This window comes from Chenopodium album, chromosome 8 (assembly GCF_948465745.1).
Source record: "Chenopodium album chromosome 8, dcCheAlbu1.1, whole genome shotgun sequence".
Lineage (NCBI taxonomy): Eukaryota > Viridiplantae > Streptophyta > Magnoliopsida > Caryophyllales > Amaranthaceae > Chenopodium > Chenopodium album.
Genome location: NC_137841.1, coordinates 76842243 through 76963242, shown reverse-complemented (window position 1 = coordinate 76963242; position 121000 = coordinate 76842243). Strand labels below are relative to the sequence as shown.

Sequence of the window (121000 nt, the reverse complement as noted above, 5' to 3'; positions counted from 1 at the left end):
CACACTTAGCTTGACACTCCCAATATGGGGAATCCGCATGTAAGTGATTAATCTCCATCGTTTTACAACATTGCTAGTGAAAGCGAAACACTACGTTTCATAAAGTCAATAAAGGTGTAATAAAAATCTTCTTCAGAAAAAGAAATATCAAAAGCAGTCAAAACCAATTATAGTGAACCCAATCATGATGTGTATATGCATAGTAAATTAGTAATATATAATCAGAAGTCTTTTTAATTCAAAGCTAGGTCACTTATTCATAAATTCGTACCATTTTAACATTAATTTACATGTATTAATACTATGTTATATAATAATAGTAATAACTTCACCAAAAAAAATGGAGAATAATAGTAATAGAACTAACTAATTATGTGTAGCATATTCACGGCGTCACGGAAAAGGTTGCTTAATATAAGAGATATATTTTTAGGATATAACACAAGCTAATTATGGGCTGCTTAATATATAAAATGAGTTTATGAAATATTAATAGATGTATTATCAATGCCCATATAGTTATTATAAATTGTTTATGAAGCCTTTTTTTCCCCTTATGAAAAAGTTGTATGCTTGAGTAGTTTTCATTATCTTCGTACTGTTATTAACTTTATTCCTCCACATTATTATTATTATAACACATAAAAGACTAATCAAGCTGACATTAATTAAAATTACATAAAAGTACAAATTTCTAGAAACGAACAGAAGAAATTAAATGAATGTAGAGTTATTTTTGTTGTTAGAGATTAACATTAACACACAAAATTACATATTGTGGAATGTTAGAACTTTTGCAAAATAGATGTAGTTCCTTAATGACCTACTAAATATATAGATGATTAATAATTAGATAAGTAATTTTTGAGATATTCAATATAAAAAGTTACTTTCCGTGGTTAAACAAATAATTTTCAACATTTTTTTAGACGATTGTGAAAATTAATAAACATTTGGCAATTTCTAAAATATAAGACAAAACAATCAACCAATAGAATAAAATCACATATATAGCTAATCCAATCAAACTTGTATAATTAAAATTGATGTCCATACAATGTACCAACCGGGGGATATCATTAGACCAAATTATTGAGAAATACTTGGTTGAATGAGGCAACATTATATAGCAATTTTCCACAAATACTAATAATTATAAATAGCTTAATAATTTTAATGATTGTCCTTTTTAGGTTAGGTTGCACGCCTTGGATCAAGTGAGTCACACAAAATTCCAAAAAGCCAAAATTACCTTTATTAATTTGGAATATACAAAATTCATAAAAGAAAAGAAATTAAAAATAATCATATAATTAAACTAAAGGTTTTTTTTAGGGCATGCATGCATGCTAGTGCTACCTGAAAAAGGGCCAAAATACTTTCAACAAGTGTCTTCTAAAACAATGACTTCTTTTTTAGTTGTAGCGGGAAGCCAAATCATTGGTATGATATCTATATTTCTATGAACACATACATAAATCTAATTAATCTGAACATACTCACATTCCACATTCATATAAATTGATTGTTTGGCTTCTTATAATAAGATTTAGGTGTGTTTCAATTGTTGATGATGTTATATGTTATGTCTTATTCGATTTCCTCTCATTGTAACTAAATGTTAGTATGTTACCATACTTTCCCATGTGGGAACATGTGATTGTATGTTAACATCGTACCCACATGCTACCAATTGTCTATTTTTGACTAATAATGACTGACTCATGGAAATTTTTTGTGTATACTACCTCATCTAATCTGTAGATAAATGTTTGCGACCTGAGTAACAGTTAAATAATTAATATTAATCGAGTTTGCATAGTGTTTCATGTTCTAGATAAGGTCTAGTATACACGGATCCGAAATTTTTCATTCAATATCTGAACTTGTAGGGTTGTTAGAGTCTAAAAGTTTAAGATCCTTACCTGGACCTCATGTGTCTAGCAGGGTTAAGGGTCAATTGCATTGCCGCTGCCATCTCTATATGACGGACCCTCTATATGACGGACCAAAATTTCATTCAGAATCCGACTTATGTTACTTGTGTAAAAAAAAAAAAAAATAAATAAATTGAATTTTCATCCGCTTTTTGAAATTGGGTTGAGTGGGTGATTGGGCCGGATATTTGTTTAGTGAGAAACCAAAAAGAAAAAATAAGTCATACAATATTGAACCCAAAAAGTTCATGGAAATCATTTCGGAACAATCAACCAAGGCCCAATCATTGAGAGAAGAGGCTATTAGGAGTGGATAAACTAATGGCTAACATTTGATGCAAAACACAATCCAGCATGAGACATTGAGACGATATGACTTAGGTCATACTTGAACCGTGTAGCACTATTTGCAACAAAATATTGGTTGTTGTGCTAACTGCTAACCACATAGCATAATTTGTGTGGATATCTATTACAGTACTAGTTTTAAATTTGGAGAGTGCTATTTCAAACTTGGAATCAACTTCCATCTATTTTGTTTGTTGTGACTCGCTAAAAAAAGACTTTTGGACCTTCATGAAAATAATTATTATCGATTAATCTACTATATTTGCTCACTTGGTACGTTGGAAAATTTGTAATCAAATTACAAATCCAATTGGAAAATTATAATTCAAATATAAAAACCATATTATAAACCAGAAAAGTCAAAGGATGGGGATCTTATTAATGGGCCCAGATTAATTTTGCGATGATCACAAATTGGGCCAGTAATGTTATTTTCCATCCAAGGCAGCGCTAGATTTTGGGATGATCATAATTTGGGCCAATAATATTATTTTCCATTTATGGTAGTATTAGATTTTGAGATTATCATAAATTGGGCCAGTAATGTTTTTTACCATTTATGGTAGTATTAGATTTTTTCCAAGTTAATGTGAAAAGTAAATGTTTAACTCAAAAAACACTCTTAGTTTTGAATAATTCTCATTTGATGTTTGTGCAAACAATTTCACAATCTCAATTAAATTAAGAAGAAAGTTGGGGAGGAAATGTATCACTCAACTCCAATTTGTTGTAACAACAATGGTACGTATATATCCCTCATTTTTTTTTTATATCAACATCATACTATAATAATTTTACATTGTTATGTCTTAAATATTTGAATTAACAAAGTTTTGATGTTAATTTTGGTTATTTGGGAATAAAAAACATTAGAATGGATTTGGAGGAATAGCGATTAAAAATTAAACCTATTCATTCTGCTCTGTTCATAAGGATCTTTTGCAATTTTATAATTAAGGCTTTGTTTAGAAAAAGAAAATTCGATTGTAAATATAATCATCAATTTAACGAAATGATATTGTAAGTGCGAGAGTACTATTTGTGTAAAATGGGGTATTCTATAATATTGAAATGGGATGTAAATTGATATAACTTGGCAATTTATCTACTTTTGAAATGTTACATATTGCTTTTGATATTGATTTAATTTTGATTTTAGAACAATGTACTTACATTACATTAGGCAGTTTTAATGTGGCTGCTTCCAATTCCATTGCGAGTTTTGTGACAATGTATGATTAGCCTAGATTACTCGTGAGTTACTCGAGCTCTGCATAGTATAAACATAAACTAAGCTCATCATGAAGTACAAGTTATGATTAATGAATAACAATATTAACATTATAGCTTACTATAAAACCTTATGATGATTATATCAAATTGCAAATTGTGGTTATAGTTTTTACGATATTTGATGAATTCAAGCTTACCTTGAGTTCTAGTTTTGACGAGTAAATGTAAACAACATTGCATTACCCCAGGATCGAGCTTAGCTAACTCGTTACTCATTCTTTTCCAGGTGCAAGCTTATTTTAACTTACTTTCATAACAATAATGAAAACATGGGCAGGTTGTGCTCAGTTGATTGGGGTTCCTAGCCAACATTCCAGGGTTCTTAGTCATCATGGATATACCGAAAATTCCTTAAGATTTCATCGCCAACGAATAAAGACTAGAAACAATTTTGCTACCAACAATTGCATTAATGAGACAAAGCTAAGTTTCTCACAAAACAAGGTGTTGCATGACAAAAAGAGGCAAGTGAAAAGGCTAAGTTTGCCCTTCACAACTGATGCTACTATTTCTAAAGATGATGATGATGATAATTTTTCTGCCTTCTTCACCCACCTCTATAAGCAACTGAATGCATTTTATCGCTTTAGTCGTCCTCATACTATTATTGGCACGGTATGTTTAACTGATACTTCATAACCATCAACCATTATTTTGCTTTCGTATTTGAAGCTTATTATGTAATGTATGAGTTTTACTTTTTTCCTGCAGTTAATAGGTGTTACATCAGTCTCCCTTCTTCCGATTGAATCAATTGCTGATTTGTCCCTTGAATTTTTTGTTGGTTTGTTAAAGGTATACTTAATTTTGCTTGCTTTAGATGTTTAAGCCAACAATATCAAATGTAACTACTACCTCTGTTCTGATTATTTTATTAGTTGTAAGCTAGACTTAGCTTGCAACGCATTACTAGTTCAAATTACACTATCAACGTTACAATTAGCAAAAATGTGACAAAGATAGATTAAGAGTAACCCAATGTGTTGTTTTGTTTCAGGCATTAGTTCCATCAATAATGATGAATATTTATGTTGTTGGCCTAAATCAATTGTTTGATTTACAGATTGACAAGGTATCACAAACTTATTATTTCATTAGTAGTATATTACTCCTGAAATTTGTTGTGTCTTTATTTCAAAAAACAATGCTTATAATTTTTTGGCAATCATGCCATCACCAAAGTTTGTATTATAACCTTTAGTTTTCTGCATTTCAATTGCCAACCATTTCAGGTGAATAAGCCAGATCTTCCGCTTGCTTCGGGAGAATTTACAATGGAAGCAGGATCAATTATTGTAACAATATGTTGTCTAGTAGTAAGTAAATTAAACCTGATTATTTGTAAACCAAAATCTTTGATTAATTAACTTTATACTCATAAAATTTCTGTTCCCCTAATCTTTTTTCATCTTATAGAGTTTTGGTATGGGATTTGCTTTTCAATCCCCTCCATTGTTCATTGCCCTTCTAACAAGTTTTATTCTTGGAAGTGCATACTCAATCGACGTAAGTAGCATCTATATATACACTCTTACATGTAATATGCGTTAGTGCATTGTACGAATAATGACCTATTAACTGCAGTGTCCCCTGCTAAGATGGAAAAAACAACCATTTCTTGCAGCAGCTTGCATTGTTATAGTGAGAGCTATGGTGGTACAACTTGCCTTCTTTATACACACCCAGGTATAAAATGACATTCATCTCATTTGCATTTTTATAAATTATCTCCATAATATTAATAAATAGAAGGTAATCTTCAATATGAGCAGAAATATGTGCTAGGAAGACCAATAATGCTAACAAGGTCAGTCATATTTGCAACAACTTTCATGTGTTTCTTTGCCACAGTCATTGCACTCTTCAAGGTATTCTCCTTTCATTTTACTCGAGATAACTTTTCATTGTTGAATTTTAAAAGGTTTACGACCTCTCATTAACTTTGAGTATTGTAGGACTTACCAGATGTCGATGGTGATAAACATTTTGGCATCCAATCCTTGAGTGTTACGCTAGGAAAAGAAAAGGTTCGTTAACTAGTTGTTGTATGAGCAAATTTGATTTAATGACTAAATAAAGAAGTCTCTAAGCATAATTTTAGCTAGTGATATGAGCTTGAAGCATGTCTATATATGTATCATCCAAATTCCCTGTCCAAATATAATTGACTAATGTATGATGTTACACGTATGTACTCTTTAGGTGTTTTGGCTTTGCATTAAAATGTTGCTTGCTGCGTATGGATCTGCCATGGCTGTAGGGGCTACTTCGTCATCCTTGCCTATCAAGCTTGCAACTGTATGTGTTTACCCCTATACAATGTTATTGATGCATTACTAAATCTACGAGTAGTCATGTAAATCTGAATTTCTGTAGGTACTTGGTCATTCTGTATTAGCAGGGATTCTATTGCTACGAGCACAATCTGTTGACCTTGCAGACAATGCTTCAATAACCTCATTCTATATGTTCATTTGGAAGGTACATACATTGATCATATGTGAATGTAATTTTATACAACGCGAGTAAATTAAAACCTGGAGCAGTCATGTACACTCATACTACTTGTTTTGATCATATGTGATTAAGCAGTAATTGTTGGCATTTGCAGCTATTTTATGCAGAGTACTTCCTGATTCCTTTGAATGGCTGAGCAAAACCCGGGTGCAGCTATTCTATGCAGTGAACTTCCTAATTATTGTATTAATCAAAGACAACTTAAACCATACAGTCCATTATAGTCTCTTACAAGATCACTAAAAGTTACTTTGCTAGTAAAAGAAGTATGATTTTAGGAATGTTATGAAATTGATTTTGTTTACAACTTTAGACAATTTTAAGGTCAATGAGGTCTGTAGTTTGACATTTTCTTCATGTAGTTAAGATTTGCTTAATGTGTTGAAACTATACATGATTTTAAATGTTTTTGAAGGATATATAGAAATGTATTGGTAATAACAAGTTTGTTTGCAGATTTGTTATGACTTCTAGCTTGTTGCATAGGTACATTAATAAGTTAATTATGGCATTATTATCAGTGTTGTGAATACTGGATTTCGTGGCTGTTTTTAAGGCTATATTACTGGTTTGCATAATTTTATTTCTAGCACCATGGATTATGCTTTGACATGATGTTATGAATCTTACATTATTATTAATTGACCGGTGCAATAGGTTATAATTAGGGAAAAAAAATGAAATTGGAGTTTGTCCTATTTTAATTAAAGATTAAAATTGTTGATTTTTAAAGCTAAATGTAATTTTGAAAAGCCAATGCGGGAGAAATTGGATGGGTATAAAATATTTTAAATAATAGGTTGATGCCTAAAAATCTGGTCAAATTAGACTCCATTTTGCCAAACCTAGTAATGGTCCAACTAGATTCAATTTTCCAACGCCTTGATTTCATTATGAATATATATCAAATTATCTACTTAACAATTACAACTCTAACTTTACCACTAAGGGTCTGTTCTCTTACGTTAAAATTCAGTTCAGTTCAGTTCAGCTCCTAATTTCCTTCTCTTATAAAATATTCAGTTCAGTTCAGTTCAGCTCCTAATTTCCTTCACTTATAAAATATTAAGTTCAGTTTAGTTCAGCTCAGCTCAGTTCAGTTCAGCTGAGTTCAGTTAATGAGAACATGCACTAAGAATCAACCCACAAGCATCCATACTTAGAATCGCTAACATAAATGTTTTGCACAAGCATAATTTTTACATATAAAACAAATTAGTGATTTATTCCCTATTAGTTATTTTATTCAATATATCATGTGTAAATTTTAAATTTTAAATTTTAAAGATTGAATATTCAAAATCATAAGTATATATGAAGATAAATAATGAGCATGATTTTCAATATTTGAGGTAACAAAAAAGGAGCATTAACCATAGTGAAATACTCAAAGCCATTGTACAATGGGCCAAACATAGATAGAAAAGAGTAGGTTTAGGCCCAAAACCTAAATTAAAACCCTCTTATAAAATCTACAAAATCCACAACACTCAGACTTCCTCACATTTCTAGGGTTTCTCTCTGTATCTCCCTTTCGGCTTCTCCAACCTCTCTGCATTCGGCGGCTCATCCTCAACCTGCAACCATGGTAATTCAATCAATCCATTCTCTTTCTCTCTCCTCTAGTTTCTGTAATTTCTATTTTCTGTGATTTGTAATTGTTTCCTTCTCATTAATGGCAGCCGTCCCACAAGTCATTCATGATCAAGAAGAAGCTCGCCAAGAAGATGAGGCAGAATCGTCCCATCCCTTACTGGATCCGTATGCGTACCGACAACACCATCAGGTTTGTGTTTTTGTTTTTTCTTTTGATTTTAATCTGTGGATTTTTGTGGAACAATCGGTGGTTAATTGAATTAATTTTGAATATTTGCAGGTACAATGCGAAGAGAAGGCACTGGCGCCGTACCAAGCTCGGGTTCTAAGGTGTTAATCATAATATTTCTGCACTTGTTTGGTTTAATCTTGCGGTAGTAGTTTTTTTTGAAGGGGATTATTATCATGTAAGGTTTCATTTCGTAGAACAATGACAATACTATGGTATTTTTTAGATTTGAGTTATTTCTTGTTGGAACCCCTGTAATGAGATGCTTTTCATGGCAATTATTTAGTAATACGACTGTTTTGTTGTGTTTCTATTTATTGGCTTCTATTATTACATACGCATTTTTAATTATGTGCTTTCAATTTTATAGTTGTATGCGATATGAAATTGTTCGGGTCGAGTTTCGAATTCATTTTGATGGGATGCCTGTTATTTGGATTGTACACCGATTAAATGTGAATTATCTTTTTATGTTTATATTTATTGCGCATCTTCTGTTGTTCACCTTGCCTTTTTAGTCCAAATTCACAACATTTTGTGTCTTCGATCGGCTTCTCCCTTCTGGATGTCCATTCAGCTTCTTTTTCCTTTGAGCTTATTGCTACAAAGTTTTTGAGATCGTTTAGTGTCTACTTTTCTCTTGTTAATTTGAGTTTACTGTGCCAAACTTCCTCTCTTGCTCGATGTAGGTAATCATGTTAAAATGTATCTCTTTTGTCCTAAGAGAGCTCCTTAAAACTGCTATAACTTCATCATGTTTTGTGCTGAGCCTTTCATGTTTTTGCTTTGCATCCTCATACTCAGACAAAACATTCTCAAAGAACTGTTTTGATTATTATAATTGAATGTCAAATGCCTTCTTTCGTGTGCCAAACCTTGATTGAACATCTTTAAGTGAGTTTCAAGGATTCTAGTAATTCTAATTTGGGAATTCAATTTGAACTGCGTTGTTGTCATTCAACTTGAAGTTGCTTGTGAGCTTCTTCATGATGTTGGAACTGTTTTTTCTTCTCTCTCAGTTGATCTTGGACACTCATGCTTTGCTCCTTCAATTTTGATATAACTTTCTCCCGGTTCTTCAATTCTCTTGTTGCTTTGGCTGTTTCTTCTGCTTCAGAGTACTTCCGTTGTGATTCTGATAGAAGGGTTTTCATACCTTCAATCTATTTACTGCAGCTCAAAAAGCTTCCTCTGCAATTCATCATATTTTTTCTGTTGCTTCCTTCAAAGCTGACACCAATCTTCTGTTTCCAATTCCACTCCATGTAATCTGAATTTGACCTCTCCATAATGATGTCTCAATTCAGCCGTCTACCCTGATTTGTCATTCAGTTACTTAGCCTGCTTATCAATCTGCAACTTTGTTTCTCAACAAGTTGGTAACTTGGTCTGAGTGTGCTCTCCTTGGACTTTAAGATAGTTCAGTTTCTGCTTTTCCTTCTGCATCTCGCCTATTTTTGCTTTGATTCAATTGAACTGATCCAAACTCTGCTTCAGTAATATTGATGACTTTTTAGTTTTTCTAACTTGAACAAATAACGACACTGAATGTATGGTGAAATGGAAGGGAGGTGTATGATATCAATATTTTGGGTTTTTGGATAGAGTAATAATTAATGAGTTGCTGGTTGACAAGAGAACATTATATTAAGATTTCATAGAAAGCAAACAAGGCAAAGCCAAGAAGCTCTTGCTTGGCAAATGAGCAAAGCAACAAAAAATCAAACTTGTTCATGTAGCACTATATTACATTATGTGTTCTTCGACGCCCGCCCACGAAAAATAACCGCCTTTTCTTTGCCTTTTTTTTTTTAATAAGAAGAGGAGATATATTAGTTAATATGTAGACGATCCAAGTACATGGCTAATAAGCCCAAAACATGCAACCACAGTTGGGAATTAATAAACCCAGAAAAAGAAAGAGGTAAACTGGCAATAATAACAAACAAAAGAAAACTCTCCTCTTGCAGGGATTATTATAGCTTGTCTTTGTTCAACCAGTCATTGCTAATTTCATTTCCTTGTATATAGAACTGTGGAGTGGTTCTGATGTGTTCAAATAAAGCCCTATACTTTTTGACTTGCAAAATTAGTTTTGACATGTGAAGATTAGTTTTAATTATCAGCAAATATTAAGCAAAAAAAGAAATACTATGGCCTGGCTTAATATGAATCATCAGCTGTTTATATCCACTTCAAAGCATTGAGATAATCGACAATAACATGCAAAATGTGGTACACTATGCTGCGTTGCTGCTAGATGGGCTTGTGTTACTGAAATGAAAAGTTCACCGTAGGTAGGACATTTGACAGTCTTAATCTTGCTGCGTTCTGTAATTATTGATTCTTGTTGCTAAATGTGCTATACGGAGTACCATGCATAACCATTTCTGATGTTGGCCGAGTGACACAAGAGTAACAGATGAGATATCTACTAAAAGAAGAGCTGGATGGTTAATTCATCAAACATCGGTTTAAAATAATAATAATAACCGGGATCTTAACATGACCTCGTCACCATATGAGACGATATTTAAGAAATGGGAGGAGTACTTGACTTACTATTGGTAATATCGAAATAAAAATAGACTTAAAAAATTAAAATTCTTTCTTTGGCCCAATTATCGATTAGAGGATTTAGCTTGTATGAATCGTTATTGGTTTGATACTACTAACGGAAGTCGTTTTAGTATGTTAAGAATACATATGTATCCGCAATTTTAAATTGATTTATGATACATTTGATTTCCTATTATTTGGTAGATAAATAGATACATAATCACGCTGTTGTACATTCAATTCCGATACATGATACTAATTCGATGACGTATCCACTATATCCGAAATGAATCAAGATAATAAACCTTATAAAGTTTCTTTGATAAAATAAATCAATTAAGGTATTGTATATACCAGATTAAAATAGCTGGTATTATTATTACTGATCGGTAAAATTCAATATTTGCTAAAAAAGGTAAGGAAGGTTAAGAATTTATGAAAAAAAATTCATTCATATCCGTTATTTCGGAGGAAAAAAAAGAAGAAAACAGAGGGTCTGTTGAATTTCAAGTAGTCTGTTTTACCAATAAGATACGAAGACTTACTTCCCATTTGCAATTGCACAAAAAAGACTATTCATCTCAGCGAGGGCTACGAAAAATTCTGGGAAAACGTCAACGACTGCTGGCTTATTTGTCAAAGAAAAATGGAATACGTTATAAAGAATTAATAAGTCAATTGAACATTCGAGAACTAAAAACACGTTAATGTGAAGAGTTGTTTTGAATTATAATTATTTGATTTATTAGATCTTGAATTTTGATGAATACCTTGTTGTTTTCAGCAATTCATGCAAAAATGAATTTGTGAAAAAATGAATCGGAGAAAAACCTATGACTGTACCAACTACCAGAAAAGACTTCATGATAGTCAATATGGGCCCTCACCATCCATCAATGCATGGTGTTCTCCGACTCATCGTTACTTTAGACGGTGAAGATGTTATTGACTGTGAACCAATAGTAGGTTATTTACACAGAGGTATGGAAAAAATTGCAGAAAACCGAACAATTATACAATATCTGCCTTATGTAACACGTTGGGATTATTTAGCTACTATGTTTACAGAAGCAATAACTGTAAATGGACCAGAACAATTGGGAAATATTCAAGTACCTAAAAGAGCTAGCTATATTCGAGTGATTATGTTGGAGTTAAGTCGAATAGCTTCTCATTTATTATGGCTTGGCCCTTTTATGGCGGATATCGGGGCGCAAACCCCCTTCTTCTATATTTTCAGAGAAAGGGAATTAATATATGATTTATTCGAAGCTGCCACCGGTATGAGAATGATGCATAATTATTTTCGTATTGGAGGGGTAGCTGCCGATCTACCTTATGGATGGATAGAGAAATGTTTAGATTTTTGTGATTATTTTTTAATAGGGCTTGCTGAATACCAAAAGCTTATTACGCGAAATCCCATTTTTTTAGAACGAGTTGAGAATGTGGGCATTATTGGTGGCGAGGAAGCAAAAAATTGGGGTTTATCGGGCCCTATGCTACGAGCTTCCGGAATACAATGGGACCTTCGTAAAGTTGATCATTATGAATGTTATGACGAATTTGATTGGGAAGTTCAATGGCAAAAAGAAGGAGATTCATTAGCTCGTTATTTAATACGAATCGGTGAAATGGCCGAATCCGTAAAAATTATTCAACAAGCTCTAGAAGCAATTCCAGGAGGTCCCTATGAGAATTTAGAAATCCGACGCTTTAATAGAATAAAATATCCTGAATGGAATGATTTTGAATATCGATTCATTAGTAAAAAGCCATCTCCTGCTTTTGAATTGTCGAAACAAGAACTTTATGTAAGAGTCGAAGCACCAAAAGGTGAATTAGGGATATTTTTGATAGGAGATCAGAGTATTTTTCCTTGGAGATGGAAAATTCGCCCTCCGGGTTTTATCAATTTGCAAATTCTTCCTCAGTTAGTTAAAAAAATGAAATTGGCTGATATTATGACGATATTAGGTAGCATAGATATCATTATGGGAGAGGTTGATCGTTGAAATGATAATTGATACAACAACAAAAGTACAAGCTATCAATTCTTTTTCCAAATTGGAATCCTTAAAAGCGGTTTATGAGACTACATGGATGCTTTTCCCTATTTTGATTCTTGTATTGGGAATTACAATAGGTGTACTAGTAATTGTGTGGTTAGAAAGAGAAATATCCGCAGGGATACAACAACGTATTGGACCTGAATATGCTGGTCCTTTGGGAATTCTTCAAGCTCTAGCGGACGGACATGATGAGAAACAAACAGAATAAAAAATGATTTTATAAAAACTGACTACACTTCCTATCAACTACTCTTTGGAAAGCTACTAAGGTATTGTTGGTGGATATGGGAACTTATTTCCCATAAGTAATTGCATTTCATTAAAATTAAACTCCCACATTTAATTTTTCAGGAATTGCATAAATTTGTTCGGTTGATACGAAGGAAATTGCAATCATGGGAATTTTCAGGGGGGCCTTGGTAATTTAATTCCCACATTTTGTAGGAATTGGAAATTCCCATGAATTTGCAATTCCTACATATTTAACTTTCTATAGTCAACCAAACAAAACCCCAATTTCTAAGTTCCCATGATTTTTCAATTCCCCCAATTTCTAAGTTCCCGTGATCTAGAAACTATTGAAGATAAAAAAAAGTCGTGGCGTAGAGAACTTGCATAAATTTTGATCACCAATACTATTTTGAAACTTCAGAGAACTTGCATCTTCTTAGTGTTTGACCCCTTCAAATTATTGAAACTATACCCTAATAATATTCATCAATATATAGCAAGTTATTTTAATTAAAAACCAAAGTTTCTATTTCATACTGTACATTAAAATTTTGTATTTGTAGCTTAATGGACGCAACAGGGAACAATAATGTTGAAGCATATCATGTTCAACAGCAGCAGCAGATGGAAGAAAAAAGTATCAAGCTCAAAGGCATGGAGCCTAAGCTATACAATGCAGCACTAAATGGATCAATCGAAGACATGAGTTTAATATCGAATTGGAAGGAACAGGCAACGCCCATGGGAAACAATATCCTCCACGTTCATATAGGGAAACCACTCTACAACACTGTGTCTGAGGATACAAGAAAAAAGGTTAGCATCGAGTTCATTGAAGAGGTTCTCAATGATGAGCAAGGTACTATATCATCGGGTTATTTGCTGCTATGGAAAGAGAACAACAATGGTGACACGCCAGTGCACCTTGCTGCTAGGTTCGGGTACTACAAGGCAGTTCAATTGTTCCTTAAACGAGCTAAGGAGGTTAATCAAGAGGAGGTAACACGAATGCTGAGGAAGACTAACAATAATAAGGATACTGCCTTGCACGAGGCAGCACGAGGGAGTCATGCTGATGTGGTGAAGCTGCTAGTAGAGGCGGATTCTAGTTCTCCACATGAGGCTAATGAGGTGGGTGAGACTCCCCTCTATCTTGCCGCGGAGAGGGGATCTACTGCTTCAGTGGCTATAATACTAGAAACTTGTCATCCATCGTCTTTGGGTTATGGTCATAAAGGTCCTTGTGGTCGAACCCCTCTTCATGCTGCAATCCAATGGGGTAACCCGGGTAAACTTCTCATCTCTGTCGGTATTACCAACCAACTATATCGTATTTTACAACCACATCACAAGCAATTATGCTACTCTTAATGTATTGTGCATAATTTAGTTTTACTACGTCCTTAATATACTACATTGTAGGCAATGCAATAATGTTGCTTCTTACATGCATAATTTTATAATGAGTATATAGTACAATCCATCATTTTCCTTAATTTATTTTGTTAGCTTTCACGTGTAATTTACAGGTGCATATTTGTGATAGCACAACTAATTATTATATGATCGAATGTTGTGATGAATATATGTCAGAGATGGTGCAAAAGATGCTGGAAAAAGAAAGCTCTCTAATAAGGATACAAGACGATGAAGGGCTAACTCCACTCCACTCCGCGGCTGCAGAGATCAGCAAATTACAGCTTCTTAAGGTGCTTTTGCATTATGATAGCCAAGAGACCGAAACATCAGTACTATACATTCGAGATAAGAAAGGACGAACACCACTTCATATTGCAATACTTCGGTGTAACTGGGAGGCCATTAAAAAGTTGACAAAATGTCGTCCAGACTGCATCGAGATAGTAGACAATTATAGGCGAAATGTGGTACATTATGCTGCAAAATGGGGTTGTCTCTATAAACTTAAAACTTGCCTCAAGAAAGGTCATTTTGACAACCTCCTTAACGAGAAAGATGTAGACGGAAATACACCTCTTCATCTATTCGCCGCTTCCATTCCTAACCTTGGCCATGCTTGTTTACTAACACTACCGTGTTTCATAAGATCAAAGTACCCATTCCTAGACCTCCAAGCTTTCAATAAACAAAACCTTACCATTGGGGATATTTTCGCTTCTAAATTTCACATGCTTCATCCCGGTCGGTCTGTAAGTTCCTTTAATTTCACCTATTGACTTTGTGACTTTAGACCAATTTGGTTGATTCCTTGTTATGTAATTTTATTGTTTTGTATGTTTTTCGTGTAGAATATACAACGGCTTAGAAGTCTGATTACTCCGAAAGGAAAGCGAGTCAATGCATATGAAAATGAAGTTGATATAGAAAAAGCAAGTTCAAACGCAGTCTCAAAACTAGCTTCACTAAGAAAAGCAGCTCAAGGGCAGTCGTTGGTAGCGGTGTTGATTGCAACGGTATCTTTCGCTGCTGGTTTTACATTACCCGGTGGATTAAATCAAAACCCGGGAGAGAATATAGGTATGGCTGTGCTTAAGAGTAAAGCCTCCTTCAAAATATTCTTGATTTCAGACGCCTTGGCCTTCACATGCTCCACCCTAGCAATACTCATGTACTTTATTCTTGTTACTACGGAAAGTACCTTCATTTTTGAGCCTCTCTCACATTCTGCACTTATTTTGAACACAATTTCATTGGGTGCCTTGATGTTAGCATTTACCACGGGTGTGTCGGTTGTGGTGTGTCACTCCCCTCATCTCGTGTTTGCGATATGGGCTATTGCTATGGTCTTCTTCCTCTACTATCTAGTGCTAATCTTTCGAAATGTTCGAGCTGGACTGCATCACGCGAGAAGATGTTTGGCTAGGAATCATCAAAGTTTTTAGTAAAAAAACACATTTTGATGATTTGAAAGTCACTCACTCCATAGTCCATATGCAGTTTACTATGATTCACACCAACAAAAACAAGAGTGGGAAGTTTGAAACCTAACAAAGGGTTAGGGATGAATAAAACATACTTCCTCCGTTTTTTTTTCTTGACTGACTTTGACTTTTACACTATTCACCACTCCTCCTTTGACCGTGTTTTGTGAATAATATGTAAGGAAAAACATATTTATGTTGGATCATTTTGAATTCGTCTCAATTCAATCGTCTCAATAAGTACTATCATAATATAACTTTTATATTTTTTAATTATAGAGAATTAAAGTTAATAACCGTTAAAGTTTTGCATTGACAAGCGTGATAAAAGAAACAAGTCAAATAATTAAAGAACAGAGGAAATACTATTTAGATTGGGCCTTCTTGCTCATAAACTTTTGTTGTATAAAATTTATTTTATATTAATTAAATCAATTAGTTTACTTAATTATAGAGTCATATGTTGTTGAACTATAACTTAGTAATGAATCACAAACCTTTACTTGCCATTACCATAAATTATTCTCGCCACGACTTACAACTTAGTCATTAATTATTTGCAATTGCAATTGACATGAGCTACTCTTTGTCACATATAGAGCGTTATTAAAGTTATTGAATATGTTAGGAGGGATGAGGTGAACACCCGATGAGTGATGGTTTCAAGTTTATTTTTTTAATATTATTTGATATGATAGTTTTCTTTTTTATTTTTTTCTTTTATTTTTTTATTTTTGTATAATTCCGCTATTGCTATAATACTTCTACTATCTGGCTTTGTTTATGACTTGATGCAATTAATGAAATAATTGGCCTAGAAGTTAAGTAAAAATAATGTTCTTTCAAAACCTACTTCTGTATTGTCTTCTACTAGTTTTTACTGCGTATTTGCTTTGTCTAATAAGGCTTTCAGCTGGGATGCCATGCTTCATCCATTATTACTTTTGTTGGCTATTGTTGCCTGTAAATTACATAAAACTATGCAGAAACCATTAGGCTAAAAAAGTCATTTTTCCTACCTTACTTACAATTACCTAGCATAAATGATGTACAAAATGTCGGTCAATTCGATTATTTGTTATTGATAATGCTTATCATTTCACATATGAATAATGTCTCGTGTCCAAAAAATGTTGTCTGCAGTATTTGCTTACTATACTTATACTATATATTTATTAAATATACTGTGTAGTCCATCATAGCACACACCAACATTATGTGGTAACTAACTACACCTTAATGTTACATCCTAGAAGTTTAACCATACAATTCGCGTGGAACCACACCCTAGTAACTTGGGCAAAATATGAAAAGGTTTGGGAAGAAAAAAAGTTGTGTCCACTTCATAATACTAAAGGACTACTTCTCATATACTTCCTCCGTTTTTTTTTTTTAAATTGACACCGTTTGACTTTTACACTATTCACACAATATGTTTTGACTCGCTTTTGTGGTTTATAGATACGATAAAACATATTCATGTGGGAACTTGTTTGAATTATTTCAATATATATTTTTTTAATATCTACATTTTTATAATTTTACAATTTTAATAACTAGAGATATTAATCGTTAAAAATATGCATTGGCAACCGTGATAATAAAAAGGAGAAGTAGTTCTGAAGTGGAATTTTCTTGAAATTATAATGTGGAATTTCTACTGCTCGGGTATTGAAGATTTTGGTGGATGCTTGAATGTTTGATTAGCAACGTTTAGGACTTGCCAAATGCGTAGGCCCACTCTCTTGGGCCTTTGAGACAAGTCATAAGAACTAAGAAGAGAATGATATATTGCGTAATTGAATATCTAGTATTCAATTATTCATATTATCATATATGCCATTTTATTTTTGGCCACCCTATTCCAATCCCATCGGCATTCTTTACGTGCACTATTTTTTATTATTCTAGTACTAGTATGACAGCGAGAGGTGAATGAGCCTTTTCCCGAAGGCCCCACCGCGACGACGGGGCCGAGGCCCCGAGAGCTAATGAACAAAATCAAGGACAGTTGCAAAAATATAATCCATAATGTAAGAGCATAAAGATAAGGCAACAAAGAAAAGCAAATACAAATCAAACAAGCAAGTTTACACCACACGTACGTTATCTTTCATTACTACTCCACTTGACCACTTCCTGATTACTCCATTTTAAGATTTTACTAACTTATAAATCTAACTATTAGATCATGTCGTGGTTTCTGTCTTCTGTACAATCGATCCTATCACTGTGAATAAATTTTTTGTTCCTACAAAACCTTTTTCCTTACTAACTGTACGGTATATAGATTGGGTGAATCTCTATATCGAGCTCCACTATTTTTCTAGTATTACTAGGGACTACTCTAAAACGTAGTACGAAATTTTTAGATTATGATGCTTTTTTTGTTCGTTTCATAAGAAATTAACTCATATGTAAGTTGGCTAATTATTCCATCTCGTTAGACATATATGTGTTCAATCTCTTCCAATATAGATCGACTTGTGCCAACTCAATAAAGATTTATCAGTTTTCCATTTTAACTATACAATATATTCTAAATTCACATTTGTTGAGTAAATAGGCACTTTGATGGATAGCCGCCTAAATACAAGTAAATTATGTTTTCCATATTATAATTTAACAGAGTAATAGTTTATTTTCAATTTTGGTATCTTAAAAAATTATTCTGTAATTACAGAGTTTTTTTTTTACATAAAATGAGCCAAACATGAACTATTTCAACTTAATTGAGATATATAAAAAGGAGTTTTTTCTATATTTATAATTACGTCATATTATATTGTCATAATTCAATTAAACTTGACTTATAAACGAAGTAATATATCTGTGCTCAATTATTGTACAACTCTACAAGTATTAGCTAGTTTGTGCTTACATGGCAACATTAATGCCAAAAAATTGCCGTTTCTTCTTGAAAAAATTGATTCTTGTCTGCTTTCATTTCACAATACCAAGCAAGTATTAGTTCTCTTATGAGGCTAGAAGTTGTTCGTTATCGGCTAAGATGCTTTAATATTTTAATGTATGACCTGATTGATTGTATTATGACTTTAATGATTGTTATCAAGGGATAAAACTATAAATGCCGACTTATATGGCTTATATTCAACCCAACTTTTCAACCTCTAAAAGTTTCGCAACTTGCACAAGTTGTGCATTTGACCACTTGCGTATCACGTATTTATGTTGTTTTGTGTTGGGGATGGTGCACTAAATACACCCAATAATTAGTTAAAAATAATTTAAAGTTCTTAATAATACTCCCTTCGTCCCTTATTTACATGTCGATTTCTCTTTATTACTATGTGACAAAAAAAGGGTTGTGTTAGAAATAGGCATGTAAATAAGGGAAGGAGGGAGTAGAAGATTTATCATTACTTATTATAATTAAAAAACCCCTTTCAATAATATCGTAGGGTATTAGTGAGTACAATGGTACTACTCCGTTTAAATCATTATATATAATCTCTCACTAATATCATGCTATTTCTCGCCACTTACTCCCTTTTAGACTTTTAATTATAGTGTATTTGAATTCGATTTGCTGCAACCCTAAATTTTTAATGCACACACGGCTCTAATAATGATTGTTTGATTGAGCATAGGAATTAATATTTCTTAGAAAGTCGAATTTCTTATAAACTTCTTTCAGATAAAAAAACCTAGTCATTTTAAGGCAGTTATAAAGATATTCATATCATTTTAATGGAAGACCTAAGCAATATGGTGTGACCAAGAGTAGTGAACTTGGATTGGATAAATCTTTGTTTGATTTTTGTTTTGGGCCTTTGCCCCTCTCTAGCACACAAACAATTTCCTTGATTTAGATGTTTCATAAAATTCTTATAAAAACACAACTTTCCAGGTTTAATGTCACTCCAATAATCAATTACTTCACAAACACATTATCTCATGGCAACGCCCATAAAATAGGCACACTACAAGTCTACAACAGTGTTTAGCTATAAAATGCCAAGAATTGAAGCTTCTATGATGCTGCGTGCCAAGTTGCCTACCCCACATACGTTCCTTCCCTAATTAAGCCAGTCTTGGACTTCAACCTCACATATGAATAGGATATAGCTAGCGCCCCTTAAGTAAGTCAACAAAACAATAATCTCTTAATTGCAAAATCCACCGCAAACTTAATTATTATTTCTTCTCTTCAATGCAAATAATGTGTAATAAGCTAATTATTTAATTGGAATTTCGAAAGATTATACCAACACTCTTGTACAAAGTAGGTGAATGATTAATTAAATTGATAAATTTGTAATACCCTGTTTTGATCACTAATAGATCTAATTTTTGACTTTTTATATAAGTAAAAAATTATACCTAGATTCTCCATCTCTATTTCATAGTTATTTCTATTTTAAATTTTCTTTAAGAAAAAAAAAATTAAAGTAGAAATAACAAATAAGAACAGATGAAATAAAAGCTAATATTAAAATGTACTTCATATATTGTAACAAATTAATAAGATTACATATAAACAATCAAATATAAAGATGTGAAATATGGAGAAAAAGGCCAATTGTGGTGTTGTAGTGGGAAACCAACTCAACAAAGGTAACAAATGATAATGGATGTAATATTAGTGTCATCACTAATATCAAATAATGTTATTAGAAAACAACTACAACAATAATTCAGTCAAAATATCTAATACAACCATCTAACTAAATCAACTGATTCTTTGCAATCAACTATCCACTAATTAATTATTACTCTTATCAGCTTGTGTTATAAATTTGTGTATTGATTGTATAGCTAGTACAAAAAAAACAGTCTTTATATAATTGGCTACATATTAGCTAGTAAAAAAAACAACAGTCTTTATATAATTGGCTACATATTAGCTAGTAAGAAGAGTTGCTAATGAGTTAACAAAGTTGGAGAGTATCTGGACAGCGGGAATGTGTGAAATATGCAAAGATCCAATCCCACTGTCAGCTCTATCACACTGGCTACAGGCTACAGCAGAGATCAACAAGCTAAGCTTGGGCTTATTAAGATGCTTTTACATTATTTATCACAACTTGACTACGCACAACCTACCAGAACTCCCAATGCTTGGGCGTTATTGAGTGCAATAAAAAATATTCCCTTTGTTTTCAAATGACGTACGAAGTATTCATTTATTGTAATCTCGGTTAAAATTTAAGAATACGTTTCAAACAACAATTTATACTCTGGTTTTACTATTTTAGTTTTGATGGAATTTTTTTTTTTTTTTTTTTTTTGTTGAAGTGTAATGTAGTTACATCAATAAGAAAATGATATCATTTCGTCTTTCAAGACAGGGGTGATATTTAATGTAACGTGTAATTGTGGTACTCCATATCTAGTACTACCGTGGTAACATGTGTCGACTTTGATTAAAGATAAAATATAATCTTAATTAAACATTTGGAATAGAATTGTAGGTTAACCCCACGGTCCCACGGTAGTATGTCTAGTAGGGACTCGATCCCAATTGGACGGACCCCCTTTTGACGTACTATAAGTCCTCTCAACTCACAAACTTCATCACAGTACAAATGCACTACATTACCAAATTGCCCTCACTCAAATCATCATTATGATAAACAAGCAAGTGGCAATAAAAAAATACGTAAAAGCAAATTCTCAAAAATAAATTGAATAAAACTATAAAAGTAATAATCAAGGTGATTAAGGCGTGGTCAGGAATGCATTAGTGATCTATCTATGGAAACGTAGGAAAGTGGCATTTTCTTAATGTCACCAAACCAATTAACACATATCTTGAAAAAAATCATCCCTACTACCCTACAACTTTATTCGTTTTAACTCGTACAACAGTATGTAATTATAGAAATTAATACTCTTATCGTCTTTAAAATTACTCTTATTTTAAATCGTACAATAGTTAGTAGTATAATAATATTAATAATTAATATAATATCAAACAAAGCTCCAAAATATAATTGTACTATACATCTTTTCTTAATATATGTCCAAAATATGGGTAAGATATGGTTGGAAGAGGGAATATAAAAGTTGAGGAAGGAAGAGACTCAGAGAGCGTATTATAAATGTGCATAATTGATTCATTACATCAATAGTGGACCTCTCTAAAAGAGTTCACACACAAAATTTCATAAATTATATTTTTGTAATTATGACAGGAACTTCTCTGCAATTAAATCAAGTTGTGCAACAGTCTGCAAGTAACGATATCAAAGGCATGGAGCCTGAACTTTACATTGCAGCATTATACGGGTCGTTTCTAGACATGTCGATTTGTATCTCGTGTATGCCCGATTGGAAGGAGCAAACAACCATCACCGGTAACAACGTCCTCCACGTCCACGTCGGGAAACCGCTTCGCGGCTCGGCGAAAGATAAAAAGATGTTGAGAATGATCAATGTTAAGCTCATCAAAGAAGTACTTGATCATGACAGTTCGTTGTTGTGGAAGGTGAACAATGGTGGTAATACTCCTTTACATCTTGCAGCTCGTTTCGGGTTTGCGGATGTTGTACAAGTCTTCCTAGAGCGAGCTGCTAAAGATGTAGGTGAGTTGGTGAGAATGATTAATAATAGGAAGGATACTGCCCTGCACGAGGCAGCTCGTGCAGGGCATGTTGATGTGGTGAAGAGGCTAGTTACCGCGAATTTTAAGTGTTTGTATGGGCCTAATGAGGCCGGTGAGACTCCGCTTTATCTTGCTGCCGAGAGGGGGTCTACGGAGGCGGTTGCAGTCATTCTCGACATGTGTGATTACTCGGCTATGGCGCATCGAGGTCCTAGTGGCAGGACAGCTCTTCACGCTGCAGTACAGTGGGGAAATTCTGGTAAGGTATACTTACCATCTTAGATAAATTTGTCTAATCAATTTTGTCATATGATAGCTGTTTATAACTTAATTGACTGGTCCAATTATTGGCTGGATTCAATGTTATAGTGAATTTGTGTTACATGATTTACTAGATTAATACTGTGAAATCAGAAAGCCGACAAAAAAAACCATTTACCAAACATATTTAAAAAATGTTTAAGCCAATTAATAAGAATGGCCAGTATAATTTAGACGCTAATATGTTTTTACATGGATGAACATGTATATATGTACTAGCAGTGATGGTAAAGAAGATGCTAGAAAAAGATCGATCGTTAATGAGAATTCGAGACAACGAGGGGCAGACACCCCTGCATTCAGCTGCAGCAGAGATCAGTCAGCTAGAACTTCTGAAGGTGCTGTTAGAACATGATCAGAAAGGGTCATCAGCAATATATATTCTTGATAACAAGGGGCGAACTGCCTTGCATATCGCGATGCTCCGGTGTTCCTGGGGCGCTATGAAGGCGCTTATGACCTCGTGTCCGGACTGCATCGAGATAGTAGACAATGATGAGCAGAATGTTGTGCATTATGCTGCTAAATGGAATTGTCTTACTAAAATTGATTCTTTTCTCAAGTTGGGACACTTCGACGAGCTTCTTAACCAGAAAGACGTAAATGGGGATACACCTCTGCATCACATTGTTGCCTCTATTCCCAAAAATTACACTCATCCGTGTTTACTTAAAGTCCGGAATTTCATTGTTAACCACACCGTCTTGGACCTTAAAGTGTTCAATAAACAAGACCTTACTGTTGGGGATATAATGGCTTCTTATGATCGGATTATTCGTCGTGAAAGTGTAAGTTCCTATCAATAACTCGAGTCTTAAATGTGCATACATTTTGTTTGTATAGTTACTTTGTTTTTTTAATTGCAACGTTTAGAGTTTCACGCTTGTCAGTGTTGTTGAGAACCTTAATGCAATTTTTGTAACAAGTGTCACATGTGACAACTCTTTGTAACCCATAATAACTAACCTTCCACATTTTACAGATTTTACAAGGTCTTTCGGGTGCAGTAGCCCCAAGAGGTAGGCGAATCAACACGTACGAAATGGATCTGGACGTTGAGAAAGCAAGGGGTGATGATCTAGGAGAAGGAACCAATGTCAACACGCTCAAAGAGGCAGCTCAAAGTCGTTTAGTTGTGGCTGCCTTGATTGCAACAGTTTCGTTCACAGCCGGTTTTACCTTACCCGGTGGATTCGATCAAAACTTAGGTGACAACATGGGCATGGCCGTGCTCAAGGGTAGGTTAGCCTTCAAAGTTTGTGTAGTTTCAAACGCGATAGCCTTCATGTCTTCAACAATAGCAATACTTCTATATTTTGTCCTAGTAACGACAGGATCAACATGGTTCATAAGAATTCTTTCGTCACACGGCCTTATGTTGAACACGTTTTCACTAGGGGCATTGATGATAGCGTTCACCACAGGTGTTTCGGTTGTGGTATCCGCTAACATAGCCCTTGTTATCGCGTTATGGGGATTTTCGACTCTTTTCTTTGTGTACTATGTCACACTAATCTTTCAAACTTATGGAGTTTCTATGTTCTACGCTAGAAGGTGTAGCTTAAGGTGGAAATAGTGCGTTACATGCCAAACGTACGCTAAATAATGGTATCATAATATCATAGTTATATAAATTGTGGTATAGTTGGTTAAAATGTAACAACTACACTATCACATTAATTATGGCGCTAATATGAAATCATTGTATATTATCTGTGATTATCCATTATATCTTGATTGTTTGTGGGTCTTTTGGCAGAGATTATCAACCCAATTTTTGGGGAGAAATAATTGTAAATTGAGTTTACAAAAACACAACATTATTAAAAAAATAATAATAATGATAATAGACTATACCTTATGCTATTCTATACTGCATTACTGCATGATTTGCATCTGCTGGTCTAAAATTGTAATGCAATAAGTTTAGTCAGGTCGGTTGATACAATTTGCTATAGCCGACAGTGACCAAACATATTAATATATACTCGAGAATGGAGAATATAATCAATTAGCATGTTAGAGATCAAATGTTATGGACTTTTTGGGTGTCTCTTGTTAAGCCAAGCAAATTTGATTAGATGCTCCTTTTTTTTTTTTTTTTTTTTGGGTAAATAATAGTCTCATTTTAGAACAAAATCTTGTTATTGTTTAAAACATCCTTCACTTTGTTCTTAGTCAACTAAAACTAATCTAACTTTTTATATTGGCCTTTAATCAAACAAACTTCATTATTTTAATTATAAACTAATGGTGTATTATGCTCACTTAAAATTATTTTTTTTCTTCAAATTAGAGCTAATTCGATTCAATTAGGGTTATTGATCTGGTCTAGTCATAGAATGTCACATTAGATGAAAATCAAAGGACTAACATATTTAATGAGCTAAGTGCAAATACGAAGTAAGAGTTTGTGAAAACACACCCTTATATTTAGGTTACATTCCCTTCAATAGTTCAACCTAATACATCCAATCAAAACTTATTAGATCTAATTAGACCAAATTAACTCATATTTTGACCTAATGCTTATAGCTATACATGCTCCCACACCCGATTAACTACACGGCTACACCTACTTGTTATCCATCTTGAATTACTCATAAAAAATATTTAACCTCTGCATATACCATTGCGTAATAAAATTTTTAATTTAGAGATGAGATAATACAAGGATCAAGTTGGACCGGGGCTGTAGCTAACCTATGGCCAAAAAAATAGCTTGAAAAAAAATCTTGCCCAAAATCAGATTGGGCCAATTTAACATAGTAAAAAAAAACTGTAATCTGGGTTAACAAATGAGCAAGAGCAAATAAGAAAGAACGTCATCTATCATGCTTTGGATATTATCGCCCCTTCCAAACTCATTTCTTCCCTACTCACTCACTCTGTCTTTCTCTCTCTCTCTCTCTCTCTCTCTCTTAATCTTTACTTCCTCTGTTGCTGTCCTTTGAAGCTTTAATTAAGGTACTCTTCTCTCTCTCCTCTTTCAGTCTTTCCCTTTAACTATCTTTTCAATCATCATTAATCTCACTCGGAAAATTCCTGGTTAAAACAATCTAAAAAAAAACGAAACGAAAGAAAATGGTTCACAATTTGTTGATTAATTTTTGTGGGTTTTTCAGATGGCTTCATCAATTGCATCTTCTGCTGCTTCTCTTTCTCTTCAACTTCCGTCTAACAAGGTTTCTTCTTCTTCCCCTTCTTTTCTTTTTTATTACTTTGTGTTTTTCTTAAAAAAAGTTTTGATTTTTTTGTTTGATAATTTTAGGGAAGGGTGAAATTGAGCAGCTGTGATTCCAATGCTTTTATCAAGGGAGATAAGAGAAATGCAGCTTTTAAATTGCAGGTAATTAATGACCCCAATTTACATATGATCTTTTTGTTCAATTGGGTTTTACCTGTGATTTGGCAGAAAGTTGTTATTTTTATCTTGGTTATATCGTTTTAAAGATTTTTTGATCTTGAGAGACATTTCATTATAATTATATAATTTGATAGTTTCCTCGGAATTATCGCTTGCATTGAACCATTTTTAGTTACTGAATTTGATTCATTCAATTTCTACAATGTACACTGAGGTTCATGCCAATTTATGCTGTAATGTTGATCTTACTGCATATTGGGCCTCGTTATCTTAATTTCATGCTGAAATTGTTACTTTGAGTGTAATGATGCTTTTATCAGTGGCCAAATTTCATGGATGATTCTGAACTTTACTGTAAACAATATTCAATTTAATCATTCTAGGCTGGGGGGGGGGGGGAATGGGTGGATTGGAGTGTTTTATTGGTTGAGCTTTACTATAAACAAAGGTTGTGTTCTTCATTGTATGCTTATTGTTTTTATGTGTTTGGTCCTCCTATTGCAGTCTTTCAGTCGGGTTAGTATGGTTGCCACCGTCAATGTTTCTCGTTTTGATGGTATATCAATGGCTCCTGCAGACCCTATTTTAGGTGTTTCGGAAGCTTTTAAAGCTGATAAGGATGAAAAGAAGCTCAATCTTGGTGTTGGAGCCTATCGAACCGAAGAACTCCACCCTTACGTTCTGAATGTTGTCAAGAAGGTCAGACTTGGTGTTTGTGTGTAGTATGTACTTAATTTCTTCTTCTTCTTTTTTTTTTTTTTTTTTTTTTGCATTTCTTTAATTAGTGATCCTTTTTATTTGGTCTTTTACTGATAACGCGCTGCTTCGCTATATTTCCTTGAGTCACTGGTGGTTGTAACTTGGTGCCTATTCTTTGTTCCAGTCTACTGTTTACTCTGGATCAAATGTTGCTTAGTTTTTATTTTGCGTGAATGCCTGAGTCTTACGTGATTTTGTTTGAGTTTGCTTTCAGGCGGAGAATCTTATGCTGGAGAGAGGAGAAAACAAGGAGGTATGCTGAATTGTTGAATGGATGTGGAGTTTCCTCATTCATACTTTTCTCATCATGTGCTTACGACCTGTTGATTTCTCTGTGCAGTATCTGCCAATTGAAGGATTGGCTGCGTTTAACAAAGTAACTGCAGAATTGTTGTTTGGAGCTGACAATGCGGTTCTGAAAGAACAAAGAGTATGTATGCTGAAAAGGCATCTAATCTCTCTTTCATTACCTGCTGTTGATAATCTCATAGATTTGCCCTTTTATTTGGGGGTTAAGGGGTTGTTTCAATTTTATTCTAGTTCTTAAAAAGATGAAAAAGGATGCCCTGTGTGTTATTTGAAATGTAGCTGAACTTGTTTTCTTTTCTAGGTTGCAACTGTCCAAAGTCTTTCAGGAACTGGCTCTCTTCGCCTTGCAGCAGCACTCATTGAGCGATATTTCCCTGGGGCAAAAGTGTTGATATCTTCTCCAACATGGGGTATGTATAATGTATCTTTAGCTCTTCAAACCCTATCCAATGAGAATGTCTTGATCAACTCATATTCTCCATGCATATAATGACCTAGACTGAAGTTTCTTTATGGTGCAGGCAACCACAAAAATATTTTCAATGATGCCAAAGTACCATGGTCTGAGTACAGATACTATGATCCTAAAACAGTTGGTTTGGATTTTGAGGGGATGATAGCGGATATTAAGGTAAGATGGAGATGTGCTATGTGACCATTGCAATTTTTTAGTAAACAGTCATCATCTTGTTCATGTTTCCTCATTCCTTTTACCCTCTATGGCTCTATTTGAGTGAGCATAGCTTGCCACAAATTAATGACTCCTCTGATGCTACCTTTCACAAGCCTTTAAGAAGTTTTAGATTTAATTCAGTTTGTTACCCTTTGGATATGTACTTAGCTGTTTTGTCGCATGGAACATTTATACTCCCACTACAAATATGTTTTCTAGATTATGAGCTCAATTGTGATACTTTTCAGACTTCGATATTGACTTTATGTGATTTTCTTATGTGTTTTGTTTGGTATTGAAAATGTTTTCTAGATTATGAGCTCAATTGTGATACTTTTCAGACTTCGATATTGACTTTATGTGATTTTCTTATGTGTTTTGTTTGGTATTGAAAAAGAGGTTGATGAGGAGCAAACCAAAATGTGGATAGGTATTTAAAAATGTTTTGCAATCGAAATGTATCAAACGTTCAACTCTAGATAAAAGGGAGGCTATGACGTCTCGAATGAGGCTCCTTGCCTCAGAAAGGTGGAGGGGTCAAATATATGCAGTCTACTCTGCTAATAAAAAGAAGTTTTTTCTCACACAACCCTTCATTGGAATGCTTTTACGTTCTGCAACTTCATGCTAGATAAGGAGTAAAAAAATATAGGAAAATTTCCCAAGAATAATCCAACCTTTCGCTAGTTCTCCCAAAATAATCCAACCTTTGGATTAACCCCTAATAATCCCACATTTGACATATATTCTCCTATACCGAGCCTAAGTAACCGGTTACCTTAAGATTAGGAAATTTATTTTTCCCCCTTTTTTTTCCTCCATGACCACTTCTTTCTCTCTCTTCCTCCATGAACACCTTTCTTCCTCCTTCCTCCATGAACACAACCTTCATCCTAACCTCCATTACCACTAGAGCTATCAATTCGGGTAAACGGGTCGAGTTTGGGTCTGGTCAAATCGGGTCGGGTCAATTCAGATTAATTCTACAACCTATGCAGGTCGGGTTTGGGTTGGGTCATGCTTGAGTCGGGTCACGTCGAGTCATACTTCTTATCGGGTTTGGGTCGGGTTAATAAAAGGTCGGGTTACATTCGGGTCGAGTGAACAATAGGTCGGGTTTAATTCGGGTTTTTACGGGTTAAAACGGGTTAGGGTAATTCTCAAGTTTGAGTCGGGTTCGGTTCAAGTCAATAATTTGCGGGTTAGAATCAAGCCGGTTCATTCTCAGGTTTAAGTCGTGTTCGGTTCAAATCAATAATTTGCGGATTATAATCAGGTTAGGTCATTTTCAATTCAGGTCATTCTTGGGTTCAAGTCGGGTTTGGTTCAAGTCAATAATTTGCGGGTTATAATCAGGTTAGTTCAAGTCGGGTCGGGTTAGGAACGAGTTGGGTTGAATTCACGTCAGGTTCTTAACAAGTCGGGTTTTGACGGGTTAAAAAGAGTTTGGGTCAATTTTGGTTCAAGTCGGGTTCGGTGCAAGTTAATTAAATTGGTCGTTGTAAACAGGTAAATCAGTGCAAGTTGTAAACCGATAAATTGGCCGTTTAAAAGCAAATTGAATGGTTCCACACACCCAATTGGACTCCCGCAGGATATTAGGGACCATAGAAAACATTTCGGCAAGTTTTATTTCCAGAAGAAAAAAAAGTCAAAAAATTCAAAAATTGAAGACTCATATCCACGTTTTTTGATAAATTATAGAGGTTTCATGGGCAGTGTCGAAAAGTCTTGAAATTTTATAGGATACATCTCGGGGTCATATAATGCCGTTTGGAACCATATATGATCATTATTTGTTGTCATAAATGTTCGTGGTAGGCTTGAATTAATGAAATCGGTGCAAATTGTAAATCATTAATTTGGTCGTTTAAAGGCAAATTGGATGGTTCCACCCACCTAATTAGACTCCCGGAGGGTATTAGGGATCATGTTAAACATTTCGCCAATTTTTATTCCTTGGCAAAAAAAAAAAAAAAATTCAAAATTGAAGGCTAATTTCCACGCTTTTTGAGAAATTTTGCGGGGCCCAGTGTAGAAAAGTATTAATATTTTAGGGGATACATCTCGAGGAAATATAATGTTGTTTGGAATCATATATGATCATTATATGTTGTCATAAATGTTCGTAGTAGGCTTGAGTTAATGAAATCTGTGCTAGTTGTAAACCGGTAATTAAATTGGTCGTTTAAAGACAAATTGGATGGTTCCACCAACCCAATTAGACTCTCGGAGAGTATTAAGGACCATGGTAAACATTTCGGCAATTTTTATTTCCAGGCGAAAAAAAGTCAAAATATTCCAAAATTGAACACTAATATCCACGCTTTTTGAGAAATTTTGGAGGTTTCGGGGCCCGGTGTCGAAAAGTCTTGAAATTTTAGGGGATACATCTCCGGCTCATATAATGCGGTTTGGAACCGTATATGGTAATTATATGTTGTCATAAATGTTTGTGGTAGGTTTGAGTTAATGAAATCAGGGCAAGTTGTAAACTGATAAATTAGCCGTTTAAAGGCAAATTGGATGGTCCAACCACCCAATTGGACTCTCAAAGGGTATTAGGGACCATGGTAAACATTTCGACAATTTTTATTTCTTGGCGGAAAAAGTCGAAAAATACAAAAATTGAAGACTAATATCCACGCTTTTTGAGAAATTTTTGAGGTTTCGGGGTCAGGTGTTGAAAAGGCTTGAGATTTTTGGAGATACATCTCGGGGTCATATAATGCCGTTTTGAACCATATAGGATCATTATATGTTGTTATAAATGTTCGTGGTAGACTTGTATTAATGAAATCGGTGCAAGTTGTAAATCGATAAATTATTCGCTTAAAGGCAATATGGATGGTTTCACCCACCCAATTGGACTCCCAAAGGGTATTAAGGGACCATGATAAACATTTCGGCAACTTTTATTTCCATGCGAAAAAAAATTCAAAATTTTCAAAAATTGAACACTAATATCCACGTTTTTTGAGAAATTTTGGAGGTTTCGGAGTCTGGTGTCAAAAAGGCTTGAGATTTTAGGGGATACATCTCTGAGTCATAAAATTCCGTTTGGAACCATATATGATCATTTTATATTGTCATAAATGTTCATGGTAGGCTAGAATTAATGAAATCGGTGCAAGTTGTAAATCAGTAAATTGACTAATTAAAGGCAAATTAGATGGTTCCACCTAACCAATTGGACTCCCAGATTGTATTAGGGACCAAGTTAAACATTTCGGCAATTTTTATTTCCGGGCAAAAAAAGTCTGAAAAAATTCCAAAATTGAAGACTAATATCTACGCATTTTGTGAAATTTTGAATGTTTAGAACTCCGTGTCGAAAAGTTTTGAAATTCCAGGGAATACATCTCGGGGTCATATAATGCTATTTGGAACCATATATGATCATTTTATGTTGTCATAAATTTTCGTGGTAGTCTTGAGTTAATGAAATGGGTGCAAGTTGTAAATCGGTAAATTTGTCGTTTAAAAGTAAATTGGATGGTTCCACCCACCCAATAAGACTCCCGAAGGGTATAAGGGACCATGGTAAATATTTAGTCAATATTTATTTCCAGGCGACAAAAAGTCAAAAAAATTCAAAAGTTGAAGGTGGGTATCCACGCTTTTTGAGAAATTTGAAGTCTTCGGGGCCCGGTTTCTAAAAGTCTTGAAATTTTAGGGAATATATCTCGGAGTCATATAATGTCGTTTGGAACCATATATGATCAATATTTGTTGTCTTAAATGTTCGTGGTAGCATTGAGTTAATGAAATCCGTGCAAGTTGTTAACCGTTAAATTGGACGTTTATTGGCAAATTGGGGGGTATTAGAGACTATGATAAACATTTTGACAATTTTTATTTCCGTGCGAAAAAAGTCAAAAAATTCCAAAATTGAAGACTAATATCCATGTTTTTTTAGAAATTTCGAATGTTTCGGGGCCCGGTGTAGATAAATAATTAGATTTTAGAGGATACATCTCGGGGTCATATAATGTCGTTTAGAACCATAAATGATCATTATATGTTGTCATAATTGTTCGTGGTAAGCTTCACTTAATGAAATCTGTGTAAGTTGTAAACCGGTAATTAAATTGGCGGTTTAAAGGCAAATAGGTGGTTCCACCCACCCAACCAATTGGAATCCTGGAGGGTTTTAGGGACCATAGTAAATATTTCGGCAATTTTTATTTCCGGGCAAAAAAAAGTAAAAAAATTCCAAAATTGAAGACTAATATCCACGCTTTTTAGAGAAATTTTTAAGGTTTCAGGGCCCGATGTCGAAAAGTCTTGTTATATAGGGAATACATCTCGAAATCATATAATGTCATTTGGAACCATATATGATCATTATTTGTTGTTATAAATGTTCGTGGTAGGCTTGAATTAATGAAATTAGTGCAAGTTGTAAACCGGTAAATTGGACGTTTAAAGGCAAATTAGATGGTTCCATCTCTCCAATTAGACTCACGGGGGGGTATTAGGGACTATGGTAAACATTTCGGCAATTTTTATTTCTGTTCGAAAAAAAGTCAAAAAAATTCCAAAATTGAAGGCTAATATCCATGTTTTTTTTAGAAATTTCGAATGTTTCAGGGCCCGGTGTCGAAACGAAATGACATTTTAGGGGATACATCTTGGGGTCATATAATGCCGTTTGGAAGCATAAATGATCATTATATGTTGTCATAACTATTCGTTGTAGGCTTGAGTCAATGAAATCGACAAGTTGTAAACCGATAAATTGTCCGTTTAAAGGGAAATTGGATGGTTCCAACCACCCAATTGGACTCTCGGAGGGTATTAGGGACCATGGAAAACATTTCGGCAAATTCTATTTCCGGGCAAAAAAAAGTCAAAAAATACAAAAACTGAAGGCTAATATCCACGTTTTTTGATAAATTTTTGAGGTTTCAGGGCCAGGTGTCGGAAAGGATTGACATTTTAGGAGATACATCTCAGGGTCATATAATGTCGTTTGGAACCATATATGATCATTATATGTTGTCATAAATGTTCGTGGTAGGCTTGTATTAATGAAATCGGTGCAAGTTGTAAATCGGTAAATTGTTCGTTTAAAGGCAATATGGATTGTTCCACCCACCCAATTGGACCCCCAGAGGGTATAAGGGACCATGATAAACATTTCGGCAATTTTTATTTCCGAGCGAAAAAAAAATCAAAATTTTCAAAAATTAAAGGCTAATATCCACGCTTTTTAAAAAATTTGGAGGTTTCGGGGTCCGGTGTCGAAAAGGCTTGAGATTTTAGGGGATACATCTTTGAGTCATAAAATGTCGTTTGGAATCATATATGATAATTTTATATTGTCATAAATGTTCGTGGTAGGCTAGAATTAATGAAATCGGTGCAAGTGTTAAATCGGTAAATTGGCCGTTTAAAGGCAAATTGGATGGTTGCACCCAACCAATTAGACTCGCAGAGGGTATTAGGGACCATGGTAAGCATTTAGGCAATTTTTATTTCCGTGCAAAAAAAGTCAAAAAATTCCAAAATTAAAGACTAATATTCACGCATTTTGCGAAATTTTGAAGGTTTCGGGACTCCGTGTCGAAAAGTCTTGAAATTCCAAGGAATACATCTTGGTGTCATATAATGCCGTTTGGAACCATATATGATTATTATATGTTGTCATAAATTTTCTTAGTAGTCTTGAGATAATGAAATCGGTGCAACTTGTAAATCGCTAAATTTGTCGTTTAAAGGAAAATTGGATGGTTCCACCCACCTAATAGGACTCTCGGAGGGTATAAGGGACCATGGTAAATATTTCGTCAATTTTATTTGTGGGAGAAAAAAAGTCAAAAAAATTCAAAAATTGAAGGCAAATATCCACGTATTTTGAGAAATTTGGAGTCTTTGGGGCCCGGTGTCTAAAAGTCCTGAAATTCTATGGAATATATCTCGTAGTCATATAATGTCGTTTGTAACTATATATGATCATTATTTGTTGTCTTAAATGTTCGTGGTAGTCTTGAATTAATGAAATAAGTGCAAGTTGTTAACCGGTAAATTGGACGTTTAATGGCAAATTTTATAGTTCCACCCATCCAATTGGACTCCCGGGGGTATTAGGTATCATGGTAAACATTTCGGCGATTTTATTTTCCGTACGAAAAAAATATCAAAAAATTCCAAAATTAAAGGCTAAGATCCATGTTTTTGTAGAAATTTCGAAGGTTTCGGGCCCGATGTCGAAAAGAAATGAAACTTTAGGGGATACATCTCGGGGTCATATAATATCGTGTTAAGCTTCAGGTAATGAAATCCGTGCAAGTTTTAAACCAGTAATTAAATTGGTGGTTTAAAGGTAAATAGGATGGTTCCGCCCACTCAATTGGAATCCTGTAGGGTATTAGGGACCATAGTAAATATTTCGGCAATTTTTATTTTTGAGCGAAAAAATGTAAAAAAATTCCAAAATTGAAGTCTAATATCCACACTTTTTGTTAATTTTTTGAGTTTTTCGAGGGCCGATGACGAAAAGCCTTTAGATTTTAGGGGATACATCTCGGGGTCATATAATGTCGTTTGGAACCATATATGATCATTATATGTTGTCATAATGCTTGTGGTAGGCTTGAGTTAATTAAATCGGCGCAAGTTTTAAACCGGTAAATTGGCCCCTTAAAGGCAAATTGGATTGTTCCACCCAACCCTATTGGACTCCCGTAGAGTATTAGCGACTATGGTAAACATTTCGGCAATTTTTATTTCCGAGAGAAAAAAAGTTAAATATTTCAAAATTTTGAAGGCTATATCCACGCTTTTTTAGAATCTTTGGAGTCTTCGGGGCCCAGTGTCGAAAAGTCCTGAAATTTTAGGGAATACATCTCGGGATCATATAATGTCGTTTGGAACCATATATGATCATTATTTGTTGTCATAAATGTTCGTGGTAGGCTTGAATTAATGAAATCAGTGTAAGTTGTAAACCGGTAAATTGGTCAATTAAAGGCAAATTGGATGATTTCACCCACCCAATTGGACTCCCGGAGGATATTTGGGACCATGGTAAACATTTATGCAATTTTTATATCCGGGCAAAAGAAGGTCAAAAAATTCCAAAATTGAAGGCTAATATCCATGTTTTTTGAGAAATTTCGAATGTTTTGGGGTCCGGTGCCGAAAAGTATTGAGATTTTAGGGGATACATCTCAGGGTCTTATAATGTCGTTTGGTTCCATATATGATCATTTTATGTTATCATAAATGTTCGTTGTAAGTTTGATTTAATGAAATTGGTGCAAGTTATAAACTGGTAAATTGGTTGTTTAAAGGCAAATTGGATGGTTCTAGCCAGCCAGCCAGTTGGACTTCCGGAGGGTATTAGAGACCATGGTAAACATTTCGGCAATTTTTACTTTCGGGTGAAAAAAGTCAAAAAAATTCCAAAATTGAAGGTTAATATCCACGTTTTTTGAGAAATTTTAAAGGTTTCGGGTAGAGCTGTCAATTCGGGTAAACGGGTCGGGTTTGGGTCGGTAAGAGTGAGTCGGGTCAATTCGGATTAATTCCACAACTTATTCAGGTCGGGTTTGGGTTGGGTCAAGCTTGAGGCGTGTCACGGCGGGCATGCTTTTTATGTGGTTCTGGTCGGGTTTAGGTCGGGTTAATAATAGGTCAGGTTACATTCGGGTCGGGTGAACAATAAGTCGGGTTTAATTTCGGGTTTTCACGGGTTAGGGTAATTCTCGAGTTCGAGTCGGATTCGATTCAAGTCAATAATTTGCGGGTTAAAATCTGGTCGGGTCGTTCTCGGGTTTGAGTCGGGTTCAGTTCAAGTCAATAATTTGCGAGTTATAATCAGGTCGGGTCATTTTCAAATCAGGTCATTCTCTAGTCCAAGTTGGGTTCGGTTCAAGTCAATAATTTGCGGGTTATAATCAGGTCGGGTCATTTTCAAGTCAAGTTATTTTTCAGGTTCAGGTCGGATTCGATTCAAGTCTATAATTTGCGGGTTATAATCAGGTTGGGTCATTTCTAAGTCGGGTTATGTTCAAGTCAATAATTTTCAGGTTACAATTAGGTGGGGTCATATCCAAGGTCATATTCGAGTTAACCTAACTATAAATAGATAATTATCACTTTTATCAAGCTAATTATTTCCTTTGACTATAATATATATGGGAATATAATAGGGAACTATAGTTTATAATTTAGGAAGATAATTATCTCCTTTCTTTTACTGCCTGGACCGACTTAATCTCCCTAGACAAAATGCTTTGATCAACAATAATAAGGTGGTCAAAATTGCATTTAAGGTAATTTGAAATTGGGTCGGGGACAATTTGGGTTAAATTTAGGTCGGGTTAATAACAAGTCGTGTTGATTTTGAGTCGGGTTAGTAGCAGATCAGGTTGAGTTTTTGGGTCGGGTTAGTAATCTGGTAAAATTTGGGTCGGGTCAATAACAAGTCGGGTTGAATTTGGGTCAGGTCAATAACAAGTCAGGTTGATTTCAGGTCGGGTTTGTAGCAGGTTGGGTTAAATTCGGGTCGGGTTAGGAACGGGTTGGGTTGAATTCAGGTGAGGTTAGTAACAAGTTGGGTTAAAACGGGTTTGGGTCAATTTCGGTTCTAGTCGGGTTCAATTTAGGTCAATAATTTACGGGTTACATTCGGGTCGGGTCATCTTCAGGTCAGTTCATGGTCGGGTTCAGGTCTCACATACTCGGGTCATCTCGGGTCTAGGGTTGGTTTCAGGTCGGGTTTGGGTCACCATTTTTTCGGGTTCAGATGGGTCGGTTAATAATCGGGTTTTAGTCGGTATTTTTGGTCGGGTCAACTTTTGATAGCTCTAATTACCACCTCTTCCTTCATCCTTTCTCCATCACCACGAACCACAATGACCACCACCTCCATTTTCGTCCCACCAGCAAGTCAACCACCTCCTTCATCTTTTCTCCATATTACAAACCACAATCACCACCACGAAGGGAGAAAGAAGGAAAACGGGGAAAGGGAGGTTTTGAAAGTGGAGGCAGGAGGGGGTTTGTGGGTTGGTTGATGGTGATGCGGAGGTTTGTGGGTTGGTTGATGGTGCTTGGAGGTTTGTGGGCTGGTTGATTTTGTCACGAGAAGACGGAATTTGGGACGGTGGGGGTTTTTGGTTTGGTTGATGGTGGGTCGGTGGGTGGATCAACGGTGGTGTTGTGGGGCTGTGGCGGTGCGGATGATGGTGGATTGACGGTGGGGTTTATGGTGGGAAGCTAAGGGTGGGTTTCTGTTTTTTTTTTCAATTTTTTGGGATTTTTTATATATTTTTTTCATTTTTTAGGATTATTTTAAAATTAAGTTGTAAGTAAAAAAATTTAAAAAAAAAAAATAATTAGAAGCTAACACATGGCCTGGCAACCGGTCTTAGGGGGTATGGTGACCTGTTAGGGGTGGTGTGGGAGAATAATAGGTAAAGGTGGGATTATTCAGGGTTAATCCAAAAGTTGGATTATTTTGAGAGAACCAGCGAAAGGTTGGATTATTCTTGTGAAATTTTCCAAAAATATATTCATCTTTATTCTGTCTATTATGGAGTACTGGTATTACCTTAGTTACAAATTGTTTATGATGACTCTTTTTGCTTCATTAGAGATGGACTCTATAAGCTGAAATTTAAATACTCTTATATCGGTGACTTTTATATACTTCTTAGACCTGCTTGACACTTGAAGATTTGAGTTTGGATGTGGAATTCCATTAGAAAGTAATCTTTTTTCGTAATTGCTTATTTATCTGGATTTTTTTAACTTAATTACTAAGATTCTTATGATTTCAGGCAGCTCCTGAAGGATCATTTATTTTACTCCATGGCTGCGCACACAACCCCACCGGAATTGATCCAACTCCTGAACAATGGGAAAAAATTGCTGATGTCATTCAGGAGAAGAGCCATATTCCATTCTTTGATGTTGCTTATCAGGTATTTCTCTTCAATGTTCAATAACTTGCATCAATTATGTTCATTAATCAGCACAAGCATCTACATTGGTGAAGTGTAAAGTTTCTAGCAGTCTTAAAAATTTTGATATGCCTTTGATTTCTGAAGTGCCATGCTGATAAAGTATTGGAAAGTCACTGACCAGAACCTAAAATTATTAAAACCAGACAAAGGTTGTTTTTTGTGTGATCTTTTCTTTATAAGGATGAGAAACCTGAATTAGGAGATCTTTTGAAGTAATATTCTTATTTGACTAAACCCACGTTGTCATTCAATACAAGGAACAACGTAGAAATTTACAAACAAACAAAAAAAAATTATTGTTATATCTACTCTTTGGGAGCGCCATTCAGCCTCTCCATTTTCCTCCCTCTTTTAAAGTATGCTTGATTTGAAAATCCTGTCATCCTAACTACATGTCATATCAATCAATCAAAGCCTTAATCCCATAAGTGAGGTTAGCTAAATGAACCAAAAGTGATTATTTGCTATAGTCATCCACAAAAATCTTCCTCCTCCTTCCCTTACGGTCAAATCCCTTACTACATGTCATAGTGATTATTCAGTTCCCTGCGCTGTGTGGAACTTTCAAAGCAACTCCTATTTAATCACTTGGTAATCTGTGTTGTAGGGTTTTGCAAGTGGTAGCCTTGACAAAGATGCGTCATCTATGAGGATGTTTGCTGCTCGTGATATGGAATTACTGGTTGCTCAATCTTACAGTAAAAATCTTGGTCTTTACTCGGAAAGAATTGGTGCAATCAATGTTGTCTGCTCATCGGCAGATGCTGCTGCTAGGTAAAAACAAGTTCTTGCATTCTTACTTCAATTTTTCAATTCTCAGCTTTCACAAAATCATGCTTTGTTGGATTAAGCATGCTGATCACAGAAACTAAAACTTATGCGTGATGAGCTTGAAGCTCTGATAATATCCGTTTTACTATTACTTTCTGCAATTTATATATTTTACTTGGTGACCTGAGATTATAAAGTTATTTTGACTTTAGTGAACTAACACTATCACCGTCCAAATTCCCTTTACATTATGACTTGACATTCAAGATTCCTAATGTGAAATTAGGAGTTGCGTGAGACATGTCATACTTCAAGGCACCAAAATGGAAACTTTCCAACAGAGGAAACTAGTTTTGTGTCTTGTTTAATTTAATTTTACTGAAAGAGCTGGTGTAATCTTTCAGGGTAAAGAGCCAATTGAAAAGGATTGCACGACCTATGTACTCAAATCCTCCCGTTCATGGGGCTAGGATTGTTGCTGACGTTGTGGGCAATCCAGAGCTTTTCAATGAATGGAAAGAAGAGATGGAAATGATGGCTGGTAGGATAAAGAGTGTAAGGCAGTTGTTGTACGACAACATCACTTCAAAAGATAAGAGTGGGAAGGATTGGTCATTTATTCTTAAACAGATAGGCATGTTCTCATTCACTGGCCTAAACAAAGCTCAGGTAATTTTGTTTCCAGGTTGTAGTATTATTGAGATCTGTCAAATTAGCATCTATCTGCGAATGTACCATTACTCATTTCATCCACTTGTTTTTACCAGAGTGATAATATGACGGATAAGTGGCATATATACATGACAAAGGACGGGAGAATATCACTGGCTGGTTTATCCGCTGCTAAATGTGAGTATCTTGCTGATGCCATCATCGACTCATACTACAATGTTAGTTAAAAGATAATTATACACTATACGCATGAAGGCTAGGAATACACCTTCAAAATTTTTGGTGAGTGTTCATCTTGACTGCGAGAATTTGTAATAATGTACACTATGTGCTCTCTTCTTGAAGCAATGTGCACTGTTATTAGTTTTGTTTGGAGGGTTATATTTGTAACAATTATCTTACTTTGAAAACTCCATTGTTATGAACATTTTCTGTATATGTACTATTTATGATCATTACCAAATTTCTCTCTCTGAAACTTTCCACAAGATCTCCCACCCACCGTGCCATCACCACCCATCGGTGTGCACAATGGTCATTATAGTCTTAATTGTTGCCACTTGCCAGCTTTCTTTGCCAGTCTTTCAAGAAGTCATTATAGTCTCCCGAGTTTAATTTACAACTAAAATGAGTTATAAACGAGGATTAATCAGTGAAATAAGGTCATATTAGATAAATAAAACACAAAAACATGAAAATTTCATAAAATGATGAATCAATTTTATTTTATTTTTTGTGGACTATATGATGAAGGAAAATTAAGTCGGAAAACTTTACCAAGATACAATAGAAAATTGACAACTTGTACACAATTCTCACATGGTTCTAAGCTTGAGAGAAATTTCTGTATGAAACAGGTATGGCTTTACAGCCATAAGCTATAATAGTAGTTGGCTTAGCGTTATTATTAGTCAAAATTGTTGATTGAGTTGATCTTTGATAATTACTCGTATTAGGTACCCGACACTATGGCCTTTTCTTTTCTTTAATCTAATCAAGTCTTTTTCAAGTACCAATGTGATTAACGTCCATTGTAATTAACTTTAATGCATCATGATCCTTGAATCTTTTTTTTTATCTTCATTTAATTTGTGAGCCGACATCATCGGCCCTCAATACCACTTAGCTCTCTTTCACTATCCAAGCATATCGAATTTACAAACAGGTCGTGTGATTTAGGTTTAATTCAAGTCGCATTTGGGTTTATTGTCAATTACTCCGTATTTATTATGAAAATTCAGTTAATACTACCCGAGTCATCTTTCATATAGGGGGACTAATCGGTATCAAATCAGGAAAATCAAGTTATCGGTATTGAGATACATTTAAGGTTTGGATCCGCCTTTATTGTGTTGGGTTAGTTTGTATGAATTTCAAGATGTAGGCCAACTCTGAAAGTAATTACATGAGCAGAACATGTATAATATACTGCATTTTCTATTCACAAATGCAACAGATTCATCTTTATGTGTGACAATTTACAAACTTGGTTGCTAAACCAAGACACAATCTGAGTTTAACAATGACTTAAATAAAGAGATATGGCGGGTAACTCAAAGGAAGCGAAGAGGAGGAGAAAAACTTGATGATATAGGAAGATAAGCAGGAGAGGTCGGACTCTAACAGTAGCGCAGTTCAAAATTGTGAGGCGAATATAGAAGTTCTTTAACCTCCTAAGCTGTCTGTTGCTCCATACATGTTTCTGAGGCCCTTGTATTAGCGCGTTGGTTAATTCTTAGAGTACCTCCAAGCTCAACTGGAACGAGCGGAACAAGTGAATGCATAACATCGATAATCAATGGACGGTAACTTGGTTCTGGCTGCACGCATAAGACAGCCACAGCAGCTACCTACAAAATTGCAGGAGAAACTGTTTTCTTAGCAAGTTTAAGCATGGATCTATAGGGACAGATTAATTGTCCTGCGGATTATTTGTCAACTAGTCAAGCATTACATTTTCTGTTTCCCCTAAAATACTAATGGTAGATTATTGTTGTACGTATCTTTCAAAGCTTCTTCACTGAAATCAAATAATAGAGACTATGATAAACCAAATATTACAAAGACTATTTGGTTCACTTTCTATCCTTAATTTTGACTATGACCTTCACTTAACAAGTACAGAGTACTTTTCTTAATGAAAATTTTAAAGAATCAAATTCAGATTGTTGGGGCCTACAATAAATAATGAAGTAAAAGGGAAGTATGGAAATTTACTTGGTACAAATGCTTAGGATCCATGGTGTCTCTGATAACGGGATCCACGATGTTTGGAAGCTTTGATCTGTCTGTCAATTGAGGCATTGCCTGCAATAGATTGAACTTCAGACTTTAAAACCTTATCACTCAATATATTAGCACGCCTTAGAGCACATTATACATACCCATGTCACAATGGATTGGCATTGAGACGGTGAAAGTTTTTCTACAGGCTTTCTCCCAAGGAGAAGCTCTAAAAGCACCACTCCAAATGCATAAACATCACTTTTATCAGTCAATTTACCTGGAAACATACAAAACCCCTAGATTAATCATATATTCAAAAACAAACTGCTATAGCCTCAGTTGTCAGTCAAATTGTCAGATAATTAGAGTAAACAAATTATCGTCTTTAACAGCATTGTTCTTTTCACCAAAATTCACCTTATGACTTATTATAACTTATCCTATACTAAACAACTTTAGTGGTAAAATAAACTTGGAGAAAGGAACAAAACCGAAACATGGCAAACTGATTCCTATAATGCTTACACACTAAGTGATTCTTTTTAACCAAGTGCAATCTAGGCCACAAAAATCATTTGAATTCGTAAAGTACGATTCCTTCATAACTTTAGTATTCAAGCTAGAGAATTCAACATAGAGGTCTAGAATATTCTGGTTTCTAAAGTTTCTGTGTTGCTGACAATTAATATAGTGGACCGAGGTAATCTCAGTCCAGCAAGAATATGACCGCAAAGAGATCAGCTAATAAACCATGTAAATGTTTTTTGTAAGAACAGATTACATAGCATTATTGACCCACCTGCTATTCAGCAGCATAACATGTGCACCCATATGCAATTGAAATTAAATATAAATCACAAAAGTACTGTTCATATACACCTACTTAGATCATATTATTCTAAGAGTTTATTAAACAAAGCAACTTAACAACCCGACAAAGCCATTAAAATGCATCTCTAATTCTCGATGAAAGAAATATACTGTTAGACAAAAGCTAAGCAGCCAGATTGGAGAATTTACAGTTTACTATGCATGCTGAGCAGGCTTAGTTGACTTACCATCTAAAAGGTACTCGGGTGCCACGTACCCTAAGGTGCCTGAGAGCTTGATATTGTTCTTGATATGAGGTCCATTGGTGATAGCAAAACCAAAATCCGAAAGCTACCAAAGATCGAGTAAATGGGGTGAGGTCGGATAAAGCAACATCAGTGAATCATTAAAATGCTTAGAAGTTCAAACTAACGATAATTTAATACTCAATTGATTATATAATAATCAATAAACAAATATAAGGTATTAACCTTGGCATTAAGCTCGGCATCCAGAAGGATATTAGATGATTTCAGATCTCTATGAATGACTGGAGGGTTACAGTGCTCATGTAGATATTCTAGCCCTCTGGATCAAGACATACAAATTTGTCGTCATGCGATTAAAAAACCAAAGTTTAACACAAGTGAATGTATCTATATTGTTTTAAAATGTCACCTTGCAATATCAAGAGCAATCTTCATTCGGATATGCCAAGTTAAAGAAGATCCTCGAGAAACACCTAGAGCATTGATCGAATACAAATATTAGGTTCTCCATCCTATCATCCTATAATACTTTTAGTTTAGAGTTTTGACAGTTGACACTATAATCTCATATAGTCATACGACTGATATGAGTTATGCCACTCGGACTCTGCATTTCACCTCAAGAGGATGCTTGGATCCTTGACAATCTAACAAGGGTATGGACACTTCCCACTTCATTCTGGACCAAAAACATGGAATTTTTTCTTAAAGCAACCAAGTCTGATACTAGATTTACAGACTGACAGTACACATACCCTTGTTAGACATAAGTACCCAAGTCTGAGTAACATAACATATGACTATATGAGTGTTCTGAGTTCTGAAATATTACCGTGCAACTGAGTTTCTAGGCATCCATTTTCCATAAGTTCATACACAAGAAATCTTGTGTCACCATGTATGCAACAGCCCAAAAGAGTTATGATGTTCTGATGCCGAATTTTACTTAACAACGCAATCTCATTCTGCAATTACAATTGTGTAATTAAAACCCAACATAGGAATATACAATTAGAACAATTGCAAATTCATCATCTTAAACAAAAAATGCAAGCTTAGAAACAACAAATTGATAGTACCTCAAATTCTTTTTCGGCTTCTTGTACACCCACATTGATTTTCTTCACAGCAACATAACAATCACCATCAAGCTTAGCTTTATACACACATCCAAAACCACCCACACCCAATACATTATTTTCGTCGAAATTTCCGGTGGCAGCCTCTAGCATCTTATACTCCATATTAGAGACACAACCTCCTAATTTGCTACTCATTTTCAATGAATTCAAGCTACCCTTTGATTGATTGAACGAAAATCGATTGACGAAATCTTCATTATTTGAATGAATTGAATCCCACCAATGTAAACAACATACACAAGAATAACTGTCAGTCCATATTCATAGAAAATATCAAGATCTTATTATAAAAGGTAAATTTGTAGTCCAAAAAAAATCAAATTTACCTGATTTTCTATCATGCTTCTTTCTGGGTTTATTGCCATAATTCCTCTTATAAAAAATCCACAAACAAAACAAAGATAACATAACAACACCAACTGAAGCACAAGCAACAATTAGGGCTACTTTCAATCTAGTATTTGAATTCATCTTTGTATTTCCACCACCCACTTCAATTCCTGTTCATCAAATCAAATAAATTAACATCCAAACTAATTAAATTGCAATTAAAGAATATATATCCAACATGAATTGCAAAATTTGGGATCAAAATTGCTAAATTAGCAAAACTCCCACTTCACAATTAAATAAATAAAAACAGATGATTTATGATAGCTACATGGGAGCAAGAAAGATAATGTTAATTATAACCTACATTAATATGAAGATAAAATCTTGCAATAATAATATAGTGCGAAAATTAAATTTAATGTTATGGGTCATAACTGTTCTAGGGATTTTATTTTTAATTTTTTTTGAATTTTTGAAGTGGCCCCCTCAAAATTGAAGACAATTAAATTGTAATTAAGCTCAAATCAGTACTAATGATGGTGAAAAGTAGATTACTTTAAGTACATTACCTGGAGGAAATTCCGCCAATGAAGGTGAAATTGGAGAACTTAGAGGTGAAAACAGGGGAGATGAAACAGCGGAAATTGTTCTTGCTTCAATGTATGAATTTTGATGTTGGAGAAAAGCAAACAAAAAAATAATAACAATTTTGCTCATTTTTTGTCCACTTTTTCAATAAATTCCAAAAAAATTGCAAATGTTGTTTCTCACAAAATAATTAAAAGAAGGAAGAAGACATAAACAAGAAGTAGTTAGAAATTGCCCTGTTTTTTGGTTTAATGGAGCTTGTAATAAATCTTCACTTCACATTTTTCTTGCTTTCACTCTCACTCTCTTCTGTCTCTCTCTCATTCCTATAAAACCATAGCCTTGAAAAAATAAAATATCAAAAATGATTTTTAAAAATAAAAATAAAAGTGGTAGCAGTTATTTATTTATTTTTTTTTTTTTTCAAAGTATGCAAGTCATGGATATTTTACATAGTCTGTCTCTGTCAATAGTGAGCTTTTTGATTTGCTTTTTCTCATATAAAGTTATTTTAATTATAGCATTGTCATTTCCTCTACTTCTTCAACATTGATTACTGCTCCTGCTAAAACAACAACAACAACAAAGTTTTAATTCCAAAATCCAAAATAATTAAGTAAACAACAACAAAGTTTTAAATGGAATTAATTCCAAGATCCAAAGTGATTTGGGGCTGATAACAACAACAAAGTTTTAATTTCAATGTTTAAAATGATTTGTGCACTATTAACATAGATTGAAATAAATAAAACTAGGGTTGTTCATCGGTCCAAAACTGGACCGAACTGATGACCGAAAATTAAATTTCATTAACTGAAGGGCGAACTGATTAAGCTGAGATTGGACCTGCACCGAACCGAAAGAATCGATCCAATACTCAAACCGGACTACTTTGGACCGATTTAAGAATTTAAAAAAAAAAAAAAAACTAAATTTATAATTATATTAACTCATACAATTAAAGTTTTCAAAGCTTATTAAGATAATCTTAATTATTATTTAAGGTTTTATGCATAATTTTAAGCAAAAAAATCGGTCCGATTCAAGATCGGTTTTATAGGATTTTGGACCATATTGGAAAATTAAATTCCAAGATTCCAAGACCGGACCGGTAATTTGGTCGCGTCCAGTCCATTTTTCTGTACGAACCAAATTTTGAACACCCCTAATGGTAATAAATAAATAAAATTTATATTCTAATTTTTAATCCAAGTTTATTTTTTAAATAATTATTTTTTTTCCCAAAAGTATAATTTAAGGTTACATAGTATAATCACAAAATCGTCTACTCCATTTTATTTTGCATTACATATGCACTGTAAGGCTTGTTTGGTACTGGCTTTTGAATAAGTTATAGTGGTTTGACCAAGTCAAATAAGCATTTGACAATGTTTTTATATGTAATAGCTATATATCTATCCGCTATTACAACAACTAATAGCTACCTCCACAGCAATACTTTGTCAAACACACCAAAATTTCAATATTAAATTATTCTACCTAAAACTTAAATTATTGTGCTTTGATAAGTGAACATTCCAACGAAAAGATTACACATACAGTTATAAAAATTTGATATCAGACAAAAAATAAAAGGGAAAGAAAAAACTCCATATCCAAGGCATCAATCTTGTTGCGAGTATTGTTTGGTAAATAAATTTAAGTGAAAACTTCCACAATCGTGCTAAATTAGAATTGAAGTCTTTGCCTTTGTAGTACATACTTGTATCTTGTGTGTTCCTATTAATTTAGAATTAATTTGTTTCGTTTAAAGTGTAAGCTATGATTTGCTGAGTTCTTAAATTGGTGCATAATTAGCGATTAGCATAATACAACCATGTGGGTAGTTGCTTATAATGGATACTTCCAAAGAAAGTAGTTTTCTCTTTTATTCAACTTTTAATTATTTATGGGAAGGCAGCCTCTTTTTTTACATTGTTGTTCCCCCACTTCTTTTTCTTTCTTTATTTATGTGATGTGCTTATATTGCTGTGGTCTGGTTCCTTTTCCAAAACACAATTACACAAAAAGCTTTCGAAAGATATGCAAACTCTATTTCAGATTAAAGAATACTCTATTAATGATAATGAACCGTGGAATTTGATAATTAGCAAGTTGTAGGCTATGTACTAGTGTATAACCGGATAACCGAATACGTTCAAAACTAGTTGTTACCGAGTATATTTTTTGGGCTTCTTTAATTTGATTGTCTCATCCGAGTTATAAAATACTTTTGCTAGGATATTGGCTCTCCGATTATGTTAATCAAATTCAATATTGTGGACTTTGTGGTCATATAGATAAATAAAAAACAAACAAATTTGTGGAATGAATAATAAATATATCAACCAATTTTATTTTTTTTCTTGACAATATAAATATCAATTGTGAAAAATCATTAACACAATTCCCAATTTCTTTTTATAGGCCAGATTGAATTGAATCTTGAAACATAACATGATAATTGAAAAGACCCAATAATAAGACAATAATTTGCATTCTATTTTATAGCATTACATTTGCATCAAATGTCCAAATCAACCTTACTCAAAAATACTGGTTTTATTGCCTTAGACTAATTACATTTGTGCTCCAGCTAGATAAGCTGGATTCGGAAATATAGAATTAACAGCCCCAAATTAATTAGGTAAGGTAGATAGCTAAGTGGGGTCCACTGTCCCCAACATATCTTACTGTTGTCAATATTGTCATCCAATTATGATCACAAACTCGGCACGTCAGATCACAATATATGATCTACCTCGTCATGCATGGATGCATGCATGTATAAATGACGTCCACCGGCCTTTTTCTTTTCAACTTTTTTTTTTTTAATTTTTGGTTACAAAAATTGATTATTATTGTTATTATTAGAGACTTAGAGTTATTATTAATTGGCAATAATAAGTGGGTGTATATTTTTCTTAGAAGAGTATTTATTTATCCCACATGAAAATAGTAGGACATTTTCTAACTTGATATGAGCATGCATAAGTGCATGACCTAAGAATATATTGTATGTCTAAGTTAAAGTGGAAATTGAAATTGACTGAGGAGCGTATGCGTTAATGTAAAAAAGATAACATGGTTTGATTGATACTTATAAATCTTCTTCTAAATTAAAATACATAAAGTTAATTACCCCATTGTTCAAGTCTAAAATATTGGAGTTGCTTTGACTATATATTTATTTTTGAATTAGGTCGCGTCTAGAGTCATAGTACTATAGTAGAGTTTAATTTATTACTTAATGCCTACTCCACTTACTTAAGCATATCCTTTTCAAATAACACGTTTGAGCGTCCCTCGTTGATAAAGGAAGTGATCGAGAGTTAGTTTCTTGGCTTATACTTGTATATATTATTATTTCCATATATATGGTTTGGCTAGAGGTGATTATCGGGCGGGTTGGGCCGAGTTCTAACTGGGCCGAAACTAAAAAAACTAAGTCCACTTCTTGGGGCGGGTCAATTCAATCTTCGGGCCGGATTTTTTCTGCCCAAACTCGCCCAAATTGGTCGGGCTTTTTCATGCTGAGCCTAAAAATTCAATTAAAGGTCTGTTCTTATTTACTAAATTGAACTAAGCTGAATTAAATTGTTTATAAGAGAAGGAATAAGAACTTAACTAAACTAAAATTAAGTTGAAGAGAACATGTCCTAAATATACATAAAAAATGCATTCCCAAACCCGACCAAAAAAATAAATTTTCGGGCCTAAAAATTCTACCCAATATTAGGTCGGGCTAACTCTGATCACCTCTAGGTTTGGCCAAAATGGAACTTCCTTTTAACTTTTATGCAATACAATGAACTCTCTTTGATGATGGTTAGTGCAGCCCAGGTCCATACTCAACAAGATTATAATTTTTGCCGATACAATGACAAATTTAGCATACCACACTACGGTTCACAGTTCACACATTACACAAGGGCCAAGTCAAGTCTAAGACACGCGGGCTGTACGTAGTGCTGATAGCGAACAAGCTTACAAGCCCAGGCCCCAGGGTAGCCTTTGTGGGCTATTAAGTAGTATTGGCATGAGGGATTGATGAAGTACATATGGATATGGTTGGGGCGATTCACGATTGTATGATGAGTCCCGTACGTGCGTGTCTCACCATTTTTATAAGAGTGTAATTAAACTGGAAAGGCTCCAAATAATAATGGACCACCCCAACTAATAATCCAATTTGAATGAACAAATAGTAAAACAATTACGAGTACATACTATTTGCAGCTATATCATACTCATACCACCGACGAAAAACCACAAAGTCTACAATCAACATCAACAGTTTTTATCCAAAAGAAATAAAGCAATCCAACTTTCTTTTTTTTCTTCATGATTAAACCCTTTATTTGTGATTAGACAGCTAAAATCAACACATTTTGATGTAATTTGTAGGGACATCTTCCATTATCTTTTTCTTGTTCTTTTTTGTACGTAAAACAAAATCTTGTCTACTTGCAACAAAATACTCCTAGCCACTATATGTGAACACTCAACAGTATAAAAATATTAATCCTTCCTTTTTTTTCATATTGATTTTGTACATTTATCTCGAATCTCATATTGTATTACTAAGCAGTATAAAAAATTGACATTCTTAAAGCACTTATTGAAACAATCAATAATCAGGGATTGTATATAATTTACAAGTAGATCACAACATTTTTATAGTAGCAAATCTCCAAGTAAAAACATCAGGAAGAATGGACTAATGGAGGGAGTAAAAGTGAACTGGCAATTCAATCTTCCTAAAACATCCTATCCTTTTCTAATTAAGTCAAATCGAAATTAACTAAATGCAAATACACAATGCAAAAAATAATACTATAAATAATAAAAATAAAAAATAAAAAATCATTATTTAAGTTTACAAAACGTACTATGATTAACAATTAAACACAATTGTTTAAACAAGGGTATGATTTGTTTACCTTTTCTTTTATTTATTACGGGAAAAATTAATTCAAATAAACTCTACAAAGTAATAAGATAAATTTAGGGGAAAAAAATAAATTTAAAGATTGACAGGGGCTAATCTAGTGGATGTCTTCATGAATCCCGTGATTAATACGGAGTAGCAAAGTTTTGAAATTTTTAAAAAGATTCGAATGAAGTGTTATTGATTGTTGCAGACTTGCAGAAGCCCAAAGAATTTATGGGCCTTGTTAATGGACTTTTATTTTAAGGACCTTTTGTATGGGCACATTGAAATTAAGGTCCAAATAGAAAACAAGATTTGTCAATGGCTTATTGACAAACCAAGTCAACCCGCGTTTTATTTACGAGTCAACAAGTTTAAGTAGTCCAATGAAACTTTTCTAGGACAACAAAGACGAAATTCTTAGAATGAAAACAGAATTATTGAATAAATTTTTGGTCAGATAATTAATTAATATGGAGAATCAATTACACAAGGCTTTGTCAACCCACTAAACTAGCTATATTCGCCAAAAGGAGGGAAAAAAAAAAGTATTCTGTTCAAAGGTTGAACCACCTCGAGATTAAAAGAAATGTGTTTTTATTTATTTATTTTTATTAGAGAGCCACAACGGCAGAGGTGTGATTAAAAGAAATGATAAGTTATACATATTTTGTTAACTATGTTCAAATATAAGGTTTATTGGTTCTTTTATTATTGGTTGTAACTAATTGGTGGTGATTGGGACTACACTTGGTAGGGAGGACTCGTGTTCGATCCCCTGCAACAACAATCGGAAAGGGACTGGAACCTAACCACCCGCCGACCGAGAGTGTTGACTTTATAAAGATAAATGAAATTTTTAAGGACCAAACCTAGTATGTATGTGACTTAAGTTATTCGAGTTATAGCTTAGAGTGATTTGCGTGACGTGGTAAACTAACGAGTGCATGAATAACTAAGACTTTGTAAATGTGACAATAAATAAAAAATAAACACTAATATTCTAATCAAGAACGTTATTAGTTGGTTGCAGCCTAAATCAATTTTGGAATCCCCTTATATATTAAGTAATACTTCCCTTCATCCCATTAATATATATTGTGAATAGAATACACGCTTAGTGTATATCAAATTAAGGTGGTTATAATCTTTGGGTAGCTTTAATATTGATAGAATGTTAATGGATAAGTTTAACTTTTAATTATTTTAAGGAAATGTTACAACAAATATATAGTGTACATCTAATTCTTTAAAAGTTTATGTGGTTTTTACAAATAATGTCACAAATATGAAGATAATTATACAGTAATATGGACAATATGATCTTGCTTAGTTGCTTACACAAATATAAAGATAAAATTAGACATTAATATGGACAATATAATCTTGCTTATCAAATGTTAATTAAATGCAGTGGCGGACCCAGCCTTGGTCCTGCTAGGTCACGTGACCTAGCAAAAAAAAAAAAAAAAAAAAAAAAAAAAAAAAAAAAAAAAAACTTTTTTTTTTAAAAAAAAAAATAGCACCCATTTAAAAATAAGATATAAAGATTATTTTTGGTTATTATTTAACAATACAAACTTGTAGCATAGTAGTTGGAGGGATTGAGACAAAGCCCAATAAGCAAGGGCCTAGCCACTCAGGTCTTGAATTCGAGCAATATGCATCCTCCTCCTCCACCTCCACAAAATCATCCTTTATCACAAAATTCATCCACCTACGGTATGCGGTCGATGGGTGATGATCGATAGGTAACAATGACCCAACACCTTAAAAATCCTAGATCCGCCACTGATTAAATGTATTTTTTTATCATAAATTCATAACCAATTACCAAACGGACCGTCCAAGTTCATACAAGAAGGTATGACCGTATAAACCTTTCGTATGGTTGGTGTAATTGATTCATTACGAGCAAGCAGCCAAAGGAGAATAGTCAACCTTTCTCAACCCAACATTAACGCAATTTTTAATTAGTAGTATTTTATGTTTTTAATTCCAATCCTAAACAATAAAAGGCCAAAAAAAAAAAAAAGAAAAAAGAAAGAAAAAAAAAAGCTATCTTGTCATTGTCAACCTGTGAACATCAATCCAGTTATTAACTGACGCGTGTAGAACAAATCTACGGTTCTCATTCCCTCTCTCTCCTCATTTCCCAATTTTCCTTTTTTTAGGAAACAAACACGTCCCTTTCATTTCTCCCCTTCTTTTTACGATTATTTTTTTAATTTAGATTTTTTCATCAAAGAAAATAAATTTAATACAGTATGGGTCCCACACATGACGAACCCCTGTTTCCCACTAGTTCCAATAGATGGCAGTTTCGTAGTATTGGAGAAACCAGAAGGGTGAAATTGTAAATTTTTAGCAAGATTATTAATGGGAACCGTTTGATTGGCACCCACGTCAGATGGGCCTATGCCGGTTCGGTCTTATCCCCACACGCTATGTTCCCTACGCGCTTCTATTCACCGTTTGAATTACGGAGTACGGAGTATTATTTTAGAATTTGTTGATTAATTTTAATTAACCCATAATACATTGCTTACTCCTTAAAAGCTCCGATGCCATTGTGACCAACGCAATATATCCGGTGGCGTATCCAGGAATTCCGAACTGTGAGTTCGGAATCTTAAAAAACAAACGATGCTCATATATTAATTAAATATTCAATATATAAGTTCAAATTTTTTATTACAAATGGATAGATTAAACAGTTACAAAATAATAAATAAATAAAAAAACCCTACAAAAGCATTCTTCGAGTTTTATACTTTGAAAGCGTGCTAAAACATTACTACTTCTATAAATGATAAATCTATAATTATATTGCAAAAAATCAATATTACACGAAAAACAAAAATCCCAAGTCCCCAATAAACACAAATTTGACAATGTAAAATTTTTCTAATTATCAATTAAAAGACCAAGTTAAAATTTTAAATTCTAAGTTTCTAAATTCAATTTGTACGTCAACAATATATCAAAACTAATTAAACAAATCAATAATTAATCTAATTATCACTAATTTACAAACAAATAAAGATTTAAGAATTAAGAGGAGTAGAGAAATAAGAGGACTGTTGAAACTAATACGTACTAAAGGATAAAAACAATAATAATATTAAATAAGTATGAAGCAAATAAAATAAAGAACTCAATAATATTTCTTCATGCTTAATTCACCAAATACAAGAGCCTATAATGCCATGATTAAACTCACTAAATAAACTCATTAACTTCTAAGTTCATTTGACTCTCTAACTTAACAAAATGACTTGAGGGTGGCTGGTTTCGAACCCATGATCAAGAGGAGCCTCACTACACTATTAATCACTCCTTACCAATACGCTAGAGTTACATATTTGTATATTTACTTCACAAAAATTTGTTTTCAAAACTTATTATTTTTTTTCAAAAAATCTGGGGGTTCAATGAACCCCCCTAAATCCGCCCATGAATATATCCATGTCTTCAAATTAGGTCAAGACATTGAGGAGTATTGAGAATGGTGCTTCTGTTATAACTTACACATTGAGTTATGTTTACACCGTGTGAAGCTAGTGTGTACTTGTAACATTTAATGGATTGTTTTATGTGTCTGTCAATGCATTAGGAGTACGTGTGAACAATGTATTTGGATTGAAAATTATTAAGAGTTATTGGTAATGAAACTATAAATTAATTGAAAAGATAAAGGAATTTAAGGTTGGTCTATGGTCAAACAAAGTTGTACTTTCATTGTCGAACCCCATATTGTACTTATGTAAGATCTACTACAGAATACATTATAGAAGATGAAATTTTCAATAAACCTTGTATGCTTGACAGCTTGAGAAGCTACCCTCCTTGTTGTATGATGATTGCATACTATTTTTATGTCATATTATTTACAATAAAGTTGGGGTATTATATGTGAAACATAAACTCTTATACTCCTTGATAGCCAAAATTGTAAGTTTATGAGCTATCTGTAGGTAAAAAATTGATTGTCTAAGATATAATAAAAATAAAAAGTATATATAGAAAAATACAATTTTTTTTAATCCCTTAATCACATATGATCTTCATACAACATAAGGATATTCTTAAATGATTCCCAATCTAACAGAGGTAGTTGTTGCCCCCTCAATATATGCACGCAGCTCAGCAAGTGTGTTATGGGCTAAGCATAATAGCGCTGCCCGAGTATTATTGATATCAATGATAAATTACAATTCTCTTTTTAGCATTTATTCCTTACATAATAGAGAGAAAGAGGAATGTAATTTAGGGACGAAGGGAGTATTGATTATATTATTCATTGACCATAATAAAGTTATTACGAGACTATTAATATCAATTTTTGTGTTTTGATCATAATAACTTATGGTATTGGAAATAATTTAGAATAACTATATAATTCCTTCCATTTTTCTGATTAACTTCAACGGCAGTGTATACACAGTTATAGGGTAGCAATTAAAAATAATCAGCATAATTCATTATTCTACTTCATTCTAGTTCAATCAAAAGAGCAATGACACATACTTCCGTGTTTTAAGCATCACTTTTAAAATTGCAGACTTAAGACAATTTTTGGAGTATAGAGAAACGTGGAGAAAAAAATAAAAAAGGACTCATATGTTATGAGAGAAATAAAGAGAATTTATTGATTAAACAGGAAAGTGACACATCTAAATTTAAAAATTCTATACATCAAAAGCGGTACATTTAATAAAAGAAAAATGCTAACGAACGTCATGGGGGCGTTGGATAAACTAGTTATAAGTAGAAAGACTAAATTAAAATTAACATAAATTACACCAATCGACGCGTAATTTTGTCATGCTTTCCCAAATTAATACTACTTTAGGTAAGATTTTAAATGTTTATCCAACGTTCAAGGAGCGTTCGTTAGCAAAATCCTTAATATAAAACGGGGAAAGTAAATGTCTATCTTTTCTCTATTTATATGGTCAAAATAATAGGGTCATGTGGTAGAAGAGAAATAAAGATAACTTTAGTTTAAAAATAAAAGTAATGTAACTAATTTAAAATTACTTTCCTTTTTTAAAAAGTAATGCAACTAAACTAAAATAAAATAGAGAAAGTATTTCAAAAAAGAAGTATATTAAGGGCTTATATACAAAGCTTTTCTTTAATAAAAAAAAAAAATCTAATAGGATTACCTTTAATTGATTTGCAAATCAAGAAGACAAGCAAACAAATCCTAATTTAATCAAAACCTTTGTTTCCTTCCTTATAAAATACTCCAAAACGATGTGATTGATGACACATCCTCACCAATTAAAAATTCAATCCAACCAACCCGAACTCCCAAAAACACGCGCCTAATAAAAGCGCGTAACGAAACCTAATCCAAGTTGCCATTGAGGTATTGCCTCGCAATTCCCCTTTACCCCACCATTAGTCCATTACCCTTCCTCTTTGCCCTTCTATATATTCTCTCTCCTCCTTACTTCTTCCCCTCACATTTAAACCCTATCTTTTCTCTCTCCTCTTCTTCTTCTTCCTCTTTCGTGTACAGTTATCTTCTTCTGTATTTCCGCTGTTAAAAATTCATCAAACCCAAACACACAATTCATCTTCAACCAACAACCAATCAATTTCTAGATCCATCTATTTTCTCATAATTTTACGATGGAAGTAGCAACCCTTCAGCCGTATGATTGCCTCAAAAGACACCATAACCACCGCCGTCAACTCATATCTCCGGCGGCTAAACCTAACAACCTTAACTGTAACCCTAGATCTAACCGTAGAAGACGTAACTCGCCTCCTCCTTCGGGTAAACCCCAACAGGCCCGCCCCAAAAGCCCGCCCAGTTTAGGGCAGATCCGGATCTTGAAACGGGGTGAAGAAATCAGCCTTCCTCTACCTCATCCAGCGAAGAAATCCGAACCGGAGCTCCGGTCCTTTTCCGGCCCGGTTCTTGACGGGTTTTACGCCGGTTCAGCTTTTGTGACGTCACCACCTCCGAGCGAACTTCCTTTGCCGGCGTTCTTTACGAGGAGAAACTGCGGTGAAGCTCACAACCAAGAGATCGCGTGTGAGTTAAGGAGAGTTCTCAAGCTTCAATGTTGAAACAAGGAAAAAAAAGGAGTAAAGGGTAAATCTGGTATTTCATATGGTACAGAAGTTAAGGGGGTGTTTGGTTGAAGGAAAGTAAAAAAGTAAAGGTCGGAAGTTTAGGGAAGAAGTTTATAATAATCTTTAATTTGGAGTAAGTTTTAATTAATTAAATGGGTTCAGGTGTAGAAGAGAGGTTAAGCTTTTTTGCAGAAATAATCCGAGAAATTCCTCGTATTTTTTCCAGTAGGAAAATCGGATTTATTTGGGTGCAAAGGTTTAGCTTGTTTTTTTAGTAGTAAATAATGCTTTTAGGGTCACTAGTTTATTTTTATTATTAATTTGGGTATTTAATCTTTAGCATAATCTTTTACATATAGTTTTGTGGGATATGATTATATGTATAGGTTTGGGGTTCAAGAATCATACAGAGTATGTGGGTAGTTCAATTTGTTCAAGTTATTGTCTTTAATTTTTATGGGTTGTAATATTAATCAAGGTACCTCATGTAAGTTTGTTTTATTTTCAATCAAGAAAAAGTACTAGTGATTCATAGTCAAGAAATTTATGATTATTTTTCTTTTTAATTTATGCTATCAGATTCCGACTAATCTGGATTCAAATCGAGTTGTAAAACACTCAAAATTTCTAATTTCTTGATCGGTCAATATCCCTGTTAAAAGATTGAACAGCCAATTTAAGGTGGGTGGGTGGTAGTGGTTTGTTGGGTTAATTATTTTTCAGAAATTTTGTGGCTTAAAATTGACTTGATAACAGTTCATATGATGTTGATTGTGATTTTTTTTAATTTTTGTTTTTGTTCTTTGCTTTATTTTAATTTTTGTTTGTGTTCTTTGCTTTATTTAATTTTAGCTTTTCAATATCAATTGTTTCTAACTTTTAATTTAAAGAAAATCTTGCGGAATAGAATACAACTTTCTATAAAGAATAACATCATTATAAGCGTGTTGAATTGGTTCTAATTTTAAGTTTGAACTTTGTCCTTGTTCTTGTGATTTTATTAACGTGTTGAGTTATAATTCCAAGTGATTTTGTAAGCTTAAAATTGGCTCTTCAGTTAAGGGACTAGTTTGGTACTTTGGTGGTATGGACAGTACTGAATTTATTTATTCCTATATTCATCTTTTAATTAGAATAACCTTTGGGAATATTGATCATAGATTTACCATTTTTGTGATAAGAACTTAATTCAGATTTCAATATGATAAACAAACAAGAAATCAAATAAATTTTATGAAGATTGAATTTTGGAATTATCAAAGTTAATCCCATCCATTTAGGAATTAGGCTTCAATTGGAGTATTTATTCATTTTTTCCATAAATTAAAATGTAGAATCGATTGATTTATTATAATTTACTTTATATGATTAATTGATTAAAATTAAAAATGTGAGGGAGTAAAAATTTAATCTTTAAAGCTGAGGTGTAATAAATTGGATGGATAAGGATGTAGGTAATCAAACTCATAGAAATTTTACAATTGTCAAAAACAAGATGACCTTTCCTTTGGAGGAAGGGCAAGGTAAGCCAATTTAATAGCCGTTGTACCAAGTATGTGACTATTTCCTTGTACCGTATCTAACAAGATGGGAGAAGAGTTGTAGCAGCTGGTCAGAATTTAATGTTCAATCTTGTGGTAGCCATGGAATTAAGGACCTAGCTTTTTCATCATGCTCATTGTACAACTGGATATGTTGTACGTACACGATACACGGATACAACTGATTGTATTTGTACGAAATATATAAACTGTTAGCAAGATTTTACATGTTTTATTTAAGATGAAGTAAACTTCTCTTGAATTTACGAAATACTTCATAAATATTTTAGAACATATTTTTATCATTTGAACCCCACAACCCATGAACATCAATTTAGTACACAATATTCAATTTTTATCATGAAAATTGCCTAAAAGCAGACTCTCTTGCGCTGTTATTAAGAAGGCAAGATGGTAACCATCTATAGATTGACTTGTTGCATTTGCATACGTACTGAACATCAATGCAGCTTACACATTGTATACTACTCGTCGACACAAGCCAATATGGTTCAAGACCGTGTGCCCATTTGGCCTAGCGCTTATTGGCAAAGCATGTAGGTCTAAGCAGACCTTAAAATTGTCTAAGGAAGTTAACGGGAGCTCTCAATGCCATGAAATGATGGTTTTGCTCATAAAACAGAAAATGTTATGGTGGCAAATAATGACGGAAACAAAGTTTCATAATATATGCAGTGGGCTTTAGACTTAATTAAGGACTTTTATGAAAGTAATATCAAGCCCAACCACTCCTTTGAGGTACTCCATTAAGATGTTGTGGGCACCATTAAGCTAAACTTTGATCTATCAGTAATTAGTACTTGTATTAATATTTACATTTATTTTATTTATTAAGAAAAAGACACCTTATCACGGTTGGACCCAATTTTAATAGGTAGATGGATAGATGTGAGAATGTTACTCATAATCTATCCAATTGGTTGGTGGTAATCTTGGTACTCCTATATTGGACGGAGTCAAGCAAACAAATTGTTAGCTTTACTTATTTATTTCTAATATTCACATCCAACAAATGTTTTTCACATATTGAAATGAATAAATAAGACGACGTATTAGGAAAAAAAAAAAAACAAAAATTACCTTTAAAGTTGAGTTATATACATCTCAAATTTAATGGGCTATTGGGCCAAATTCAGGGCCTAGTTATGAAACAATTCAAGCCCAAGTACTAGTACAAACTTTTTTCAACGCAGTCCAATAACGTAGTGTGGACCATTACTAAAAAAAAATAGTTATAAGGAAAAAGTTAGGTCCAAAAAATGTTGGGTTAATAATACTCCGTATTAAGCACCTCCTTTATAAAATACGGTCCACAGCAGCCACCATTTTGGAAGTATGTCATTGTCTTCTGGATTCTGTGAATTGAAGACGTAAAACATACCCTAAAAAAAGAAATAAAGCATTTTTTCAAATTCAATGATATTTCTGTGGGTGCTACTCCACTAATTTTTGCCTTTTTTCTTTACGTGTTGATACTTATAACCCTTGAGCCACTTTTTATCACTTCTTCTGCGTTCGGTTGGATCCAAATATGTAAAATTAATTCCATTTTTGAAGCTAGTTTATACTCCAATATTTGTTAAAAATATGTTGTATCGTTAATTCCTTATGTTTTACGAGTAATTTAAAATTAATCTTAAGGATGCTTTTAGTGATACTTGAATTGAATAATTTAGGGATGTACTCATGTACTGTGTATTTGTTTTTGTTTTTAAAATTAATCTAATACGAAGTAAAACGTTAGTTACATTAACCATGAGTAAACTATGTCCTTTTGGATTTGTCTCAATATTAAATTCACATTATAATTTCTAATCATATGTAACTAAAATAATGTTATGTATTTAAAGATTTAGTCAAACACTTTTCGTCTTTCAAGACCTCTCCCAATTCTATTTCAATTTATTAAATATTGATTAGAGCTAGCTACTACGGACTAAATTGTTTTTAGGCCATTAAAATATGGATAAGCTTGACTTGTATGGTATGAGTCAAAGTACCAAACCCATCCCCCTTAAAACAAGAAAAAGGAAAAAGAAAATACCACTATACAAGTGTACTTGTTATTTTGTACTCCATATTAGCCATGTTGGTCAATCAATTTTGGAGACATGTATATACATTCATACATTGGAAATGCGACATTATATTATAGAGATCTAGGAGATGTTGATAATATCAAAATACCAGTATAAACTCATGCAAGTTACGGAAAGGTTTTTTTTTTCTAAAAAAAATGCAAATACTACGAGTACATTAATAGAGTCTCATTAATTAAGTACCTCAACACAATTACTCTCTGATCATGCCATAATAAACTCCTGAGTATCATAATAAGTATGGCATCAAGTCTCATGACTCAAAATCAAGTCCTATTATAATATCCTACCAAAATGGAAGCATATAAATTGAGCACAAGGAAGATTATATTTGAGCAAGTGCAATGCTTGTATTATTTTCAACAATGTGTTGTACTTCCTACCTCAGGAATAACATGTGTTTGGTGTTACTACTTATCATATCACTGTTTTGATGATTTTCATAATTATAATTATTTAGGTACCTTAGCTAATTCATGCATGTTTACTAGGTATATCAGTATATGATAATCAAACTACATGTATAAAATTGTGACCTTTATTTAAGTACTTTGCAATAAGGGGTTGGGATGTTGATTATTGGTTGGAAGTCCGAAATCTCCAAAATTTCTCAAAAAGCGTGAATATTAGCCTTCAATTTTGGAATTTTTTTATTTTTTTTTCACCTGAAAATATATTTCCGAAATGTTTACCATGATCCCTAATACCCTCCAGGAGTCCAATTGGCTGGATGGAAGTATGGAACCATCCAATTTGCCTTTAAATGACCAATTTACCGGTTTACAACTTGTATCGATTTCATTAACTCAAGCTTACCACAAACATTTATGACAACATATAATGATCATATATGGATCCAAACGGCATTATATGACCCCGAGATGTATGCCAAAAAATCTCAATGATTTTCGACACTAGGCCCCGATACATTCGAAATTTCTCAAAAAGCAAGGATATTAGCCTCAATTTTGGAATTTTTTTATATTTTTTTCGCCCGAATATAAAAATTGCCGAAATGTTTACCATGGTCCCTAATATTCGCCAGGAGTCCAATTGGGTGGGTGGAAGCATCTAATTTGGCTTTAAACGACCAATATACCGATTTACAACTTGCACCAATTTCATTAACTCAAGCCTACCACGAACATTTATGACAACAAATAATGATCATATATGAATCCAAACGACATTATATGACCCCGAGATATATCCCCTAGAATTTCAAGAATTTTCGACACCCGACCCCGAAACCTCCAAATTTTCTAAAAAAACGTGGATATTAGTCTTCAATTTTGGAATTTTTTGACTTTTTTTTACCCGGTTATAAAAATTGCCGAAATGTTAACCATGGTCCTTAATACCCTCTGGGAGTAACCATGGTCCTTAATACCCTCTGGGAGTCCAATTGGGTGGTTGGAACCATCCAATTTGCTTTTAAACGACCAATTTACCGATTTACAACTTGCACCGATTTCAGTCATTCAAGCCTACAACGAACATTTATGACAACATATAACGATCATATATGGTTCCAAATGGCATTATATGACCTCCAGGGTGTATCTCCTAAAATATCAAGCTTTTCGGACACGTGGCCCCGAAACCTCAAAATTTTCTCAAAATGCGTGGATATTAGCCTTTAATTTTGGAATTTTTTACTTTTTTCACCCGGAAATAAAAATTTCCGAAATGTTTATCATGGTTCCTAATACCCTTCGAGAGTACAATTAGGTGGGTGAAACCATCCAATTTGCCTTTAAACAGCTAATTTACCGGTTTACAACTTGCAACGATTTCATTAACTCAAACCTACCACGAACATTTATGACATTATATAATGATCATTTATGATTCCAAACGGCATTATATGACCCCGAGATGTATCCCCTAAAATATCATTTCTTTTCGACACCGGCCCGAAACCTTCAAATTTTTTTTTTAAAAAACATGGATATTAGCCTTTAATTTAAGAATTTTTTGACTTTTTTTTCACACGGATATTCTTTCTAAATAAGTTTCTTTAAAAGGTCAAATAAAATAGGTTAGATAATTTTCGTATGCACACAACAATGCTTATTTAAATAAAAAAAAAAAAAAAAATTAACTAGCCAAAATAGGTTCAACTTTTTAAGTTTATAAAATTCAATTAAGTTAAATTGAAACAAAATAAGTTGAATCAGACCGAGCCTTAATTAGTTTATGCACATAAACAAGGCTTATTTAAATAAAAATAAAATTAACTAGCCAAAATAGGTTCAACTTTTAAAGTTTATACAATTCAAATAAGTTTAACTGAATCAAAATAATAAGTTGAATCAAACAGGGCCTTAATTAGTTATATAAAGGGCATTGTTCTCTTTGGGCTCATAATTTATGTTCTTTTGCAACGAACTTATGTATCTACGCATATTATTATTAGGTGAGAGGCGAGCAATATATACCTTTTGTCATTACATGTTTAATTGGCACTTGGGGCAAATAAGCTAAGACCCTATTTTTTGAGCTTCTAGATAGAGCAGAATTGAAGTTAGCTTAACAGAGCAGAGCAAATATTAGCAAAAAGAACAAATTTCAGCACAGTAGAACATAACTTCCAACACATTGCAGATCATAATAGATTTCAGCTGAACAAAGCAAGGCAGAGCAGAGCAAAACATGCATAACAACTCAAAAGATTGACTGAACTGAGTTGAACTAAACTAAACTTATTGGAGCTGAACTGAATATCTTATGAGATAAGGAAATTAATATAAAAACTGAACTGAAAATAAGTTGAAGAGAATATGTCGTAAGTTAATCTCCAGCCTTAAGTTAACTCGAGCTTCAATTTCTATATTTTGTACTAGATTATACTTGGAACATATATTTACTCAGAAATGCATGCAAGTCCATTTGAGTTTTACTTATTTTGCATTTACAACAAATCTAAGTCCATTTGCATGGCAAAAAGAAAATTCATTTATTTCAAATTATAAATTTCTATAAAATAAATGCCATTAATTTACTTTTTCCATCCCTTAAAGTCCCCAGCTATAACTCCGTTCTCCGTATTATTGTATTTGCTGTTATAATACATCATCATGGACCGTATTGTTTGACGCTCATTTGTTTCACGTTTAGTACACACAAGTCATTGCCAAAGACTATTCAACTTTTAGTCAAGATTCTTCAAGATTAAAAAGGTAAATATTTATCATAGACCTATAAATAATTAATACTCCTATTAATAATAATACTAACAATAAAGAAAAAGATCTTACCCAAAAAAAGAAAAATTCTAAAGAGAAAGAAGGTGATAAAAACTGATGCAAACACACTTTCTTTTGTTGCATTTAACTGCTCTTTTTGCTTTATAGCTTACTAAAGAATGAAAAAAGGAATGAGTATGGGTTTTACAGGGAAATATTAGACAAATCTGTTCTTTGTACTTTACACTATTTGCTTCACTTGATTTAGATTTAAATTTTTAGTGTAAGGTTAATTAGGATCCAATTTTTAAAGTTTTCATCCGGGCATTTGAGTAGTTTTCCTTTTACCATGCAATCGATTAATCATGTTTCATTTTAGGTTTTGAAATTAGAGATATTTAAAAATTGGTTATATTTTTGTAATGGTTTGACCCCTTCAGCAATCAAGTGTAGTTTTTGTTTGCCCTTGTTTTGAAGTGGTGTCACCCCTTTCAATTTTGTAGCCAAGTTATTACTTAGCTATGTATCTTATTATATGTAACAAATGAATATTTTATATTTCGCCTCACAAATTATATATACCCCTTAGTAACATAATACGTACTTTGTAAGAAACGGAAGTTGAGAATCGATCCCAAAATCTCTTTAGATCAGGAGGGAAACTCTAACTACTTGAGCATATCCCTCACTCTCAGTAGTATTTAGATACGTAGTAATAAGATATAAAACAGAGGGAAAGAGTTTCATCCTAAAATGATCGATAGGTGATCGATGAATTGGTCGGTCATACTTGTATGTTGGTACAGTTTTTTTTTTAACAAATAATGCTAAGACACCTATTTTTTATTTTTATTTTTTAAAATTACTACACACTTTTTTTTTTGACAGATATTTTATGGAACTCTTATATTTGAATAAGATATCCACTAATTACCTAAGATCTATAATTATAATACCAATGATATTTTTCGGCTATCATAAAATCAGTACTCGTATAATAATAACTTTTCAAGTATCCAATGTCCGAAACTTTTCGATTCAAAATAAATACTGAATCAGATATCCTAAGGGCTTGTTTGGAATCGTTTTTTGTTTTCAGTTTTTTGCATTTTTGAAAACTAAAACCAAAAACATGAAACAAGAAAAAGGTGTTTCCACTTTTTGGTTGTCAGTTTTTAAAATTATTATGATTTTAATACGTTTAACTAATTTTTTATTCATTATGTGATATATCATATAATTTAAAAAAACAAAAACCAAAAAACAAAAAACCACAATAATGCCAAACGAACCCTAAATTATTAAATCCAGATTTTGGAATAATCTTACATACAAATAAACAACTAAGGTTATTTTGATACTACTATAACTAGTTTTAAAAACGTTATCTATGGTATAATTGGCACAAGGAGTAGTTGGCAAGTTTGGGAAGTTTAGAATTTAAACAAAGTACAGTGCATAAAGTACTGTAGTGACTAGTGAGTTTAAGTTTGAAATGTGAAATGGAACCATATTTTTTGATATGATTATCATTTCTCAACAATTTTGACAGGTCAGCCTTTGATGATGAATGCATCCACCCCACGCCTAACATTTTCGTCTCCCTTATTGGGCCATTCCCACTATACGGCTATACCATCAATACCCATACCCGATTCCAATCAAATTACCCGAATACCCGAAACCAAACCCTAAAACATTTTTAAAACCACTGAAAAAAAAGTAAACGGAAGAAAAATATAGAAATTGAAGTGAAACCAAAAAAACCACTGGGTATAAATAATGTCACTTGCCACGTATATATCCTTAATGGACCCCACTTCTCATTGAACCCACATAAAGAGAGAGTCAGCCACTCTCAGACCTACTCACCCCCTTATAAAATAAACATAAAATTATCGGTCTAAAATAAGGTTAGGATTGTAGTTTGTATCTCACAACTTTGAGTTTATGCGAGTAACCATTATATGAGGGCTCGAGCATCAAGGATGTCTGAACTCTCTTACTCATCCACCCGACTCCTAAGTTATCTTTGCTCGTTAGGTCGTGAGCTCGGGTTTGATTAACTTGTGCAAGGTTTTACATACAATAGGACACACTCTTCTTACCTATGTACAGAGTACGATTAAAAAATAAAAAAATAAAAAAATAAAAAAAATGATTTCCACAATAAAAAAGAAAAGAAAAAACCCACGAATTTCCATAATATTCAGCCCTTCACCCAACACAATACAAAACAACACTCATCCCATCTTTCCATCCATTCCCCCTCATTTTCGCTCTCCTTATTTTCTCTCTCCTCATTTTCTCCTCTCTCTCTCTTTTCTCACCCTCCTTTCCCTTTCGCTTTCTCTCTCCGCCACCATGAAAGACGAGTGGTTAAGAGCAGCAATCATCGACGACACCGTAGTAGCAGACCTTCTACTCCGCCTCAAAGAATCTCCAACCTCCTCTTCTTCTTCCTTCATCCTCAAGCCTCTTCCGCCGTCATGGGGCCTCCGTCAACGCCGCTCCAAACCGCCGTCTTCTTCCTCCTCCGCCGACAAAAAGCGAGAAACTCGCCGGAGTCCCACGACACCTCTCTCCTGGACTTGCGCCGCGTCTCCCAGTGAAGGTTGCGACGAGTCTCTCTCATCTCATACCAACCACCTTCATCCTCAGCCGTCCGATCGGTTCAGATCCAAGGTTAGTCACTCACTTAATTTTCATTTTCCCATTAATTTTTTTTCACTCCCCTTTTTCCACGCTGTCCGTCACTCTAATTCCGTTTTTTCCTAAAACATTCTTTTCAATTTTTCTCAACAGTATTTCCTTCCTTTTTTGAGTGTATTTTTTTTCGAAAATATAAATTCACATTTTTTTGTCCTTTTGAGGACGGATTTACCAAAATACCCTTGTCAGCATCCCGGATCTTCCTCTCCGGCTACCTATGACGTGTCAGCTGGAGGGGGACCCTCCGGAGAGAGAGTAGTGTAAACACGGCTAGATTACCCTTTCCAGATTTACGTAATTACATGTCACGTGAGTAGGAGCGTGTCTGTTTAATCTGAAGAAGAAGATGAAGAAGGAGAGATAAAGAGTGTTGTCACGTTTATTCAGTTTTCTCGTCGCCACCACTTTCCCGGTCAGCTGTCATTCTTGTTTTCCGCTACTAAAATTTTTATTTTTCTTTTTTAGGAAAAATTAAAAAAAGAGAAAAACTTGTTTTTTTAACTTACCTTTTTAATTTTAATTTAATTTAGGAGAAGTGGGTGGAGGTTGGATTTGTCGGAAGTACCCTTGTAAAAGGGTTTAAGAAGTTACAAGGACAATATTGTCAGAAAAAAGAGACATTAGTCATTGGATGACTTACTTTTTACTTCTGTTTAGGAAACTTCCACCCAACGCCTCCTCTTTCTCTCTCCTCAAATGACGTATTTACCCTAGCTAACTAACCTAAATGGCATTCCACTGTTTTCACCTTTAACAAGGGCATAAAGGTCATTTAAATGGAATGGGGATATAGTTTGGGCGTGGGACCCAAGTAGATTGAACCATAGAAGAAAAAGAAAGAGAGGGGGTTGTAAGTTGTTGGTGTGTGGCGTTAGGTCCGCGTTTGGTTTTAAATGGTGTTTTTACTAGATGCTATACTTTACTTGGTTTTTATCCTCTCTTCACGCGCTCATCTCTATTCCCATGCGCCGCTCCTCATTTTTCGGGTTTTTCGCAAGTCAAACAAACGTCTTATCATTATAAGACTACTTTTGCGAGTCACCTACAAGACTAAATCTTATGGTTATAAGTGTACAAGTTCAAATGTGTTCGCCTTGGTGACACGCCCTTAGCTTTTGAAGAAAAAAAAAAAAACTTTAAAGAGTATTATTTTAACTTATTTTTTTAATATTAAAAAATTATAATGGGGTTCGTGGAGTGTAGTAGTGTGCAAGGAACCACTAGTACAATCCCACGCGTTAAGGGAGTGGAGAGGAAGAAGTCACGTGAGGATATGAATGTGGGGGCCATGAATCTCACGTGATAGTAGTGCCACCGGTTGGAGTCGGTCACGTGGCTTAAAGACAGCGGTTATGTTATCAGCTTTGTTGGGCTGGCGGTTAACGGTTGCCGGTGACTAGTAGCAGCCTTCCACGTGGCTGCTGACATTTTTGAAGGTGCTATACTTTTGTTTTAATCTAGTGTTTGCCAGTTCTACTGATCTTATGATGATCCTTAAATCTGAGCCGTCCATGACTTATTGTTTAGTGGGGTTTATGATGGTGATTGAGGGTTGGGATTATCTGGGGTCCCACTTTAAGAGGGTGTTAATATTTGGAAGATGGTGGTTTGAAGTTTCATGTGAGTGATGGATGGGTCATGGGTGGGAATTAGTTGCTTATCCAATAATCTAGGCCCCACTCATTTTTACAAATCATTTTTATTTTTTATTTTCACAAAGCTTTTAAAATCTTGTTAGGTAGGCCAAAGTTTGAATCTTTTTAACCTATCTTTAGATTTTGAAGTTAATTTGCGGGATTTTGAGTTGAAATTATGTTGCAAATTACAAACATTATTATTATTATTATGATTAGTTGTATGTAAAAAAAAATGTTATGGAATTTCCAAATTTGTGAACTTTTGATTGAACCTCCTTCCCTTTTAAATCACTTTTAAGTGGGCCCTCATTCTAAATATCGGTTTTTAATCATGTGGATCTAATGCTAAAACTAGCAATGCTGGTATAAGAGCTTGGAGCAATGTGGAATTGATCTAATTGGAGTAATGACTAATGTTATATGGGGGCATTCTTTCTATTTTTTGTATCAAATGACAGTTATAGCATTCTCAAGTTGGTCACCAAATCATTGTCTTAATTACTTGCTTAAATTGTAGCATGAGTTGTTTCATCTGATTTTGGATTCTTGTACGTGTATAAAATCTGACTTCTTATTCATGGTTGGTTGTTACAGATTTCAGCTTCCACTGAAACCCCGACCACCACGACCAGCAAAAGACCTAGGAGGAAGAAGGTATTGCATCTCTTATGGCCATTTAAGCCTTACTTTTCTATTATCACTGGTGTGTCGAATAAAGTTTATTCGATGCACCCTCTGATGCACCACACAGTTGTTTTCATTTCCTTATTGAAATGATTATTCTGTTTCATATGCTGTGTGATGATCTTATGCGTGATTTTGTCAACTTTTGTTAGACATTTGCTGAACTAAAAGAGGAGGAAAATTCATTGATGAAGGAGCGGACATATTTGAAAAAGGTTTGTATTGTTGAACTTGGTCAGAGTCTTAGCTAGCTTGTTCTTTTTTCTGGAAGTAATTTACTGATGTTATTTTTATCTCTTAACAGGAGTTGGCTTCATTACGCGTAACCTTGAAACAGGAGAGATCAATAAATGAGAATCTAAAGAGAATTAAGGTATGTTTTTATTTCCCCTGATGCGACCTTGTGTTTGTCTTTAACTTAGAAGTTAGCCCTGAGTCCTTTCTGGTGTGCTTTCTTCATTTTGTTTTCTAGTCCTAACCCTGTACTCTATAAAAGATTGCATAAAGATTGACACAAGCTGATATACTGATTAGAAAAGTCACATTCCAAACTTACCGGTTGCCTCACTATTTTGAAATTTCACTGCCCCTATAATCTTTCTATTATGAAATGACAACTATTTGTTGGAATTTGGAATGGAGGTTTAGTAGATACATTGAATTTCATTGTCAAATTTTGAAAGGTTGTTTAGTTGGTAACTGAGTAAAAATTGATTCTTAATGGCTTCGAGTGCTTCTGTGTTTCAACTTCTAGACTGCTGATTGAACTGCACATATGCTTGTGAATGCTGATGCATATGTAACTTTTTTTTTTGACAAATGCATATGTAACTTTACTAAGAGAATTGTTTCAAATGATAGAATTGTTATTTTAGTGGTTATTGAAGGTCTTCATTTGGTGTATAAGATACTAATTCTATTCTTTGACTTGTTCTACAGCTTGACCTTAAAGTAGAATCCAGAATAAAATCAGAAGCAAATTCAGTTGATGAACGCAATAACACGAACAATGGAATATCAGAAGCAGCCTCTTCGAGTGTATCAAGACAAAATAAAATTGAGGATGCTTCAGAGCCCGATTCATTATCACAGAAATGTGCAACATCGCATGATTCCCTATTTATGCTACCTGATCTTAATATGGTGCCAGATGAGGATGCAGTCGTTGGAATGAGCTGATGAAACGAAGTTTCCATTACCTCATTTTCCAAAATTTGAAGCTAACAGTTTCTAAGGTTTACTTCTGGTTGGCGCTTTGTTCAACTGTGCGATGACTGAAGAGCCCTCCATCAGACAGGTGTAATTACAGCAGGACTTAGGGGATTCACTTGGTTATTTACTGCCCAGATGCTAATACAAATCTGGGCAATCTACGATAAGCTTAGTATTCATAGTTGTTAGATAATATACAGATACTCAAATGTTCGTTCTTTTTTCCTTTTTCGGTCAGATTTTCTACCATCTTTGCTCGCTACTGCTCCAAAAATTCGTTGGGGTAAGCCCTTTCACTTCTTTGCATCTAGAACAAAATACGTTACTTAATGTATTCTGTGCCATTATATTCTTTCCTTAATTAGGTATTTATGTCTTATGGGCAGTTGTACAATAGATGTTAGAATCTATCTAATTTCATGACATAATTTAATTTCTTTCTAACTTGAGAAAATATACGGTTTTCTGTTGCATGATATTATCAGCATCAGGAGCTGCCTGAGTACCCAATTTTGGATTCAATATATTCAGCTTTACAGATAGTTCTAGTCAGTACAATGAATTCTATATTATTTACAAGATAATATAGACAAAGTTTATGGTCTATTGGATTCTTTCCTTTGTTTTGTAGCTTTACAAATTTGAATGTAAGATAAAAGATGGTTTGATTATGTAACTCTTCAAGTTCCGTAGGATGTATCTGTATGGAATTTGTTTGTGCATGGATACAATCATACAATCATTGATACTCTGCCTTGGTGATGTGTTTGAGCTACTTAGATTCGGACTCGGTCCATTTTTATTTCAAATGTTGTAACAGAGGGTGAAGATAGATAGCACCCTTGCAAAACTTGATTCCGCGTATTGGTAAATATTGTATGCCTAACTGTAGATTCCTTTCCGACTACATTGTTTTATTATCTATCCTGTCCTAATTGTGGCTGGATAGTGTGTGAAGGGGAAGATAGTATTAGTCAAAAGATTTTCATAACAATTCAAAGACCTACCTTTAAATTTGTATCTATTTAGATAGGCATATTTGGTATGTTTATTGGTAACCATCAAACAAGAGATGCTGGTTGCACAAAGAAAAACATTTGAATCTCGTGAGTAAAAAGTTGACCATTAATTTTCATTCATATTTCACATTTATATTAATAAATTAATACGTGTATTTGGAAGAATATGTCAAAATAACATTAAAAATAGTGTGGTCCAAATATGACTTTTGAAATGGTCTAGGTGGCGTGGAACAGCTGACCAATTGTCATGGTGTTCCCCACCTTGTGGAAGCTTTCATGCCATTAATTGCTACATTTGGGCCTTTCTCCTATTGGGCTTATTGTCGGGAATTCTTTGGGCCTCAAAATGGGCCTGTGTGTGTGTGAGCTGTATTCAACCATGGTAATAGTTGGAAAAGTTGAAATAAAAAATGGGTAATAAATCAGTTTTGACCCGTTTTTGAGTCCGACAGTTGAGCTACCACCGACTATTAAAAGTAGAAAGGAAAGGGTAAAGTAAACAAGACAACATGAAAACATCCACGAACACTTGCATAAATCATTAAATAAAATTTAATAGAGTAAATGTTTTATTTGTTGGTTGACTTGAAATCTTACCCTTCATTTCCCACAATTCATTTCTAATTACTGGTATGTCGGATCTCCCTTTTACATTCTAACTCTAATAAATAATACAATACATGGCTAATTGTTTTTTTATTTTTTTATTTTTTCCCCTAGTACTATTATCTCAATTTTTATATTGTTTTTCATGTACTCCTATTGACTTTTTATATCACTTTTGGATTTTAAGTGTTAATGATTATTAAAAAAAAAAAAGAATTAAATATGGAAGCATATTCATACCCAAAAATATCTCAATAAAGATCGAAAGAGTTGTGTTATTTTAAGGATCTTGCAAACGAACGCCTCCGGGGTGTTAGTTTAACATTTGAAATTTTTAATATTTCCTAAAGTAGTATTAATTTAAGAAATCATGTCAAAATTACGCGTCGATCATTGTAATAAATGTTCATTTTAATTCAATATTTCTATTATTAATTATTTTATCCAACAATATATACTCAATCTCGTCAAAATGTGACCAACAAGAATCACGATAAACTATTTTCTATAGCTGGTAACTTAATTCCAACATTCTAACAAAAAAAAAACACACACACACACTCTACATTTTTATCCCAAGTAAAAAAAGACTAGTATTTGGAGCGGAGGAAGTAACCGCTTAACATTAAGCTTTCACGGTAGAGAAAGTACAAACATTTACCAACTTAGATCCCCACAAAGAATAAGATTATAGATCTGGAGTCAACTAGACATTGCTTGAGTCTAAAGTTTATAAAATGGAAACAAATCCACTCTCTAAGCATATTGTTGCAAGTAGGTATGTAAATATGTAATGGCTGATAAAGATGTATTTTATATAAGGGGGCGGGAATCATGATTGATTTTGTATATCATGTCAGGTAAGCTGCTCACCCTCTCGGAATCATGAATTTTTCTATAACCTATACTTTTTATTTCCTGACAAATATAATAAAAACTTATCCCACTTATACCTGTCTTACACAAAACCAAAGGTAAAAAAAAGATACAAATGTTTTAGAATTGTTCACAAGTCTACTACAGGACGGTGCTTACAGCTATAATCGAGCTCGGACTCTCGGCTACAGCTTCCTTGCATTCTTGTAAGGCCTGAAAGGTTTACCTTCTAAAAAAAAAAGAAAAAAAAAATAGCCCAGCAAATTCAAGAATGAATGGAAATAGAGGGTAAGAAGATACAGAAAATGCAAAACTTATAAAAGAATATAATTAAAGCAAAAGAAAAAGACCTTCAAATTTCAAAAATCAATTGTTCCACTCATTATGTAAAGAATCAATGATGAGTAATGTTGATAGCTTTAACAACAGAGGTATCTTGAAGAGTTTAATAATCTAACCCCCAACTAATCCTGATAACGAGGGGAACACAAAAGAACAATATTTATATAAATGTAATGAAAACAGCCAAGATAGGGGGGGGGGGGGGGGGGGAACATTCAGGTTTGAGTCACCAACCATCATGACTGTCTAATGGTCTATTCAACAAGTTCAATACAGTGGTACAAAACGAGCTCAAGAGGGTTCAATCCGCACATTATGTCCGTTGCAAGTTGCTCATCACCATTCTTGTTTTCTGCATTTATGCTCATCACCAAAGTTCTTAGAGGCAAGAGCCATTTTCTGTACACCTCCTCTAATTTGTTTCTAGACACGACACCTGTGTAGTTTGTGTTCCCTATATCAGCAGTCAATATTCTGGTATCAAAATTTTTGAAACAAAATTCATAGTCTCATACAGATACAGAAACAAATTATGCAAAAAAAAATTATTGGTCTGGAAATTTAAGGGATACTGAGATGTTAATATAAACTTTTTACTACTATGAAATGCCATCACATGCTCATTTTTGTTGGAGGAATGGGTAGTCAAAGATAGGGATCTATTTTACTATTTTAGGACACGGGATATGGAACAAAGAACAGAAAAGAATAGGATGGATCCATTTTCCATCCCCTTTTAATCAACATATCCTTTCACTATTATAAAGAATTTTAAGGAAATGGAAGCATAATCCTTTTCGTCCTTTTCTCCACTCATCACCCTTACCCTTATTTCCATACCCTCCCCTTTCCACCATTAATGCTAACAAAACACATTATTAAGTGATGCAGTAAGTCAAGCTAAGCTTGGTGAGAGCAAAGTAATAATTGTGGCATCTGAGTGCTTTATAGGCTATGAAAAGCTGTGCACCAGGCTAAGAAAGAAGTACATGGTTGCTGTTAGGAACTTAGAGCAAAGCCATACTGGTGCCTAGTTGGGTTCTGGCATCACACATGTCCTAGAACCACAGTGACAGGTCCCTGCATAAGTGATATCAAACTTATCGGCAGCCTGGCTCAATCCAAGGTTCAGAAAGGGATTCCATAACATATCCAGTTATTGCAGGTTTCTGGCCGGGCATAAATAAGATTAAAACGCTTGATTGAGGGGATAACATCAATCCTGGGTCAATCATAATACCTCTTAGCCCAGAAGCCCTTGGAAACCAATAGCCCACGACTAAATAAAGTTTTGCCTTGGAATCTGCATGTAGCCTCCTAGTAACTGCCATTGAATTAACTGGTCATATAGGCTCTTGGCATCCAAGGTAGCCCTCAGAGACTACTCTTAACATAATAACATGTGGCAAGATCTTGCATCTTTGTGTAACCACACTAATGAACAACAGACCAGGTATACCCATGTTACCCTAAATTCTGATAATCTGACCAAACACTAGTTCTATAGACTTTAGAGAATGCAGGAGCTAACTACTCAGATTCTCAAAATTAGGGAAAAAAAGGTTAAAATTCATCCTACTTGTTGATAAGATATCTCGCAAAAATTACACCAAAACTTGACAACCATGAGTAAAGGATAGCTTCCAGCCAAACAGTACTAAGGCCTGGTGAGTGGTGGGCCTGCAAATGATCCCTAAGCACTTAAAACCCTTTAATTGACAGTTTTTTTTTTTTCCCCCTTAGTCCAACTGCACTTCATACCCTATGCAAACCTGGCATGGGTACAAGCAAATGGGCAAATGGCAGGCTGTTGGCACTTCTCAGGCACAAGCCAACGTTGTCCCTTATCCACAACAATGATTATAAGCGTTGTAGGTATTGGTTTGCTGAAGAGGGTTAGCAAGCCCAAACATGTAAAATACTTGTTTACATTAGAGCTGTCAATTCGGGTAAACCGGTCGGGTTTGGGTCGGGTCAACTCGGGTCAGGTCAATTCAGATTAATTCCATAACCTATGCGGGTCAGGTTTGGGTTGGGTCATGCTTGAGTCGGGTCACATCAATCATACTTCTTATCGGGTTTGGGTCGGGTTTAGGTCAGGTTAATAACATGTCAGGTTACATTCGGGTCGGGTAAACAATAAGTCGGTTTTAGTTCGGGTTTTCACGGGTAAGGGTGATTCTCGGGTTCGGTTCAAGACAATAATTTGCCGTTTGGAACTATAAATGATCATTATATGTTGTCATAAATGTTCGTGGCAGGTATGAGTTAATAAAATCGGTGCAAGTTGTAAATCGGTAAATTGGTCGATTAAAGGTAAATTGGATGGTTCCACCCACCCAATTAGACTCTCGGAGGGTATTAGGTACCAAGGTAAACATTTCGGCAATTTTTATTTTAAGGCGAAAAAAGTCCAAAAAATTCGAAAATAATTTAACTTTTTGAGAAATTTTTGATGTTTGGGGCTAGGTGTCAAAAAGATTTGAGATTTTAGGAGGTACATCTCGAGGTCATATAATGTCGTTTTGAACCATATATGATTATTATTTGTTGACATAAATGTTCGTGGTAAACTTGAAGTAATGAAATCGATTCAACTTGTAAATCGGTAAATTGGTCATTAAAAGGCAAATTGGATGGTTCCACCAAACCAATTGGTCTCCGGGAGGGTATAAGGGACCATGGTAAACATTTCGGCAATTTTTATTTTCAGGCAAAAAAAAAGTCGAAAAATTCCAAAATTGAAGGCTAATATCCACACTTTTTGAGAAATTTTGGAGGTTTCAGAGCTGGTTCGAAATGAAATGAGATTTTAGGGGATGCATCTCAGAGTCATATAATGCCGTTTGGATGAATAAATGATCATTATATGTTGTCATAAATGTTCGCTGTAGGCTTGAGTTAATGAAATCGGTTCAAGTTGTAAACCGGTAATTGGGCGTTTAAAGGCAAATTGGATGGTTCAACCCACCCAAATAGACTCTCGGATGGTATTCGGGGCCATGGTATACATTTCGGCGACTTTTATTTCTGGGCGAAAAAGTCAAAAATTTCCAAAATTGAAGTCTAATATTCACGCTTTTTGAGATAATTTTGATGTTTAGGGGCTAGGTATCGAAAAGGCTTGAGATTTTAGAAGATACATCTCGAGGTCATATAATTCCTTTTGGAACCATATATGATCATCATATGTTGTCATAAATGTTCGTGGTAGGCTTGAATTAATGAAATCGGTGCAAGTTGTAATTTGGTAAATTGGCCTTACAAAGGCAAGTAGGATGGTTCCACTCATCCGATTGGACTCCCGGAGGGTATTAGGGACCATGGTAAACATTTCGGCAATTTTTATTTTCGGGCGAAAAAAGTATAAAAATTCCAAAATTGAAGGCTAATATTCATGCTTTTTGAGAAATTTCGAAGGTTTTGGAGCTGGTGTCGAAATGAAATAAGATTTTAGGTGATACATCCCGGGGTCATATAATGCCGTTTGAAACCATAAATTATTTATTATATGTTGTCATAAAAGTTCGTGGTAGGCATGAGTTAATGAAATCGGTGCAAGTTGTAAACCGGTAAATTGGCCGATTAAAGGCCAATTAGATAGTTCCAGCCACCCAATTGGACTCTCGGACGATATTAGGGACCATGGTAAACATTTCACCAATTTTTATTTTTCGAGCGAAAAATGTCTAAAAAATTCAAATATTGAAGGCTAATATCCACGCTTTTTGAGAAATTTTTGAGGTTGCGGGGTTAGGTGTCGAGAAGGTTTGAGATTTTAGTAGATATATCTCGAGGTCATATAATGCCGTTTGGAACCATATATGATCATTATATGTCGTCATAAATGTTCGTCGTAGGCTTGAATTAATTAAATTAATCGGTGCAAGTTGTAAATCGGTAAATTGGCCGTTTAAAGACAACTTGGATGGTTCCACCCACCCAATTGGACTCCATGAGGATATTAGGGACCATGGTAAACATTTCGGCAATTTTTATTGTCGAGCGAAAAAAAGTAAAAAAAATTCCAAAATTGAAGGCTAATATCCACACTTTTTGAGAAATCTTGAAGGTTTTAGGGACTGGTATCGAAAAGACTTCAGATTTTAGAATATACATCTCGGAGTCATATAATGCCGTTTGGAACCATATTTGATCATTATATATAGTAAAAAATGTTCGTAGTAGGTTTGAATTAATGAAATCGGTGCAAGTTGTAATTCGGTAAATTGGACGTTTAAAGGCAAATTGGATGGTTCTACCTAACCAATAAGACTCTTACAGGGTATTAGGGACCATGGTAAAAAATTCGGCAATTTATATTTTCGGGCAAAAAATAGTCGAAAAATTCCAAAATTGAAGGCTAATATCCACAGTTTTTGAGAAATTTTGGAGGTTTCGGAGCTGGTTCGAAATGAAATGAGATTTTGGGGGATGCATCTCGGGGTCATATAATGCCTTTTGGATGTATAAATGATCATTATATGTTGTCATAAATGTTCGCGGTAGGCTTGAGTTAATGAAATTTGATCAAATTATAAACCGGTAAATTGGCCGTTTAAAGGCAAATTGGATGGTTCCACCTAACCAATAAGACTCCCACAGGGTATTAGGGACCATGGTAAACATTTCGGCAATTTTTATTTTTGGGCAAAAAAAAGTCGAATAAATCCAAAATTGAAGGCTAATATCCACAATTTTTGAGAAATTTTGGAGGTTTCGGACCTGGTTTGAAATGAAATGAGATTTTAGGGGATGCATCTCGGGGTCATATAATGCCGTTTGGAAGCATAAATGATCATTATATGCTGTCATAAGTGTTCGCAGTAGGCTTGAGTTAATGAAATCAGTTCAACTTCTAGACCGGTAAATTGGCCGTTTAAAGGCAAACTGGATGGTTCCACCCACCCAAATGGACTCTCGGGTGGTATTAGGGACCATGGTATACATTTCGGCGATTTTTATTTGTGGGCGAAAAAAGTCTAAAATTTCTAAAATTGAAGTCTAATATTCACGTTTTTTGAGATAATTTTGAGGTTTCGGGGCCAGGTGTCGAAAAGGCTTGAGATTTTAGAAGATACATCTCGAGGTCATATAATGCCGTTTGGAACCATATATGATCATCATATAATGTCATAAATGTTTGTGGTAGGTTTGAATTAATGAAATCGGTGCAAGTTGTAATTCGGTAAATTGGCCTTATAAAGGCAAATTGGATGGTTCCACCCATCCGATTGGACTCCCGGAGGGTAGTAGGGACCATGGTAAACATTTCGGCAATTTTCATTTCCGGACGAAAAAAGTATAAAAATTCCAAAATTGAAGGCTAATATTCATGCTTTTTGAGAAATTTCGAAGGTTTTGGAGCTGGTGTCGAAATGAAATAAGATTTTAGGTGATACATCTCGGGGTCATATAATGCCGTTTGAAACCATAAATGATTTATTATATGTTGTCAAAAAAGTTCGTGGAAGGCACGAGTTAATGAAATCGGTGCAAGTTGTAAACCGGTAAATTGGCCGATTAAAGGCCAATTAGATGATTCCAGCCACCCAATTGGACACTCGGAGGGTATTAGGGACCATGGTAAACATTTCAGCAATTTTTATTTTCGGGCGAAAAATGTCTAAAAAATTCAAATATTGAAGGCTAATATCCACGCTTTTTGATAAATTTTTGAGGTTGCGGGGATATGTTTCGAAAAGGCTTGAGATTTTAGGAGATATATCTCGAGGTCATATAATGCCGTTTGGAACCATATATGATCATTATATGTCGTCATAAATGTTCGTTGTAGGCTTGAATTAATTAATTTATTCGGTGCAAGTAGTAAATCGGTAAAATGGCCGTTTAAAGACAACTTGGATGGTTCCACCCACCTAATTGGACTCCCTGAGAATATTAAGAACCATGGTAAACATTTCGGCAATTTTTATTGTCATGCGAAAAAAAGTCAAAAAAATTCCAAAATTGAAGGCTAATATCCACACTTTTTGAGAAATCTTGAAGGTTTTAGGGGACTGGTATCGAAAAGGCTTGAGATTTTAGAGAATACATCTCGGAGTCATATAATGCCGTTTGGAACCATATTTGATCATTATATGTTGTCATAAATGTTCGTTGTAGGTTTGAATTAATGAAATCGGTGCAAGTTGTAATTCGGTAAATTGGCCGTTTAAAGGCAAATTGGATGGTTCCACCTAACCAATAAGACTCCCACAGGGTATTAGGGACCATGGTTAACATATCGGCAATTTTTATTTTCGGGCAAAAAAAAAGTCGGAAAAACTCCAAAATTGAAGGCTAATATCCACCGTTTTTGAGAAATTTTTGAGGTTTCGGAGCTGGTTCGAAATGAAATGAGATTTTAGGGGATGCATCTCGGGGTCATATAATGCCGTTTGGATGCATAAATGATCATTATATGCTGTCATAAATGTTCGCGGTAGGCTTGAGTCAATGAAATCAGTTCAACTTTTAGACCGGTAAATTGGCCGTTTAAAGGCAAATTGGATGGTTCCACCCACCCAAATGGACTCTCGGATGGTATTAGGGACCATGGTATACATTTCGGCGATTTTTATTTCTGGGCGAAAAAAGTCTAAAATTTCTAAAATTGAAGTCTAATATTCACGTTTTTTGAGATAATTTTGAGGTTTCGGGGCCAGGTGTCGAAAAGGCTTGAGATTTTAGAAGATACATCTCTAGGTCATATAATGCCGTTTGGAACCATATATGATCATTATATGTTGTCATAAATATTTGTGGTAGGTTTGAATTAATGAAATCGGTGCAAGTTGTAATTCGGTAAATTGGCCTTATAAAGGCAAATTGGATGGTTCCACCCATCCGATTGGACTCCCGGAGGGTAGTAGGGACCATGGTAAACATTTCGGCAATTTTTATTTCCGGGCGAAAAAAGTATAAAAATTCCAAAATTGAAGGCTAATATTCATGCTATTTGAGTAATTTCGAAGGTTTTGAAGCTGGTGTCGAAATGAAATAAGATTTTAGGTGATACATCTCGGGGTCATATAATGCCGTCTTAAACCATAAATGATTTATTACATGTTGTCGTAAAAGTTCGTGGTAGGCATGAGTTAATGAAATCGGTGCAAGTTGTAAACCGGTAAATTGGCCGATTAAAAGCCAATTAGATGGTTCCAGCCACCCAATTGGACTCTCGGAGGGTATTAGGGACCATGGTAAACATTTCATCAATTTTTATTTTCGGGCGAAAAATGTCTAAAAAATTCAAATATTGAAAGCTAATATCCACGCTTTTTGAGAAATTTTTGAGGTTGCGGGGCTAGGTTTCGAAAAGGCTTGAGATTTTAGGAGATATATCTCGAGGTCATATAATGCCGTTTGGAACCATATATGATCATTATATGTCGTCATAAATATTCGTCGTAGACTTGAATTAATTAATTTAATCGGTGCAAATTGTAAATCGGTAAAATGGCCGTTTAAAGACAACTTGGATGGTTCCACCCACCCAATTGGACTCCCCGAGGATATTAGGGACCATGGTAAACATTTCGGCAATTTTTATTGTCGAGCGAAAAAAAGTCAAAAAAAATTCCAAAACTGAAGGCTAATATCCACACTTTTTGAGAAATCTTGAAGGTTTTAGGGGCCTGGTATCGAAAAGGCTTGAGATTTTAGAGGATACATCTCGGAGTCATATAATGCCGTTTGGAACCTTATTTGATCATTATATGTTGTCATAAATGTTCGTTGTAGGTTTGAATTAATGAAATCTGTGCAAGTTGTAATTCGGTAAATTGGCCGTTTAAAGGCAAATTGGATGGTTCAACCTAACCAATAAGACTCCCACAGGGTATTAGGGACCATGGTAAACATTTCGGCAATTTTTATTTTCGGGCCAAAAAAAAGTTGAAAAACTCCAAAATTGAAGGCTAATATCCACCATTTTTGAGAAATTGTGAAGGTTTCGGAGCTGGTTCGAAATGAAATGAGATTTTAGGGGAGGCATCTCGGGGTCTTATAATGCCGTTTGGATGCATAAATGATCATTATATGTTGTCATAAATGTTCGCGGTAGGCTTGAGTTAATGAAATCGGTTCAACTTCTAGACCGTTAAATTGGCCGTTTAAAGGCAAATTGGATGGTTCCACCCACCCAAATGGACTCTCGGATGGTATTAGGGACCATGGTATACATTTCGGCGATTTTTATTTCTGGGGAAAAAAGTCTAAAATTTCCAAAATTGAAGTCTAATATTCACGTTTTTTGAGATAATTTTGAGGTTTCGGGGCCAGGTGTCGAAAAGGCTTGAGATTTTAGAAGATACATCTCGAGGTCATATAATGCCGTTTGGAACCATATATGATCATCATATGTTGTCATAAATGTTTGTGGTAGGCTTGAATTAATGAAATCGGTGCAAGTTGTAATTCGGTAAATTGGCCTTATAAAGGCAAATTGGATGGTTCCACCTATCCGATTGGACTCCCGGAGGGTATTATGGACCATGGTAAACATTTCGGCAATTTTTATTTCCGGGCGAAAAAAGTATAAAAATTCCAAAATTGAATAAAAGTTGTAAACCGGTAAATTGGCCGATTAAAGGCCAATTAGATGGTTCCAGCCACCCTATTGGATTCTCGGAGGGTATTAGGGACCATGGTAAACATTTCAGCAATTTTTATTTTCGGGCGAAAAATGTCTAAAAAATTCAAATATTGAAGGCTAATATCCACGCTTTTTGAGAAATTTTTGAGGTTGCGGGGCTAGGTTTCGAAAAGGCTTGAGATTTTAGGAGATATATCACGAGGTCAAATAATGCCGTTTGGAACCATATATGATCATTATATGTCGTCATAAATGTTCGTCGTAGGCTTGAAGGTGCAAGTTGTAAATCGGTAAAATGGCCGTTTAAAGACAACTTGGATGGTTCCACCCACCCAATTGGACTCCCTCAGGATAGTAAGGACCATGGTAAACATTTCGGCAATTTTTATTGTCGAGCGAAAAAAAGTCAAAAAAATTCCAAAAATTGAAGGCTAATATCCACACTTTTTGAGAAATCTTGAAGGTTTTAGGGGCCTGGTATCGAAAAGGCTTGAGATTTTAGAGGATACATCTCGGAGTCATATAATGCCGTTTGGAACCATATTTGATCATTATATATTGTCATAAATGTTCGTTGTAGGTTTAAATTAATGAAATCGGTGCAAGTTGTAATTCGGTAAATTGGCCGTTTAAAGGCAAATTGGATGGTTCCACCTAACCAATAAGACTCCCACAGGGTATTAGGGACCATGGTAAACATTTCGGCAATTTTTATTTTCGGGCAAAAAAAAGTCGAAAAACTCCAAAATTGAAGGCTAATATCCACCGTTTTTGAGAAATTTTGGAGATTTCGGAGCTGGTTCGAAATGAAATGAGATTTTAGGGGATGCATCTCGGGGTCATATAATGTCGTTTGGATGCATAAATGATCATTATATGTTGTCTTAAATGTTCGCGGTAGGCTTGAGTTGATGAAATCGGTTCAAAATCTAGACCGGTAAATTAGTCGTTTAAAGGCAAATTGGATGGTTCCACCCACCCAAATGGACTCTCGGATGGTATTAGGGACCATGGTATACATTTCGGCGATTTTTATTTCTGGGCGAAAAAAGTCTAAAATTTCCAAAATTGAAGTCTAATATTCACGTTTTTTGAGATAATTTTGGGGTTTCGGGGCCAGGTGTCGAAAAGGCTTCAGATTTTAGAAGATACATCTCGAAGTCATATAATGTCGTTTGGAACCTTATATGATCATCATATGTTGTCATAAATGTTCGTGGTAGGCTTGAATTAATGAAATCGGTGCATGCTGTAAATCGGTAAATTGGCCTTATAAAGGCAAATTGGATGGTTCCACCCATCCGATTGGACTACCGGAGGGTATTAGGGACCATGGTAAACATTTCGGCAATTTTTATTTCCGGGCGAAAAAAGTATAAAAATTCCAAAATTGAAGGCTAATATTCATGTTTTTTGAGAAATTTCGAAGGTTTTGGAGCTGGTGTCGAAATGAAATAAGATTTTAGGTGATACATCTCGGGGTCATATAATGCCGTCTGAAACCATAAATGATTTATTATATGTTGTCATAAAAGTTCGTGGTAGGCATAAGTTAATGAAATCGGTGCAAGTTGTAAACCGGTAAATTGGCCGATTAAAGGCCAATTAGATGGTTCCAGCCACCCAATTGGACTCTCTGAGGGTATTAGGGACCATGGTAAACATTTCAGCAATTTTTATTTTCGGGCGAAAAATGTCTAAAAAATTCAAATATTGAAGGCTAATATCCACGCTTTTTGAGAAATTTTTGAGGTTGCGGGGCTAGGTTTCGAAAAGGCTTGAGATTTTAGGAGATATATCTCGAGGTCATATAATGCCGTTTGGAACCATATATGATCATTATATGTCGTCATAAATGTTCGTCGTAGGCTTGAATTAATTAATTTAATCGGTGCAAGTTGTAAATCGGTAAAATGGCCGTTTAAAGACAACTTGGCTGGTTCTACCCACCCAATTGGACTCCTTGAGGATATTAGGGACCATGGTAAACATTTCGGCAATTTTTATTGTCGAGCGAAAAAAAGTCAAAAAAATTTCAAAATTGAAGGCTAATATCCACACTTTTTGAGAAATCTTGGTTTTAGGGGCGTGGTATCGAAAAGGCTTGAGATTTTAGAGGATACATCTCGGAGTCATATAATGCCGTTTGGAACCATATTTGATCATTATATGTTGTCATAAATGTTCGTTGTAGGTTGGAATTAATGAAATCGGTGCAAGTTCTAATTCGGTAAATTGGTCGTTTAAAGGCAAATTGGATGGTTCCAAATAATCAATAAGACTCCCATAGGGTATTAGGGACCATGGTAAACATTTCGGCAATTTTTATTTTCGGGCAAAAAAAAGTCGAAAAACTCCAAAATTGAAGGTAATATCCACCGTTTTTGAGAAATTTTGGAGGTTTCGGAGTTGGTTCGAAATGAAATGAGATTTTAGGGGATGCATCTCTGGGTCATATAATGTCGTTTGGATGCATAAATGATCATTATATGTTGTCATAAATGTTCGCGGTAGGCTTGAGTTAATGAAATCGGTTCAAGTTCTAAACCGGTAAATTGGTTGTTTAAAGGCAAATTGGATAGTTCCACCCACCCAAATGGACTCTCGGATGGTATTAGGGACCATGGTAAACATTTCGGCAATTTTTAATTCCGGGCGAAAAAAGTATAAAAATTCCAAAATTGAAAGCTAATATTCATGCTTTTTGAGAAATTTCGAAGGTTTTGGAGCTGGTGTCGAAATGAAATAAGATTTTAGGTGATACATCTCGGGGTCATATAATGTCGTATGAAACCATAAATGATTAATTATATGTTGTCATAAAAGTTCGTGGTAGGCATGAGTTAATGAAATCGGTGCAAGTTGTAAACCGGTAAATTGGCCGATTAAAGGCCAATTAGATGGTTCCGGCTACCCAATTTGACTCTCGGAGGGTATTAGGGATCATGGTAAACATTTCAGCAATATTTATTTTCGGGCGAAAAATGTCTAAAAAATTCCAATATTGAAGGCTAATATCCACGCTTTTTGAGAAATTTTTGAGGTTTCGGAGCTGGTTCGAAATGAAATGAGATTTTAGGGGATGCATCTCGGGGTCATATAATGCCGTTTCGATGTATAAATGATCATTATATGTTGTCATAAATGTCTGCGGTAGGCTTGAGTTAATGAAATCGGTTCAAGTTGTAAACCGGTAAATTGGCCGTTTAAAGGCAAATTGGATGGTTCCATCCACCCAAATGGACTCTCGGATGGTATTAGGGACCATGGTATACATTTCGGCAATTTTTATTTCTGGGCGAAAAAAGTCAAAAATTTCCAAAATTGAAGTCTAATATTAACGCTTTTTGAGATAATTTTGAGGTTTCGAGCCAGGTGTCGAAAAGGCTTGAGATTTTAGAAGATATATCTCGAGGTCATATAATGCCGTTTGGAACCATATATGATCATCATATGTTGTCATAAATGTTCGTGGTAGGCTTGAATTAATGAAATCGGTGCAAGTTGTAAATCGGTTAATTGGCCTTATAAAGGCAAATTGGATGGTTCCACCCATCCGATTGGACTCCCGGAGGGTATTAGGGACCATGGTAAACTCGGGTTCGGTTCAGGACTATAAATTATGGGTTACATTCGGGTCGGGTCATCTCCAGGTCCGTTCATGTTCGGGTTCAGGTCACACATACTCGGGTCAACTCGGGCCTATGGTTGGTTTCAGGTCGGGTTTAGGTCACCATTTTTTCGGGTTCAGATGGGTCGCTTAATAATCGGTTTTGAGTCCGTATTTCGGGACGGGTCAACTTTTGCCGGTTCTAGTTTACATAGATTGTTGAGGATATAGAAATTTTAGAGCTGTATTGAGACTCATCAATCATCATTCCTAGTCCAAGATATTCACACGGCCAAGAGTCTTTCCCATCTTGTCTATGATCGACATGTTTAACATTTAATAGATCACCATCCCCGTGAGCTGCAGAATCCCAAATGACACAGGAAAACTCTAGGCTCGGTGCATCCAAGCAAAATCACTCAGAACCCCCAAAACCCACCTACTGTGCCAAGCTTACTCTCCTACAATAAGAAAAGGTTCATAGTTATAAATAAGGTTCACTAGATTCTAGCTGTAAATTCTCACTCCCGCAGTGTAGCAGACCATGCAAATCAGAGGAATCATACTGTTGAGAGATTCTCAAGGCACATATGTATAGTCTTTACCTCAATCATGGTAACAGAGTCTTAATCTTAAAATAAAATATTGCAGCACAAACTCCTATGATTTGGAATTGACCATGTGCGGTATTTATGGATACTTTGTGATTGTATTTATGGATTTTCCTTAGTTCAGCAATGCCAATTGCTTCTCAGATCCAAAGACTATACTTTGATCTTTGAAATCTAGAAATCAAGGAAATTTTCACTATCTTACTTGACTTTAATGGTTCTAAGACACTCCGCGATCATGAGTTATACTCCAACATTTGTCCAGCGTGTGTCAAGACCAGGGACAAAGTGGTTATAAGCTTATAACACTTAATTAACCTTAAATCTGGATCTATTGACCTCCATTTTCGTGAATGTTTGTGATATAGGCAAATCTCACCATACATGCAATTTTTTGCAAACATCACTCTAAGCCTCTAAGGGCCAGGGTGACCTACATATCTCACATCTAAGACATGCCAAGATTATCATATTTAAGGTCACTTGACAGCAGTGAGCCTGTGAGTTACACGCATTGGTTCAGTCATACTGCAGGTGAGAGATAGTAGTAACACAGAAGAATGAAGTCAATTCATATGTACAGATACAAAGCAAGCCACTCATAGAGACAAATTGATTCAAGTATAAGCAATATGCTCACCTGTTTTCTCTGCTATTAGAACATATCTATACAGGTTAAGAGCTGAAAGAACCTGCAATTTACGAATTAAATTAATGACAACAAAGTGGAATCAGAAGATATATAGGAACATACAGTCTGCCCATTCTTCCCAAGACATCATAAGAGGAACAGAATAAGAGTACCAGGATCAGAAACAATATAAAATAACCAAGAAGCCAATTAAAAAATCATTAAAGTTAAGGAATGTAATAGTAATACCGCATCACTTTGCTCAGGGAGAGAAGGTGGTCCTCCATTGGGGGGTCTCAAAACAAATTCTACCAATTCAAGTATGCTAGCATTCCAGAAAGTGCAGCTAGAAGACACTTTCTCTTCTCGCAGTTTAAGATAATCATTTCGAAGATTCTCCCTAACGCAATCTAAAAGTATTGCCACCTGCAAAAAGTACCAACTGGCTAGATGAGTGATGCAGAGTCCACTATGTCGATAGTGGGATTATAGATCAATGTAACTACAGAAATAAGGAGACAAGGTCTAACCATGGATGAATAGGTGCTAGATTTAACCAAGACCTGCATTATGTCAAGCCTTAAAGAAGCTGGATTATCAGCAAGCACCTGTCATTTGATCAGATCCCAGGAGAATGACGAAATGATTAACATTCTTAAGTATGTATATAACAAAAGACTTAGCACCACGATGTTTTAATATATAATATGAGATACAATCTATAAGATGAAAGACACAATATATAATAATTCAACATCTTTAGCTCAAGGAAAAAAGAAACAAAGATATGCAGCAAACAGGGCAATAAGGTGCATCAAGCCACCAGCCCTATAAACTGCAAGCTCTTCAAGTGCAAGAATTCTTTGCCATAAGAAATAGCAGAGCACACTACAATAAACATGTTACAAAAAAGTGGGGAGGAAAACTGGGACAACTGGCACACAATTTTTTTTTTTAACCTCCAATTTTAGTAGTTGCTAACATTTTACTCATCTCTGAGTGAGATGTGGAGTTCTATTGATAGGGTACTAAGCATATGGCTCACTCTATAAGCCATAGACCAAAAGATTTCACTTGGGATCCCCTAATCATGTGATTGAGGTTCATATCCCAACCACTGAGTGGTGGAGGGACTGTCACAGTACGGACTTGGGCCCATGACATCCCAGCACTTTTAATGGAGGGCTAGCAAAGGAGTAAGGTTTTGGTAACAGCCTTCTATAGATTAAATAAAGAGAGAGAATTTTGAACAGATCATTCTAGGGCTTCATTTTTATAGAGTGGTTTAGAACTGAACTTCATAGGAAAGCCTCTAGTCTGCTATGGCACATCACGCAACCACATGTCATGAATGAACATAAGAATATTTCCACAAACATACTAAGAGTTTGTATACTTGAATGTTTGATTATGTGAAAACATAATGCGAACAAGGAATGAAAATACACAGGGCTCTAGAGAGATCTCACCCTTTTTAAGGTAGCAAAAGCCATCTTTCTTAACTCAGCATCCGGAGCATACATGATGACTGACAGAATAGCCTGAATATTTTCTAACATCAGCAAGAGATCAGAGGAAATGATTCATGATTTATTGGGACATGGCAGGAGAATACCTGCAGAGTAGAAATAAGACTGGGTGTAAAGGATGAGCATATCATGTCTTCATTCACATCTTGTTCACTGTTTTCTGTGATGACCAGCAAGAAGTCTGTTGCATGCTTCTTTAGGACCCAAGGCAGCTCACCTAAAGAGAATATGTACTTCATCATGCCTATAGTTGACCATCTTCTACTTTGGGAGGTCCTAAGATCATTCTTAAGAAGACTGACATCCTGCCCAGCTGCCTGAGAGACTTCATCAGATATATGCCCCCAAATCACTGGATCAAAAGACGAGAAAGAAGTGTAGCAATGAAACAGGACAGTACTTGAGAAGATAGTACAGTAGAATAATCATGACAAATACTCACTTGAAAGCACTGCTCCATGTTTGACATAGCAAAAGCAATCCATATAATCATCCATTTCATCTGGACATCATAGATGGGAAGAGGAAAGGAATCACCACGACAGATGCCAAGATAAATGGAAAGTTGACAAGGAAGAGGGCAGACGAAGTTGATAGCTCACCACCACGTATAAGATTGATAAGTGGATCAACTCCAAGGCCACATACAAGATCCGCATATGATAAACCACAATACGGAAAGAAGCTTGATAATGTTTGAACAAAGGAAAGACTAGACGAAACTTCATCCCCCGCGCTGATCGAAACAACAGTCTGCTGGACACGTAATAAACAAGCATTACATAACATAGTAAAGCCTGCTAAAGTGAAGGAAACAAAATGGAGATGAAAGCCAAAAATAAATGTTATTAACAATGAAGTTAAGGCTTATAAGCAATGGGTTCTCAAAAATAGGTAAGAGATGGAACTTATATCTCAATTAATGAATTGAAGATATTACAGAAACATAAAATTAGGAGATGAGTACCAACCATGATTTGCATTACATACAAGCTGAGTAAGCCACGAAGTTGTCCATTTGCTCCATCCTCCTGTTGGTCAAGAATTCATCAAATTGATTAGCCAGATCGAGATTGGACCGAGAAAGTATGATAAATTTCACAAGTCATAGATTAACAGACCAATTTTTTACATGCTCCTAGCATGGAATTGGCAATGCTAATAGCCCCTTCAAACAAATCCTTGAAGCCTATATCTCTATCATCCAAATCGAAAGACGCAGCCTTCACAGCATTAAGGATGATGGGAAGAGCAACTTTAATTTGTTCAGCCTGACGTCTACTTATGGAGAGAAATGCTGGGGAAAAAAAAATTCATTATTCTTCCAGCCCAATGAAGAATATTTGGACATTCAAACTATTGACACTTGTATATTGAAATTGAATTATAATTAAAGTCAAAATCTACAATTAGAAGAAAAATGTTGCATCAAAGTAAAAAACACTCCTTTTTTCCTTTGAAGAAGTGTGTGCTCAAGGCATACAGTAGGCACCTTTAGAGACCCCGCGTAGAAGAGCAGAAACATAACCAGATGCATCAGTTGTTTTCCCATAGGAATCCAATGCCTGCTCCAATGATATCAAGTTGTCAGAAATGTAAAATCAACACGAAACAATAGCACAGTAGAATAATTAACGCATCCATCATCAACAAGATGTGGCCAACAATCATTCTAATTCTCCAATTAAGCATGAGATAAATAGATGATTAAGCACACAAGTATTTCCATGCAATCTGAAGCAGACCATAGCCATGCCAATAACACTTCTGAAAAGCAACATCACAACATATGAAACTGAAAGTTAGTTTTTGAGGAAGAAAGAGTTGCTCTGGCATAGACACTAAATTATGGACTATTCTTTAGCCGTATAACTTCAGAGTCAGAGCTAACAGGCTATGAACTATGATTTCTATTGTCACTTAGGTAAGTATAAATCAATAATTTTGTGATTTATAAATTCTTGAAAACGTTAACAAATATTTTACCGAGAAAAAAAAATGACCGATAGATTCCAAAAGAAAATTTTTTTTTTTTCTTTTTTTCCATCAATAGACAAAGATAGCAAGCTGAAAGTCAGGAAAGTAAATTAATCAATACAAGTAATACACAGGGGAGCCAATCAAATGCCTTTCAGGTATTTTGAGACTTTAGCCTTGCTGTAATTACAGAAATATAACGATGCTTGGTACCACAGTGTCCCTTTCTCATGGAAAAATTGTGTATTCCTACTATCCTCATAGCTTGGCACTCTCAGTTTTTGTTTCTTTGCTCCTTATTTTGAGAGCACATTTCCCTCTAGAATTACAGAAATTCCAATCGTTTCGAGGCAGCTTTGTGTTATCACTACTTTGACTTCCCCTCTCAACCCTGACACCGAAGAGAAAGGTAAATGAAGAAGGAAAAAAAGGAATAGGACAAATGGACGAGTGAGGACATTAGGCAATTTGCTTAAACTACAATAAATATGTCCAAACATTATGCTCATGTTTCCAGACTCCCTACTAATCCTTTTTCAATCTATTATGCTATAGACATCAAAAAAGGGATTCAATTATACGAAGTATGCAGTAACACTGTGTACTAGACAGCTAGTTCACAAACATTTGCTAAATCAGTTAATAACACGTAAGAAATAATATAGCTTACGAACTGAATCATACAAGAGTGGGGGGGGGGGGGTGATTCCAATGCATGTTTATGGAAAATTTTACACCAAATGAAGCACACAGGTTTGAAAGTATATACCTCAGAGAACACTGAAATCATGTCGCGTGGGCTACATTTTGTTGTGAAGTGATCAATAACACTTTCAACAATTTCACGGCACCTCTGGGACACTCCTGCAAACTTGGCAATAGCCTTGGGCATCTCAAATGAAAGTGCATCAACAATAGCCTGTTAAAAACTAACTTGTTAAAGGTATCCTCACTAGACGGGGCCGGGCAAGGCTACTTAGTACTTACATAGTTAATTAGTTACATCTAGACCTGGTTATTGGGCGGGTCGGGTCAGGGTCGGTTGCGGGTCAGGGTCAAAGAGGGTCACATTTTATAGGGTCGGGCCAATGCGGGTCGCGGGTCGATAATGGGCGGGCCTACAAAATATCAATTAAAATAAATATTGGACAAAGCCATTATTAAATACATATGGATACAAATTAATCTATATAATTATTTTTACATTATGTATTTTCTTTATCAACTAAATTGGAAAAACATGTTGGCCCTATATTGACCCTACCCAATAAGGGCCCTGTCCATTAATAGCCCTGTCCATTAAAAGCCCTATAAGCTTGGCCCTGACCCTATTATCATTGGGCTACCCTGTCCAATAACCACCTCTAGTTACATCCAACCCCCCTTACCCCGCCAATGGCAAGAGTTAGATTAAAGGCATAGGGATGATGTTGTTGATGTAGAATGGTAGATGATCCATAACATGTATAGCAACGTTCTCAAAATGTATTTAAAAGGGTTCTTTCAGTAACAACAATAATCAAACAACTCAATTAAACAGCTCATAACACATCCAAAACATAAAAGTAATTTCTTCAACTAAACCCCAACAATACCCTTTTCCTAATTTCTGCTAAATATGTTCTTCAATCTTCAATGTAACACATGCCCACAAAACCCTATTCACACAAATTCAAAATCAAACCTCCAAACCCCAGATTTTGTAGAGAGAAACAGAAAATAGTACCTGATCAAGAGAAGGATTTGAGAGGAAAGAATGAATATGAGTAAGAACAACAATTGAATTGTTTCGATTTCCTTCATCATCAGGATCTGAAATAGCAGCGTCAGAAATTGAGCTGAGAAACTCAACAGTCCCAGAAATTACTTCTTCCGATTGACGAATATCACCATCTTCTACTGCCTACAACAAAGAATCAATAAAGGGTACATGTAAAAACAGCTGAAATGGGTGTTTAAACTTTCTGATCAAATGCGAAAAGGGATGAAAGTGAAAACCTTGGAGCAGGAGTCGAGGAATTGTTGGAGGCGAAGAATCAAGGGTTGCGAAGAAGGAGAAGCTGTAGATGTTTCTTCTGATGGTGCTGACATTATTGAAGCTTTGTGCTGAGTTTTAGCGCGATTCTATTGCTGCTCAATTTTGGGATTTTGGAGTAAAGTTTCCAGTGAATTCGCGGGAAGATGACATACACCCTTTTTTTTTTTGGGTAACACCATTGCCAAAATATGGGTCAAATTTTGCCGAAATATGGGTCAAATTTTGAAAACTGTTACCGTAATCTACAAAAAGGAAATACAGTAATGTTGAATCTTGTTTGATTAGTCTATATTATGAAAATAGATATATAAACATTTTAATAAGTGAACAAGTGTATTGGAGACTGCACAAAGTCAAATGGGGTAAAAATAAAGGACATAGGGAAAGTAAGACAGAGGTGTGAAATTCTGAGTGTCTAGGTCGGGTTGAATCAACTCTTGGCACATAGCACCTACTCCCTCTGTCCCTTTATTTTTTGCCTCATAGCCAATTTTTGGGTCAAACTTTGAAAACTTGATCATATGTATGTTAGTAAATGCTAATTTGCACAAGATTTATAGCAAAATTGTCAAAAATTCATGGATTTTTTTATACCGGGATTTGTGAGCAAGTACTTTAAAACAGTGCTATAAAAAAATATTAATAATGGTATTTGGATTGACTTTATTTTTCAACGACTACCATTATAAACGTGTGCTTTTAGTTTACTCTTATAAATTGGTTTTTTAAAACCCTCTTGTCTTCGACTCTTCGTTCATCTTTACTTATACGGAGTACTTTCATCCTTATCTTACCTTACATTTCATTTTTTTTCCTTTTTATTTGTTACTATGTATTTTTAAAAAATTCTTATTTTGTTATCTTATGATTATACTATTTACATGTGAAACATGTTTCTTAATCATTATATTATGTTGACTTATGAACACAATTCTTCTAAATAGCTTTAACAAAATGTTTATCTTATTGCTTGACGGAATTGAAACCTCTAATTTTACTCATTAAACCAGGTGTTACTTTCACCAATTGTGTATTTTTGTTAGGCAAAAGGTAACGAACGCTCTAGGACGTTAGATAAGAAAATTAAATGTGGAAATATTATAACTAAATTAGCAATTTACACTGATCCACATATGATTTTGCCATACATTTTAAATTTAATATTATTTAAAGTAAAACTCCATCCCCTAAAAAAAAAAAAATAATTATTATTATTTTACTAACGTCTCGAGACGTTTTTCAGCAAGATCCTTTTTTTTTATTACGAGTATTGCATTTTACCATTCCCTTTAGCCCTTCCTTCCCAACAATTCGACATCATTCATTTTGCAGAAAACATACCAAAAACACAAAACCATCTCCGATCCATCTTCAAACACTTAAAATCCTCTCTCCTACAATCTCAATCTTCCACCTTCACACTCCCCCAAAAATGGAACCAGATGTAAGCATTGAGTCAATGTGCACGATCCGAATAGCAGTGCTTCCAATCGGCCAAATCTCACCATCCCTTTTCAGAGAATACGCTTCTCTGTTAACCCTTCACTCAAAAATCGATCTTTCATCAATCAGTTCATTCTACACTGAACACCAGAAATCCCCCTTTACCCATCAACCTTGGGATTCTGGGTGTCTTCGTTTTAAGTTCATTCTTGGTGGGTCACCTCCTAGCCCTTGGGAAGATTTTCAATCCAATCGTAAAATCCTTTCTGTAATTGGGATCTTTCATTGCCCTTCTTCCCCTGATCTTGATTCTGTCAATGATCAGTTTAACATTGTTTGTAAGGGGTATAACTCTTCTTTGTCTCAGAAGTGCTTTGGGTTTTGCCCTAGTGATGAGCAGGTATTTGATCTATTTTACTTTCAATGTGATTCTTATGTAACTATCATGTAGAGTCCTGCAAAGGTAGTTATGTAAACGGGATTTGATCCGAGGTTTCGAGTATTTTGTGGGTGATTTGGATAAAAATGTCATATTGTTGTGGGATGAGGAGTTATAATGTGGTATATCTGTAATTATTATGTGATAACTGCATTTGGGAAATTGTTGATTTTATGGTTACTTTGGATTTGGATATGAACCTTTTTAATGGAATGTCCTATTATGTATAGGACCAGGTAATATTACTATAATTGTTAATGTAATTTCCCATTTAGTTGTTAATTTTATGGTAAGTTAGATTTTGTGTTCAGGTTGGCAGATCTTATGTTCAATGAAATGCATCATTTCATATAGTTGCCTTATATGTTCACCTGGGTTTATGTGTTATTTGATCAATATATCTGCTTACTAGATTATGTGCAGTTTGTTAAGCTGGATCATAGGTATGAATTGGGTTCAAATTGGACTTCTTTTTCCGTAAATCAGGATTTTGTGTTTTAAGCAATTCTAAGCCATAGTACTCTTAGTTGAGACTATGAGTTGTTGAGCTGCAAGTCTGTAACGTTGCTTGGTCTGTTTAAAAAATCCTTATGCTTTTAGTATTGATTATCAGTATTACAAATGGACTTGGACTATTATTTGTTATTCAGTGTTCCAAATCTCTTGCAAGTTTATCCATGATCTTGTGTCAGAGGCAGGGTTTGATATGTTTGAGAATTTTTGATCCACGCATTCCTATTGTTTTTTTTAGTCTACAATACTGTAGGAAATGTTAAAGATGAACCGGGGGTGTTGAAATGGGAGGTGGAAATGTGCCCTTTGCCACAACAAAATATTGGCAACTTGGCACATCGATAATTCAATGCAGTGGCATTGGCCTATCCTGATTGCTGATGTTTTAAAATGTGATTCTTAGGTTGCTGATAGAATTGTGATTATGTTTGATAAGATTAATTTGGGCACAATGACTCATAATAGATGAATGCAAGGTTGTTAGTCTTAATTTTTCTTTTACTCCATCCCAAATTAAGTCATATTGAGGTTTACACATACATATAAAAATTTGTTGATTATTACATTGAAATTTTAAAATTAACATGAATATTACATAGAGGATTTGGAATAACCAGTGAAATTGTACCGTGACAAGGATAGTGGGAGGCAAATAATTTTGGTCAGAATGGCAGCCATTTTGAGATGTTAGGAGTTTGACTTTGAATATAAATATTTAATATTTTCATCACTCACTTGGCTCAAAATTTAACTATACCACCATCAAGATGCGTGTGAAGGGGCTTTAACCTAGGGTAATAGGATGTTGTCATGATGGGGGTTTCATTGTTAGTTAGTTACACATGCGGGATTGCGTTGGTCTCTTTAAGCAATTTTGTCAAAGGAAAGAGGCTATTCTTGTTAGACCTTGATTCTAAACTCTAAAGGCAGTTGATTTACCAACTATTAGTTAATCTTTGATAGGAATAGGGATATTGACCAATGATTATAAGCTGAAACATTGTCTACCATAGTTGTAATATTGTCTACTGTGGTCTCTTTTAATTTTGTGGAAATGGACAACATTTGGTTGTTTGTATATTATGTTACTGAGGACAGAGTTTGAGCCTTGCATTTAGATAACAGTGATCTTGAATTTCTTATAAGATTGAATTTTGGTTTTTATATATGTTCATGTAGAGGTGGAATCCAGAATGTCATCTTTTTCATAGGTTCAGTTTTATTTTCCATGTACTTATGTTTGATTCATTTGCATTTGATTGTTCAATATTTAAGCTTTCTGGATTACATGGACATTATAGTGTAGAGTCTGCTTGTGCCTTGAAATTGTATTTGTTATACAAGTGACTCAGTGTTTCCCTAAACTCCAAAAAGTACCAGATTTGAATCTTTGATTCGGGGGTATAAATACATTTAGTAGCTCTGTACATTTTAAAGGTGTTACTGTGTTACAGTGGAATTTTCTGAGTATCTTTTATGGAGACAAAAGCTATGAAGGGTCACACAATTATCAACTGGTCTTGCTACAAATTTAAAGTGTGGAACTAGCTGTCCAGTTGTCCTATTAAATTCCATGTGTCCTGCTTCCTTGATCCCTTCTTTTCATCCTCTTTACTTGTAGATGCTTTGTTTAATGGGGCCTATATCTTCTCGTGCAGCTTAAAGATGGCAATAGAAGACAGGACAATTTGAATTTGTTTCCTCCTGCCGATAGACAGACTCTGGAGATGCATATGCACACAATGATGCAGGATATCGCTGCTTCATTGTTGATGGAATTCGAGAAATGGGTCCTCAAAGCAGAATCTGCTGGGACAATTGTCAAGACACCTCTGGATTCACAAGCCAGTCTCAGCTCAGAGGAGGTTTATGGTTTAGGTGTTTACATGGATTTAGATTTTAAATTTTCTTGCTCTGTAGCCTGGTTGCCCCTTCCCAGTGATTGTATCTGACTTGTGTGTTGGAAGCAGGTGATCAAGGCAAAAAAGCGGAGACTTGGCCGTGCGCAGAAAACCATAGGAGATTACTGTCTTTTAGCCGGTTCACCTGTTGATGCCAATGCCCACTACAATACTGCTTTAGAACTTGCCAGATTGACAGGGGACTTTTTCTGGTACGCTGGGGCGCTTGAGGGCAGTGTTTGTGCATTAATGGTAATCTTTGGGCCCACTAGCTGTCTCATTATATGTCAATTATATTATATTTTGCGCGGCATTATTTTTAGTCTATTCTGGGTAAGCAAAAGTATGTTTCAAGATATGTGTCTTTTATCCCTTATATAGTAGAGAACTATATTACAATCAGGCTTCCGTGGAATGCAAGTGATTACTAACTCCATAGTCTGTTCTAATGAGGATGGAACTGACTTGAAATCACTTAAATTGTATGTTTATCATCAAGTAGATGTATTATCACTTTATCAGCCTGTAGTTTGTATTGTGAATCTTCATTTTCGCTCTAGGGAGTATTTTTTTTTTTTTTTCTCCTAGTTAATTCCTGTGCATAGTCTCTTCCCTTTCTGTTTGAAGAAAGGGATTATAGCCCTTCGTATATTGGTGACGTCTGCGACAAGGTCATCATTTAGTTTGTATAAATCTAAGCTGGTATAATCTTTACTTACTGTTGGCTGTTTTATTTTTTCTGTGATCCAGCTTGTGATTGTTTACTTTTTGTTTAATTGTGTGTGTGAATAGATGGATCGTATAGGCCAGAGGGATCCAGTTTTGGAGGACGAGGTGAAGTATCGGTATAATAGTGTCATTGTACACTATAGGAAGTCATTCATACAGGACAATTCACAGAGGTACAATCTACTCTATACTTGCTTTGTCTTTATGTTATGATTGTTATCTATAAGAATAGTTGGCACATTTTTTTTTTTAAGAGGGAGAATTAATCACTATGAAGTGGGCTTCTAATCTGATGCTCATCATATTTGGTAGAAATCAATTATATTATATGTAATCACCCTTAACTCTTAGTTTGCATACAGAGCATCACCTTGTCATTGTTTTTGCTGGTAAAAAATCAAATATGTGTGTGAAATTATGTTTATTATTTATAGCCATTTCTCCAATTGCTCCTATATTTTCCCCTAGCAAAGAAGCAATTAAAATGGGTTGAACTTAAATTAATATTAATATTAAAGTTCATTGACAGAGATTTTCTAAAGATTTTTGATGTGAGCGCAGGTACTAAAAAGTGTGTTTTATGTAATATGTGCACCGGTGAGGGCAGTATTTTGATCCTCACTTTGGTTTATTTCTAGCTAATAATCCTATCTTTAAGTCATTTATAAATTTGTCCACTTTGGAATAGATTTTAGATGTGAACATGGGAGGCTATTATGAGTTTTGGACAAATATCATTTTAATTAGTCAAAACTGGAGATCTAATCAGACTTGAAAGTATATTTCAGCTGACAGAATTCATACCTTTATTTAAGGTGAAGAGAAAAAGCCTCAGTTCACTTGAATGTTGCTTATTTGGTATGATCAAAATTGGTCTTTTTGTGATCTATGATCTAATATGAATGTCTTTTTTCTGATTGAATATGATCCATACTTATTACTTATTATATGATCTAATCAACATACTAGCTTAGATCAGACCAAAAATATTTGAATGTTTAGACTATATACATTGAAATGAATCTAACAAGATCTTACTTGATGATGCATTTCCTTATATATTAGCGTAAAAATATGGTCAAACTTCTGTCGAACAAGACATGATCATACCAAACCATTAAAATCCAAAACATAGAAAACCAGACCTCCAAACAATTTATTCTAGATGAAGAGAACATATGCTAGTATGTTATGGAACAAAGTATTAACTTTCTTAAGCAAAGGGCTTAGTTTACAGAAGGCTGTGTCGCAAAGCACAAAGGGTTTTTGGAAGGCGTGCACATCCCTGCACCTATTGCAGCCTTGTAAGTTGCTATACCCTGTTTTCCAAAGAAGCAATTAGGCCTGAAGTTCAGTGCCCCCCCCCCCCCTCCTTCTCTCAGGCACTTTTTATAAAGCTAAGAGTCTAAGAGTGAGGTTGGAAAAGTTGATAATTCAACTTTCTTTTTTTTTTTTTAATTTTTTTTTAATGGTTTTGGTTATAAGGAGAATAGATGGAATGTTCATTCCAATGGAATTTGAGCTCACAAGAATGGATTGATGGCAAAATGGCCACAGGGTTCATAATATTTATTAGAGTTCATAGTTGCAAAGAAATTGTTTGTACTCTATTCTTGCACATTTCAGCTTTTGATGTATATTGATATAATCTTTGAAAATGAAAAAACCCCTTTGATGTGTTAGCCTGACCTACAGTCTTGTTACTCTCTTGCAGAGTTTCACCTGTGAGCTTTGAACTTGAGGCTACTTTGAGGCTGGCCCGATTCCTTTGCAGGTGATTCCTTTATGGGATATTTTTTCCTAATCATCTTGCTGACCTTGATATAATTTGTTTGTGAAAATTCCAAACGGTCTGAGGTTGAAAAATCAGATTAGTGAGTAAACATTCTCTGTTATTTATGTTGTTGCATAATGGAATCTAGAAGTGATGTTTATTCCTTTTGATGACTATATTAAACAAACTTTATCTCAGTAGTTGGAATGCTACCTTCAGTTTTTAGAGTATTACTAGACGGATACAATTGTTTATATCTTAAAGTTAATTTCAATTACGCTGCTCTAAATATTGATTCTGTTGTTATAGAGTATGCATCATTATATGTTTTTAGTATAGTTGCGATGGATGGTTACCCGCTACATCTTGGCCTTGTAATGCTGGTAGTATAGAAATTAAGTTCCACTCTGTAATATATTTTGAGCCATTAAGGGCTGTACCTGAAATGGTTGAAGCTGATGGTCTTTATATTTTCTATTCTGCACAACTGGTATATCTTTTTATACTTGTTTTTGTTTACCTGGTGATGGTTTGGATTTTATAGTCTAAGATTGGAAGTTGTATTCTGCTCCTTCCCTCGTGATTTTTTAATCTTGGTCCTTGCAAATTATTTCATTTTGTCAGAAGGGAACAATCTAAAGACGTAGTAGAACTACTGACAAATGCAGCAGATGGCGCAAAATCCTTGATTGATGCCACTGATCGATTAGTACTATATGTTGAGATAGCTCGACTTTATGCAAGGCTTGGGTATGAGAGAAAAGCCGCCTTCTTCTCAAGGCTGGTAGCACAGCTGTATCTGCAACAGGATAATAGATTTGCTGCTATAAGTGCCTTGCAAGTGTTGGCTATATCAACAAAAGCTTATCGTGTTGAAAGCAAAGCATCTAGGGCCAGAGATTCGCTTCCTGTGAGTAATTAATGGCTTATATTAAAGTTTGATCTTTGCAAAGCTTGTTCTTAAACTAGTATCTTGTATTGAAGCTGTTGTTTTGAAAACGAAGAATAATATATGTTATTAGCACCTTCCTCTGTATGATCAGAATGTTGATCAACACTTCCAAGTTGTCTTCTTGCTCTCAAATGTGAGAGAATGTACTGTAATTGTGCGTCCACAGTAAGGAGTACAAGTAGACAATTATGGAGTGCAAGCTGTGCAGGTAAGCATGGCTCGGCTTCATATATGTTGAAAGAGTTAATGAGGGAATAAGCTGACTTCAGCTACTGCTTATTTTCCAGTTCTTCTTAGGGTATTGGCTGATTGCTTTTAGTTTGAATGTAATATTTTAGTCTGATAATCTGATTGAGTCCTGTGTCATCCCATGACAGAATTTTTTTTAATGAAAATCATCTCATGTAACTCGAGCAATCTGTATGCATGGAGGAGAAGAAATTTGCTTTTTATGGCTGTATTTTCTCGGAGATTTTTTTACATTATGAAAATGTGGCAATTTCTGTCTTCTATCCATTTGGAACTATTGCCAATTATGTGATATTTATTTCTCTCCTCTTTGAATGAATTTCTAGTTTCCTGCACTCATTGTTCCTAGAGAACAATGTCAAATGAGCTTGCAATGCGATAAGCTGCAATTACTGCTCATACCTATTGAATTCTTTGCATATTGTAGCTTTGTTTATGCCTTTAGTGGGACTCATAGCTAGGATATGTTTTTTTGGGGGGAGGGTGGTTAATTTAGAATTATGTTGCCATATTAGTCGCAAGGGGATCTATACTCTATAGGCCCTTGATCAAATAGGCAATTTACCGTGCTTAGTGACATTTCTATGTAGCCTTATTACTGTGCTTAGTGAGGACTTTTGTTTCAGTTTGTTCTTTGTGGAATCTAAAGCTCAAAATTTTCCTTCTAATAATATAATATTTCTGATATTGTTTAAAATCTTATATTGTATACCTATTATCTCTGTTTTAATGTGCCTATTGGACTTAAACCTCTAATTCTCATTCAAATTGATTGAGCTGGGAGCAGCACTCTGTATTTTAGTGATATTCTTGTAATATCCTGTAAAGGTGAATAACTTTATAGTCTTACGATAAATTAGATGGCAAATTTGTTTCATTACGACATCAGAGGAGCCCTTCAGCCCTTCCTAAATTATATCTTGTACATATTGCATCTTGTATATTCAACGAGTCTCTATTAAATGCTCATGTAGTTTGTCTTTAGGCTAGAAGCTGCAAAACTTTGTTTAGTATTGTTCTTGTGACTTTGTTAAGGAAAATAACTTCTTTTTTTTTTTGCTGCCTTATAACTCTCTCTCTTTTTTTTCCTTCCCCCACCCCCCACCCCCACCCCCTCTCTTTTTCTGTAAGACTTGAGCTGTTAAAATTGTCCTTCACTTTCTTTCAACTGTCTACCGTTTGTTGATGATAGGAAAATGGATCAAGTCCTGTGGATGGTGGAAAGATGAATCTCAATTCTATAGTTTCACTATTCGAGTCCCAGTGGAGCACTCTACAGATGGTTGTGCTTAGAGAAATTCTTCAATCTGCTGTGCGAGCAGGTGATCCTCTTGCTGCATGGAGTGCGGCTGCGCGACTGTTGAGAAGTTACTATCCTCTTATTACACCAGCTGGTCAAGATGGTCTTGCAACTGCTCTAACGAACTCAGCAGCTAGGCTTCCTTCAGGGACTCGCTCTGCTGACCCTGCTTTGCCTTTCATTCGGTAAATTCTGGCCATAATTGTCTTTTTCATTTTGTTTATGCATGGCAGAATTGGCATCTTCAGATTCCTGTGAAACTTGATAGTTAGCCCAGCCTGCAGAAGTGGTGCCAAATGTGTTTTTAATCTGCAAAGTGATTTCAGTATCGTGCCATACTCTAAAAATAAGAAAATAAACCTTGACACTAATATGGATGTTACAGCAATATTATTCATTGTATAATTGTATATGTTTTCTGAATCAATCTGTGTGATCTCATGTAGTTTCTTGTTCTTTTGTAAAATTTTGAGTTGCTTTTATAAAAATAGTAATTACAACCATGGCAATCTCAGAAACCCATCACGTTATTTAAATTTTTTTATGATTATTTTTTCTGTGTTCTTTATTTGCTTCATGTTTTAGCTGTTGGACTGTTAAATGTTAAGCCAACTTAAGTTACTCTGTAGCTTTTTGTGCTATTGTTACATTGTATGCTTCTATATGTTTATCTCTATGCTAATTGCCACAACTTGTTCATTTACTTTTACATCGCCTGCCCCTATGTTTCAGTTGCAGAACCTTTATTGAACACATATCTAGCATCTTACGTAGGAATAGGCTACATGTTTTAGCTTAAGTTGGACGTGTTGATGACTTGTTCTCATTTATCTTGATGCTCTCAATCTGCTGTCTACCTTTAAGGTGGAGGTTGGTGAAGAACTATTGCTCCCACATCCGGTGTAAAGTTGATGGGATCAATCAATGTATGATAGTAATCTAAAAGCTATTTTGAATGTACTAGATCATCTTAAAATTTAAACCTTGCAGTGACAGCTTGCACATTTGCTACCTATCTATATATATCAAGTATAAGTTTGGTTTATGTTGAAGTGTTTGTTTGGATGCAGGTTACATTCTTTCCCAATCAGTCCATCTCAGATGGATATTGTGAAGCGCACTTCTGGAAGAGAAGATTGGTGGGCGGGTGCTGCTCCTTCAGGACCTTTTATTTACACTCCATTTAGCAAAGGGGACACTCATATTAACAGTAAGCAAGAGCTGATTTGGGTTGTTGGTGAACCAGTTCAGGTGCTTGTTGAATTGGCCAACCCATGTGGTTTTGATTTGGTTGTCGATAGTATTTATCTCTCAGTTCCTACTGGAAACTTTGATGCTTTCCCCATCAGTGTGACTCTTTCCTCTAATTCATCAAAAGTTATTGCATTATCTGGAATTCCTACATCTGTGGGACCCATAACAGTTCCAGGATGCATTGTTCACTGCTTTGGAGTTATCACTGAACATCTTTTTAGAGACGTTGATAACCTGCTGCTTGGTGCAGCACAAGGGCTTGTTTTGTCTGATCCTTTCCGCAGCAGTGGCTCCCCAACTTTGAGAAATGTATCAGTCCCAAATGTTTCCGTGGTTTCACCTCTGCCATTGCTTGTCTCTCATGTTGTAGGTGGTGATGGCGCTGTCATTTTATATGAAGGTGAAATTCGTGATGTGTGTATAAGCCTGGCCAATGCAGGAACAGTTCCAGTTGAGCAAGCACATATATCATTGTCTGGGAAAAACCAAGATGCTGTTGTTTCAATTGCATATGAAAATTTGAAATCTGCCCTTCCACTTAAACCAGGTGCAGAGATCACTTTACCAGTGACGATCAGAGCCTGGCAACATACCACTGTGGACTTTGATACTGCTGCAGGGAGGTCTGGGGGTTTGGGACGACAGTCAAAAGATGGGACCAGCCCGATGTTGATGATTCATTATGCAGGTATGTATTTAGTCATGAGACATTGAGATTGCAGATTGGCATGATTTTTGTCAGCATTTCTATTCTAAACACAAGTCTAGTTACCACTTGGCACTACTCTTCCAGTATAATCTAAACTAGATAACTCCTGAGCCATGCTCGGTTTTTAAAATTAATGGCAAGTGAAATTCAAATATAGAAGTGCCTAGAAAAATGTGCGTAACATAAATAATTAAATCATAAAGTTCCTATGCAAATTAATAATTCTGCTAACATCTTAAAAAAAAAAAAAAAGTAAGAGTTTAGGAGAGAATTCTCTCCGAAAAAACTCTGCTTTAGTACAGCTGTATAAGTATATAGATATGTCCTCGTATGTAATTCTAGAGAAATAGCTATGAATTCATAGGCCAACTATCGCTGTACACAAAAATAAGAAAATATAAAGGAGTTATTCTTCCCTTTCCCTCCTTTTGATCTCCTCTGCATCATTTTCACATTTTGTTCTCCCTTTTCATCCAGAATAAAAAAAATTCTTCACATTCATGATCGATATATAATTTTTTTTCATTTCCCTCTCTTCTATTTTCTCTTTTCTACATAAGTTACTTGATAATGTTTAATAAACATATTGGGTGTTTGATTAGGTCTCAGCATAATATTGAATTTTTGTTTATAAACAACTTACACATTTTTCAATGTTGCTTGATCAATGATTGAACTTGCTCACCCTATTAACCAAGTTTGTTGATTTTCTAATGAACAACTTCTGTTTAGCTCCAGCAAACCCCTCTCCCCCTTTTTATAAATTATTTTAGCCAATGCAAACCTTCATGAATGGCTTATGGTGCATGAAGATTGTTGCTTTAGCTTGTAGGGTTTTTATTTATTATTTTTTTTTAGTGGAGACAAAATTCTGCTCTGCATGCTTCCTTTTGCTTTACTATTTCTGTGTGGTGCTTGAGTGGTTGCCTTGGTGTTCATGGTTCTGCTCACGTCTGTATTGTATGGTTATGACTTAATTGCTGCACATTCACATGCCTCGTCATGAATCTCCTTTAAATTATCCATCTTAGTTTTTTCCAAATATTTGAAAAAAAAATCGGAACACCAGCCACAAGCTCTTATTAATCCCCCCCCCCCCTCTTCCCACTCCCCTTCTTTCTTCCTTTCGTGTTAATGTTGAAAAGATCCAATAGATTTATTATTCTATTTTACAAATGGATCTCTTTGCCAGGGCCCTCGGGATGTGACATGGAGTCTGCAGCAGACAATACCGTTGTACCTCCTGGAAGACGCTTAGTTGTGCCATTGAATGTCTGTGTTTCACAGGGATTATGTTTTGTGAAGGCTCGTATGTTGTCAATGGAGATTCCTGCTCATGTTGGCAAAAACATTCCTAAACCATCTATAGCAGACAATGATACTGAGCTATCTTCAGGCTCTAACAGAATTGAAAGATTGGTGAAAAAGGATCCATATAGGGGTACTTGGGGACTGCGTTTCCTTGAACTTGAGCTGTCTAATCCTACTGATGTTGTATTTGATATTAGCGTTTCTGTTCTTCTCGAAAATTCTAGTAACGAGGATAGTTCTACTGACCAAGAACCTGCTGAGTTTGGCTATCCAAAAACCACCATTGATAGGGATTCCTCTGCTAGAGTGCTGATACCACTGGAACATTTTAAGTTACCAGTTCTTGATGCTTCCTTTTTTATTAAGGAGCGTTTGGTTGATGGAATTTCTAGTGGTAGAAATTCAAGCTATTCAGAGAAGAGTGCTAAAGCTGAGCTAAATGCTTGTATAAAGAACTTGATATCAAGGATTAAAGTCCGATGGGAATCTGGAAGGAACAACACTGGAGAACTGAATATCAAGGATGCAATGCGAGCGGCCCTTCAATCATCTGTTATGGATGTGCTGCTCCCTGATCCCTTGACTTTTGCCTTTCGGCTTGCTCGGGGTGGTTTAGGAGATGATCTACAGAGTTCTGCAACAGAGAGCTCAGTGTTAGCACATGACATGACTCCTATGGAAGTTCTGGTTCGTAATAATACCAAGGAATTGATCAAGATGAATCTCAGCATTACATGCAGAGACGTAGCTGGAGAGAACTGTCTTGAGGGTCCCAACGCTACTGTATTGTGGGCTGGTAAGTAGAACTTTGGAGCATTTCTTCTCGTATATTTTTCTTTTTATGGTGGTGATTTTGGAGAGCAAAGAAGTACTAGTACAATCTTATTTGGTGAATTTGTCATTAACTGTTACGGAAATTAATTATGCTAGTATTTCAACTTTACATTGAACCAGATGTGTTGTTTGCTGAAAAATGACCGCTGTTAATTGTCTACTTAAAGATAGAAGCTCCTTGTATATGGTCTAGTGTAAGTTTGTAAACATGCATTTCGTACTAAATGAAATGCTAAACACAAGGGGTGAGTTTGTGCCAGTTAGCCTGTTAGGCCGATTACTGATTCTTATTGCATTGCTGCTTTTGTTTAGGTGTTCTCTCTGGAATTACTTTGGAAGTACCTCCGCTTCAGGAAATTAAGCACCAATTCTCATTGTATTTCCTCGTACCTGGTGAATACACCTTAGTTGCTGCCTCAGTGATCAATGATGCTAACGAGATCCTTAGGGCACGTGCAAGAAGTGATTCACCCACCGAACCAATTTTCTGTCGAGGACCTCCTGTTCACATCAATGTTTGTGGGGCGGCATGATTGGTGGTTTGCTGAAATTGATTGCCGGTAATTAGGCAGAGATTAGCAGGTTACTTTATACATTGTAATTGAATACAAATCCGGCTTTTGGGTCCCGTTGCAGACATCATTTGAGTTTGTACCCGTTGTTGCATAATTTTGCTGCTCTAGGGGTTGTTGAGTTGGAACTTTGGTGATCAGCATATGGGCATACAGCTAGGTGTGAGCCTATTAGGTTGTATACATGTATCATTATGATTCGAATTCTGGGTTTTTTTTTTTTTTTGGGTAGTTCCTTTTAGAATTCTCTGGGCTACTCTGATAACTATCTCATCTTCCAAATTTTTGGAAAAATTGATTGAGCATTTTTTTTAATTGAAATGTTTCATTGTTAGACTGCACCAATATTTGAAATAATAGTCAAAATTCAGATACTTGTTACTTGAAGATGATAATTAATCATGATACACGATTAATCATGCGATATGTGCATGATTTTCCGACTATTCAAAACAGGTGCTCAATTTAATAGTTTGAGCCATATTTTTTAATAGAAAATATAGTGTTTTTAATTTGTGCACACAATAATAACACTACTAAAAGAAAACAAAAACTTAACATACTTAGTATATTTTCTCCGTCTCCTTTTATTTGCATCACGGGCTTACTTTATGTGAGCTTTATGAGTAACATGGCGTAAACATAAAGGGATAGAGGGAGTACTTGTATTAAATATATTAGAATGTTGTAAAGGAATAAAGAATAATAATACCTATAACTTATATACTCCGTATTAAACACTTATTAGCATCCCCATAGAATGTCTTATCACTTTAATATTAAATGACTTTTTGAACTTAGAGAAAATGCAAAAAATCGTATGAAAGCTTCTCTAATGTCATTCTCAGTTAGTTAAAACTAGAAATTAAAATGCATCAGCTGGGAGTCGAACCCAGGTCTATTGCTTGAAGCCAATTATCCTAATTCCTAACTGTTGGATTATTGACGAACTTGCCTGTTGATTATTATTATTATTTTTTTTTTTTTCCTTTTTGAAAGCATCCAAAATAAAGTCTTAAATCATTATAAATAAAAAAAATAAATAAATAAAAAGCCCAAATTCATGTATTGGGTCCCTTATTGGGCTAATAGGACAACGAGTAGTTGTAATTTGCCCAATGGTAAGGCCCGATTTGAATTTTTGTTACATCAAATCAATAAACAATGAAATATCAAATATTCTCCCATGCCATACAAAGAGTCATCAACATCAACCAACAGGAAGTTAAGAAAATAAAATAGGAATATAAATTTATAGACTATGGTTTTTAACTTTAATTTTTATGTTTTACCAACTCTTTAATTCATAGTCCATTAACAAAAAGAGTGTGACATCACATAAAATGGCAAAATGAAACATATTATCATGTTAGCTAATTTCATATAAAGCTCATTATCTCTTTCTCCTTTTTCTTTTATTTTATCTTTCATCATGTTTTCAACTTAGCTTATCTTGTCAATTAACCTACAATACAAGGATTTTCTTATGTGGGGTTAAGGTTCTATCCCTTTCACTTCAATAGTCATAATTTAGACCATATTCTTCCAAGTATTAAGGATTGAATTTGACATTGATATATACCTATGCATTTAAAATTTCTGTTTTTTTCCCACCCTAAAATTCTATTACTTGTTAGATGAAACGAGTGTACGACACTTATCCAACGATGACCCACTTAAGTGATAAGCCCAAGTCTTGGATTAATCACACCGTTCATATCTTTAGTAGACTTGACAACCTACTCAGACAGACTTAACTAGATCAGTATTACACGTTATCTCAATCAGTATTGATTATTCTTCTCTAATAAATCCGAACCAACATATTAACACGAATTCACTCATACTCGCTACACCATATTATAATTATGATAAAAATGTGCAACATTAAATTAGATAAAGAGGAATAATAAAAGGTAGGATTGGTTTGGTATTGGCCATAATGATCTCATGGGGTATCAATGATTTATGAGCTGGACTGTGTATGTGTGTGTGTGTGAGCAGGAAGCTCTTATTGAGACTGTTGAGATTTCAGGTTCTTGTAAAAGAAGAGAGAGAAAGTGGTAAAGTGGTCCATGAATAAAAAGGGTTTAAATTTAGAAGTGGTAAAGTGGTCCAAATTTTGGAAAGCAACCTAAGAGAAAACAAGGTGGCAAAGTAAGGAACATAAGGTGGGCAATTGGGTTTATGGATATTAATGCCCACCCATTCGAACAAATTTAAAGCTTCATTTTCATCAATTATAAACCTCATATATATACTCCTTCCTATAAAAATCTAAAGCTGTCATGTTAATTTATCCCTTTGAGTAAATGCCAAATCTATCGTATTCCTTCATTTAATCCGACCTTTAGCTTTTTCTGTATTATTCTTACCCCGCTTCTCTCGAGAAATAAAATTTTAGTACATACTGTACTGATTAATTGAAGGCCGATTTACATTATTTATTTTAAGATTATAAATGGTAATCTGAGCACATAATTAATAATAAATGAACAAAAATAGGAGAGAAAGTATTATATATAATAGTTGAACCCATCTATTAAAGGTAAGTATCTTGTGTTAAATTATCTTAAAGCGAATATAAAAGGGAAAAAAACGTAATATACATACATAAGTCGGCACTAACCAAAAAATTTGAGTAATTTTATACAAATTACTTTGCAATTTACTTTGTCTACACTTGTTTTTCTTTATCTACGAAGAAGTAACACATAATTATCATTATATTTCATTAAATATTTTACATTTTATCAAGCAAAATATCCCGTAATTTTGCATATAAGAGCACCAATATAATGTTTGTAATCAAATCTCGTCTAATCATTTGTTCCCATGGCTATCTATGAACCTTAAAAACCAATTAATGACATCTATAGAAAAATTAAAGATAATTAGACAGAAAATGTTGATGAAAGAATCCGGAAAAACTACGCGAGAAATAATTGTAAAGTCAATTATCATAGGTGAAGGAGCATAAATTTGGGAGCCCACCTTATAGAAATTCCCTTGATGATTGAAACTCAAATAAAAACCCTTCTTTATTATTTTGCGTCCACCATATTATACAGTACTGGTGCATTTGCATATTGACGGTACCACATGAAATATTTTTGGCCTACTAATAATATCGATATTTTCTACTATTATGACTATATATGTAATGTATCTCAACGTTCAAGCAAATTATAATCACAAAATAATGGCATTGATTATTGATAAGCATATGTAAAATTATTATCTGATTTTGATTTTGTTAATGAATTATGATTGATCACGTTTGAGCTCCAAACTGTTTTATGATACGAGTTTTACATTTTGTAGGGGTTGGTGAATCAAATTAGATTCTACTTGCGTGATCCCAGTGTATTTTATACCGGATATACGTTTGAGTACAAGGTTAAGGGTAAACATATGTATGTAGACCGGGTTGGATTTTCAACTAGGTCATCCATATGAACACGAAAAATATCTTAAAAGATGTTTATAATCGTTAATTTGTCATCTTCAACTCTAACTTGATTAGCTTCTAATAATATAGTTATCCTTAATTAATAATATAACATAACCGCTTCTATAGACGATGTTGATGGCCCAATGCAACCTGAACGACCTTAATTAAACATGCATGTTGTACCTGTAATCAAACAACTAGCATAGTCTTGTAATACACTAATAATCGATATCTTATAATGGTGTACCTATCTAACAAGTTAAGGTTTGATGACATTAAGTAGTGGTAGAGCTAGGTTCCCAAGCAACCTATCCAACAATATCATATAATGTTTTTTAATTCTTGAAACCATTTCAACTTTAGAAATTCGATAATTAAGGCTTATTTTTTTTGGTTGAGTTGACATAAATCAAAATGATTATCAACACATAATTTCTTAGTTATATTTGCTATAACGTAAAATACTTTAATGTAATTTCGTTCCATACACTTTAATATAAACTAAACGATCACCCGATAATATCATTCTTCTTATATGTGGATAAGAGGATAGATCATGTCAAGTTAGTGGGACAAACAAATTGTCACGCGTGATGAAGATTAATACTCCAAAAATACAATGAATTCATTCATTCGAACCAATAAAGCAATTTCCTTCTTGTATACGTTAGCATGAATGAGAAAAGGTTATTTTATTTTGGTCTATTTATTACTTTATATTCTAGCTACATTACTTAAATTATAAAGCTAGTCCCAAAAATGCCAAAATTGCCTTCAATCCATCAAATTTTTTGGAAACCAACCTTCAAATTCCAAGTCAGAATTGACAGCCAATAATTCATGTATATAGTGAAAATTGGGTGATAGGAATTATTTGTAATCTACAATGTATTTTTCTTTATGATTATTGTTATACCTAACTTCTCGTATTAGTCGTATACAGTACGGAATACTATTATTCTATTCATAAAATGACTAATCATTACTTAAAAGTATTATATTTGTTTTTTTTTACAATGTCCCATAAAAGAAAAATAAATAGCAACAAAAACAACATGACAAAAAACTAAATAGTGTAAAGCTATAAGTACTATTGTTATAAATTGAATTTTAAGATAAAAAGGCTAAAACCTAATAGTTCATAATCTAACTTGCAAAATGTATAACTATTGATTTGCACGAAAATGTAGGGTATGATTTTTTGAATTTTTTATGACAAGTACTCCGTACAAGCTCCATTAGAATCAAGCGAACACACAATTTTCTATCATTTTTTTTTGTTTTGTTATGAATATGACAATAATTCCACAAAAAAAAAAAAGAAAACTCTCTTAAAAGTTAAAACATGTATTAGTTGGAGCCAGACCAATTGAAGCCACTCTTAGGGGTGAAAGTTCGGTTTGCGGTTTGGATTATAGCCAAAACCAAATCCAATCCGAATTAATTCGGTTTCGAAATTCTTAATCCGAATCCAAACCGAATTAAGATTCAATCCAATCCAATCCAAACCGAATTAATTCGGTTTTTCAAATTAGAATCCAATCCAAACCGAAATTTGTTTCCTTCTTTTGCAACATTCAAATCCGAAACTCGAACTTCACCCTGAAAATTCCTATAATCATTTCTTGTTAACTACATTCTTTGTGAGAGAGTAAGATATTGAGAAAGGAGACTTGATAATTAGGTTCTTTTTTAAAGTTTGTATATAAAAGGGCAAAGTGGTTGGATAGTTTGAAAAAGAAAATAGGCTTAAAGTATTGGGTCGAAATTCGGTTTGTAATTCGGTTTTCGGTTTTTTTAAACCCTAAACCGAATCCAATCCGTAATCCATATTTTTAATTTTTCCAATCCGATCCAATCCGAATTCTTATAAAATCCAAACCGAATTACTAATTCGGTTTGGTTTTCGGTTCGGTTCGATTTTAATCCGAATTACTTTCACCCCTAGCCACTCTCCATCCTTTTGATCTATACCTTACTTTTTTTGCTAGCGACCTCCTATACCTTTTTTTTTTTTGCTAGCAACCTCAATATCAATTATCAAATAAATATATTATATCGGCCTTAGATAATACGTATGAGTACCATTTCATATTTTTTTTCTTTGGCTATAAATTTGGAAACCCTACTCTTAAGTGCATGTATTCCCTAGGGAATCTAGAAAAAGTACACTAAAAAATCAAAATATCAATCGGAAATATCATTACACCCTAAATATCTTGCGTGTACACCTATCTAATTGTATAAGTGGAAATAAATCATATATCAAATTATCAACCTCATGTCCCTTTCCAAAGAGCAAAATAATTGGAGGTAATTAAAAATACAAAACCTTTTAAAGAGAGAATTTAAGTAATAAAGGTCATCAAAAGTAAGTGGTAGAATAACATGAAAAAACTACTAAAAAAGAAGGAAGAAGTGGAGGATGAATTTTTTTTCTTACTTTCAACTTCGAAGCTTTAAGACATGTCATAATAATTGAAAATGTATTTATCCATCTATTTATCATCACTCTCTGAGTATGGTTGATAGTGATGGCTCCCTTTTCTAGATTGATTCTATTTCAAGGAAAATGGATGTTTGTTTGTTTGGGATAATCGATGTGTACAATTATTTAAGGATGTATCATGTATGTCGTAGATTCCTTTGAATTTTTTTTATTTGATTCTTTGTTCTAGTCATCCAGCATATTGGGCATATCATCCTTATGTTTTCAACCATTTTTATTCTCCCACACTTTCATTACAAAGAAGAATGTTAAGACATTGAGTCGATTCTATCTACAATGTACGGAGTGGTTCTTAATTTCTATGTTCCCTTCTACAACTGTTTACATTTTAGGTTATGCACAAGTTTTAAAATAAGATTGTCCATTGCTACATATAGAAATAATATTACTACCTCCGTTACAGGTTATGTGCAATGATTAGACATTTTTCCTCTCTGTTTTATGTCAAATCGTTGCACACAACCTGTAACGGAGGTAGTATTAAATATTTAAAAATATATAGCTGGAATAGCCATTAAATACCAATTGAAAGAAAAGTTTGATTATACAAGAGAGTATGCGAAAGCGAAGATGATTTGAACATTCTTGGTCGGTGGTTGACTGACAGTAGAGAAGCAATGAATTTGCTTGTATGAAGTAATCGACAAATCAAGAAAATGTTCAACATTATGTTAATTATTAGCAGTAATCTCTTTGTTATTTTGTGAGATGTTTAAGTATACTATTACAATCTATGAAAATCCAATAACTTTACGAAATTACGAATATGAAAGTGATATACTAACAGTGTATAATAAAGATCCATATTTTATAACAATTTGTTTAACAAATTTAATCATCCAAAGCAATTATACAAGTACCATTAATTAATATCATCACAGTACATATTTGAGTGCATCAATGGTACATCAAGTAACATCATATACCATGTCAAAGAAAACAAAAGGACTTATCATTTTTAATATGGTGGATCAATTCGATTTTGATTATGACAAATAATAAATCTTATAACTAACTTTTGTACAAAAGTTGTGAAAGTATTTATTATATACAGTACGTAGCATATTGATATATATGTGGCTATTAGTAGCATATGTTTATAATATAACTAGTGTGTGATCCGGGTATTACTCTGGGATGTTACTTTGAGTGAATTTTTTTTAATAAAGTGTTAAAATTTTTGTTCGAATAATTAATACTTTAGAATATAATAATGTTGAATATTGAAGAGAATACAAAGAGTAATATGAGTCTATTTTGTTTTTAATTTGAATGTTAGTTTTTTATTATACATTTAAATATATTTATGTGGATGAATAGATCATATATTATAGCTAGTTAAGATGGCATGCAAGACATGTGGTACAAAGAATGTGACCAAAGATTGCTAATTAATTAATTTTTTGCATTAAATGAGAACCTACAAAAGGCAAACGGGACAACTAGACATATATATACTTCGCATCAAAGAATGAGGATAGCGCTTAAAGTCTTTTTTCACAATTTCTTTCTTACACTTATTTTGAAGTACCGGTTTGATTTTATAAATGTTTGGTAAAAATACACGTATTTTATGTTTGATAAGAAAAAACTCCAACTTGCATTATCATCATGTTGAAAAAGAAATGTATATACAAAAAATCTAGCTAAACCTAAAAAAGTTCAACTAGTGCTTAAGTGTGATGTTAGCACTTAATCCATTTTTAGTTAATAAAGGATTAAAATATTAAGATTTGCTCCAAAAAGAGGCACAAATGGAGACAAAGCCTCACATATACGACTTTTATCGTCCACAAACATGCATGATGTGAACTTTCTCCTCCATCAAAGCCTCATTTCTAGTATTTCCTTTTCTTTAATCCTAGTTCTTCATTTCTAGTATTAATGGGACCCATACAATATAATTATATAATACTATAGTTTATCTTGACGTACCAAACCCTTTTTTAAAATCAAATTAAATGTACTTTTAACCTAACCAATTATTTGTTTAAGTTATTAGATACTATATGCTTAATTTAATTATTGAATGATGAATTTAGATGAAATTTAGCTTATGAATAGATGACAACATAATAAAGTTCTTATGTTGTTTGATATGGGGTGCAACCACATACGTGGAGGGGCCTATGTAATTCTGGATATATTCATATATACTTGGCACTTTTTGATTGGATCGACGGTGCCTTTCATAAACAGAATTTGTATACAAGGAAATGGCTAGAAGGTCCTCTACGAAATCAACTAGCTCCTTGAATTGATAACTTATGTTAGTATCACTTTTAAGACTTTCTATTTCAATTAAAGTTTATGTTTTGATTACAATCATATTACTGTTAATTATGTTGACATCATGTCACCTTAACGTCGTTCTTATTTAAAAGATACTGAGTAGTCGGTATTGGCTTATGTGCGACTAATCTACGTGTGACTGTGTGAGACGTGTATCATCCGAAAAGCCATTCTAAATATGAAGTATATTGTAACTAGTTCACCTTGATAATATCAGTCATCATTGTAAGAGTTATACATATTTAAGTTACCACTTAGCATGATTAATTATAATCTACTTTAATTTTAATTGTTTCAATGAGACTTGCATGTATGATAATATGCGTACATTACACATGAATATGTAATTCCCCTAACAAAGAACTTGTACAAAATATAAATGGATGAGAATAATAAAAATATTGGAATTAACATTTTTTTTTTTTGGAACTATTATAGTGAAAGATTATTAAGTATTAAAATTTGGGTGAATTTTTCTAAACTCCTTTTCCCCTTGTAATAACATAATACGAGTACAAATCAATTATTATGTACAATAGTATTATTCTACCAAATCTGATGATGAATGTGGAACTTTGACTCACTATCAATCAGATATTATGAGACTACAAGTTCCCCTTTCCTACAACCACAGTGATTAATCACTCAATTATTTGGTAGTTAGCTAGCTTGCCAAATTTCAAACTTCAAGATGGATGCATGACTTTGTACGACCAGACACACTTCCAAATTGGGGCCTATATTCACATTTAAAAATAATTTTATCATATTAAATCCATCCAAAGGTAATTGTAATTTAGGAGAATGTTTTGTAATAATTAACTTACTCGTTGGACTTATCAAACTTGCATTATAATCCAACTTTGTCTAAATTTATCAACTTTAATTTTAATTAAAGGTCAAAGTACTTTGAGAATCCTCATAAGACCATATGGTGATGTGTTCTATTATATCATTCAATAAACATATACTCGTTTATACAAAATGTAACAAAAATTAATTACACAAAATTAGTAAAAACTACTTGTAACATTTATTAATGCATGAAAAAAGTTTGTGTTAAAATTCTTTTGATAAGTTAAATAGTTGCAAAAATACATACTACATTGAAACGGAAAAATTTAATCAGGCCGTATGACAAGAACAAGAAGTCACCTCGCTCCATGTGACATTAAATTATATAAAAGGCAATTGATATAAAGAATCTAATAACGTAAATACACTTATACACGGTACATATATTATTCATCATTGATTACATACCTTACCATATACAGCTATACAGAGTCAGTTTACGACATGTGTGACACACGCACTTATGTATACACATACCCTTTAGCGAAAGGGGCATTTGGCGAAGGGAATCAAACTGTCAGATAATATAAACTCCTTGATTAGAGTGATTTCCATTGATCAATATTTATAGGGTTACAATGAGAAACCTAATCATATTAGGTAACTATAAGATATGTACAGATATCAAAGATAATCTTATACAAAATATATCCTAAACCTAGAATGAGAATATTCTATGGATATTCTCTATCACACCCCCGCAGTCAGAGCGGGAGAAAATCGGATGCTCAGACTGGATCTGAATCACGCATCGAACGGTAAGGATAGTATAGTAACCCATGATCAAAAGAGAAGTAGTAGACGTGTGCTGGTGATGACGATGAGAAGCAACAACCACGACCTACGTATAGTAGAGATATGCGCTTTTAGGCCGAAGGAGAAGAGTCACGCATATACTTGGGCCAAGTTGCATATCCAGAGAAGAATAAGTTAAGGGATCAAACCATCATCGGGGAGAAGATACTACACTACTACGTGAAATCACAGTTGAAGAAAAAACAAATAAAATTGCGCAAGAAAAGATTAAATCCCACCACTTGAAATTAATCAATTCTCAAAAGAGAAACCAGGTAGCAAGAATTAATACTCCACAAAGATTCCAAGTGCTGCAACAATAAAAGGAGCAAACTTGATAGCAAAAGAGATGTGCAAAAGTTGACCTTATTGTGATATACCACCACCAAAACAAAATCTATGTGATTATGTGTAAAAAAAAAAAAAAAAAAAAAACCAATGAGGCAATGTAAGAATCATTGTTGGTCATGGGGAGGTGGAAATAGAGTGCGGCACATGGAGTAGGTTGGCAGATGTGGTTACTGCCAGTAGGGGGAGGCAGTAGTGTATGCGATTGCCAACAACGATGGAGGAGGCTTTCGCGATTGCTACTGTTGGTAGGAGGCACAAGGTTATATAAAGATTCTAAAAAAAAAAAACTTTGAGAAAAGAAAAAAAATCTATATGTGTGTTTGCGGAAGCATAAAAAATTTTGTATATCCCATCGGTGGGTTTAATTTTCTATCCACCGGCAGGGTGAGAATTTTTGTATATGATCCCAAGATCTCACCTAAGCTGTGATACCATGTCAGATAATATCCTAAAGATAATCTTATACAAAATATATCCTAAACCTAGGATGAGAATATTCTATGGATATTCTCTATCACAAACAAATGCCCCCGTATTTCAAATCGATGGACCTAAATAAGCATTGACGTGCACAAGAGGATGACAAAGAAAAAAAGGGGGAGGGAGGGACCTTAGATGAAGGGGGGCCGTGCGTGACCACTGTGAGAATGTGGAAGATTGCCGTTGGCACAAGGGCACGCTGCGCTCCAATTAGGGTAGGGGACCATGTAATGTAATGTAATTCAATTCTCACGCCTTTTATTATTCTCTTATCATGTTTTCTTCAATATAATTCTACTACGTACCAAGTATTATTCTTTACTGTAAAAATTTGAAAGCAATGGGGCTTTGTCAAACTCAGTTTTTGTGTGTGCCTATATTATGTACCAAAAATTGACGACTCAATTGTATCTTTTTATTTTTTCTTTTTTGATTTCTATGTGCTTGTATTATTCTTGTACGATTACCAAAATTAGTTGGTCTCCAAGTTCTTATGTATTTAATCTTGGTTGGATTGATCTAGTTCTCGGATCACATTAATAATCATGGGTTGAGATTAGCTAACTAGGTGAGAATTTGAATTAGCTACTTAGCTTTGGTTGTCCAGTGTTTCTAATTCATCAATCAAGTTTAACTAAGGATTTTAATTAGGTTAAAATTTGTTGGTATGGAGTAATATTATCTCTATCAAGCCGTATTGTAATTTATGACCTAAATAAAATTAAATGAGAGTCATATAGAGGAGATAGTAAATACTACGGAGTATCATTTTACAGTTAGTTGGAGCATATCAAGATATTAAAAAACATACTTTCAATTTTCAACATGCATGTCACTCGATTCATATCCCTTTAAAAATTTAGTTTACGTTCATACGAACAAAAATCGTTTAACCCTATCTTACCACTAATTAGCCAATTTACTCTTAGCTTATTACCATAACAGTTACGTACCATGCCAAAATTCTGAACCTAAGCTAGCATGAAAAGATTGTACTGATCTATGACACTAAAAAAGATGATCGACAAGATTACACAAAAATTAGAATAGTTACTATTAATCTGCCACTGAAAGCACAGTAAAGCAGTAAAAAAGCTTAATATGGTCCTCCAACACAAAAATACAGATGAAGAAGAGGTGGACCAAGCTTATTCAGCTACTCGATCGTATTAGTAAAGTTGATCTCATTATTCAGAATTGAAGGCAGAGTGCCTTAACTTTGGCCGGCGGCGGTCTCAGCAAAAGCCGGGCACCTCCTATTTTCACACTCTCATTCTCATATCAGACGTCCTCTGCCTAGCCTGACCTACGTACAGTTTTAAGCATGCATGCTTAACTTCCTTTTATGTTCCTACTATAGTTTTACTCCTACACAACTCATCAAATCTTGTCTTCATCTTTAACGTATTATAGTTTTTTTTTAGTTGACACGTTTCCTTTTAGGGTAAATTTTTACCTTGCATTTATAAACTACCCCACTTGCTTTTTCATTCTCTCTTACTTTCGCTCTCTCCTCTCCTTAATATATGTGTCTAAATCAAACGCGTCAACTAAATAGAAATGGAGGAAGTATATCTTAAAATTAAAAATAAATCTAATTTGATTGTTTCTTAGCAATAATGTAGTGTAAAATTTCAATCAAACAAGCTCGATTATTTCAATTGACTAAATTGAATTAAATAAAAAAAAAATAATAATAGGATACATGCATCTTTTTAATCATCCATGTTGAAAAAGGGTACTTTATTTTTGTTTGCTAACCACCGAATACTGCTAAAAGGGTTAGGGTGGTTCGTTGTCGATCTTCATCCAAAGTTATACAAATAGAGAAAAATTAAAAAGCTACCTATACTGTTTCATGTCAGCTGAAAATTTTAGCATGTCAATTTTATGAATCTTGTTATTCTTTATTTTTTTTTCACTGGAAGATTATGTTGTACAACTACTTTTATACCCTTTTAACTAAAGGGACGTATAGTAAGAATAATGCTTATGGTTAGTTATGTACTCGTATGTCTACAACAACCAATTAAATTATATAATTAGTATTTTATAGGTAATCACACAAGAAAAACCAATCCTATTAGCTACAATATATCAGAGAATGGAAATATAAACTAGAAAATGGAATTAGAAAATTTTCCACCTTATTAATATAAGAAGCACATGTACATACGTTGATAAAGACCTCAAATATATTTTCATATGAAACTAATAAATTACGGACTATAAACAAGGAGTGTCTCAATTCAATAAGTCCAACAAAATGGCATACATGTCATCATATCATACTAATCATAGTTCATAGGTATAAACTATAAATACATAGAAATAGTTGATGGATCAACAAGAATAACCACACTCTTGGTATCCAAAAAAAAATACACTTTCTAATCAAACTTAAAGTCATTAGTGAGTACTAAATTAATTACAATACTTTTAACTTATTGCAATGTTGGGCAACCTTGGGATAATTTCGATTCGAGGCTCAGTTTTAGGTGGTTAGGTTCCAATAAACCCCTTCTAATTGTTGTTGTGTGGGATTGTGCACGCGATCGTCCCTACCAAGTGCACCCTCAATCACCTCTGCACCAACAACCAAGTGGTAAGTCTTCAATCAATTCAATACATAGGATTTAAGATAAGAAACTCACATTCCTTATTTGTTGTATATTAGATCTTCTTGAATCTCTTAACTTTTAAGGTTGTAGACTTGAAGTAGGGCATTTAATTTTAGGTCAAAGCTCTTTAATTTTGACTAATGTCAAAATTACACATTTAATTTAATCTCATTAAAGCATGCAACAATGCTATAAGTTTAATACTTGCCTGCAAATGGTGTTTAAAAAAATAAAACGATTACTCTATGATCAGATCACTAGCTTAACAGTGATGTTGGAAAATAATTTTTAATAAAAACTTTGTATTCATTGACATGTATATTACAGAGTATTAATTATTATGAAATGAAAGGAGTAGATAATTTTATCGGCATTCTGGTATTACTATTCCAGTGGGGATATATGCGTAGACGTGTATACAGTAGACCTTCCATTCCACACAGTGGTACTGAGCTGAAATGGCCGTAAATGAGAATCAAAAAAATTTCATCAAGTGGTCCTCACGACTTATATTTCTCCACGTGTACAGGTTCAATTCGCAGGGACGGCGCGTGACAGTTCACGGGCCCTACTTTAGTGGTCCATTAGTTTTACAAGCGCCGCGTGTCCCATTCTTACCATCTTCCACGTCGTTGTTCCGCGAGTGACGGAGAGTACCAACAAAATTTGTGGCCCATGGAGAGTATATATATACGGAGTATTTTTACTACCCGTTTTTTAAGTGCGACAATTTGACTATACATAATTGTAGCTTGTAAGAAGTATACTTTGTACGAAGTATTTGACTTGGTTAATCAAATACGGAGTACTTCGTAATATTTGATTTTTAATTATAGTTTAATGATTTGTTTTGTTCGCTTAAGTATAATTTAACTAAATTTATCTGAATATATTAAAACTTGTTTTTATTATTATTTTAGTTTGATTAACCCTTATTAACCTTGGAGATTAATGAAATATGGAGTATTATTAAGAACGAAATAAATTTTCCAGGGTTTGGAACAATATACTCTTAACTTAATTTTGGCAATTACATTCATCCATTTTGCAATATAACTAGCCCCTTGGAAGAGAAGGGAGCTAGAAGCTTTGTTGTCTTTATTTGCAAAGAAATTAAGTTGTTTGTAACTCTTAGGGTAAACATTGAAACGACACCCAATTCTTGAAAAAATGATTTAAATTTGTAATAATGCAACTACAATGAATTACACCATCGATCTTATCACTTCAAATCTTAAACATTTGCTTCTAAAAAGGCTCTTGATGTGACTTCAAGTGGTTCAATCCATGCTAAACCTCCAAATACGAGGGCCCAAATGTCTTTCTTGCGTGGTCATTTTTAAGGTTTAATATAAAATAAATCCAAAACTCTATTTTTAATTTAGATTAACAATGCTTAATCATGCTACCCCTCCTTTTACTTTCACTAGCAAACGCACTTGTATCAAATAATAGCTTTGCGGTATATGCGATAAATCGATTACTATAATCTTAATGCATGCACAATAATGGCTTCTCACAATTTCATTTCACTTATATTTTGCTAAAGATGCCATTCAATTCTTCTTGGAGTAACAATAATAGATCAATAATCTTGTGACTTATGTTAATACTACATCATATTTCATATTATTTGCAAATGTAAAATATTTTATAACTTACAAATAATACTTTAAAAGCTACAAATAATGTAAAACATTATAGAATTTGTGTTTTATTTTATTTTATTTTAAAAGAGTGTAACTTTATATTATCGATGTACTTAGTTTATATACGATAATTAATTATTATTAGTTCAACCTCTGATCTTAAGTTAAATATGACCGATGTATTTAGGGGCAAAATGAGTAAAATACATACTCATACACAATGTATGAGTACTTGAGTAGAGTTATGTGATCAATAATGATCACTCTATTAAATCTAATAGTAGTAGTATAAGATATTTATATATTCTCCTCTAAGTCGTATTCACTAAAAAGTTGGATAATTCTTTATTCATCATTATCTAATTAGTAAAAGTACTTGTCTGCATATGAATCTATGCTACACTTGATTTAGAAGTTTAAACGAAAGGAAGAAGTAATAATCCTAGTATTATGACTCACAATCTTCATTACTAACAACATATATAATGCATTCGACTATTCATCTTTTTCAAAGTAAACTACTCCAGTACTTTTTTTGCAGTATATATTATATTGGGTTTAATTAGTTTGCTTCTATTAATTATTGATGGTCACATCTATGTACACAACAAGAAAAGGGCCGTTTTGCGACGGAAATAATTCGTCGCAAACTGGCAAAATTCCGTCGCAAAGTGACTTTGCGACGGATTTCCGTCACAGGCATGGCGTCGCTCGAACTTTCGTAGCAAACAGTCCTTTTGTGACGGAATATCCGTCGCAAAACGAATTGCGACGGATTTTGCGACGGAAAGGTAGTTGTAGCTGAAAACAACATTTGCGACGAAAATTCCGTAGCAAGAGGAATCATTTTGCGACGGAATATTCCGTCACAAATTTTGCGACGGAATGAATTTCCGTCGCAAAATGGATTCTTTTGCGACGGAATAGTCCGTCACAAATTTTGCGACGGAAAATAATCCGTCGCAAAATACTCCATTTTGCGACGGAATTACATTCCGTCGCAAAGTTATTGTAATTTTAATTTTTTTTTTTTTTTGTATTTTGTTTTTTTTTCCTGGAACCTGTATTCCTGCAATCCTGTTTAATTTTTTTGTATTTTGTTTTGTTTTCCTGGAACCTGTATTCATGCAATCCTGTTTAATAAAATACGTGCATTTAAAATAATTTCAGTCAAAAAGTCCACGCCCTAACATAATTCAAATATATACAACACGTAGCCGTAACTACCAAGTACGGTACATGATATAATTTTTTAAACTACAATGTCATCCATATACAAAAATCGAAAAATGACACCTAACTAAACACAAGCTGGCTGTCCTTGGCCTGCACCACCACCACCACCACCACCCGGGTCGTTCCTGGGGTCTCGAATCTGAGGCTGAATCGTAGAACAAGTGAAAGGAGTGGTCAATCCTGTAAATCTACTGGCTAACTCCTCTAAGAACTCCTTGTTCTTCCTCTCGATTTCAGCCATCCGTTCTGCCACTCGAGCCTCCACTCGAGCATCGAGCTGTTCCGCCACACGGCTATCGATCTGGCTCTCAATTGCTTCCACCCTCTCATTCAACTCCTTGTGGAAGTTT

The 121000-nt window shown here is 34.3% G+C and overlaps 9 protein-coding genes across 10 annotated transcripts; 7 read left to right on the top strand and 2 right to left on the bottom strand.

Moving 5' to 3' along the window:
- Positions 1-3839: 3839 nt before the first annotated feature.
- On the top strand, positions 3840-6231 carry LOC145555541 (homogentisate geranylgeranyltransferase, chloroplastic-like). Its single transcript, XM_081617276.1, has 11 exons — positions 3840-4193; positions 4290-4373; positions 4576-4650; positions 4811-4894; positions 4995-5084; positions 5163-5264; positions 5351-5446; positions 5534-5605; positions 5781-5876; positions 5955-6059; positions 6190-6231. The coding sequence occupies exons 1-11, from the start codon at positions 3840-3842 to the stop codon at positions 6229-6231; spliced, it is 1200 nt and encodes a 399-aa protein (XP_081473402.1).
- A 7107-nt stretch (positions 6232-13338) lies between these two features.
- Positions 13339-15643, top strand: LOC145555540 (uncharacterized). The gene is made up of 3 exons (XM_081617274.1): positions 13339-14070; positions 14376-14950; positions 15050-15643. The coding sequence occupies exons 1-3, from the start codon at positions 13350-13352 to the stop codon at positions 15641-15643; spliced, it is 1890 nt and encodes a 629-aa protein (XP_081473400.1). The 5' UTR covers positions 13339-13349.
- Positions 15644-21688: 6045 nt separating this feature from the next.
- Positions 21689-24322, top strand: LOC145642496 (protein ACCELERATED CELL DEATH 6-like). The gene is made up of 3 exons (XM_081693704.1): positions 21689-22509; positions 22794-23359; positions 23554-24322. Exons 1-3 carry the CDS (start codon positions 21834-21836, stop codon positions 24145-24147), a joined length of 1836 nt encoding a protein of 611 aa, XP_081549830.1. The 5' UTR covers positions 21689-21833; the 3' UTR covers positions 24148-24322.
- Positions 24323-25436: 1114 nt separating this feature from the next.
- On the top strand, positions 25437-39544 carry LOC145642495 (aspartate aminotransferase, chloroplastic-like). The gene is made up of 12 exons (XM_081693703.1): positions 25437-25538; positions 25697-25756; positions 25843-25920; positions 26443-26637; positions 26912-26950; positions 27038-27127; positions 27308-27416; positions 27528-27637; positions 37471-37614; positions 38264-38430; positions 38832-39096; positions 39195-39544. The coding sequence occupies exons 2-12, from the start codon at positions 25697-25699 to the stop codon at positions 39324-39326; spliced, it is 1389 nt and encodes a 462-aa protein (XP_081549829.1). The 5' UTR covers positions 25437-25538; the 3' UTR covers positions 39327-39544.
- An 852-nt stretch (positions 39545-40396) lies between these two features.
- Positions 40397-44796, bottom strand: LOC145556822 (putative receptor-like protein kinase At1g80640). Its single transcript, XM_081618470.1, has 10 exons — positions 44449-44796; positions 43873-44046; positions 43484-43737; positions 43237-43369; positions 42814-42877; positions 42627-42723; positions 42384-42486; positions 41484-41602; positions 41317-41406; positions 40397-40949 (listed from the first exon to the last, which is right to left on the bottom strand). Exons 1-10 carry the CDS (start codon positions 44594-44596, stop codon positions 40773-40775), a joined length of 1359 nt encoding a protein of 452 aa, XP_081474596.1. The 5' UTR covers positions 44597-44796; the 3' UTR covers positions 40397-40772.
- A 10247-nt stretch (positions 44797-55043) lies between these two features.
- On the top strand, positions 55044-55487 carry LOC145555539 (uncharacterized). Its single transcript, XM_081617273.1, has one exon. It carries the CDS (start codon positions 55044-55046, stop codon positions 55485-55487), a length of 444 nt encoding a protein of 147 aa, XP_081473399.1.
- An 8810-nt stretch (positions 55488-64297) lies between these two features.
- LOC145642493 (uncharacterized) lies at positions 64298-69024 on the top strand. Its single transcript, XM_081693702.1, has 5 exons — positions 64298-65027; positions 67286-67345; positions 67528-67590; positions 67680-67748; positions 68315-69024. Exons 1-5 carry the CDS (start codon positions 64500-64502, stop codon positions 68552-68554), a joined length of 960 nt encoding a protein of 319 aa, XP_081549828.1. The 5' UTR covers positions 64298-64499; the 3' UTR covers positions 68555-69024.
- A 2424-nt stretch (positions 69025-71448) lies between these two features.
- On the bottom strand, positions 71449-90586 carry LOC145556821 (aberrant root formation protein 4-like). 2 transcript variants are annotated; one of them, XM_081618468.1, is made up of 14 exons: positions 90389-90586; positions 90117-90293; positions 89160-89309; positions 87906-87978; positions 87535-87710; positions 87385-87444; positions 87016-87169; positions 86856-86915; positions 86500-86765; positions 86354-86425; positions 85415-85492; positions 85134-85310; positions 84894-84945; positions 71449-71887 (listed from the first exon to the last, which is right to left on the bottom strand). In XM_081618468.1, the coding sequence occupies exons 1-14, from the start codon at positions 90479-90481 to the stop codon at positions 71688-71690; spliced, it is 1788 nt and encodes a 595-aa protein (XP_081474594.1). In that variant the 5' UTR covers positions 90482-90586; the 3' UTR covers positions 71449-71687. The 2 variants fall into 2 exon arrangements, with proteins under 2 accessions (XP_081474594.1, XP_081474595.1); XM_081618469.1 differs by having other exon boundaries at positions 87016-87166.
- Positions 90587-91715: 1129 nt separating this feature from the next.
- Positions 91716-104723, top strand: LOC145642492 (trafficking protein particle complex II-specific subunit 120 homolog). The gene is made up of 10 exons (XM_081693701.1): positions 91716-92271; positions 94482-94688; positions 94794-94976; positions 95517-95626; positions 97168-97227; positions 97852-98137; positions 99621-99913; positions 100799-101670; positions 102884-103798; positions 104149-104723. Exons 1-10 carry the CDS (start codon positions 91861-91863, stop codon positions 104367-104369), a joined length of 3558 nt encoding a protein of 1185 aa, XP_081549827.1. The 5' UTR covers positions 91716-91860; the 3' UTR covers positions 104370-104723.
- The last annotated feature ends 16277 nt before the right edge of the window (positions 104724-121000 follow it).

What these genes read in the sequence shown, in the direction of transcription:
- LOC145642495 (XM_081693703.1), top strand. Translation starts at nt 25,697, where the DNA reads ATGGCTTCATCAATTGCATCTTCTGCTGCTTCTCTTTCTCTTCAACTT. An exon ending in TTCAACTTCCGTCTAACAAG is followed by an intron (nt 25,757 to 25,842) that starts GTTTCTTCTTCT and finishes TGATAATTTTAG; the next exon opens with GGAAGGGTGAAATTGAGCAG. An exon ending in CTGGCCTAAACAAAGCTCAG is followed by an intron (nt 39,097 to 39,194) that starts GTAATTTTGTTT and finishes TGTTTTTACCAG; the next exon opens with AGTGATAATATGACGGATAA.
- LOC145555539 (XM_081617273.1), top strand. Translation starts at nt 55,044, where the DNA reads ATGGAAGTAGCAACCCTTCAGCCGTATGATTGCCTCAAAAGACACCAT.
- LOC145556821 (XM_081618468.1), bottom strand. Translation starts at nt 90,481, where the DNA reads ATGTCAGCACCATCAGAAGAAACATCTACAGCTTCTCCTTCTTCGCAA. An exon ending in TCCTCGACTCCTGCTCCAAG is followed by an intron (nt 90,294 to 90,388) that starts GTTTTCACTTTC and finishes TCTTTGTTGTAG; the next exon opens with GCAGTAGAAGATGGTGATAT. An exon ending in TCCCTGAGCAAAGTGATGCG is followed by an intron (nt 84,946 to 85,133) that starts GTATTACTATTA and finishes CGTAAATTGCAG; the next exon opens with GTTCTTTCAGCTCTTAACCT.
- LOC145555540 (XM_081617274.1), top strand. Translation starts at nt 13,350, where the DNA reads ATGGACGCAACAGGGAACAATAATGTTGAAGCATATCATGTTCAACAG. An exon ending in AATCCAATGGGGTAACCCGG is followed by an intron (nt 14,071 to 14,375) that starts GTAAACTTCTCA and finishes AATATATGTCAG; the next exon opens with AGATGGTGCAAAAGATGCTG. An exon ending in TGCTTCATCCCGGTCGGTCT is followed by an intron (nt 14,951 to 15,049) that starts GTAAGTTCCTTT and finishes TTTTTCGTGTAG; the next exon opens with AATATACAACGGCTTAGAAG.
- LOC145642493 (XM_081693702.1), top strand. Translation starts at nt 64,500, where the DNA reads ATGATTTCCACAATAAAAAAGAAAAGAAAAAACCCACGAATTTCCATA. An exon ending in CCGATCGGTTCAGATCCAAG is followed by an intron (nt 65,028 to 67,285) that starts GTTAGTCACTCA and finishes TGGTTGTTACAG; the next exon opens with ATTTCAGCTTCCACTGAAAC. An exon ending in AGCGGACATATTTGAAAAAG is followed by an intron (nt 67,591 to 67,679) that starts GTTTGTATTGTT and finishes ATCTCTTAACAG; the next exon opens with GAGTTGGCTTCATTACGCGT.
- LOC145556822 (XM_081618470.1), bottom strand. Translation starts at nt 44,596, where the DNA reads ATGAGCAAAATTGTTATTATTTTTTTGTTTGCTTTTCTCCAACATCAA. An exon ending in ATGCCGAGCTTAATGCCAAG is followed by an intron (nt 42,487 to 42,626) that starts GTTAATACCTTA and finishes GATCTTTGGTAG; the next exon opens with CTTTCGGATTTTGGTTTTGC. An exon ending in GCCAATCCATTGTGACATGG is followed by an intron (nt 41,407 to 41,483) that starts GTATGTATAATG and finishes AATCTATTGCAG; the next exon opens with GCAATGCCTCAATTGACAGA.
- LOC145642496 (XM_081693704.1), top strand. Translation starts at nt 21,834, where the DNA reads ATGACAGGAACTTCTCTGCAATTAAATCAAGTTGTGCAACAGTCTGCA. An exon ending in AGTACAGTGGGGAAATTCTG is followed by an intron (nt 22,510 to 22,793) that starts GTAAGGTATACT and finishes ATGTACTAGCAG; the next exon opens with TGATGGTAAAGAAGATGCTA. An exon ending in GGATTATTCGTCGTGAAAGT is followed by an intron (nt 23,360 to 23,553) that starts GTAAGTTCCTAT and finishes CACATTTTACAG; the next exon opens with ATTTTACAAGGTCTTTCGGG.
- LOC145555541 (XM_081617276.1), top strand. Translation starts at nt 3,840, where the DNA reads ATGAAAACATGGGCAGGTTGTGCTCAGTTGATTGGGGTTCCTAGCCAA. An exon ending in GAAGTGCATACTCAATCGAC is followed by an intron (nt 5,085 to 5,162) that starts GTAAGTAGCATC and finishes TATTAACTGCAG; the next exon opens with TGTCCCCTGCTAAGATGGAA. An exon ending in CCTTCTTTATACACACCCAG is followed by an intron (nt 5,265 to 5,350) that starts GTATAAAATGAC and finishes CAATATGAGCAG; the next exon opens with AAATATGTGCTAGGAAGACC.
- LOC145642492 (XM_081693701.1), top strand. Translation starts at nt 91,861, where the DNA reads ATGGAACCAGATGTAAGCATTGAGTCAATGTGCACGATCCGAATAGCA. An exon ending in GGGCCAGAGATTCGCTTCCT is followed by an intron (nt 98,138 to 99,620) that starts GTGAGTAATTAA and finishes TGTTGATGATAG; the next exon opens with GAAAATGGATCAAGTCCTGT. An exon ending in GTTGATGATTCATTATGCAG is followed by an intron (nt 101,671 to 102,883) that starts GTATGTATTTAG and finishes TCTCTTTGCCAG; the next exon opens with GGCCCTCGGGATGTGACATG.